General features: G+C 37.1%; 8 protein-coding genes across 10 annotated transcripts; 3 read left to right on the top strand and 5 right to left on the bottom strand.

Moving 5' to 3' along the window:
• Positions 1-8,681: 8,681 nt before the first annotated feature.
• Positions 8,682-31,349, bottom strand: fbxo10 (F-box protein 10). Its single transcript, XM_081362560.1, has 13 exons — positions 31,212-31,349; positions 30,274-30,360; positions 28,259-28,887; positions 26,168-26,983; positions 24,352-24,501; positions 17,548-17,684; positions 17,338-17,408; positions 17,045-17,197; positions 16,063-16,392; positions 14,091-14,401; positions 12,424-12,605; positions 10,906-11,084; positions 8,682-9,749 (listed from the first exon to the last, which is right to left on the bottom strand). Exons 3-12 carry the CDS (start codon positions 28,847-28,849, stop codon positions 10,907-10,909), a joined length of 2,919 nt encoding a protein of 972 aa, XP_081218686.1. The 5' UTR covers positions 28,850-28,887; positions 30,274-30,360; positions 31,212-31,349; the 3' UTR covers positions 8,682-9,749; position 10,906.
• A 3,309-nt stretch (positions 31,350-34,658) lies between these two features.
• Positions 34,659-54,903, top strand: ecpas (Ecm29 proteasome adaptor and scaffold). Its single transcript, XM_081361878.1, has 49 exons — positions 34,659-34,710; positions 35,489-35,619; positions 36,168-36,284; positions 36,444-36,562; positions 37,029-37,175; positions 37,268-37,439; positions 37,609-37,748; positions 37,840-37,918; positions 38,000-38,119; positions 38,210-38,295; positions 38,515-38,590; positions 38,682-38,731; positions 38,867-38,933; positions 39,028-39,150; positions 39,344-39,447; positions 39,539-39,662; positions 40,451-40,531; positions 40,653-40,872; positions 41,171-41,262; positions 41,801-41,935; positions 42,065-42,206; positions 43,086-43,258; positions 43,450-43,551; positions 43,831-43,954; positions 44,466-44,611; positions 44,707-44,761; positions 44,866-44,980; positions 45,240-45,308; positions 45,456-45,573; positions 45,680-45,847; positions 45,952-46,031; positions 46,127-46,232; positions 46,351-46,398; positions 46,488-46,606; positions 46,688-46,838; positions 47,432-47,497; positions 47,830-47,919; positions 48,592-48,658; positions 48,747-48,838; positions 48,929-48,995; positions 49,333-49,524; positions 50,966-51,177; positions 51,336-51,379; positions 52,100-52,292; positions 52,477-52,621; positions 52,707-52,812; positions 53,006-53,094; positions 53,311-53,382; positions 53,913-54,903. Exons 1-49 carry the CDS (start codon positions 34,689-34,691, stop codon positions 54,050-54,052), a joined length of 5,496 nt encoding a protein of 1,831 aa, XP_081218004.1. The 5' UTR covers positions 34,659-34,688; the 3' UTR covers positions 54,053-54,903.
• A 955-nt stretch (positions 54,904-55,858) lies between these two features.
• Positions 55,859-72,450, bottom strand: smc2 (structural maintenance of chromosomes 2). Its single transcript, XM_081361041.1, has 24 exons — positions 72,125-72,450; positions 71,671-71,820; positions 71,475-71,597; positions 71,140-71,178; positions 70,925-71,035; positions 70,688-70,732; positions 70,103-70,336; positions 68,503-68,652; positions 65,737-65,970; positions 64,898-65,057; positions 64,634-64,751; positions 64,229-64,367; positions 63,488-63,607; positions 63,176-63,380; positions 61,924-62,059; positions 61,714-61,838; positions 61,381-61,574; positions 58,188-58,331; positions 57,899-58,093; positions 57,621-57,821; positions 57,209-57,325; positions 56,950-57,110; positions 56,608-56,755; positions 55,859-56,479 (listed from the first exon to the last, which is right to left on the bottom strand). The coding sequence occupies exons 1-24, from the start codon at positions 72,290-72,292 to the stop codon at positions 56,297-56,299; spliced, it is 3,600 nt and encodes a 1,199-aa protein (XP_081217167.1). The 5' UTR covers positions 72,293-72,450; the 3' UTR covers positions 55,859-56,296.
• A 1,159-nt stretch (positions 72,451-73,609) lies between these two features.
• On the bottom strand, positions 73,610-74,568 carry exoc1l (exocyst complex component 1 like; the record flags this gene model as incomplete). Its single annotated transcript, XM_081361354.1, has 3 exons — positions 73,610-73,873; positions 74,070-74,233; positions 74,448-74,568. 3 exons carry the CDS (start codon positions 74,566-74,568, stop codon positions 73,610-73,612), a joined length of 549 nt encoding a protein of 182 aa, XP_081217480.1.
• A 14,825-nt stretch (positions 74,569-89,393) lies between these two features.
• Positions 89,394-91,166, bottom strand: clrn2 (clarin 2; the record flags this gene model as incomplete). Its single annotated transcript, XM_081360298.1, has 3 exons — positions 89,394-89,662; positions 89,810-89,989; positions 90,914-91,166. 3 exons carry the CDS (start codon positions 91,164-91,166, stop codon positions 89,394-89,396), a joined length of 702 nt encoding a protein of 233 aa, XP_081216424.1.
• Positions 91,167-100,725: 9,559 nt separating this feature from the next.
• Positions 100,726-117,487, top strand: kitb (KIT proto-oncogene, receptor tyrosine kinase b). The gene is made up of 21 exons (XM_081360425.1): positions 100,726-100,884; positions 103,046-103,315; positions 103,770-104,054; positions 106,615-106,754; positions 106,843-107,011; positions 107,276-107,462; positions 108,325-108,440; positions 108,548-108,662; positions 108,841-109,025; positions 111,811-111,917; positions 112,029-112,155; positions 112,583-112,687; positions 113,222-113,332; positions 113,906-114,044; positions 114,158-114,219; positions 114,305-114,405; positions 114,564-114,686; positions 115,077-115,188; positions 115,307-115,406; positions 115,920-116,025; positions 116,107-117,487. The coding sequence occupies exons 1-21, from the start codon at positions 100,830-100,832 to the stop codon at positions 116,266-116,268; spliced, it is 2,877 nt and encodes a 958-aa protein (XP_081216551.1). The 5' UTR covers positions 100,726-100,829; the 3' UTR covers positions 116,269-117,487.
• A 248-nt stretch (positions 117,488-117,735) lies between these two features.
• On the bottom strand, positions 117,736-135,275 carry clockb (clock circadian regulator b). 2 transcript variants are annotated; one of them, XM_081360322.1, is made up of 21 exons: positions 134,793-135,275; positions 134,032-134,138; positions 132,828-132,887; positions 131,674-131,822; positions 130,265-130,356; positions 129,962-130,051; positions 129,738-129,855; positions 129,456-129,569; positions 129,184-129,302; positions 128,964-129,046; positions 128,760-128,866; positions 128,525-128,672; positions 127,860-127,935; positions 126,876-127,017; positions 125,622-125,713; positions 125,407-125,511; positions 124,124-124,270; positions 123,809-124,036; positions 122,462-122,571; positions 122,065-122,332; positions 117,736-120,243 (listed from the first exon to the last, which is right to left on the bottom strand). In XM_081360322.1, the coding sequence occupies exons 2-21, from the start codon at positions 134,046-134,048 to the stop codon at positions 120,061-120,063; spliced, it is 2,448 nt and encodes an 815-aa protein (XP_081216448.1). In that variant the 5' UTR covers positions 134,049-134,138; positions 134,793-135,275; the 3' UTR covers positions 117,736-120,060. The 2 variants fall into 2 exon arrangements, with proteins under 2 accessions (XP_081216448.1, XP_081216449.1); XM_081360323.1 differs by having other exon boundaries at positions 117,748-120,243; positions 124,124-124,258.
• Positions 135,276-136,271: 996 nt separating this feature from the next.
• Positions 136,272-143,323, top strand: lap3 (leucine aminopeptidase 3). 2 transcript variants are annotated; one of them, XM_081360975.1, is made up of 13 exons: positions 136,272-136,495; positions 136,603-136,718; positions 136,823-136,877; positions 136,976-137,081; positions 138,219-138,378; positions 138,530-138,694; positions 139,517-139,675; positions 139,759-139,883; positions 139,972-140,060; positions 140,621-140,723; positions 140,815-140,894; positions 141,038-141,150; positions 142,465-143,323. In XM_081360975.1, exons 1-13 carry the CDS (start codon positions 136,400-136,402, stop codon positions 142,649-142,651), a joined length of 1,554 nt encoding a protein of 517 aa, XP_081217101.1. In that variant the 5' UTR covers positions 136,272-136,399; the 3' UTR covers positions 142,652-143,323. The 2 variants fall into 2 exon arrangements, with proteins under 2 accessions (XP_081217101.1, XP_081217102.1); XM_081360976.1 differs by having other exon boundaries at positions 136,278-136,495; positions 138,533-138,694.
• Positions 143,324-144,179: the final 856 nt, after the last annotated feature.

Below are 144,179 nucleotides of genomic sequence, written 5' to 3'. Positions count from 1 at the left end.
GACCAATAGCATTGATTAAAAAAAAAAAAAAAAAAAACACCACCAAAAAAGGGCACTTCGGAGTGTGAGGGCAAAAAGGGCATGTGCTCTGCACAGGTTGAGCCCTACCTGTGCACGTGCCTGGTTGGTCTCTTGAAGGTCTCTTATTCACTAAAAATATTTCACAATATTACTGTTTTTGCTGTATTTTGGATCAAATAAATGAAGCCTTGGAATGAATTACATCATGAATTACATTCTGCATGATACAATATAAAGATTTCACAGTGATCTTCTGTAATTTTTTTTTTTTTTTTTTTTAGTTACTACTACAACATTACTGTAGTAAAACCATGTTTTACTACATTTTATACATGTGAGGATGAGCGGAGAGTATAGAATAATGTTAGAGCCATAACTACATGAATAATTTTGTAATATTTTTCCTTATATTAAGAGTGATTATGTTTTTTGATAAAGGCATATTTTGTGTTAGTTGTATTGTATCGCGAGATTTTGACTAGTTTCACGTGCTACGCACGTGTAATGTGTTTTGTTGAAGAAGAAGGAAGAAGAAAGGGTTGAGGCTAGACAGTCTTTTGACCGTGAAAAGGATCGAATTCATGTTATTGGAACGTGAATAAGTGTATAACTTTATTTATTTTGTGTTTGATTTCTCTTATAATGTAACCTGACAACGGAAAAGTAAAGTTTACAAGACAAATTATGGATTCACGCGTCAAATCCTTTGTGCTACACCCTTATGGAAATGGCGAAGAACGAAAAACGGCTCAGATCGCCTTTACATTTTAGTCAAAAGACTTCTTCACATTGGAATTGCGTGAAGTGGAAATCGGTTTGTCAGGATTGATGCTGCAATGGACACTGAAAAGGATTTTCAAGGATTATGAACAGTCCATAAGCGGAACAAACTGCGTGTTTGAAATTATTGCGACGGTCACGGACGAAACTGAAAGTAAGTTAACCTAAGTTTACCAGGAGACGCGCGGATTTCCCTGTCTGGACTATTTGGATGTATAGACATTTATACTTGTTTCTTCAAGCTTAAACTGGACTTTTAATACAATTTAAAAGGTAATTTTGTTGTTACTTTTTTCCAATTCATTGATTTTTGACTCGCTGTTGAATTATGGATGACGCAGAAGAAATTGCCGACTCAGATAAAGATGGCCACAAGAGGGCGGTCAAGTACACGCATAAAGCGCAGGAGGAGCGTTTGAACAGACTCATTAATTTGAGAAAGTCAAAAATGGCTCAAATTACCATTCAAATGAAAGAAATCGACAAATTAAAAGAAAATGATGCCAATGTGGAAAGAATAGAACAACAAGTTCTTACAACACTCACCAAATTGTATCAGGAGTTCATTGAGTTGCATGAAAATGTTCAAGAGCTTTTGCTGGATGATGAAAAGGAGGATGATCAGCATATCTGGTTTGAGCCAAAATCATCAAAAATCAGGGATTTTGTTATTGCTACTGAACAGTGGATTGAACATGTAAAGGATGAAAGTGCTGCAAAAAATGATGACATTGAACCAGGTGACAGTGTCTCTGAAGTTGCTTCCGCAGTAAAAAAAAAGAGAAGAGCAGGTTCATCAGCTGGACATAGTTCTGGCGCATCATCAGCCACCAGTTCAAGTTCTATTTTACGAGTTAAAGAAGAGGCTGAGAAAGCTGCTCTGTTGGCAAAAGCTGCTGCTTTAAAAAAGAAACAAGCTCTACAGGTAGAAGAGATAAACCTGAAAGCTAAACTGGAGCAATTAGAACTGCAGACAGCAATTGCTGTTTCTAACGCAAAACTGAAAGTTTATGATGAACATGAAAATTCTGGTGAATCAGTGCAAAAATATGTTCAACCAGAGCATGCATTGGATGAAAGGAGGTCAGGACTTAAGAAAGATCCTGATGATGAAAGTTCTGATGTTCAAGCTGTAACCAGAAGAAAACAAAAGCCTGACGCTGAACAAACTCGACTTCATAATGCCAGTCAACATTTTCCAAAATCTGAAAGCTCAGGAGACAATTTATTTCAAATAATGCAAAGACAAAATGAGATCACACAAATGCTAGTAAAGCAACAAAATATGTCCCAACTACCGCAAAGAGATGTCCCAATCTTCCTTGGTGATCCTCTTAACTTCAGATCGTTTATGCGAGCCTTTGACAATAGCATAGACAGTAAAACTGAGAATGCCAAGGACAAGCTGTTCTATTTGGAGCAATATACCAGTGGTGAACCGCAAGACCTGGTAAGGAGTTGTGGACATATGAGTGCAGAAAATGGATATAAAGAGGCAAGAAGATTATTGCAACATCATTACGGTGATGAACTCAAAATTGCTTCAGCGTACATTGAGAAGGCACTAAAATGGCCTCAGATCAAAACGGAAGACGGGAAGATGCTAAATGCATATGCTCTTTTCTTGATTGGATGCCACAACACTATGCAAGATGTAGATTACATGGCTGAAATGGACAACCCTACAAACCTGAGGGTTATCATCTCCAAGCTTCCATACAAAATGAGAGAGAACTGGAGAAACGTGGCATATGATATTCATGAAAGGACGGGCAGGAGAGCTAGGTTTGCAGACTTAGTGCAGTATATTGACCGGCAAGCCAAAGTAAAAAATGACCCCTTGTTTGGAGACATTCAGGAGATAGTAAGTGCTGATGTTGGGAAGAAAAGCAAAGCTTCTGACTTTAAGAAAAAAACGGTTACTACTAAGGGAAGTAGTTTCGTTACAAGTGTCTTTACTGATCAGAAAAAAGAAAGTGAGACTAAGAAAGAAACAAAACCTCAATTTGACAAAACCGTTCATCTCACATGCGTGTTCTGTCAAAAGAATCATGCCTTGAATTCCTGTTTCAAGTTTAAGGAACAAGCACACAAAGATAAAATTGAGTTTTTGAAAACAAAAGGACTGTGCTTTGGATGTCTCACACAAGGACATTTAAGCAGAGACTGCAAGAAAAGGCTTATTTGTCAAGAATGTTCCAAGATGCACCCAAGTATTTTGCATATTACCAAGGAGAACAGTCCCACATCCAGCAGTGGTGATGAGAACAAAATTAGCAAGAGAACAACTTCCATAGACCATGAAACTTGTGGATACACTGGGGCCGGAAACAGTGAATGCATTCTTGCTATAGTTCCAGTCAAGATCAAGTCAAAGAAAAGCGACAAAATAGTAAAGACATATGCTTTCATTGATCAAGGGAGTTCTGCAACATTTTGCACCGAGTCTTTAATGAGAGAGTTAAACTTGAGAGGCAGAAAGACGGAGATTCTTCTTCGTACTATGGGACAAGAAAAACCTGTTCATAGTCATATTCTGTCAGACCTGGAAATAAGTGGTTTAGAAAGCGAAGACTACATAGAACTTCCAAAAATGTTCACTCAGAAAGAGATTCCGGTAAAACAGGAAAACATCCCTCAACAACAGGACCTGGAAAGATGGCCTTATTTGAGACAAGTTATCCTTCCTCATCTCAATGCAGAAGTAGGCCTACTGATTGGCGCTAATGTGCATAAGGCAATAGAACCATGGCAAATAATAAACAGTGAAGGAAATGGACCTTATGCTCTTAAGACGGCATTAGGATGGATAGTGAATGGGCCTTTGCGAACAGATGTGAGCACTGAATCGGATCAGGTCAAAACTCCAAGTTTCACAGTGAACAGGATTGCGGTGGTGGACATTGAAACGATGTTAGTAGAGCAATTCAATGCAGACTTCCCTGAACGTAATTATAGTGACAAAGCTGAAATGTCACAAGAGGACCTAAAGTTCATGCAGTGCGTTGAGCAGTCGGTACAGTATAAAGATGGACATTACTGTATTGAATTACCTTTTAAGAATGATCCTGATAAGCTGCCCAACAACAGATGCATAGCAGAACAAAGAGCCATCAGTCTCAAAAGGAAGCTCAGCAAAAACCCAGAGTTTCACAAAGACTACAAAGCTTTTATGTTAGACATAATTGACAAAGGCTATGCTAAAAAAGTGCCTTTAGAACAACGGGAACGCAAGGACAGAGTGTGGTATATTCCACACCATGGGATATATCACCCGAAAAAGAACAAAATCAGAGTTGTTTTTGACTGCACTGCGACCTACCAGGGCTTCTCACTGAATAATCAACTGTTGCAGGGACCTGACCTGACCAATACCCTCATTGGTGTGCTAAATCGATTCAGACAAGAGCCAATTGCTATCATGGCAGATATTGAATCGATGTTTTACCAAGTTAGAGTCCCAGATTATGATTCAGATCTTTTGCGATTTTTGTGGTGGCCTGAAGGAGATCTAGATAAGCCTACTGAGGAATACAGGATGACCGTACACCTGTTCGGAGCAACCTCGTCTCCCAGTTGTGCATGCTTCGCTTTGCGAAAGGCTGCAATGGATGGTAAAACAGAGGAAACAGCTGAAGCAGCCAATACTATTCTCCAAAACTTTTACATGGACGATTGCTTAAAATCTGTCGCCTCTGAGGAGGCAGCAATCAAACTATCACAAAGTCTGATATCTATATGCTCTAAAGGTGGATTCAATTTGACTAAGTGGGTGAGCAATAACAGACAAGTCCTGTTATCATTTCCAGAAAAGGAAAGATCCAAAGAGGTAGCGGACTTAGATTTCAACAAAAGCAATCTGCCAATTGAAAGAGCTTTGGGTGTACGGTGGTGCACAGAATCAGATACATTCAGGTTCTACATCAACATACAGGAGAAACCTGCTACGAGAAGAGGAATGCTTTCAGTAGTGAATTCCATATATGATCCTCTTGGTCTTGTAGCACCCTGTATCCTTCCAGCGAAACTCATGTTGAGACAACTGTGCAAAGACAAATTAGGCTGGGATCAGAACATGCCGGAAAAGCAAGCGCAAAAATGGTTCACTTGGCAAAAGGACATACAACAATTGTCAAACTTCAGTGTAAGCAGATGCTTCAAGCCAGACAATTTTGGAACTACTAAGTCTGCTCAATTACATCATTTTGCAGATGCAAGTGAAAATGGATATGGAACCGTTTCCTATCTAGTGCTCACAAATGATCAAGGAGAAAAACACTGTTCATTCGTAATGGGCAAATCCAGGGTTGCGCCTCTGAAGCAGATAACTATCCCTAGAATGGAGTTGACTGCAGCAGTTGTTGCAGCGAAAATGGACAGAATGTTAAAACAAGAGCTTCAGTTACAACTCAAAGATTCTATGTTCTGGACTGATAGCCTCACAGTACTGCAATGCATTGAGAATGAAGCCTCACGGTTTAAAACATTTGTTGCCAATAGGGTTTCCTTCATCAGAGAAGCTTCTGACCCCTCACAGTGGAGGTATGTCAACACCTTGCTAAACCCAGCCGACATGGCCTCTAGAGGCATCAAAGTGGAAAACTTCATGAAAATGGTAAATTGGGTCAAAGGACCAGAATTCCTTTGCAAACATGAAAGTGAGTGGCCTTGGCGACCAGATCAGGCAGGTGCAATGGAAGTGGAATTGAAAAAGTCAGCTGTAGTAAATTGTGTCAGTGCTACAGGAAAAGCGAAACCTCTGGATAAACTGATTGAGTATTATTCAGAATGGTACAGATTGAAGAGAGCAATCGCTTGGATGTTGAGGCTGAAGGAAATACTCCAACACCTATCAAACAAGAGACGTGAAATTCAAGCTACCACAAATCAAACTGAAAATAATCCAATCAGGCAACAATCACATTTACAAACTCAAATGTTCAAGTTGAGACAGACGCTGACCAAAAAACCTCTTTCAGTAGAAGATTTGGAAAATGCAGAACTGAGTCTGATTCGTTACAGTCAAAGACAGACATTCCCTGACGAATTAAAGTCTTTGCAAAGCAGTAACCATGTCAAAAGAAGTAGTCCTTTGTACAAACTAGACCCACTGGTGCAGGATGGCATAATACGAGTAGGTGGACGTTTAAATCAGTCAGCAATGCCAGAATCTGCTAAGCATCCAGCGATTCTTGATAAAAAACAACATGTAACGTCTTTGATTCTGAAGGATATACACAAAAACACAGGACATTGTGGCAGGAATCAAATCCTTGCAAAACTACGAAACAAATTTTGGGTTGCTGTTGCCAGTACAGTCATACGGAAGTTGATTTCAAAATGCACAGTGTGCAGAAGATTAAATGCCAAAGTTAACGAACAAAAAATGGCAGATCTACCAAGAGACCGTGTATTGCCAGATAATCCTCCCTTTACGCATACAGGAGTGGATTACTTTGGTCCTTTCTCAATAAAGCGAGGACGCAGCATTGTAAAGAGGTATGGAGTGTTGTTTACATGTCTGAACATAAGAGCAGTTCATATTGAGGTGGCCAACAGTCTTGATACCTCATCATGCATAAATGCCATAAGACGCTTCATCTGCAGAAGAGGGCAGGTGTCTACGATTCGATCGGACAATGGTACAAACTTCGTGGGTGCTGAAAGAGAGCTTAAAGAAGCTATTCAAGAATTAAATCATTCCAAATTAGCCGAAATTCTTGTCCAAAAGGGAATCAGGTGGATCTTCAATACCCCGTCAGCATCGCATCAAGGAGGAGTGTGGGAGAGACAAATCCGCACAGTTCGAAAGATTTTGAATTCTGTATTGAATCAACAGATGTTAGACGATGAGGGGCTTCACACAGTCTTGTGTGAAGTTGAAGCCATTATAAACAACCGACCGATTACTAAAGCATCAGATGACCCAAATGACCTGGAGCCTCTGACTCCGAATCATCTGCTGCTTATGAAAAAACAACCAGCCTTGCCACCAGGAGTTTTTGTGAAAGAGGACTGTTATTCACGTAGAAGGTGGAGGCAAATTCAGTACATGGCAGACCTCTTTTGGTCTAGATGGACTAAGGAATATCTGCCGTTACTTCAAGAACGACAGAAGTGGCAGAAATTGAGAAGAAACATGGTACCTGGAGACATTGTTCTCATTGTGGATAATTCTTCTCCAAGAAATTCTTGGATTATGGGAAGAGTCCTCAGAACCATACCAGATGCTTCTGGTACTGTCCGCCGTGCTTGTGTTCAGACAAAAACTTGTCAATTGGAAAGGCCTATAACAAAACTCTGCTTATTGCAAGAAGCAGATGAAGAATAAGACTTCATGAAGACTGTAAATAGAGATTTCATAGAAAATTAGAATTTTCTAAAATAAATGTTTGAAAGAAAAGGAAGTATTGTTATGACTCTATTCAAATATTGAACAAGATAATTGTTATGCTTCCGGCATAGACAATTAGGGGCCGGAATGTTAGAGCCATAACTACATGAATAATTTTGTAATATTTTTCCTTATATTAAGAGTGATTATGTTTTTTGATAAAGGCATATTTTGTGTTAGTTGTATTGTATCGCGAGATTTTGACTAGTTTCACGTGCTACGCACGTGTAATGTGTTTTGTTGAAGAAGAAGGAAGAAGAAAGGGTTGAGGCTAGACAGTCTTTTGACCGTGAAAAGGATCGAATTCATGTTATTGGAACGTGAATAAGTGTATAACTTTATTTATTTTGTGTTTGATTTCTCTTATAATGTAACCTGACAACGGAAAAGTAAAGTTTACAAGACAAATTATGGATTCACGCGTCAAATCCTTTGTGCTACACCCTTATGGAAATGGCGAAGAACGAAAAACGGCTCAGATCGCCTTTACAAGAATAATATAGATTAAAAATTAGCTAGATAGCGAATACATGCATATTAACAGCCTTGAATTAACCATAATTGAATATTATTACCATAACATGATTAGCCTAAATGTTAATAAATTAAGTGTATCAGCAATCAGAAATCAAAGAAGAAATTTCTTAGAAATATGTTACCTAGGTGATGAGGATCGCTTTGTGTAAGTTCCAGTACGAAACAGCGCGGGGGCGCACCTGTTATGATTTTCCGATGTTAAAAACAAATTATATGTTGTTGTATTACTTATCAATATATAGTTTTTGACCAGCGAATGTGTGCAAATGTGCATTTTTTTTGTCCGTCATTAATACGGCGCAGGCGGTAGGCTATCACATTACATTTTCATCAACAGGTTACAAACTAGTTTGTTTTTCCTGTTGTAAAATACATTTGGCCAAAATCGCATTTTATAAAAAATGAAGTATGCACAGGATATTTAAGTTATTTGCGTTAGGCTATGTATTGGGTATGACTAGATGGCAAATGCTAGCCTAGACCTCTCTCTCAGGCGACGTCCCACATGTCTCAGTCAGTGAGTCATCAAATAAATAAAATATGAGCCTTTATAGACATAGTGTTTAGTAGTACTTATTCAAACAGCAAGATATTTATTTACCCTTCGCAAAACTTCGTTCAGCTGCTGTCTACTGTGCGGCTGCTTGTGGAACTTCAGTTGATTCAGTGAATATAGAGGAGGCGGAGTTATCAGCTTACTGACAGCTTGAGGATCGAATAAGATTTACACAAGCTCGGTTTAAGAACTTTCATTGGCTAAATATTTGTAAAACAGACAGACAGACGTAAAGGATGACCAATAGCATTGATTAAAAAAAAAAAAAAAAAAAACACCACCAAAAAAGGGCACTTCGGAGTGTGAGGGCAAAAAGGGCATGTGCTCTGCACAGGTTGAGCCCTACCTGTGCACGTGCCTGCTGCTAAAACACTGTCATTTGATCAGACTGCAAAAGGTAAAGACTTTTTTTAATCAATTAACTTTTAAATGGCAAGTTGACAACTGGATGCCACTCACAAGCAATGAGGTGATGTGATGTTTACTTGGATTCAGAACAAAACCTACTGTTTTATGTACAGTATATGCTGCACAGCTTTCAATAAAGAGTAAGCTCGGATTCCATTCCGAACAAAGCCATGGTCTCTTTAAAAAAAAAAAACAGTTTCAAGCCCTTTGATAGATAATCCATTCAAAAATGAAAATTCTGTCATCATTTGCTCACAGGTTTGGAACAACATGAGAGTATGACATTCAGCTACAGAACAAAAAATATTTTAAATAATGTTGGTAATTAAACAGTTTTGGTTTCTATTGACTTCCATAGTATTTCTAGTCTATAGTATGGAGATCATTGGGGACAAAACTGTTTTCTTTTGTTTAAGTTTTCATTTTTGAGCGGACTGTCCCTTTAAATTACAATTCATCATTAGTCTCTTTATTCTCATACCTATTAAGGTTTCTGACATCACAACGTTTCAAAAGGGTTTTCATACGATTCTACTATTTAGCTGGAGCGACATGATAAGTCTTCAAAATAGCAAAACAGCTATCAGCAGTTTTTGCATATCCCAATATTTAGTAAAATTCTTCACCGCTATTCATTTCAAAATGAATGATTCATTGAGAGACATATTGATTCAGTGCCTGTGAAATCACATTTAAGATCTTTAAATTGTCTGTCTTCTGATAAGTTCTTAAAAATTCTCCAAGGGTTGCCAGGTCATTCGAGAACTAAACCCTTCAGTAATGTGCACAGGTGCATAAAACTAGAGGGTTTTAATAGGAGAGTTACATATTGCCAGTTTGCCACTTGTTCGGCAGCAGTACTCAGTGCGTGCATATTTGTTTTTGTCCATTGAAGAATCTCAGCAGAAGCCAGCAGGACTACAATTCCCAAGGTGCATTGAAATTGTTTATCTTCTATTTTCAGCACTGGTTCTGGTCTTTTGGGAAGAGAGAGGAAAAGCCACGTGACATGTCTCTCGCTTCTCTTTCTCCCTCCTGACTTTGTGTGAATGGCTGAAATGATAACAACAGGCTGTAGGTTCACTGGACAAAGACATTCATGTGCCTTACTGAATCATATAGGATTTCTTTTTAAATAAAAAAAAAATTGCTATCTTGATTTGCTTCCAACAATTCTCAGTTTTGTTTCTGAAAAAAAAAAAAAAGCTTTCCGGCACAAATGTATTCTGTATTGGACGGGGCGGCAGGTTTCAGCTGATTTGCTAGCCAAACAGAATTAAGAAACAGGATAAAATACAAACTCCAGTAAGTGTTTATGAACACTGATCCCAGACCAGCTTCACTTCCATTTCGAGAGAGTGAAAAACAAAACTAAAAAGGTCTTAAAGGGATAGTTCACCCAAAAATGAAAATTATGTTATTAATTACTAACTTCTTCCAAACACGTGACTTTCGTTGAACTTCGGAACACAAATGAAGATCTTTTTGATGAAATCTGAGAGCTTTCTGTCCCTCCATTGACAGTCTACACAACTACCACTTTCAAGCCCCAGAAAGGTATAAGACATCATTAAAGTAATCCATGTGACTCCAGTAATTTAATTAACACGTGGCCGTGTAACAATGTCTGCTCTCGCATCAACATCACGCGTACATTGTGGTGCTTTTGTGAACGTCTGTTAGAGGTTAATAATTTGTAAATAAAGTGATAAATTGTTTCATATGCATAAAATTGAGGTTAAACCACTGGAGTGACATTTATGTTTTACTTTATGTATGGATTACTTTATGTCTTTACTACCTTTCTGGGGCTTGAAAGAGATAGTTGTGTAGAGTGTCAATGGAGGGACAGAAAGCTCCCAGATTTCATCAAAAAGTTCTTCATTTGTGTCCGAAGATGAACAGTCTTACGGGTTTGAAACGACATTTGGGTGAGTAATTGATGACATATTTCATTTTTGGGTAAACCTTTAAACCATCATAGTTTGATTCCCGGATTACTAAACAAGCTACCATTGGTTAATCATATTAAAAAGTGCTTTTAGATCATTTGGATGTGAAAGTAGTTGAGGCTTAATCCAATTGTTCATCATCCAACCTAGAATGTTGAAGCAGTGCCTTGACCTCCTCTGTTCTTCATGTTGAGGGGAAAATGTTCATGAATTTCCATCTGATCCATCATTGAGCTATAAAGCCGGGAATTATGTACCTCATAAAATTGAGCAAAAGATGCTGCCGTTGTTATGGCAACCGCTTTCTACAGAGGCAGTGATTCTGTTTGTCATGGTGATGGCAAGGTGAGCAGGGAGTGTGGCAGGGGTGACACTAGAGGGGTTAGTATTGTGGGGACGAGGAGGTGGATTTTCCAGGGCCCAAAGGGCTTGTGATCTACAACAGAAAGAGTAGTAGAGGTCAAATATAGTATGCCATATATTATTAGTGATGCACTGAATTTTAAGCAACCATTTAATTCCTTTTTGGCTTTGGCTGAGACAGAGGGCCGAAATCATTGACCGAAATGGTGACGTTTAATTGGCGTTTCTCCGATGGCGCGTTTGACCGTGTCAGTGTCTTATTTCATGCACACGATGTGGATAAGCTACAACAGATAAAGGTGTAGACACAATAGGGCTGGATTGTCTTCATTTCCATGAACCAAGCTATTTTCAGTTGATGCGTGAACAAAACAATTCTCTTTAAGGGGTTAGTTCATCCAAAAATTACTCACCCTCATGTCGTTCTAAACCCCTAAGACTTTCGTTCATCTTCAAACCAAATGAAGATATTTTTAACATAATCTGAGCCAGTACTGTACTCTCCATTGGCAGCTATGCAACTACCACTGTGACGCTTCAAAAAATTCATTAAGAGATTATAAAACTAATCCATATGAATTGAGCGGTTTTCCAAATTTTCTGAAGAGACTTGATCGCTTTATATGATGAACAGACTAAATGTAGGCATTATTCACATATAAACACTGATCAGCGAACATAAACAGAAGCTCAACCGAACCTGCTTGACACGCAAGAACAAACCTCATTGGTTCTTGCGGAAGCTCAGATGTGATGCGTAACTCACGAGAATGAACCTCATTGGTTTTTCGCGCGTAAAGCGAACATGCTTGAGCTTCCGTTTATCATAACTGATGTGTGTGTTGATGAATGTTTATATGTGAATAAAAGCCTAAATCAATCTGTTCATCATGTAAAGCGATCGTGCCTCTTCAGAAAATTTGGAGTAAACCGCTCAATTCATATGGATTAGTTTTACAATCTCTTTATGAACTTTTTTAAGTAGCTGTCAATGAAGGGACAGAAATCTCTCTGATTTTATTAAAAACAACTTGTGTTCCGAAGATTTGGAACGACATGAGGGCGAGTAATTTATGAATTGAACAGAATTTTCATTTTTGGGTGAACTAACCGAATTGGGTGAATTGAACCAATCATCTCTTCCTCTTTACTACTAGTTAAAGCTTGTGGATATATATATACACGTTTTTATTTGAAGTTGATTATCAAATAAATTTGATTAATTAACTGATTATGAAATAAACGTTATTTTCAGTTTCAGCAAAATTACTTTCGGTTTCTGTGTTTTGTTCAATCATTTTTGGAGCATCACTCCAAATCTATATATTATGATATATATTGTAGACATGTTGCCTTTTGATTCTTATAGACTACATTTATAGAGTTTTGTGTCTGTTACGTGTGTGTTCTACCTGGGTCTGAGCAAAGAGTTGTTAAGTACAACACACTCCATGTTCTGTGTGTTTGTCCGTATGGGGGTTTTAGTACACGTAGGGTGGCCCTGATAAACCAGGTTTTCCTGAACCACACCTCGGACCCGCTCCTTTATGGAAATCCCATAACCCCGCAACGCCTGAACGCGATTCCGCAAGACCTGCAGAACAGATATCAAATGTCAGCATCTGATAACAGGAGCCTTTTCAGGACTGCAGATCAAACAGTACATGGGCAGTGTCAGAAACCTAAGGATTTGCTACACAGCCAATGCTTTTGTATGAATGTAGGCTTTAGTAATAACCATATCAATATTTAATGATTAGCTTATTTCTCAATAAAACAAAAAGTTTATAAAAATTAAGGGAAAAAAAAATGCACGTTTAGCAATAAGTTTCCCCCTTCAACTGCTCCATCCGATCCGACACAGTGTTCTTTCAACCAACCACCAATTTGTGCGCACAGGATTGTGTGATATAATAGTCAGGAAGAGACACAGATGATGACTTAAAAAAATTATAATATAATTGTAAAAAATAATATATATTTTTAATTAATTACATTTTTTAAAAGTTAGAGATTTTTGAGAAATAGCAAGAGCTTTTAATGGCTAATTATGATTTAAATAACAACAACAATACATGTATTAATATTACTGATATAAATTAATATTTACAATAATAAAATAATTAAGACTACAATAAAGTGTATATGCTAAAAACATGGTGTTATTATTAATATTTTAATATAAATTGCAGTCTAATAATTATTTTAGTTTTATTATTATTGTCAAAAAGTAGAAATACAACGATTACGAAACGTTGTTTTTTTTGTGGATACTTATACAAAAATAATCAGTATCAATATTGGCCATTAAAAATCATCATCTGTTAAAGGGGTGGTTGATTATGATTTCACTTTTCTAACTTTAGTTAGTGTGTAATGTTGCTGTTTGAGCATAATCAACATCTGCAAAGTTACAATGCTCAAAGTTCAAAGCAAAGGGAGATATTTGCTTTTAAAGAAATTGACTACAACAAACGGCTGGTAGAGACATTCCTCCCGGGTTAGTGACATCACAAACCCTATAATTTACTTAAACCCCGCCCCCTGAACACGATTTATAGATCATCAAGACAGAATATGCTAATCAGTGACTAGAAGAAGATAACTACACATAAGCTACATAAACTCATCACCTAACCATTCAGAAATGTCCTGTTATTTCTACATGTTGTCACTTCTTCTTGAGTCTCTCCATCTTTGTCTGACTCCGGTTTGAACATAAAAGGCTAAAAGTTTTTTTTTTTTTTTCAGGACACAAGCTGTTGAAGCTCCGCCCCCTTTGCTGGAAGCAGCAGCTCATTTGCATTTAAAGGGATAGATACAAAAACGGTGCGTTTTGGCTCACCATCAAAAAGTGACAACTTTAACAAGCTATATAAAAATATCTGTGGGGTATTTTGAGCTACAACTTCACATACACACTCTGGGGACAACAGAGACTTATTTTACATCTTGTGAAAAGGGCATTATACCACCCCTTTAAAACACCATCTACCTCTGTATATTGGTCAATTCAGACACAGCCTCTGTATGCTTTTACTTTCTCAACCCTGTGACAGAGAGATTGAAGCAAACTCACTTTAACATCTGCATTGTCCATCACTCGTATTCCAACAGCATTATTTCCGACCACATCATTTTCCACAATGAGCCCATCGCCTCGGAAGCAGACACCGTGACATCCATTGCCATAAACCCCATTGCCGCGCAGCTCTACTCGACACTCTCTGTCCACGGCCACTCCCGTCCAGCCATTACAGAGGACACAGTTTCCAACTAATCGTGTCAGCTGAGCGCTCTGAATGATAGACATGCCGGCTCTTCTGTTATTGTTCACCATGTTGGACACCACGTTCAGAGGCTCACTGCTCTTCACATACACTCCGACAGCTGGAGAGACAGAGAAGAGAAGAATGAACACAAAAGTGAGTGAGATGTCAATCTTATTTGAACATGTATGACAGGGATACTCAGGTGAAGCTGACTAGGGATTTTTTAGAACTTTTTGATGGCAAAACGGCAACCAGATATGATGATATAGTACATTACATTTTATATAACAAATCTCAGCTGCATGGTTGTTTATATCATCACAAAATTCTAAACCGTATAAGCTCTAAAGTTTATATATATATATATTCTATACTTCTTATTTCATTACAAAATGTAACTACATTATTGCCCAGATCTTTATATAAAGTTAGATATATAAGTATGTTCAACTTTATCCACATACATACAGCACACTCACGTAGGAAATTAATATTATATAGCAAATCTCAATTGATTGATTGCTTGTATACTATACTAAAATGTAAACTATATTATTGTCCAGCTGTAATCTGCTAAATGTGACTGTACATCAGGAAGATATTAACATCTGTAAAGCTGCTTTGAAACAATGCTTATGAAATAAATGGACTTGACCTGTTCCCCCTATGAAGGACCCCATTACTAAAATATAAAGGCAACTATATATTTTCATGTTTAAAGATATTGAAGCATAATTATTAAGCATGATATTGTAAAAACTTACAATATAATTGTAATAATAGTTAAATAATTGGCTTAATATTTAAGTATTATCTGAAAACTTAAGTTAACAAAATATTTTTTATTCACTATTAGAGTTATGTATAAAGTACCTAAAGAAACATTTTCAAATTCTAATATAGGCCTACTTGAATAGTTACAATGTTACATAATTACAATGTACTTAAAGTACATAGAATAGCACTTTATTGTATATGTGTAACTTGATACATATCATCTCTTGATGAGATGCCCTGTCTGAAAACTGTGGTATCTCTTATAATATGTTGTTGAATATTGTGGTGTCTTTTAAATTGTGTTGTATCATATTTAATTTCAATGTTTAGCTTTGTTACTTGATATTGTGATGACCTGATGGGGGACTGCAGATGTAAAATAGCCTTGGGGCTAATTCTGGCATATTTACATTGCTGAAAAGCTAAGATGTTTATTAATATGCATTGTCCCTTTTAAATAAATAAATAAATAAATAAATAAATAACACTTTCCATTACAAATATAATTCCAAAGCAGCTACAGAGAAAATTGCGTCAAAAAGGCGGTCGCAAAAGGTGAAAGTGGCAAGTAGAAACTCGGTAGAAAGTCAAAAGATTAATTTTACGATTTAAACAAGACTTCATAAAGTCAGAATGAAACGTCATCATCAAATTAATTTGTTAAAAAATGTGAAAAATTGTGTACAGCATATTTAATAAATTTAACAGCCCTGAAATAAAAGAGAAAAATGAATATTTAAAATATTAAACAACATTTAAAATGGTAATCTATGGAGCCCTGCACATGACATGCACAAAAAAGCCTGATATTATAGCAACAAATTAAGAATTAATTTAATCACGGCCACGTTTTATTTGTGAATAGTGACAGACCACTCATGGCATATTCAAAAATGCATGTGCTCCAATTAGCAGCAAAATTAAAACAACTTCTGAAAGTAGCTGTGTAATTTGAATGTCCCAGATGCGGCAAAAGAGTCATGATATTTAACAGCAACTAACCTCCATTGTGGCTAATGCAGTTGTTTTCCACTAGGGCAACTGTGATTGGCCGTCGAGTGGAAAAGCGCTCATCTTCACTATCGATATCACTTTCCCATGCCATCAGTTCTCCTTCCTCATTGAAGTTCTCCGGCCCTCCTCTGTCCCTCTCTCCAACACCGACGACTCTCTCCCTGTCCTGTAAAGAGCGATAGCCCTCTCGGCTCACTGCAGACTCTGTGTCCTTCCGGCAGAACACAGCCAGCCCATACATGCGGTTATGGGTAATATGGTTTCCAATGAGCTGAGGTAAACTAGATGACATAACCCATACTCCACAGCCTCTGTTGCCTACAAAACACCAGGGAATGCAAGTCATTTATGACTTTATTCTGATTTGTTTCGTCTTAATCTGCAACAAAATCCTTTTAAAATCCGTTGGTCTTGGGCTGCGACTGCATCCGAAATCACATACTCTCTCATATAGGTACTTATTTTGAATAAGTAATTACTTCAGGACCACTAAAAAAAGTACAATCTATATAGTATGAATGTGTATAGTATGAATGCAATCCGGACATACTACAGTGCATTCTCCATGCTGTCGTCATCATGTGACCTAGCATCAGTTGCGTCCCTTCACTGCCATTCATAAATCCTCTTCTGTGGCCTCATGGGAAAGTAGAGTGTCCATAATATTCGCTCTTCAGAATCTCGCCAGAAGTAGTAGGTCATCCTGGTACTTTTTGCCTACTCTTTTATGAGAATCAGTGAATTCGGACATACTGACAAAATTATTTTGTCACATACTGTTTTTCGCCTACTATAGGGAAGTATATGATTTCAGATGCAGCCTTTGTGTTAGGGCACACATTTTTGTGTTGCATGGCACTCGATCACGCACAAAATTACTTTCTATTACACACTTATTTGCAACAGAATGAACAAATTCTAGATAACATCTGCCAAATGCCTTAAATGCAAAAAGCTGAAATATTCACACCGTAAATGTGGTTGCCTTCAATGAGACCCCTCCCTCTCTCTCCCACCACCACTCCGTCCGAGAAGCCATAACAAATGAAGTTATTGCGCAGGACTGGATCGCCTCCTCGACGGATATCAGCGCCACCCCACTGATTCTGCCTAATAACATTCTCTATCAGAGACGAGAATAGTAAAGCAGCAGTTAAAATTGATTTAGCCATTTCAAGAGCATGAGGAAACACTTGAAACGTCTAAAGTGCTTGAAGCACCTATAAACAATTAAATGGAAAATGGTACTGCAGTCAAACAGACCAGAGATCAGTCCTCTTCCGTTCTCATTGACAGCAACGCCTGCTGCAAGACCCTGGAAAATGTGATTTCCACTATCATGAAGACAGAAGGAAACAGAAATCAGATATTTAATTTTATTAGTTTCATGATAACAAACAAATATATCGAATAGTTCTTGTTATCCAATTTGATTTGCGCTAAAACACAAGACCCCAGGCCTGCACTGCATACCTGACAACAGGATTGCCATTAAAGAGAATATACACGCCAGCTTCCTTGTTGCCGTAGATCTGGTTGCTGCGAATGGAACCTCTCCCGTTGCCTAGAACAACGATCCCTGAACGCAAGCCACTGTGGATTCTATTACACTGCAGCCAGGAAAAGAGAAAGGGAAAGAAAAGGAAAAAAAACAGTTTATATGTATACACAGAAAATTATACGGGATAGTGGAAATTCCAAAATATCTTATAGACTTCTTTCCACTTCACTAGTTCTAAATTAATTTGATTACACTACACAAAATGTTTTAAATCAGTATTGTCTTGTTTTCCTTTAAATACAAAACTTAAATATTAAACATCCTTAAAGGGGCATTTCACCCATTTGAACATTGTTTTTTACTTAAAGTGGGTCATATATGTAGTCGAAATGTAAAAGAAATTTTGAATTTGGTGCCTTTGTGACCGAGAAAAGACAAAAAATAACTTCAGGACGCATTTGTATGAAAGACAACAACTCCCACAATGCACCACATTGCACAGCTACGCAAGCCACTCCCACTAATCCAGAAAGCGCATATCTGCCTATAAGAGAAATCACTCTTCCGTCTACAAGGCTAGCTACCACCAGAGCTTGAAATTAATTTCACATTCACACAAAATGTCTAGTTAGTTGGCGAACTCATTAGTGCATTACTCCTCGTTTGTATTTCTTTCGAAAAGGTGAATTATTGCATGGTACCTGGATGTTCAGTCAGAACATTATGCGGTGCGAAACTAGGAAACTAGTTCACAACACAAACGTCCGTGTCCTCGTCTGATTCAGAGATTTCGTCCAGGAGAAATTGTCATCGTTGAAATTCTTTGCCGCAGACGGACTCTATCTCTGTGTTCGTAGCGGTTCGTAGTTGCATAGTGAGATCACCGGCGCCACCAGTCCGCCCTAACTCGAGCCAGTCCGGGCTCCTCGTCCGCGGCAGGCAGGGCTTCTGCCTCGGCTGCTCTTCGCTATAATGCGGCTTGTAAAGGTAGCCACAAACACCTGATTCAAGCATCCGACTTCCGAAATCCTCTTCCTCTAGTCTATATCATATTGAGCACTCTCCTCCGCTATTGTCATAACTTTACATCTGTCTCCACAGCGCCTGTTAGCTTAGCTTCAAACAAGATGGAGGATATTGCTTTCAGTTTCAGAGAGTAAAGTCCCACCCACTGATCTGTAATAGGTCTGTAGCGTGAGCGGGTCCCGCCCCCTGGGAGAGATGAGGAACGAGTGCTTGTAGTCTCAACAGAAATCCCCCCCTCTTATAGCCTAGAAATCTAGACGCACCCTAGCGGCAGCAAAATGTATTTCGCAGCCAGGGTAGTCGAGACCAGGGGTTCCCAAACTTTTCCATGCCAAGGCCCCCCAAATACCACTAGGTTCTGGCCAAGGCCCCCCTTTTGCAGGATGTGTTTTTGAACCCATCGACAATACTACGGCACGTGTAGAAATAAATAAATAAAACATCTAGGTGAACATCAGATTATGTGATGGTGTTTGATACCAGAAAGATTATGCACCGATTACAATTTTCAAGGCAGATTCCGATTTTTCATTGAGTTTAACCTGCCGATACAGATTTTAGTCGATTCTGATTTAATTTTTTCTTACCACTTTACAGCACACACAAATATTATATATATATATATATATTAGGGTGCATCAAAAAACACAATTCTTGAATTTTGATATGGCTGGGTGCTAAAAATGTTCCAATATATGTAGAAACAACACATGCAAAATATTTTTCCAGTACATGATGATTTAGGGGTGCCACCGCACATCTGGTTTCGTTGGATAAAGTGCTTAACAGTGCTCAATGGTCACAATGCAGATCTGAGGTAAACAATACTACAGCTCAAGAAAACTGAGATTATCTTTCTGTTTGAGGTGATCTTTCTGTGTTGGGTATGTATTATTACATAATTATCTGTAATTTTGTCTTTGTATACTTATTTATCATAAGTCATTTAAGTCATATTTATAGGTATTTGGTGCTCATTACATCTAGCTAACATTAGCTAGCAACAGTTTGCTAACCACAGTTAGCTATCTATGTTAGCTAAACTATTAAGCTTAACATCAACAGTATTCTAGAGTGGACAATGACATATTCAGAGTCAGAGTATACAGTGGGGAGAACAAGTATTTGATACACTGGCGATTATGCATGTTTTCCCACTTACAAAGCATGTAGAGGTCTGTAATTTTTATCATAGGTACACTTCAACTGTGAGAGACGGAATCTAAAACAAAAATTCAGAACCTGTATAAAAGACACCCATCCACACACTCAATCAAACAGACTCCAACCTCTCCACAATGGCCAAGACCAGAGAGCTGTGTAAGGACATCAGGGATAAAATTGTAGACCTGCACAAGGCTGGGATGCTAGGCTGGGCGCAATTATTAGAAAATGGAATAAGTTCTAGGTGACGGTCAATCTCCCTCGGTCTGGGGCACCATGCAAGATCTCAACTCGTGGGGCATCAATGATCATGAGGAAGGTGAGGGATCAGCCCAGAACTACACGGCAGGACCTGGTCAATGACCTGAAGAGAGCTGGGACCACAGTCTCAAAGAAAACCATTAGTAACACACTACGCCGTCATGGATTAAAATCCTGCAGCGCACACAAGGTCCCCCTGCTCAAGCCAGCGCATGTCCAGGCCCGTCTGAAGTTTGTCAATGACCATCTGGATGATCCAGAGGAGGAATGGGAGAAGGTCATGTGGTCTAATGAGACAGAAATAGAGCTTTTTGGTCTAAACTCCACTCGCTGTGTTTGGATGAAGAAGAAGGATGAGTACAACCCCAAGAACACCATCCCAACCGTGAAGCATGGAGGTGGAAACATCATTCTTTGGGGATGCTTTTCTGCAAAGGGGACAGGACGACTGCACCGTATTGAGGGGAGGATGGATGGGGCCATGTATCGCGATATCTTGGTCAACAACCTCCTTCCCTCAGTAAGAGCATTGAAGATGGGCCGAAACACACAGCCAGGGCAACTAAGGAGTGGCTCCGTAGGAAGCATCTCAAGGTCCTGGAGTGGCCAAGCCAGCCTCCAGACCTGAACCCAATACAAAATGTTTGGAGGGAGCTGAAAGTCTGTATTGCCCAACGACAGCCCCGATACCTGAAGGATCTGGAGAAGGTCTGTATGGAGGAGTGGGACAAAATTCCTGCAGTGTGTGCAAACCTGGTCAAGAACTACAGGAAATGTATGATCTCTGTAATTGCAAACAAAGGTTTCTGTACCAAAGTTCTGCTTTTCTGATGTATCAAATACTTATGACATGCAATAAAATGCAAATTAATTACTTCAAAATCATACAATGTGATTTTCTGGATTTCTGTTTTAGATTCCATCACTCACAGTTGAAGAGTACCTATGATAAAAATTACAGACTTCTACATGCTTTGTAAGTGGGAAAACCTGATAAATCTGAAGTGTATCAAATACTTGTTCTCCCCACTGTAGATGTCTCAAGTGTATTGAGAGTAGCATTGTAATTGTTACAGTAAATTAACAGGGTAATGCCACGTGAACATGTCCCATTGACCTCCATTCATTTTGTCTATAGGACAAATGAATGGAGAATCTTGAAAGTTGAATTCTGAGAAATGCCCAAGTTGCCCAAAGGGTTCAAACAAACAACTTTTACTTTGATAACCCTATAGAACATGTTACTGTATAAAAGTTCACTGTACTCAACATTTCCAGGTCAACCTTTTGGCAATTAGACTAAAAATTGCACATTTTTTGAAATTTCGCTAAAGTTCATGTGTTAGGTGGCACCCCTAAATCTCAATGGAATTCCTCAAAACTTTGCAAAAGTCATTTTTATGTTAATTGGAACAAAATGCAATGCCAGCCAAATTGATATTTTGAAATTAAAATTTCCCATTCAAATTTGATGCACCCTAAATATATATATATATATATATATATATATATATATATATATATATATATATATATTAGGGCTGGGAATCGATTAGAAAAAAATAACTAATTACTTGCACAATTTGCTGTAATTAATTGCAATTAATTGCATTTCCTCCAAACTTGTAATCATCAATAATTAAAACTTAGAATCACCAGAAAAAAAGGAACAGAAAATAGCCCTAAATTAAAATAATATTAAACATCAATATATCAATGTATTATTCTTTTTCAATAATCAATCAACATAATCAATTTAAGATTTTTTTTTTTTACTAATTATAAAAATAAACTATAGTCCTAAAAAAGCTATTACACAGAGCATGTGATCAGAGCAGGTCATTTTAAAGGAATAGTTCACCCAAAAATTAAAAATTCTGTCCTCATTTACTCTTCCTCAAGTTGTTCCAAACCTTTATGACTTTCTTTCTTCTGCTGAACACAAAAGAAGATATTTTAAAGAAAGTCGGTAACCAAACGACTGATGGACCCCATTGACTTCCATATAGGGGAAAAAAAAATACTATGGTCAATGGGGACCAGCAACTGTTTAGTTACAAACCTTCTTTAAAATATCATCTTTTGTGTTTAGCAGAAGAAAGGAAATCATACAGGTTTGGAACAACTTGAGGGAGAGTAGGCTAGGCCTAAATGACAGAATTTTCATTTTTGGGTGAGCTATCCCTTTAACATTGTTGCCCAGCATGCATAACAGCGCAGCAAACAGAAGTCTAGAGAGAAATTTCACCTTATTTGAGCGGACTTGCTTTTCCAGTGCGTGATCGGTACATGATTGGAGCGTTTGGGCCGTGAACGACAGAGCAGAACGCGCAGCGCGCCGACACACACACACACACACACACACACGGAACGGAGAGTGCGGCGGCGCACACGGAGCGGAAAAGACCCGCTCATTAAAGCTGCTCGAGAATGAAACCCGATCCACGTATTTTCGGCTTTTTAATAGCAGCCGCAACAGGAAATCATTAAAACGAGGCAAAAAAAGGTGCTGCGTTAAATGCGTTATTTTTTTAACGCGTTAAACATTTCAAATTAATCGCAAAGATTAACGCGTTAATTCCTCCAGCCCTAATATAGCCTATATATATAATAAAACACCACTTTTACGCAAACTAATTAATAAAAACAAGTTTAAATTAATACATTTTCTATAAATATTCTTGTCTTCATTTTCTTTAGTAGGCTATGTCAGAAAAGAAAATGAAGACAAAAATCCTACTCCAGTTCTTGTTCAAACACACTATACATGCAATATGTGCATTTTAGGTACTTTTTGTGTGAAATCATATTTATTTTGTCCATCAAAAGTGTGCCTTCACTTTAATTGAGCGTGAGCAGCGCAGCAAAAATAGACTCGGCGCCGAAACCCTCCGTTCACTACTGCTCATGCGACGCTCCTGCTTGACGCTCACGCGCTGCTCCTGCTCGCGGTGTGAATGCACTCACTGAACATGCACGCCGAAAAAAAATCGTGCTGCTCGCGCGCCGCTCGCGGTCTGAAACGGCCGTAATTCACAAGGTTTCCTACATGTGCGTTCTGTGTGCATGTGTGATGCTGATGTTGCGCGATCATGTTATTCATGCGGCGCCCGAGTGCATTTGAATCAGCATATGTCAGACTGAAAATCACGTGAAAATCGGCCAATTCTTGTCACTATAGCCGATCAATCAGTTCATCTCTAAAATATTAACATTAAAAGTATAATGTTAAGATAGGCTATGCAACAAATTATTATAATGTTATTTCATAACAATACTCATATTAGCAAATATTTAATATTTTATATAAATATATATTTTTTTACTTTTTTCCACTTTTTTTCCCCAACTTGCTGCGGCCCCCCTGGCGGCCCCCACTTTGAAAACCCCTGGTCTAGACACTCTCAATAAACCTTCTCGCTGCAAAAACCCAGATTGGGTCAGGCCAATCACGTTGTGTATAGAGTAGGCGGGGGCGGGCTTAACATACACGACAGAGTTGCGACGGTTACCTGGCTGCTGCTGCTACTTGAAAACAAAGAATGGCGGCTGCTGATGGAGAACAACGGTCTTTCGAATCGGCTTTGGCCGCGACTCTGGAGGACTTGGAGTTAAGTTTTTCTTTGAGAAAAGAGCAAAGAACGGCACTTAAGTCATTCTTAAAAAAAGGAAGATGTGTTCGTCGTTTTGCCGGCCAGATATGGCAAAAGTTGAATCTATCAACTAAGCTCCGCTGTTGGGAAAACGCTCTGGTTGGTTGAAGCGCTGTCCTATTGCGTGCAGAGGGAATTTGAAAGACAGCCGTTTATCCCGCCCCTCGGATTGAGCCGTGACTATGGTGAGTTTCCAGACCTAACATCTTGATGTAGGTCTGGCTTGCCAGGCTACCCCTCTTACACTTCCTCCTACAATGACGCAAAATGACGATTTTTGCGTCATTGTAGGAGGAAGTGTAAGAGGTAAATAACAGATTTCTCCCGTATCAGGGAAAAATGAAAGAGTGTTGCACGACCATTCAATAGTATGACTGGGTTTCTAACAATGCAAAGCTTAATGCAAATGGGTGAAGTGTCCCTTTAAAACAAATTAATTTATTTAAAAGCAAAATCATGTATAATATTAAGATATGCCACTGGCAAATTGTTTTCATGTTTAAAGCATAAACCTCATTAATTTTGGTTAGATTTATGATTAAGGTGAGAATTTCTTTAGCGATTTGGGTAAGGAAAATAAGATTCAAGAGATATTAACTCTTATTATCTAATGCAATTTGGTAGTTTTTTTTTTTTTTTTTTTTTTTTGCGCAGTCTAAAAGAAATGTGTACCAGTATGATAGGATTAGCCCCTTTGCGGATGTCTAGTCCTGCTTCTCCATTGGAGTGAATGTTGTTGTCAGCAATGAGACCTTGAGCAGAGAGTCGCAGGAACACACCAGACGCCTTGCACCCACACACTTCATTACGCAACATCACCATCTAAACAGAAAAAAGGGGAGAGAGAGAGAGAGAGAGAGAGAGAGAGAGAGAGAGAGAGAGACATTCGTGAAAGAGAACTAAAACATGAAAGAAAGATAAAAGAGAGAAGATGATCAGAAACAGTGCAATGTCATGAAATATTTTCTATGATCGCAGATATTATTAAATCTGCTGGTTGTAATTGTTGCGCTTCTTCCACGCATTAAATGGAATGAAATAAATCTCTTCAGAAAATGTAGCTGGTGCTTGCCTGTTGCAGAAGGCTCTGACATGATACTAGGGTGTTATGGATAGTTGTCAGGAAGGTGCTATGCCATTACTAAGGTGTTTTGACTGGTTGCTGAGTGAGTATTACTATGCAGTTGCTAGGGTGTTCTAAGTGCTTGCTTTTTTTGCCATTTTAACATCTGCCAAGTAAAAACTGGAATTCTGATCGCTGTTGCCCAAACAACCTGTACAAACTGTGATAACATTCATATCTGTAGAACGAACTGTGCAGAACGGGATAAGGCTGGAATACACTACACAAACGAGGATCACACACTACCAGATTTTTAAGTCTTTTTCGAACACAACAAACTCACACAACTGCAATAAACATGCGCCTCGTTGCCTGCAAAATGCATGAAAAATGAAACTGATGTGTTCTAAAATAATTTCAAAATATCATACATGTTTATCATCCGACTGGATGGAATCATAGTCTGAAGCTAAAAATTTGTGTCTGAGTCTGTGCCCATCATACACTGCGTGTTATTATGTGAAATCTCTCAACTCCGACTGCCCAATATCTGCAGACCGGCTCTGACTTTCGGCAACTAGCATTGACTCCTCCAAACTGTAACTCAGGGCAAATATCTGGGCATTTAGTGTATTCCATACTTTATTTAATTATGCAAATCCAGGCACAAATAGCAAGAATGAGCTAATTATATTAAAACTCTGGCCAACACCAATAAGCCAAGAATTATTTTAATGTTATGCCCGATAACCGATAAATGGTCGATTTTACAATTCTATATTATTTTGTCTAAATAAAAAAAAAAAAAAAAAAAAAAAAAAAAAAAAAATTATAGTTTTAAATGCTGCAGGTGAACTTAGGCATCATCATGATATTATAATGTAGTGTGAAAATGGATATTGATTTTGAGATGTGCGGAAAGATCTTTTTTTCTGATTGTGACGTATAAATCCAAATGTAACAGATTATAGAAAAAGAAGATGAAATGAAGTCCTGCATACGTGACCAGAGAGAAGTATGTCGCTTTCACTGGAAGGTCCAGTAACGAAATTCTTATATTAAATGTATTTAACTACTATGAACTAACATTTCATTGATCATTTGATACAAAGCAACTACTGTGTAAATACAGTACATGTTTTTACATTGTACTTATATAAAAAAAAAACACTTAATTACAAGCTGTAATTAATTTCTGTAATTATATCTACAATTACACTGTTGACCCTTCCCTACACCTTAACACACCCTTAAACCCAACCATACCATAAAACCTGTTGCGCCACAGAGCTGGAAGAGGGAAATCGGCCAACTTAAGGCTTACTTATAGTCATCTCTGCACATTAAACTTGGAGAAGGAATTTTAACGTTGACAAAATTACATACTTCAGCTTTAAAAGGCATGAAGATACATGTTTTACACACTTTGGCATTCTGGATGCAGCGCACTGCATAGTTGAGCCCCCTGAACACATTGGCCTCCAGTCGAGCTTGACCATGATTGCACAGATGCACACCACCTTTTCCATCCCGCAGCAGACAGCGGCGCAGCAAGCAGCCTTGAACTGATGCGACCAACTCCCGTGCCTCTTCGTCCCTCTGCAGCTCTGCAGACAGGCTCAACAGTGCAGGAAAAGCAGAAGAATCAGGCATATCCGCTTTGGAGAGATGCGCTAGTCCGTGCTGGTCGTATGAAAGCTTTAAGGCTGTGCTTTTCTCGCCATCTAGCTCATCATCTTCCTCACTTGACTCACTTGATGTTTCCATGCCATCCTCCTCAATCATCGTACCATCCTGGCCTGGAAGGAGACTATCTCCACCTTTCTGTTTTGCCCAGTTTGTTTCCCAATCTACTTCCTGCTTACTCCAGTCCTTCATTGTGTTTACTCCTTCCAAGGGTGTGTTTCCATGACTACCAGCATCCATGCTGTCTTTTCCACCCTGGTTAGATATTTCAGTTGACCCATTACTAGTCATCATGGTGAAGGTCTTGGCCAAGGCGACCAGGTGTTTGAAGGCCCAGTTGCGTTCAGAGACCGGAGCACCTTCCACAGTGACAGAGGCAGAATCGCCCCCTGAGAATTCACAACTGTCCATTAAACTGATGGCTACTCCCAGAAAATGGGCAGAGCTGCCCTGGGCAAAAGAGCAGAAACGAGCCTGGCACGTCCCTGGACCCCGGATATGCAGCTGACAGCCCTCAAAGTTGCAGTTGTCCAACTGGACATGTCCAGAAGATGTCTAAGAAAGACAAAAATATGTAATTATAGCACTATAGGAAAACTGACAGTGTTTTCTGTGTAAAGCTTGTTACAGAGTGCCAGGGACACATGGAACCAATATTAATCAACCTTCAGATAAAAGAGTTGATGACAAACAATGTTAGATAGACAGTCGGATAGACAAAGTGATTGGCTGGCTGGCTGGCAGGCAGACAGACAGACAGACAGACGTGATCTGATTGATGTGTGATCACTGGATACAGCTATTTTCCAAATTGTTTTCAGTAAACATGGAGAAAGGACACACCATCACTGATGTTTAAAGGTAGGGTAGGTGATTTGTTCCAGAAATATTTTTTGTTATGCTGGTTGATCTCTTCACATCCTGATAGCAATCACAAAGGTGATTCTAAATGTATTTATGTGTATATGTATACAGTATATATTTCCACAGACGATGTATGTGTATATATATATATACTGTATATGTATAGGAAGGTGTAGGACCATAAAATGTTCGGTCCAAATGCAGCGATACGATGTCCTACCTGCCTGTCAACGTATATATTTTCATACCTCTGCGCACCCTGCTCATGCAGACATCACATGTCATCAGCACGTTTCATGCTACGCAGATTTAGACAGACGTCAGTCACCGAGCACTGTAACCGAAACAGCAGACACTTTTTATAGTTCCTCCTAAACCAAAACAACAAGCTTATGCTGCGTTCACGCCATAACTACTGTAATTAGGAAAAGATGGAACCTGTGACGTTATACTCGAAGTGGTTGACTCAAATCTATGTGTTTTAATGGCAACACTATCAACATCTAAATTAATCTGCAGCAGTCAGGTGACACAGGTCAGTGCTCTTTAAGTTGTTTATGTTCATTATTATTATAATGTTATGTGCTTTGAGACATGTGGTAGTTTAACGCTGTCTCTTGTGATGTTTTTGTTTGCTCCCTGCTGTACGCGTTCATGTGTTTTGTAGGAGGTGTGGCTTTGGAGACACTCTGAAGGGAGGGTGGGATCTTATGCTTTCAAAAGCTGGCCCGCCATTCCTTGCCTCTCCGAAAATTGCCTGCCCTACCTTTAAAGGGCTGAAGTAATTTGGTTGCTGAGAATCGAGTTAATCAGATTTTTAGGGGCACCAAGATGACCCCCCCACACACACCCCCACACCCCCCCACACACTAGAGTCTAGTATGTGTTCAGCTTTTTGTAAATGAATATGCACAGCACAAATGTTACAATTTGCATGTATGGGCTTGTGAAAGTATCAAGGCTCACCTTATAAACCACAGGTGAAAACCACGCTGGCATGAATACCAGATTGCACAGTCTCGCCGTCGGGCACTGTTGATCAAAGCTCACCAACAACGATACATCCCCCAACTTTCCCATTCCAACAATCTCCACAGGCACCTTGAGGGACACCTCCACCTGTTCCTCGTATACACCCGCATGGAGAACCACCTTATCGTATGGCCCTGCTGCAGCCAGCGCCCCCCTAAAAGTCTCATACCCGCGCCCTGCCACTGTGCCAACATGCCAAACCCTGCGGTCTTTCCTCCGGCGGAAAAGGTGGAGGCAGGCAGACGAGTGGAGGTCCGAGCCGTTCTGGGTCCAGGTTCGGCTGGCAAGAGCATGCTGACGGAGAGCCTCTCTCCAGGACACCGGGGGCAGATGGGGGCGACGGGGCCAATTTGGGTGGCGACATTCAGGGCATCCTAGACAGAGCTGCCGCCAACGTGTGCTGTCCAAGCTCAAAATGAGTTCCCGCCAGGCTCTGCACACCAGACAGCATCGACCCAGATCTGGCAGAGGCAGGTATGCCAGGATGAGGCGCCAAAGCTCGACAGGCAGACTTCCCACCTCCATATCTGTCAGTACCAAACCACCTCACCTGGGCAGGTCACCTTAGAGTAAACAGGGCAAATGCATTTGTTCATTAAAATTATAAATATCATTGGAATTACAGTTTGCTTTCTTGTAGTGACATATTTCCAGTTGGAACAATGGCGATTTTTTAAATGTTCTTAAAAAAATTATGTAACACTTTATTTTACAGTGTCATTGTTACATATGTTATATGCAATTACTATAGTAATAACTATAAATTATGCATAATTACATGAAACTAACCCTAAACCAAACCAAATCCTAACCCTACATGTGGTTCCTTAATATTACTCGGTACTTAAATGTATGATTACAGTGTAACAATGACACCTTAAAATAAAGTGTGACCAAAAATTATTTAGACATGAATTACAAATTACTACTTGCAGTTATGGGATGCTTATAGGATACTCTCATTTTTGGTCTGTTCCCAAGAGAAAGAGATTTTAAATGGGTATACACTGCTGCTCCAAAGTTTGGGGTCTGTAAGATATTTTTCTGGTTTTAATCGAAGGAAATTTTATAGAATTTTTATGGAATGCTGGATTTATTTGATCAAAAATACAGTACATTTTATAAAATTTTAAATAACTCTTCTCTATTTTAATATTTTTTAGATGTAATTTATTTCAGTGATGGCAAAGATGAATTTTCAGCAGTCATTACTCCAGTCTTCAGTGTCACATGATCCTTCAGAAAAACTTTTCTTATTATCAATGTTGGAAACCACAGTGCATTTTTATTTTAAGAAGAAAGTTTAAAAGAAAAGCAAGTACACTCCTCGGCAAAAAAAAAAAAAAAAAAAAAGGGCCAAGCAAAAAATGGCTAAATATTTAGTAGTCTTTTAATGGTCTTAACTGTTTTAGAAATAACCAAGAATTGCACAAATACTGTAGATAAAGTAACTTAGACCAGAACAGCTTAAGTTTTCCCCTAAATGTTTAAGCCGTGTGGTACACTTGCAGACAGCTTTTACAGAAAGAGCAGTCAGTGTTGTTCCACTCAGTGTTGACGGCTTCAAACGGATCATGAGTATTTGAAAAATGTCTCCCAGTTCATTTGAGTTCACTGTAAGACCAATTGCCAAATATTCACTACAGGGTTCAAATCTTCACTCTGACCAGGCCAAAACATGAGCCTGATGGACTTGCTCTCAAGCGACTTCTTGGTTGTCTTTGCAACTTGGGCAGAAGCATTGTCTTGCTAAAAAAATAACATCTGATCATTTCTCTTTAGATGTGGGAAGAAAGCCTTTCTGCATCCTGTACTTCAAAGCATTAAATGAGTTTACACAGTGAAGCAGTTCACCAATACTAGCAGCTAAAAAGGCTCCCCACACAATGACAGAGTCTCTTCCACTATGCCTCACTGTGGTAGAGATGCATTTATTTTATATTTCTCACCGGATTTTTGAAGACACCGCTCTGGAACATCACCATGCAACTCACGCTTCATTGTGATTTATCACTCCACACACAACTTCCCATATTCTGCAAAAAAAAAAACATTTTGTCTTTGACATTTTTCTGAGGCAGCATTTGTTTATTTGCTAATTTCCTGACCAATAATTTGTGGTTGAGACATTAAAAAGCTAGCGTTTAGCCATTTTGAACTTATTTAGACTTCATTTTTACCCACAGGAGTGCATTTGAAATCTTACTGACACAAATGTTTGAATGGTAATGTATCTGATAAAGGTTAATTTTGTCAACTTTTAGTAGTACACAAGCAAAGCTATCTCTAATTTTTAATTCATGGGATGTGATAAAATATTTTTTAAACATGATTTATAAAAACCTATTTAGGGCTGCATAACATTCTGAAAGGTTATTTCACTATAGGATCACAGATAGAACATTAAAATAGTTTTTAATTTTATGCAAAAGAATAAAAAATATTATTAAAACCAAATTATTTTTCTACATTATTTAAGTTTGCTTATATTCAGTGTTGCCAATACCCGAAAATAACATTGTATTATTTACAAAAAACATTTGGAAGGGTTCACTGCAATCTAGAATAAAGACATTCTGTGAGATATATCTGTGCATAATGTCTTTTTCAACAAAACATATGCAAGGCTAACATATTTTTTCTTGGCAGATACAGTATATCATCACAATGCCCTGACCTGCATGGAATAACAAAGCAACACAGGACGCAATAAGAGCACACAAATAAAAACAGACATGAATGCATTCGACTTAAGTTCAAAGGAAAGGGGAAAATGGCAAGGAAAACAACACATCCTCCGTTTCTGCAGCAACTTCGTATCTGCGTGACAACGACATGTTACGATGCTGCCATCTGATTCAGCGCAATAAAAAACAAACGAGCCTACCTCTGACAATACTGTTCCCAGCATGCATTTTATCAGACGTATCAGCTCATCGCGGTCGTTTTTCTCTTAGGTTCCGAGGCAGAAACCAAACACCGATCCGGTGAAAATCTCGTATTTCTTGGCGTATTTTCCTTCTTGTTTTTTAAAGGCGTGGAAAACAGGGCTCACGTATATTCAATCAGAAGGCGGGGGGATGTTCTCTCTTGCGAAGGACGATAACTTTTCCCTCTAGTCTGACACAGTTGTTAAGCAACATGGCTTTTGCTGTGCAACAATACACGTGATATTTTGCTTTCGACCCCCAACTCCCCCCCTCTCTATCCCTCTTTTACACGAGCATCATGTTGTTGGCCAAGCAGATGATCAAAATCACGCACCGCTTTGTTGTGGGAATTCGTGTGCCTTTTTCGGCTAGACTTGCAGACCACCCTCTATTTAATAATTTATTAGCAAACTACGTAAGTTGTAAGTGGTTCTAAGATGATTTATGTAAAAATGACGATTTCACTAGTCATCTACAGTTCCATGTCTACTAAAAAAAAAAAAAAAAAAAAAAAAACTGGACCTAAATTAGTAAAATTTTCTTAAATATATCAATTACTGCCTGCACAGGAAATGACAAACGTTTCTCATTCAAATTAAAAGTCCTTGCCAGTCAGCAGTAATCTGGCTGAGACAAAGGCATTTTGAAATAAATTTTGACATAATTTATTTTATGAGTAGGCTAGGCTATGGTTAATGAAGTTACAGAAGTGAAATGTGTGAGAAAAAAACCTTAACAAACCTGAACAGACTCTAATATTTGGTTATACGAGCAGTGGAAAAACTCCCTTTTCAATTTGGAACACAAACAGTGTGAAACATCATATGTTTGTCTGAATTGCCTTTTTGTCTCTTTCTTCTCTAGCCTTTCCCTGTTTGTCTCCCACAGTCCACTAATCTCTTAAAATCTTCATCTGGCAGAAGTTTTCTGGAAGAACGGAGAGACCTTGTCTTATACCTCATAGCCTACCCCTGGACAATTTTCAGATTCTTCATCTCACCTCCATCTACATCGACTCCAAACTATGACGGCATTTCCACTTTATTCCAAAATATTGTTTTATGTCATTGTTAATCAACACATCATGTTTAGTCTACCCCATCCAGGGCCGTCGACATATAATGGACAAGCAGTATCATTGTCCAAGATCCTCTATAGACCTTATTCACAGCAGCGCCATCTTTGATTTTTAATGGGAACGAAAGTGAGGCTGTGAGGGACAGACATGCTTCTCTTCAATCGGCTGTACTGTTAATTAATGTGTTTTTGGATTGTTCTGCTCATGAAACACTGGAAAAATATTTTTCCAAGAAATTTCAGTTGACAAAAAACTCCCGACAATATAAGCTGTGGAAAATTGTGAGTAATCTAGCTTTATACAGCTTTTTACAGCAGATGCCATTGGAAACAATGCAAGGCTATCCCTCACAGCCTCACTTTCATACCTGTCATGGCGCTGCCCTGAATAAGGTCTATAGGGCATTAACATTTTGTCCTTCCTTCATAGTCACACAGCTTTAATTATTAAATAGCTGACAGAATTTTTTTTATTATTATTACTGAATTCAAAAAACACAAATCACTTCAACATTTAACAAAAGGGCATCACAAACATTACATTTATTTAACAGTTTTTTTGTGACTTTTTAATTTTTTTTTTAAATTTTATTGATTCAAAATAAATTTCAAGCGCTGTTTGACATTGATTCAAATGTTTGTTTTTTCACTTGCTCTGATGAATAATAATTTTTGAAATGTCATCTTCATTTGAGTGAGGTAACACTTCCCGTATAGCAAACTGAATTCAATATTTGAAGACCTTGCCAGAAGGTTAATTCTCAGTGGGTTCCCTGTGGAATTTTGAATATATATTTTTAGAACAGTAGACCTATATTGACACTGTCCTGTTTTGTTCTAAATTACACAAACATACCTAAAAGGTGAATTCTGAAACTCAGAATGTTTCAAAAGTTTTGGTCAAAACATTTTAAAAGATGTCCCAATATTTTCTTTTCTTTTTTTCTTTGCTGAAGATGGAACGGAATAAAGAAATCCCTCTACTGGCAGTTTCCCAAAAATTTACTCCATCATAGTGCAACTACATGCACATTTTTTGACCAAAGGGTGTTCAATGTGCTGTATTTTAATTCCTAACAGTGGACATTTCTGATTGTTATTTATTTATTTATTTATTTTAATGAATACTTTGAGGCGTTTAAAAATTAAACCACCCTGAGAAATATTCACTTGAGTAAAAAAAGTGACAACTAGCCCCATTCTTAATCCTGTAAAGCCTGACATATAAAATAATATTTAGGAAAAAAATATTTTTTTTATTGAACCTTTAGACATCATTGAAACATTTTTAAAAAAGTTTTCATAGGCCTATGTATCATGTTTGATACATCAGGCTTTTGTGGCTCATGATATAGGGAAAATATGGCGCTCACACTTGAGGAGTAAAACATCTCAGGTTCATTCAGAGTCACACACACACACACACACACACACACACACACACACACACACACACACACACACACACACACACACACACACACACACACACAATTAATAAGTATCCGTCACTATTTCTTCCAATAATCTTTTTTTTTTTTTTGGTAAGGTGAAACTTAAAAGCTAGTTTTATCAAAGCCCTGTAGTTTCTATAGGGGGTTAAACAGAATACAATGCAATATGAGAGATGTAAATACATTTTCCTCAAAAGCCTGTTTAAAAAATAAATAAAAATAATAATAATAATAATTTTTGGATAATCAAGTTTCAAAGCTGTTTCACTTCTGTAAAAGCTCATCTTGAAATATTAACAACAATATGCAAGTTATTCTTTATGTCAGCAAAAAGACACATGTAGGTTAGAGTTATGGTTAGGCATGTTTAACCTGAACGTAGACACTTTTCGAATTATACTAAAAGGCATTTTACTTACTTAGGCTTCTTTCTAAAAGTATGAACTACGACAGAAGGCATGTAGAGTAGCCTACAGCAGTTTTTCTTAACAAATCTTTTGATCATAATGATCATAGAGGCCTTAGAAATTCATGTATCAAATACAGTTGATCAATGATACAGTTAGCTTTAAATAAGCTTCGTAATTAATAAAAAAGTATCCTATCATATTGCTTAATTCATGTACTGTATGTCCTTGTTCAATGTGTCAGTTAATTTTTCTTTTAATTTATACAGCTATTTTATTTGCTTTGTAGCATTTTACACTGTATGAACCTAGTCTGGATTGATTATATTAATAAACTAAAAATTAAGCACAACTACATTGAAACTGAGAGAGAGAGAGAGAGAGAGAGAGAGAGAGAGAGAGAGAGAGAGAGAGAGAGAGAGAGAGAGAGAGAGAGAGATGTTGTCTCAATAGGAGTGGCAGTGCTGGTGGTGGTGAGTCTGACTTCACTTCAAACATGGCTGCACAGGACGAGCTCAGTAAGTTTAACTCATTATACATGTTTTATTACTTCATTACTGCATACTTGTTTTCAACACTCTCTTCATTATTGGTCACTTAAATGAAGATTGAGCTTCATCTTGTTGTCTGTTTGCTTACCGGTAGTTACATAAATAATATTTGTAAAGTGAATATCAGTTTGGCAGCTAGTCGGCTAGTATGTGCTTACAGAGGCCCAATGCTCAGTCATGCTCCAAAATGAAAGTAATTCTATTGGGTTTGTCTAAGTAAGAGGATTCTTCAACCTGTATTTTTCGCGAAATTGGCGTTATCTGAATGTCATAGTGGTCCAGGGCTGGTTGTCATTTATTGACAGCGTGAGAAATAACTGTAGATAATAAACGGTAACGTTGGTTAGCAGTGAGGCTATGCAGCTCGCACGCTAACCAACTAAGTTAGCGAATTTGAACGTCTATATTTACAGTTTTTCTATGTTTACAGTTCGTCTTATTGTCTGTTGTTCATTTGCAAGCTTGTTGGATGATTTTATTGTAAGTTGATTCGTTTATTCATTCATAGAGAGCCGGTTAATGACACTCATGTCATGGAAATAGATTTCATTGCATTCATTCTCAGTCTCACTTTAATAAATCTTTTTAATATATGAGAAGGTTATTATAATTAACCTGTGATGTTACAGGAATTATATGAGAAAGTCTTTCCATTCAAATAAAGTTGAGAATAGCGGAGTTGTTTCTTTTTCATTTTGAACACTCTGTATCTGTTGCTTTCTTTCTCTTTGTTTCCTTATCATAGACCAGTTGGAGCGTGTGTTTATGCGCTTGGGTCATGCAGAAACAGATGAGCAGTTACAGGATATTATATCCAAATTCCTGCCCCCTGTCCTCCTCAAACTATCCAGTGTGCAAGAGGGGGTTCGCAAGAAAGTAAGTGTGTGTGTGAGAAAACTGTTTGTAGTGCAGAACCAGGATTTGCAATTAGGGGGCAGTGGAAAATGTATATAAACATAAAAATGTGTGTGAAATTTTATTTTGAGAATATTTTATTTACATTATATGTCGTTAATTTTTTTCCCTACCAACAATAGTATTGTACTGTTAGATTATTTATTTATTCATTTATATTTATATTTTTAATAGTTCTACTCTACATTTGTTGACCCTCAAGTGTGCCCTAGCTAGCAGACCTAATTTATTTTCTGATTTTTTTTTTAAACATGATTTCAATTTTTTTATATTTTATTTTTTTTATGTTACATTATTAAAAAAGAAATTCAACTCACTATAGTACTATACTGTTAGATTGTATTTATTTATTTTATAATAATAATTTATTTTAGTTTGAATTTTTTTAACTTTCCACTCCCCTCGGACCCCAGATTGAAAATCCCTGCTCTAGTCAGTAGGTAACACCCATGAGAAGGATTTCAAAGAAGATCTATTAAAGAGCTGTTTTTTGTTACTGCTGTCTCCAGGTTATGGAATTGCTGGTTCACCTGAACAAAAGGATAAAGAGTCGACCCAAGATTCAGCTGCCTGTAGAGACACTGTTGGTTCAGTATCAGGATCCTGCTGCTGCATCTTTTGTCACGGTATGATCGCATACCCACATGTCCCTTTCACCACTGTCAATACGCCTTGTGACTACCCTTGAAATGGGTCATGTTTTTTTTTTTTATACCAAGGTTGTATATTCCCATATGATATAGTGAGAACTTCATTGTCACGGCTGACTGTGTTTGTGCTTGCAGAACTTCACTATCATCTACATAAAGATGGGCTATCCCAGGCTGGAGGTGTCCAAACAGTGTGAGCTTGCACCTACTCTACTCACAGCAATGGAGGGCAAACCTCAGCCCCAGCAGGACAGGTTAGTTTAAACTGTATTTGAAAAGAAACAATGTTGTTTTTATTATTAAGGTAGAATGTAACTGGATATAAACACATTTACAATATATATATATACATTATGCCATTATGCTCACCGAGGCTGCATTTATTTTATTAAAAATACAGGCAAAAACAGTAATATTGTTGAATATTATTACAATTTAAAACAATTAACTATTGTAATATATTTTCAAATGTACTTTGTTCCTGTGATGGCAAAGCTGAATTTTTCAGCACATGATCCTTGCTGATTTGGTGATGCACTTTTTTTCAGGAAAGTTCAAAAGAACTGCTTTTATTTGAACTGTGAATTAATACATTTTTGTAACCACACAAAAGTATTATATAATATACATGCATATATATTTTTAAATAGCCATTGTTATTGCAAATATGTCAGTACTGAACAGTATAGATAATGTAGTTTGTTTCTTCTCTCTGTCTAGTTTGATGCACCTGCTGATCCCTACACTGTATCATATGAAATATCCATCAGAGCCATCTAAACCTTCCCCATTTGTCCTGACGGAGAGGCCCAAAACTGTACAACTGCTCTTAGAGTTCATGCTCGATGTTCTTCTGATGCCTTATGGGTATGTCAGCTAAATGTGTAAAATAGGTTTGAGTTGGTAATGGTAATACTGTTTTCTTGAATCTCATTAACTCTCTTTGATATTACATAAAGGTTTGTGTTAAACGAGCCTCCAATTCGTCCGGCCCCCTCGTCTCCACAAGGGGGATCTGGAGCAGGAGCCGCAGCGGCACAAGGTCTCCCTCAGCCTCCTCCGGGAATGAGCGTTTATGCAGTTAAAAGAGTCATTGGAGAAGCTCAGTGGAGCCCAGAACAGCTGGAGCAGGTGAGGATGCTCCGAAAAAGTGTTGGTGGATATTTTTAATGTGAGATTTCGAGATGCCTCCGTTCTGTCTATACCAATAATTATTTAAAGAATGAATGGATTGAACTCTTTCTGTGGTGTTTTCTTTCTAGTTCATCATTGAGTAACCTTTTTAGCATTCTGTTTGCAGTGTAAACTGGGGATTGTGAAGTTCATAGAGGCAGAGCAGGTACCTGAGGTCGAAACAGTCATTCACTTAGTCGTGGCCTCAAGTGACACCAGACACAGTGTTGCCACAGCAGCTGATCTGGAACTGAAAAGCAAGCAGAGGTGAGGCTATCTGTGATGAGATGTCAAATGAAAGCATGAGGTCTTGAAATAATATCGAAACTCATCTCTTGCATCCTGTTTTGTACTGCAGCATTATTGACTGGAACAATCCACTCATTATCAACAAAATGTATAAAGTTTACCTGGGTGATATCCCACTCAAAACTAAAGTAAGTACATGCATTACACATGGTCGGTCTAATATCTTTATTACTTTTATATTCAGTGAGTTGTGTTTTTTTTTAACCCAGGGTGCCACAATGAAGCAGGAGCTGAAGCATGAGCCGGTCAGCACCAGAGTCAAGATGAAGATTCTGCCTCATCTTCTTCGCTCCAGACTGGCTGCTGAATGCTTTCCTGCTAATATACAGGTCAGAGAGACTGTGTTTGACAAAGAAAGTGAATAAGTAAAGAACTTGTTCAAAGGATGTCATGGTAACTGTGATTGTCTGTTCGTTCAGGTTGTCTATGATGGACTTTTTGGAGCAAACACCAACAACAAACTCCTGTCCCTTACTCTGCAGTTTGTACATCACATCTGTATGGTGTAAGTATCAATGATCTCTTAGAGTCACCATAGAAATTCACATTTACTACAATAAAAAACATTTGATAGGTTGATATGTTATAGCCATGAATACAACCAATATTTTATTGAGCATAATTTACTACTTTCACAAGTGCTCTTCTGTTTTGTGTGCATTTGACGTGCATCAGATGGCCACTGTCATTGTGATCATGATAATAATTGTGTTTTAATCTGAAGGTGCCCTGATACCAACAAACCTTTGGGTTTGATGCTACTGAATGGACTTACCAAGCTTATTAATGAGTATAAAGAGGTATGAACGCATGCTGAACAATTTAGGTTATCGATTATGGCTTTTCTGAAGTTTCTGTTAAAGTGACTATAATTTATTTTATTATTATAAGGACCCCAAGCTACTATGTATGGCTTACTCAGCTGTTGGAAAACTTTCAAGGTAATAAAATCCTTTTATAACAAACTAAAATAATGTATAACTAATAAAACCCATTTGATTGCATTAAATAATGCATTGCACTTATTTGAATAAATATGTGTAATATTTATTTTTCTTTTTCCTTTGTTATAATAGTCGAATGCCTCAGCTTTTCACGAAAGACATTGCATTGGTACAGCAGTTTTTCGAGTCCATGTGCAAGGTTTGTTTGGAATACGTTTTATACGCGAGTTATCCAGTTGTTACTGAATGATTTGTTGTATGATTTTAAACTTTATTTCTCTCAATGTAAACAGGAGGAATCTGATGTGCGATTGGCCATACAGGAGGCCTTGTCAATGATGGTGGGAGCGTATGCTAATCTTCAGGGGGCACTTCTGAACCTAATGGAAGCGCTTGTGGCTGCATATATCACAAAGGTTTGTTATCTAACTTTTCTTACAAGCACCTTGAAAGAATAAATATAAACGTCAAAGCTAAAATTAGAATAACACATTTAACCTTGAATGATATAATACATAATTATTTAACCCAAATTTGAGTATGATTAAATATGAAATATTAAAATAACATGCAGTGTGTAATGTCCTGTTGCTTATGGTTTTGTGTTAGCCGGAGGTACAGGTGCGTCAGGTAGCGATGAAGTTTGCCAGCACAGTGTTTGGATCTGATCACGTAGCCTCTAGATATCTCTTACTGCTGGCTGCAGGAGATCCGTGAGTACATACTTGCACTTCCTGGAGTTCTTTTAAGCTTTCAATTAAGCTTTGTCATGAACGTTATACATCATATGGCCTGTATTCGTAGTCGTGAAGAGGTGTCTGGGGAGGCTCAGCGAGCTCTAAGGTCTCTCCCCTCTGCGAAGACAGAGAAAGAGGGATCAAGGCCTATGCCGTCATTCCCTGAGATGGTCAGCTACATCCATGAAAAGGTGTGTGTTTTTGATTTGTTATTTCTATAGATATCTTCTCCACTGGTGTGTCATGACCCAAAATGGGTCCCAGGCCTTTTCTGATGCTAAATGCTATATAATATATAACTGATCATATAATCATGCATCGTTAAGCACCCCTTTTACAAAGTCTGGACTTTGTTTTTTCCCCCATGTCTCTGTAAATCTCTTTTTAGTTCCTCTCTCTTTGAAGCCCCTCCTTCTAAAAAGCACAATGTGCTCTGATTGGTTGGCTGGATCAGTGTGTTGTGATTGGTCAAGTGCTTTGAGTGTGTTTTGGAAATGTCACGCTGTTTATCATAACCTCGCTCGATCTGGGGTGGAAAAAACGTCTTGTCTTTTGTACACAGCGACAACACACTACTAACACAACTCAACCAGACCTCGCTTCCCTTTTATTGCGGATGCCTTTGGTGGGAATTATTTAAATTAGGGGTATTGTGATGTGTACATTCCCGGAAGAAAACTGAGGCGTTTCAGGGTGTTCAGAAACAGTGATTACTGATATAGAGAATAACTCCCTTTGGAGTGGAGTTTGTGCTTTGTGACTTTGCCGGCCTTTTTCATGCTCAAACAGCAACATGACACACTAAAGAAAGTTAAAAATTTTAAAAAGCATAATTGGTCATTTTAAATACGGTTTCACTTGCATTAACATGGTTTTTGCAGATCCCAGTGTGTTTTGTGCAGTCATTTATTGGCAAAACCAGGTAAAAGCTACCAGCTTATGTAATGTATAGAGGCTGACCTTTATGTATGTGTCATAGGCTGCACAGAGATTGAAGACTCCTGCGAAATACATCGTTGGTACTTCCACACTGCCTTTTAATCCTGCCACTTTTGGAGAGGTACATTGACAGTCTTTAGACTTAAGTCTTTAGAATTTTTCCAATATTTTATTTAATTAATGAATGCCCACATATAATTTAAATTGAACAAATGCTAATCTTTACTCTTTTGTTTCCACAGATAGTTCTTTATCTTAGGACGTGTCTATCTTATAGTGCTGGAGCCACACCCACAACTCAGAGCCTGATGGATATGCAGGATGATGCTCCTCTTATTGGACGCTATGTTCAGTCATTACTGTCCAATGATGCTTCTCCTTCCTCTGCCAATAAAGGAGGAGAGGTCAATCCAGTTCATGTATACATTGACCTACTGCAACAGCTGCTGTCAGCTGTAGGAGGTGAGGAAGATTACAAATTGTGGTTTCTAATAGGAGTGGGCAATATGAAAATATATATACTGTGGGAATATATATCGGGTGGTGGAGATTTTTTTTGCTGTGTGTTCACCAAAAAAGAGAACTATAGTTCCAAACAAATAATCAAATTAAATCTAATTGATTGAAAATTGGCTTTACTACATACCTATAATATATTTAATATGTAAAACATAATCTTTAAGAAAATAAAGTGGATTATCATGAATATATTTTGTCTGATCTGATGTTGTGATCTCATCACATTAATTCATTAATACAGGTATTCCAGTGATGTACTGTCTTTTGGAAGTGGTCTCTGTGTGCCCAGAGAAACTTACTCCCAAGTTTGTAGACAAAATCGACTGGATTAAAGTAATTTTTTGATTTTATTTTTAATGTTATATAATATTACTGTTCGAAGGTTTGGGGTAAGTAATTTTTTAAAAGAAATTAATACTTTTATTTAGCAAGAATGCATTAAATTGATCAGAAATTGACAGATTACAAACAGTTTTGCATTGCAAAAAAGTTCTATATCAAATAGATGTTTTTCTTTTTATACATTAAAGAATCCTGAACAAAATTGTCAGTTTCCACAAATATATTAAGCAGCACAACTCTTTTCACCATTGATGAAAAATTGAGCACCAAATCAGCATATTAGAATGATTTCTAAAGAATCATGTGACACTGAAGGAGTAATGGTTGCTGAATATTCAGCATTGACATCACAGGAATAAGTTATGTTTTAAAATAATTTCTTAATAATTTAAAATAAAAATCTACCGACCCCAAACTTTTTGAATGGTATGTGTATATTATAACATATCCTCTGGAATGGAGACTTTTTACTTTAAGTATGTCTGACTATAAAAATGAAATTTGTTCATTATTTATGTAAATTTTGCAGGGTCTCATGAACACTAATAAAGAAGACCTACGTGAGCTGGCAGCACAACTGTACGCCATGGTTGTCTCTACTATGTCCGGAAATGAACTTAGAACTGCTGTGCAAAACCTGATCAAGACAACTAAAGACATGCATGTATGGAAAAATTATTATTTTATTATTATTATAGTTGTTATATTATTAAAATATTTTTTTTAAATGATAATTTGATAAAAATTTTCACTATTATTATTATTATTATTTATTTTATTTTTTTACATTTAGAGTCCTGAGACTCAGCATGGTGCCATCTTGGCTCTGGGCTACATGGTGGGCAGATACATGAATAAGAGGCGGAGCTTAATGCCTACTGAAGCCACTCCCAAAGAAAATGAGGAACAAATTGCCATGGCCACAAAAATCATCGGTATGTGCGTTTTCACAGTTTTACATTCGACACTTGGTATTGGGATGCTCTTAAATAACTTTTCATAAGTTAACATGTTTCATTAGTTACAGGTGAAGTATGTAAGTTCTGGGGCACTAGTGGCACCAAACGGAATTACAAAAATACAGCATATTTAGCAAACTCCCCTTTCGCACATCTGCACCTCCCTCCACTCAAACTTCACAAATACTGCTCTTACGGGTCTCTCAACAGGTAAAAGTAGGCTACTTTAAATAAAAAGTCCAAAATATTAGGGATACTTTTAGCTGTGTTGCTGTGAGTAAGCATTTGAGTAGACACTGTCTAGAGTGAGTGTATGTTTTTGTCATTGACATTTCCAATGTAGACAGCCTCAAATTGTTGTGGCGTGTGAAGTAAATAATATAAACTCAAACATTTGTCTTTCTGAATGGTTGTAGCGCGTTGCATCTCAATGCCCCGTTCGCTTTGATGCATTTATGACCTGTTTAATCTTTGAAGGTGCAGCTAAATTTGGCTTTCACCTCTGTAACTGGAGCTGAATGTATTTTCCCATGCAACGCATCAGTCATGGTCCCACATGGCTAAACACCCTCTGGCTCAGCCTGCTAAAGTAGCCCTGCCCCAAAATCAGGCTATTGGTTGAGCTGGAAAGAGACAGACCTGAGCGTATGTTTAGATGGAGCCTGGAGGGGACAATGTTTATACTTTTGGGGGAGATTAACCCATGAATGGCATACTAATAGTCAATGAACAATAAACTGGGTTAAGAGATTGTATTTTAATTAAAAAAATCTTACATGCTTCACCTTTAACTATTGTAGCAAAAAAATCCAATAATATGAATTTAACAAAAGCTACCAATGTGTTTTTCTACAGGTTCATTTTTAGATAGTGAGTCTCCTCTGTTGACTGTTGCTGCTGTGACAGCATTGGGTGAGATTGGCCGTAACAGCGTGTTGCTGATACCAGCGGATGGAGATGGCTTCACTAAACTCAGTCTAGTTGATAATCTGCTCGCCAGGATCCCATCTGGCAAAGAGACTGGCAAGGTAAAACAAAACACTCAGAGAGTGAATAAGTGTGACTGTATTATTTATGTGTGCATTCTCAATTTAACTAAGTGCTTCTGTATTTATCAATTTCCACTCTGTTTCCACACTAAAATTAAGGTTATTATTATTATTATTATTATTATTTTTTGGTATTTATGGAACTGATCAGATGCTGTTTGTGTTATCAGATGAAAGAACGTGCCATCCAGACCCTTGGGTTCCTGCCGGTGGGAGATGGAGAATTCCCACACCAGAAGAAAATCCTGCAGGGTCTCATGGATTCCGTAGAGGTGATATCATGATCCTCTTCGTGACACATCACCATTGAAGCCAATACAAATGATGTTGTTATTATTATTGTAACTTCCATTCGTTCAGAATAAAATACTGACAATTTAGACTGTTTATTGTGGATTATATATAAGTAACATTTTATTTATTATGTTAATGTACAATGTGTTTTGTCAGTATAGTGCAGTGAATTCATATTAAATAAATATTATGAAAAAAACAATGTTGCTATTTCTTCATATTCTTTATTGTTAGATGATTGTGTTTTGTTTCTTTAGGCCAAGCAAGTGGAGCTGCAGTTTACAGTGGGAGAGGCTTTAACTAATGCTGCTGTAGGAAGCCGCTCTGGAGCTGCCCGAGATGTGTGGACATGTACTGAAGACCAGTACTGTCCTCCTGACAGTAAGTATGTCTAGGAGAGACAGAGAGAGGAAGCTGTGCGTGCACAGACAGGTCTTAACCACACAAGGGAAAGCTTTTCCAGATACTTGTCTTTTGGACAAGTAAAACTGTTTGTTTACTTGCCTGAAAACCTAAAATTATTGGCAACATGGAACGAGGCATCAGGAATATAGATTAACTGCACTTTGTTCAGTGTGTGTTATTTATTTAAAATGTACTTAAATTATTGGTTACACTTTATTTGAGGTGTCCTTGTTACAGTGTAATTATACATTTTAAGAACTGAGTTATAATAATTAACTGCATGTACTTACTGTAGGGTTTGGTTTAGGGTTAGTTTGTTGCATTATTTATAGTTATTACTATAGTAATTACATATAACACAGTGTGTAACAAGGACACTGTGAAATAAAGTGTTGCCACATTATTTTATTTGATTTTTTTGTTGACAAGCATGTTTATCCCTGATTCAGAGTTGTGCACTTAAATAATTTCTCTCTTCCTCTAACAGATATGAAGAATAATGATATAGTTCCCTGGGTGTTAAACTCTGTCTTGTCTAAATACATACCAAGTCCAAACCCTCATGTTCGGCAGGCTGCCTGTATATGGCTCTTGTCTCTAGTCAAGAAACTCAGCCATCACAAAGAAATACAGGCAAATACACATACAAAACACACTCTCAGTCTCATTTATACATGCAAAGAAACATTGTCGTTACAAAATGTCTGTCTTCTCTTTGTCTATTATAGTCTCATCTGAAGGAGATACAGACAGCCTTTATCTCTATCTTGTCTGATCCAGATGGTGAGTCATGTTCTGCTCTTTTAAAGATCACATTACATTTTGACAGAATATCTAAAGTCTGGGAGCTTGTGGGCAAGATTGACAGTGATGATCTGTGTGTGTAGAACTCAGTCAAGATGTGGCATCTAAAGGACTGGGGTTGGTTTATGAGCTCGGAGGGGAACAGGATCAACAGGAACTGGTATCAACCCTTGTGGAAACTCTCATGACTGGTAAAAGGTATTAATAAACAAGCTTATTTCTGGTTCCTATTATTAATTATATTATTAATTATTAATCACTTTTAGAGTATGATTTTTCATATAGCATTATGCAGACTTACCAAGCCCCTGAACATAGTGCAGACACTACTAACCAAATCCCCACTGAACATAATCTACATTTTCAATTAGTTACATCACAGAATAATATATCTTGGACACATTGCAAGGTGCATTTTGGCTCCTGACTCTTGAGAGCTGTGGGATTTTGTTTTCAGAGTCAAACATGCCGTCTCAGAGGACACTGAAGTCTTCCAGGGAGAGGCTCTTGGTAAAGCACCTGATGGGTACGTCCTTCTTTTAGTTCACTTTAGTTTCAGATTGTTTAGAAACATTTTAGGGCTTCGCAGATTTGAAAATGTTATTCTTTATTAAGGATTTCCAGACTAGGTGTTTTCTTTCATTGTATGTTGAAAGATCTTTTACTTTGGTAGACAAGGACTCTCCACCTACAAAGAGCTCTGCTCATTGGCTAGTGATCTAAACCAACCAGATCTTGTTTACAAGTTCATGAATCTTGCCAATCATCATGCCATGTGGAATTCCAGGAAGGTGAGCTATATTTACCACAATGTGATTGTTTATAACTTGGCAACTTTATTAATATTTTAGAGCCTTATTAAATAGCATGCCACGATTGACTCTTCCTGTGCTGTAGGGGGCAGCATTTGGATTTAACATCATTGCAGCCAAGGCTGGTGAGCAGATGGCTCCTTTCCTGCCTCAGTTAGTTCCCCGCCTCTATCGATACCAGTTTGACCCCAACCTGGCCATCAGGCAGGCCATGACTAGCATCTGGGATGCTCTCGTCACGGATAAATCCATTGTAAGAGATTATTATTACTCAGTCATAAATTACATTTCTTAAAAGAAATTGGGGACACTGTTGTTTTAATGATTTGTTATTTTAATTATATTTGTTTTTGGCAGGTGGAGAAATATTTTAAGGAAATTCTTCAAGATGTCATATCCAACCTTACTAGTAACATGTGGAGGGTGCGAGAGTCAAGGTAATGTGTCTAGATAGGCTTGAAAGAACCGAGATTTCCACCCATGCTAGATCAGGTTTATATCATCAGGGCCCTTTTCCTTTTTTTTTGTTCAGCTGCTTGGCTTTGAACGATCTCGTACGTGGAAGGCAGGCAAGTGATATCATCGACCGCCTGTCAGAAATCTGGGAGACTCTGTTTCGGGTCCTGGATGATATTAAGGTAAATAAAAAAAAAGGCTGTTGTATTCTTTTTTTGCTGTGTTCTGGGCTTATGTGTGTGCTTTGCTTCTGACATACAGCTATTTTTATTTGACCATCTTATTTGTTTCCGGTTGTAGGAGTCTGTTCGTAAGGCAGCAGATCTGACTCTTAAGACTCTTAGTAAAGTGAGTCGCAGGACTGAATGCTGGATACCCCATTGATTTTCCACTCAGGGACACCACCGAAAACTGACGTGTGTATGTTTCTCCAATAGGTGTGTGTGCGCATGTGCGAATCGACAGGTGTTACTGCTCAAAGGACAGTGGCTGTGTTGTTGCCAACTTTACTGGACAAGGGCATCGTCAGCAACGTATCCGAAGTGCGGACTCTCAGGTAGAACACACTCATTTACCAGCCACATGCACAAAAAACTCTTAAGTATTCAGAGTATAAGTGAGTATTTTTGTGTATTAGTATCCAAACTCTAGTGAAGATCAGTAAGACAGCAGGCAGCCGTCTGAAACCCCATGCTCCTCGACTCATCCCGGCTCTGTTGGAAGCCCTGAGTGTGCTGGAACCACAGGTGCTCAACTACCTCAGTCTAAGAGCCACAGAGCAGGAGAAGGTGAGCAAAGCAAAACAATCTAAACATTAGTACTGTTTGGTGTCAGGTTCAGTTCCTGCTCCCCTTCATAAACAATTGAGACCAGTTTTACCGTGCTCAAGCAGTAACAATAATATTGTTTAATATAACTCAACCTTATATACACACGATTTATCCACTCTTACTAATTAGAACCTACCATTCCTTATTCCATTCAATAGACGGGATCATTAAGAACAAGAGTTAAAACAAAATGTCAATAAATACAATAAATTGGACAGATAAAACAAAAAGTACACTTGCTTATAAACATTTCCATAAATGACTGAGTTTTCAGGTGTGTGATCTCGTGAAGGCCACTCTGCCAATATAGGAAACATTAATAAAACATTTTATTTTTTACTTTGTGGCACTCCTAATACTCTGACATTACTGCTCTACAGTAAATCACCAAAGAATAAAACTTGACACTTAAATGGTCTTTTTGGCTCAGCGAATGATGTGAGTTTGAGGAGGGAGTTTCTGCAATTTCTTTTGGTGACAGTGAGATTATAACACACCACATTTTTTTATTTATATATTGTACTCATTATTTTCTTTTCTTTCTGTGACAGAGTGCTATGGATGCTGCTAGGTTAAGTGCAGCCAAGTCCTCTCCTATGATGGAAACCATTAATATGGTAAGACACCATTATTATAAACCATCCTTATGAAGAATAAGGATTAAGCGTTAAGCTGCATTCTGATTCAGAGGGTCCCTAAACAGTGTCCACTGCTCTCCTCAGCATCTCTAGAAGTTAATTTCACTTAACAAATTAAAACATACTAATTTGTCCTTTATAGAATGAAAGTCTTATAAGCCTAGCATATCCATTATCTAGTTATTTATTCCATACGGGGAATTACATGAGCATTTAATTACATAAAACGTCTATATGTAGCCACATTTACAGGATGTTTAAAAGTGTGTTTTGGATAATGATGTTTATGTGCACGGTGTTTGTGTTTTTAGTGTCTGCAGCACTTGGATGTTTCTGTGTTAGGAGAGCTTGTTCCTAAACTTTGTGATCTGCTAAAGAGTGGAATTGGACTTGGTACAAAGGTAAACATCCTGCTTGTGTTTTGTCAGTAATATACCTTTTCCTAACAGGCTAAGGGGCGGTTCATACAGAGCCCCTAAAGGGACGTGGTGAAGGAAAAAAATATGAGATGGAGGAAAATTTGTTTTTCAATGTTTTGCATTCCCCAGAGAAACCTTGCATTCCCTCCCTCGCAAAATAGTTTGCCTTCCGCCAAGAAACTTTGTGTTCGTTCACAAAGACCTCAAAAGGTTTTACGAACGAATGCAAAGTTTCCCTGGGGAACGCAAAACGTTTTGCAAGCGAACGCAAAGTTTTTGGGGAGAAAGCAAAAGCATTGACTTATTTTTCCTCCCAGCTCTATTTTTTTCCCACCGCCATGTCCCTTTAGGAGCTCTGTAGGTTCACACAGAATGTGTTTTTCAAAGCAAAAAAACAAGAGACATTGGGCAGTGGAATGGGATGAAAAAATCATGGTCTCAGCACGGCGTTTTTAAAAGTTAAAACTTATTTTAACTTAAGCGCCACATTTTTAGAACACTGTGTCATGCTGCAAAAGATGCGAGAATCAAGCACACAGGGCAAACACGTCCATCTAGTGCGTTTACATAGAAAAACAATCAAAAAGTAGCGCAGTGGAATGGAAAAACATGTTCTGTGTGAACCTGTCCTAACAGTTGTGTGTGTTTTTATAGGGAGGATGTGCCAGTGTGATTGTGTCATTGACAGTGCAGTGCCCTCAAGATCTCACACCATATTCAGGTAACGCACACCTACAAATCAGAGGTGTTATACTGTATGCAAGTTTTATAAATCTTATACGTGTGTTTGGGTGTCTTTTATCCCACAGGTAAACTCATGAGTGCACTCCTAAATGGGATCAATGACCGAAGTAGTGTCATTCAGAAGTCGTTTGCCTTTGCCATTGGACATCTGGTCAGGGTATGAAAACACACCTGAATACATACAGTATTTCAATTGATTCTAAGGCAACTACAGAGATACAAAACAATACTCTGTTTTCCCCATCAGACATCCAAAGACGGCAGTGTTGAGAAGCTTCTGCAGAAACTGAACACCTGGTATCTGGAAAAAGAGGGTATGAGGACTTTGACTGTAAAGTAATAGAAAAAGCTAGTTCAGTTGTCATAAACACCCTCATGCCTATCCAAAACCAACTGACTTGACTTCCTTCCAGTGAACACAAAAGAAAAAAGCTGAACAGCCAACATGGACTGTCAAGCTTTAAACAGGAACTGTGTTAAGAGCAGCTTTAAAACATGGAAGAGAGAAAGTTGTATGGCTTTGGAATGACATGAACATGGTGTCATCAGTGCCTTACCTTTATTAAATGAAGAGGATTTCTCTTAAAAATAATATTTTGTATAAACCGTTTTGCTGCCTAGATTTGTGAAGTGCTTTTCTGTGATTCTCAGAGGTGCTGTATAAGTCCACATGTTGTCTGGTGGTTCATGCCATCAGTCACTACAGTCCCGATGTGTTGAAGGCTCATGCTGGAGTGGGTTTGCCGCTGGCATTTCTAGGCATGCACCAGGAGGCTGAGGAAGAGAAAGGAGAGAGCGCTGAGGCCAACCTGTGGGCTGAGGTCTGGCAGGATCATGTGCCTGGTAGGTTAAGATGCACAACCCTTGGAGAAGAAAATATTCATTTATGACCCACAGTTTTCATTTTGAACAAACTAAAACTAAAAAAATTGCTTTTTTTCTTCCAATGTTTAAAGATTTTATTTTAGGTTAGGCTATTTATGCTATTATTTTTAAAGAAATAATAGCACTTAAGTGAGTTCACTTAATGATGTGTCGACACATGAATAATTGAATGCGAGTTGTGAATTGATTCATTGAAATGGACGATTCGAACAGTTGCATATAAATAAGTGATGAGGACATCAGTGTATGTTCTGGTTGTTTCAATATATTTGGTAGGGACTAAATTTCATTATAACATTATCTAACTATCCCCCTTTGTAGAACACAAGACTCATAATGGATGTTTTTTAATAAACACTGATAGAAACTTAACAGTTATGCACAATGGTAAATATGTTATTGATGAATTGTCAATACAATAAATAACCTAGGGTATGATTTTACCCCAAAATTCAACATATCTGATGGTAACTGCAATTACGTATTTTTTCCACTCAAACTTTTCTGTTGAAACCTGTTGTGCTGCTTAATATTTTTGTTAGCTTTTTTCAGGATTCTTTAACAGCATTTATTTGAAACAGAAATCTTTTGTAAAATTATAGATGTTTACTGACACTTTCGATCAATGTAAGGCATCCTTGTTGAATAAAAGTATTAATTTCTTCTTCAAAAAAAAAGAAAATTGACCCCAAACAGTAGTCTACTGCATATTACAGTGTGTTAGGGGATATCATGAGAGAATGAATTAAAGGGATAGTTCACCCAAAAATGAAAATTCTGTCATTAATTACCCTAATGTTGTTCCAAACCCGTAAGACTTTCGTTGATCTTCGGAACACAAATGAAGATCTTTTTAATGAAATCTGAGAGCTTTCTGTCCCTCCATTGACAGTCTACACAACTACCACTTTCAAGCCCCAGAAAGGTAGTAAAGACATTAAAGTAATCCACGTGACTCCAGTGGTTCAAAGTGCGTTCACGAGAGCATCACGGCGTGTTCTGTTGACCCGAGAGCGGATGTGGTTGCGTGCTTTGGAGATTAATATTTTGTAAATAAAGAGGTAAATTGTTTTTTTGCACAAACCAAGCACTCACGTCGTTTCATAAAATTGAGGTTAAACCACTGGAGTCACATGGATTACTTTAATGATGCCTTTACTTCCTTTCTGGGGCTTGAAAGTGGTAGTTGTGTAGACTAGTCAATGCAGGGACAGAAAGCTCTCAGATTTCATCAAAAAGATCTTCATTTGTGTTCCGAAGATGAACGAAAGTCTTACAGGTTTGGAACGACATGAGGGTGAGTAATTGGTGACATATTTCATTTTCACTTTAACTCGGAATCATGAATCAATCGGTTTCCTCTCACCTTTTTACATTTTTTATGCATTCTGTATTTTAGGCAGCTTTGGTGGGATCAGGCTGTACATGACCGAGCTCATAGCCATTACTCAGAGGGCTCTGCAGTCTCAGTCCTGGAAGATGAAGGCTCAGGGTGCCGCTGCCATGGCAACTATCGCTAAGCAACAAACGGGCTCACTGGTGGCACCTCACCTGGGCATGGTGTTAAGTGCACTACTACAGGGGCTTGCAGGACGTACCTGGGCAGGGAAGGTAATATACTCTCTCAAACAAACTCTTTGCTGAGGGACAGACTTAATGCACCTGGGAAAAGAACACTTTAATAAGACACGAGAAGCATGATCTCAGTGGTTTGAAACTGATTTCTCCCTTGCTGTATTTGTGGCCACTGAATGCTTGTGTCTCCACAGGAAGAGCTGCTGAAAGCTGTTGGATCTGTAGTGTCTAAATGCAGGTTAGATTCTTTTAAACACATATACAGTAGTTGTGCAGTAGTCCAATCTACTGTCATGCGAGTGTTGTTTAACGAGATGTTGTGACGCATGGCGTAAGTGCATTTGAAGCTTGCGCGAGAAGTGGCGATTCCCTGTTACTTCTCATGCCAACTTGTGAACGTGCCTAGAACAGTTGGCTTGAAGCAATGATTTATAGTTCAAAGTTTAAAATATTAGTATTTTTCTTACACACACTCACTTATCGTTTCACTTCAGAAGACATTGATTTATCCACTGGGGTTGTATGGATTACAGTGACGATCGCTGTGTGTGGTTTTTCAAGCGTCAGCCAAGCAGCAACCTTTCGCTTGCATTATATGGACTCAAAGAGATGGATTATTTTCCTAAAAATCTGTTTTTGTTTATCTGAAGAAAGTAAGTCAAATATATAGAGGAACGTGTGAGAGGAAAAAATATTTTTGGGCGAACTATCCCTTTAAGGGATGTACTACATTTAAAAAAAAGTTATATAGAAAATTACTTAATTTACATCAATTTACATAAATTACCCTGTTCAGACAATATCATTGAGCCACAGTGGGAAAATGTGCAGAGCATGTTGGGAAGACATAACTCACAGTAAAAAGAAATATTAGCATCTTGCTGATTCAGAGTTAGTAAACCTATGAGCAGAACTGTACATTCAATATCTTTTCATAACATGTGATTTATATCTGTAGTGTTGAGCTACAGAAGCCTGCAGTAGGTCAGCCAACGGTGAGCGAGGTGCTGGATCTGGTGCTGAAGGAATGTAAGAAGGAGAGTCTGGTTTATAAGATGGCGGCTTTACGCAGTGCAGCAGACATCTTGGAGTCGACGCAGGTGGATCGTTTTCAGGAAATCACTGACATTGTTCTTCCTCTCATTAAAAAGGTGCAGTAAACCTTAAATGCTTATTGTAAATCTCTCTTAAAAAAAAAAAAAACACTCAGCTTTGGCATTCAGTCCAAATGAGTGATAGTGTAACAATATCCCTCAATGTTTTTAATGTTTTTGGGAGCTTCACATCCAGTATCCAATTTAAAAACATTTGTTTTGTGTGTTTTTTTTTGTTTAGAATCAGCCAGCAAGGGCCGGCTCCCCGAGACATAATGATGATGATGACGAGGATGATGTTAAAGCTCGTGAATTACAGACAGAAGTTCTACTGTGTGCATTTGAGACGCTTGGAAAGGCCTGGCCTAAAACCACTCAGACACAGAGTAAGTCTCAGCTACAAGTCTTCAAAAGAAAAGAAAAACAACACAGGGGCAGAGTGATGTAAAATGAGTGTGTTTTGTTTTGCAGATCAGTTCCAGAATGAGGTTTGTAGATTAATGTGTGATAGATTGAAGCTGAGCACATGGAGGGTTCAACTGGGAGTCCTGCGCACCATGAAGGTCTTCTATCAGGGGTAGAGTGTACTCACTAAAAATCTTGAAAGTTTTCTAACAGATGCCTTGTCTGTGGAAAATGTACTTGCATTTTTTGGGTGGAAATAGCAGTGCTTACAAGCTAGAAAAAGAGTAGTGTTAAAGTTGTTGGTGAAATGCTTTACAACATTCAAAATCGTATTAGTGACTTTCTGGTGTTTTTGCGTGTTCTAGGCTGTTGCTTCTGGATAAGGAACATCAGAACGCTGTTGTTCTGACTGAGATGTTGTCAGAAACCTGCACTGCCCTGGCAGTACCACTAGGTGGAGTTTCTCATGAACTTCTAAACATTAAAAAGGGATGGTTCATCCAAAAAAGAAATTCAATAATGTTTGTAACAAAATAGTTTTGGTAACCCTTGACTTCCAACAGAAATTTCTTACAATATCTTTTGTTTCCATTTTTGGGTGAACTATCCCTTTAAATATCACCTTTTTGTTCAGACTTGGCTCATGAGAATCATTCTTTTCCTCCCACAGAAAACAAAAGCTATTCATCAGTAAGAACAGACGCCTTGGTGGTAGTTGAACTTCTTTTGAAGAGGATTGAAGGTAATGTTTATTTGCTCTGACATTCATAAAAATAACTGATTAGTGTGTTATTATAGGAATGGTTTAATTTGATCATGCTTCAAATGTTCCAAGTGTGAATCTAAATGTTTCTGTAGTGATAGACAACATGCCAATGCGTTAAAAATGTAGTACCTGAAATGCTGAGGAATTCAGAAGTTGAAATCGTTTCAGAAGAATCTAATAATAGAATAGAACTACATTAGTTTTATAAAGTGATACATTTTTCATTTCAGCCTAATAAAGGATTATGAATGTTATGTATAATTGGTCTCTCTAACAGTACAGTAGATGGTGGTTATGAAAAAGCAGAAATACAGAGGATTGCTGTAACCAAAGCAGTGATGCGCTTATGAACACTACTTTATTAGACATCTTACTGACATGCATGATTCACTTGAATGGCCTATTTCAGTGTTAGAAAGGTGAATTAAAAAGCGACAAAGATGCAGGTATGAAAGTGGGAAAGAAACCTTCTCACTATTAAGATTCATGCTGCTTTATGTTTATAGAAAGTGATCAGTGGGAGTGTCTGTCTGAGAGGAGCCGACAACAGCTTCAGCGTTCTTTAGCCACCATGGAAACAGACAGCCGTCCAGACCTGAAGGACAAAGCCCAGACAATGAGAAGAAAAATACAAGCCCTGCCATGAATAACCTGCCCATACACACGCTCAGTCACACTGTTCTGAGGGTTGATTTGGGAATCTCAATTGTACATTTCAGTAATAATCCTCACGGCCATGTCATATACACCTGAGTTCACATATTTTGCCATAATCTCTACACCGGCTCTCTGTGTAGGCCATAATCCTTTTTTCCCATGTATTATCTTTGACCTAATGCTTTAACCAATGTGCAAAGACTACATTCGGCTACAATTAGCCATTTTCACTGACCATTTTAACCTGGTTAAAGTCTCAGTATGTGCAAGTGTGAGAATACATACATCTGGGGGGGGTTTTTTGTTTAAGATACTAAAAATCATATATTGTGAAGCAAAAGGCTTGCTGCAGTTATACACATGAATCTGCTTGTTTTATCAAGATCAAGATCAGGATCAGAGCTGCCCTTGTGCACATACATTGCACTCAAAGGGGTTGAGAGACTACTGCAGTTTTCTATGGAAATGCCCCAGAACTGTACATAGTCAGACTTTTGCTTTCATTCATTCATTCCTGTTAGAAAAGGAGGTAAGACAAAAGTCAAGCAGAAGAGACAAGGATCCATCCAAAATTGAACATGTTTTTAAATGAGGGTTGGTGCAAAGGCATTACGTGTATTAAAGGGAGGTTTGTAACATAAATAAAACTGAAACCTCAAACCTGCCTTTGCCCATTTTTGCATGTGTGAAAATACATTTTCCATAATGGATAAATAAAGTCTTTGAAAGGAGGCATGTTATGCTGGGTCTCATCTCACCCTTTGTATTTTGTACCCGTTAAATTAAAAATAAAGTTGTGCAATTTTTTGGAGCATATTTGTTCAAATCAGCATGAAATGCATGTTGTTGATCCTATTTCTTTGAAAAGACATACTTCACTCTTGTACCAGTTTATTCCACTTAATCTCCAAGCAATATCTGGCTGATAATTGCATAAATGTATATATATTATATGTATATATGTATTTATTTATTTATTTATTTATAGGCCTCAAGATAAGAGACAATACTATTATAAATTAGACCACTATTCTATGACATCAAATACATTAAAAATGTCTAGGTATAACTTTAAGTAATGGCAATCAAACTAATCAATTATCTCAAATGTACAATTAGGCAGGATGTCATTTGTATAAATGTATATATAAAGTGTGTATATACACACACACACACACACACATACATATATATAAATAAAATACTCAAGTGTAAACTAGACCACTATTCTATGACATCAAATACACTACTTAGCAAAGATACACCTAATTATGTTTAATGGCAATCGAACTAATCAATTATCTTAAATGTACAATTAGGCAGGATGTCATTTGTATAAATGTATGTATAATGTGTGTATACACACATATATGTGTATATATATATATATACACACACACACACACACACACACACGAGTATTTTTATATATATATATATATACACACACTTGAGTATTTTTTATATATGTATGTGTACATATATACACACACACACACACTTGAGTATTTTTTATATATATATATATATATATATACACACACACTTGAGTATTTTATATATATATATACACACTTGAGTATTTTTTTATATATATATGTGTGTGTATATATATATATATACACACACACGAGTATTTTTTTTATATATATATATGTGTGTGTGTATATGTACACATATATATATAAAAAATACTCTTTTTATATATATATATATATATAAATAAATAAATAAAATGCTCAAGTGTAAATTACAACACTATTCTATGACATCAAATACACTACTTAGCAAAGATACACCTAATTATTTTTAATGGCAATCAAACTAATCAATTACCTTAAATGTACAATTAGGCACGATTAATTTCTGAAACCACAACTTTTTTTGACAAGTTTTATTTATACAAAACTAGCTGTAAAGTTTGAAAAGGCAAGTCATCCTACAAACAAATATACTGAAAGCGTATAGTGTACAGAGAGAGAAAACAGACTCAGTAAAAAACAGCAGGATTAAAAAGCAGCATAGCAACTACACTCCACAATGTAAATAATTCAACAGCGTTTTAAAATAAGTAATGGAAAGAGGTGATTTACAGAGTCATTTCTCATGCATTAGATGCACAAATCAGAGGTGTCCAAAAAGCTTTTAGTACAGACAATTTTAAATATTCCATTTCATTTTCTCAACTGAAAGTAATAAAAGCTTAAACATTTGTGCAATAGAGAAAGTGTGTTTAGCTGGCCAGTATCTGTCGCTGGCGTTTGTCTTTAGCTTTCTCCTGGGTGCGCTGGGCCAAAACTTTTCCCTCATGCGTTTGAGCTGTGCGAGTGACCGCGGAGATGCCGTCCACAAATTTGGTCTTGAAGAGCACGTTTGCATTGGTGAACATTCCATCTTTCAGAGACACCACCACAAACTGCAAAGAATAAAAATGGCTCATTCAGTTTCTGTTCAAATACAGTCATGTTATAGCTGTGTATTACTGATGCGCTGGAAAACTAACGTGTAGCTCATTTCGACATTCATTTTGAGCATGTGCATTACCTGTGAGTGTGTAAAGTGTGTCCTCAGCATCTGTCCGATGTTTTGCGTGTGTGAGAGATCAAGAGCGGCATCCACTTCATCCAGGATGTAAATGGGAGCGGGTTTGAACAGCAACATAGCTAAAATTAGAGAGAGCGCCACCAGAGACCTGAAACAAATGCATCAGGTGATCAATGGGCAGCACATGTACTGGGAAATATGCAGTAATAGGCTCAGTCCACGATCCGATGCTCTAATGGATCTGTGGCCGAGAAATGGTGACCTGGAGAGCCATAACCAAAATAGCTATTGATTCCAGGAGCGATATGCCACTTTTAGCAGAAGTGTTATGCAAAGGCTGACCTTTGACCCCCGCTGAGCTCTGTTAAGTTCTCTTTCCAGGTTTTCCCTAGAGCCACTTTAAACTCCAACCCATCCAGGACACCACACCCCTCGGGTGGAGCCAAACGAGCATTTGCACCAGGCAACAAGGTGGAGAAAATAGAGCCAAAATCCTTGTTCACCTGCAATTACACAGACTGCACTGAACCGGATGCAATATGATTATTTTATCTTTTTCTCACCAGATGTGACCAATTCATTTGTCAAATTTGTATTTTACCTTCTGCCATGCCACATTGAGTGCCTCGTTCTTCTTCTGGTCCAACTCTTCAATCGTTTCCAGGATTTTGGCTTTATCATTCTCAACAATTCTCTTTTTCTTCTTCAGATCATTGTACTGAAAGAAGGCAGACAAATAATATAAAAAGCATAAGAATTAATAATGATAATGGTTAATACTACTACTACTACTACTACTACTACTAATAATAATATAACAAAATACCAGAGCTGTAATGGTCAAATCTCCAAAACATCCATGAACACCACCACAAAATAATAATAATAAAAATGACTGCCATCAAAGGAATAAATTACTTTAAAATATACTGAAAAAAAAAAAAAAAGTTGTTTTAAATTGTAATAATATTTCACAGGCTACAAATTAAATTCAGCCTTGGTGAGCATCATACCCTCTCCTCAGCCTCACTGAGCATGTTCATGGCTCTGCGGTTGACGTTCCTCTCCAGCTTGTCTTTAGTCTCCTCGAGTCTCTTCAGCCTCTGTCCAGCCTCTTTGGGGTTGTTGGTCTTGAAATCGTAGGCAGTGTTAGGTTGACCGAAGAGATGCTTCTCAGAGGAAATCCAGTCATTCTCAGCTAACATGCGGGCCACCTGAACACAAGCCAACATTACACACAGTCTAATCAGCAACACACTAGTCTGTATTGGTATCATTCACTTCCTCTGACCTTGGCTGTGGCATCTGCGCTGTCTTTCTTGTGTTTGCTGATGTTGTGTTCCAGCTCTCTGATTTTGAGCTGGGCGTCATTGTTTTGTTCTCTGAGGCGGTTTGCTTCTCCGGTCTTTCCTTTAATCTCTCTCTCCTGTCCCAAAATCACCTCTTTCTGCTTGGACAGCTGCTCCTGCGCAACACGCACTGCTTCCTAAACACACAAAGTGTGAGTTAACATATATGGCACAGAAATGAAACGCATAACCTTTAAGGGACATCTCTGTAAGGCAACTGTAGTTCTTTACCTTACTGGCCAAAACTTCAGTGGACATGGTGTCGATCTGCTCCTGTATGGCTTTGAGAGCTTCATCTACAGCTTGAATCTGCTGCTCATATCCAGTCTGTTCTCTCTTCAGCTCCTCCAACTCCAGAGCTACAGCATCTGCCTCCTACAGAAAGAAAGAAAGAAGTTTCAACACCTAAAACACTATGGCCTGGTTTCACAGACAGGGCTTAGATTAAGCCAGGATTAGGCCTTAGTTTAATAAGGACATTTAAGTAGCTTTTATAAACGTTCCTTAGAAAAAAAAAAAAAACATTCCTGATGTGCATCTTGAGACAAAACAATGGCTCTGAGATATTATAAGATGTGCCAGTTCACATTGTCTGAGAAACCAGGGAAAAGAGTCTGTTTAAACCCCAGAATTCCCACACCTTTTGACCAGTGTATCCTTACAACTTTTGCAGTCATTCCTGATTACTGAATAAGGACTTTTTAAAGACTGATCTTACGAAGAGCAACTTCATAGGCTAGAGAGAAAAAAATCCCCTGATGATTCTATGTTTTCCATGACTATCAGAACCCTGATGCAAGATAAATAAAATAAACCCAGATTAGATCTAAAAAAAATGAATTTCAGTGATCAAAAGTCTGCAAGAAATGTCACAATCCCTATTCAGATGGTAATTGTTTCTCAAGATGTCTGTTTTGCAAATTGCATGACTCCTCTGTGATAAAACTCATGCGTTTAAATTAAATCAGTGGAGGAACGAGTTCTGTGATCCTGCAAACTTGAAAATGCACTTCTCACGTGGTTAGTGACATGTAAAACAATATAATTTCCTTGTCTACTCTGACACTAGTGGATGAAAACTGAACAGAGCAGGATGATGTCATCACTGTTTTCTCCAGAGCTGAACTGAACTCGTTCCATAATTGATGACCTCACAGTTATTGAACCGAAATGAATCAACACTGAACTGATTTCACCTAAATAATGACTGTTTACTATTGTCTTTTTAGAGCTGCTTTACAGCAGAATTGAAGTTTGTTTGCATCATTTCCTGTTTAATCACTGTAAAGCTGCTTTGAAAATCTATATGTGACCCTGGACCACAAAACCAGTCTTATGGGTAATTTTTTAAAATTGAGATTTATACATCATCTGAAAGCTGAATACATAATTTTTCCATTGATGTATGGTTTGTTAGGATAGGACAATATTTGGCCGAGGTACAACTATTTGAAAATCTGGAATCTGAGGGTACAGAAAAATCGAAATATTGAGAAAATCGCCTTTAAAGTTGTCCATTTCTATGGACAATAGTGCTGCATCCATTCACAAAAATAAATGTTTTATATATTTAAGGTGGGAAATTTACAAAATATCTTCATGGAACATGATCCTTACTTAATATCCTAATGATTTTTGGCATAAAAGAAAAATCTATAATTTTGACCCATACAATGTATTATTGGCTATTGCCACAAATATACCCGTGCAACATAAGACTGGTTTTGTGATCCAGGGTCACATATTGTATAAAGCACTATTTAAATAAAGGTGACTTGACAACAAATTCAATAACAGGAAAATAATATGTATTATTAATTCATTTAAATATCCTATTTAATAATAAAAAGGACACTATAGTTTACTTTAAATGTTTTTTATCTTGCTTTTTTTCTCTCTCCTATTGATACTTTGCACGTGACGTCACAAGTACTGGCTGGCGGGCAAGAACGTCGTTCTCCAGCAACGAAACCCAGTAAACTAATCAAGGGTTGCCAGTTTTACTATACAAAAGTTGGTGTTTTGAGGTGTAAACGACATGCCAGATAGTTGTGCGATTGGTTGCACTAACCGCAGATGAGATAAGCAACCTTCACAGTATACACGTCTGTGCAGTGATCATTCCATCACTCCATCAAAGGTAATTTCAACATTTGTTTGAACACAATGGGTGTATGATCATGTAATTAATCGTGTCTTTAAGTTACCCTGTAGTTTCGTCAATCAACACCACCAGCTGGTTCGGTGAGTCAGCTGTTTGTGTTATGAGTCTAAGCTAGGCTAACTGTACGTTCACACCGCCACCGGCGAGAGCGGCAAAATTCATTGAAAATGAATGATTTCCGGGCACTTTGCCGCTCTCGCCGGTGGCGGTGTGAACGTACAGTAACAGCTGTCATCTTTTGCTAACAATAACAGAAGTGTGTGATAGGTTGTTTTGAGGTTTGCGATATCTATAATTTTCAATGAGAACCAGAGATGACCCAACAGTAGCGCTAGATTATTTACGGAGGAATTATTACTGCTCGATTATCTAAAAAAAAAAAAAATTGTCTGCTTTACACAATTTAGCTACCTTGGAGTTAACGTTAATCCTAGTCCATAGTTATGCAGCTAGCTCGCTAACAGACTTGATAGCTACTAGAAAGTCCTGGAACTACAGGACTCTACGTTGAAAATACCCGTTTGTTGCCCGCCAGGTATCCGTGGTAGTCACGTGACTGCAAAGTATCAATACTATGGATGTCATTTTAAAAAGGTGGAAGTTAGCTTTCTAGTTAACACAACATCTCATTTACATAACAAAATATTGCAAATATCCATAAAAACCTGGCTGCTTTGCCGACTGGTGAAACGATTTGTTGTGCAAGCCCCAATTTATATCAACTGTATATAATGCATATTTTAAAATTGTATTGCATATCTGTTGCTACCATAATAATGGCCCATTTCAAAAGTTTGCATAATTTTTTTTTTTTTTTTAAGCTCCCACGAGCTGTAGTTGAGCGGTGATTTAATATTATTCTTGTAAACGGTTTCCAGAATTTGAGTAATAAAAGTCTCTATATTTGCAATGCATGTACATTACAACAGAATGCAACAGTTACAGACCGTATGGTTCTTGTGAAAAATGATTTACAAAAACTCTTTTAGATTGATCCCTTCATGTAAACTCAGATGTTGTTTCGGACTGCAATTAAAAGCGCGCGCGCACACACACACACACACACACACACACACACACACACAAAAACGAAATAATTTGGCTAGGAATTTTCACATGGGCGGTGGGAGAAAAACACAGAAAATCTGGATTCAGACAGCAACAAAATCACAGACTAGTCCCTGTAACCATTGAAAATACCTTGCGCCCCCATGAAAAAACAATTGCCATGCGAATAGGGCTTTAGTAAACGCAAAGTACCTGCTGTTTCTCTTTCAGTCTCTTGTTGAAGGCATCTGCCTTACTCTTGGCCTGGTTGAGCTTCTGCTGGGCTGCTTTAAGTTCTTTCTCTCTCTCGGCCTCAGCGTTTTTCATCTTGTTCTCCAGAACTTTGTACTTCTCCTCCGCCTTCCTCTGAACCTCTTTTGTCGTCTGTAGTGTTTCCTCACACTCCTCTAAAGAAACAGAGTACCAGGATGGTTAACAGACAGTGAAACCAACATTTAATCATATTGTGTAGCTATACAGAGCCCTGACTTCAGCATGAGAACTAGCGCACTTTGCATTTTGGCAAAGAGGGGTATTTGTGTGTACCGATGGTCTTGCGCAGGTTCTCCAGCTCCTCCTGTTGTTTATGGAAGGAGCTCTGCTGAAGTTTGGTCTCTAGGATCCGAGCCTCCTCAGTCTTCAGGTCTAACTGCTGCTTAAGCTGACGATATCTGAAGGAGGGAAAATTTTTTTTTACTTTTGTTCTGATTGGTCAGTGAGGATTTTTAAGAGGTTGTCTATTGGACAGAGGCTCACTTCTCAGCTGTTCCCTTGAGGCTGCTGAGCTCAGACTCCACTGCGGCGAGTTCTGCTTCTTTAGTCCTCAGACTGTCCTGAATATCCTTCACCTCAGCCAGTTTAGACAGGACGGAGGCCGTCTGAGCACGTGCACCTACACACACACACACACACACACACACACACACACACACACACACACACACACACACACACACACACACACACACACACACACACACACACACACACACACACACACACACACACACACACACACACACACACACACACACACACACACACACACACACCAGTTATTAGAGAACACCATGTTCTACTTTGACTTGTAAATGTTTGCAGACTGTAATCTAGTCTTCTGGATAAAAACCCCATAGAATGGTCCACCAATATACATTTTTTTATTGGCTGATGCGGAAAGTGATAACTAGAAAGAATGGGGGACCAGTGTAATGGTGACATTTACATTGTACAATTTAATGAGAGCAAAGATGCATATTTGATGCGTATCCTGTAGCTCAAACTGTAGAAGATTTAATTCCCAGGGTATGCATGAACTGATAAAATGTAAGATTAGCTAATAATGTGAAATCATCTGAAGAAAAAAAAAGAGAGAAAAGAACAAAGCAGAGCCAAAGCAACCCTCTAAAACTATAAAAAATTTAATTCTCATGGGTGAATCTCACAAAATCCATTAAGAAACAGGTAATAATCAGTGTTGATGTTAACTAAAACTATTAAAAATCATTTTGGTAATTGAAAAATAAAATATAAATATTTTTACCAAGGCAACAATTAGTACCAGGTACTAAAATAAGTACTAAAAATTTAAATAAATTATAGTTTTAATAGATTTAAAAATCCTAAAAATGACAAAGGCACATAACAAAATGAGTAAAATTGAAAATATTAAAATAAAAGCTAATTGAAAAAATAAAAATAAATAAATACTATAATAGTATATAAAATACAGGTCATAATTGCCTCCATAATCGAAAGGAAAAAAAAATATTCAAGAAGCTTATTTTTAAAGAATTTCGTAAAAATAATTATACATTCATTCTCATCAAAATCAAGAGAAAAAAAAAAAGTCTGATTTATGGTTAATTTGGAATTTTGGTGAAATTATATCCCAGAACAAATAGTTAAGAGTTATAACTTAGTAATTAATAACAGGTCTGAATACTTTTGCGAGGGTCTGTGATGTACAGTATCTCACACAGTTACAGACATTTTCACACATACAAACCTCCTGTTAATGTTCCCTGAGGATCAAACACGTCTCCTCCAAGCGTAACTGTTTTGGTGCTCACACCTTTGTCAAAGGCAACTCTTTTAGCATTATCCAAACTGTCACAAACCAGCGTAGTGCCAAAAACATACTCCATGGCCTTCCTCAACTCCGATTCATAACCTACCAACGACAAAGCCGTATGCACATTATCTGGCCCAACCTGCAATACAGAACAAATGGGTTTCCTTTCATTAAACAAAATCCTGTGGAGAATATTTCAAACAAATCATAATCAAATCAACAACAGCTCAATAGCAGAGCTCTCACCAAGTTTTTGGCAGCGCGCACTACGTTGTCATTGAGGGTACGTGCTGAGATTTTGTTTAGAGGAATGATGGTGTATCTGCGTCTCAGTTCACCCTTTTCCAGAAGCTTTTTTCCAGTAACCTGCAAATAGTCAAGTTTAAAATCAAAACATAATTTTGCTAGATAATAACATGTAGGATTTTTAAAATGCTGTTGAAAGAAGTCTCTTATGCTCACCAAAGCTGCATTTATTTAATTAAATATACAGTAAAAAGAAAACGGTAATATGTAAAATATCATAATTTAAAATAACCGTTTTCCACTTTCCATATATTTTAAACTGTAATTTATTCCGGTGATGGCAAAGCGGAATTTTCAGCATCCATTACTGCAGTGTCACATGATCCTTCAGAAATCATTGTAATGTACTGACTTGGTGCTCAAGAAACATTTATTATTATAAATGTTGAGAACAGTTGTACTGCTTATTTTTTGTGGAGAACAATTTTCAGGATAAATGTTATAATGTTCTAACAGCATTTATATAAAACGGAAATCTTTTGTAACATTATAAATGTCTTTACTGACACTGATGAATGTGTGACAGGAGGAGTGAGACAGCTCTCAAATTTCATCAAAAATATCTTAATTTGTGTTCCGAAGATAAATGAAAGTCTTACGGGGTTGGAACGACATGAGGGTGAGTAATTACTGACAGAATTTTCATTTTTGGGTGAACTAACCCTTTAAAGGAAGACTTACCTCGTTGTCGACCACTACGTTATAGAGTCGACCACCTGCAACCACCTCCAGGGCTGTAGCGTTTGACACATCAGTTACAGTGAAAAGATTTGCCACCAAACCCTTCACCTTACTGCGGTCCCAGCTCCTCTCAGGGTCCCTACACACACACACACACACACACACACACACACACACACACACACACACACACACACACACACACACACACACACACACACACACACACACACACACACACACACACACACACACACACACACACACACACACACACACACACACACACACACACACACACACACACACACACATTAGATTCACTGTTGTAATTCCTAAATGAATTAAGTGTATGAATGACACTTAAGCAATGAGTCTAGATGAAAATGGCCTGCATGTTCTCACGTGTATTCGAAGCGCAGGTTGGGGAATTGTCCCATAAGGGACTCGTAGGTTTCCCTGAGCTGATTGACATCCCGTGAAAATTGCCTCTTCTGCTCCAACAGACGATCCTCTCGTCCATCTGAAAAGTCAATCTACTTTTTAAAGTGTTTTAGACTTAAAAAAAGACTCATCTAATACTTAAATTCTGAATTAAATTTAATCTGAATTCAATCGGAGTTTACAATTCACATTCAGCCTACAATCACATTCAATATGTTTTAGTACCCTCATAGTTGAGTTTCTTCATTTCAGCCTGTAGTTTTTCTATGGATTTGTTCACAGCCTCAAATGTGTCCTGGTCTTTTTTGTAGCCACTGTCCATCTTCTTGACCTGAGCCTGTTTAGACTTCAGCTCCTGCTGAGCATGTTTCAGTTTCATCTGAGCCTAAAACACAGAACAGAGACATCAACAATCACCTTTAAAAATATATATATCATATATACACAACTGATCAAAAACTTTGGGTTAGTAAGAAATAAATGTTATTTTGCCAGGATGCATTAAACTGATCAAAAGTGAAAGTAAAAACATTTATTATAATGTAACAAATTTATATTTCAAATAAATGCTGTTCTTTAGAACGTTCTATTCATCAAATAATCCTATTTTTTTTACAAAAATATTAAGCAGCACAACTGTTTCCAACAAATACCAAATATTTCTTGAGCAATAAATCAGCATATTAAAATTATTTCTGAAGAATCATGTGACTCTGCAGACTGGAGTAATGATGCTGAAAATTCAGCATTGCCATCACAGCAATAAATTACATTGTAAAATATATATATATATATATATATATATATATATATATATATAAAAAATAGAATAATTAATTTGAACTGCAACAATATTACTGTTTTTATTGTATTTTGATCAAATAAATGCAGCCTCTGTAAGCATTAAACATCTTATCAAATTATTTCAAGGGACATTATTAATAAGAGTTATAATACAGCATGGACAGTGAATGAAGATTTTGAAGTATAAAGTGAGGACAAACATTCCCACATCACTGTGATTACTGGACTTGTTGAAAGTTTTTAAATGTTAAATAGGTCACCTGTTTGGCCTCTGTCTCAGCTTTACTTATGTCATTCTTGCAGGTCATCATCTGGCCACTAAGTGTGGCTTCAGCTCCGTCCTCATTGGCAGAGAGACCAGCAGACACTGCCTTAAAATGCTGCTGAGCCGCCTCCAGCGCTTCTGCGTCCTTCTGCCCCTCCTCCTGCACGGCCTTCAGCCGCTCCATCGCTTTGGCAACCTCCACTTCCTTAGCTGACATCATCTTTTTATCCTAGTTCAAACAAAGTTAACATTTAAATCATTTATATAAATAAACATTAAAAAAGAAAAAACATCGTTTTCTGGCAATATCTTGATTTTTATCAAAATACTTTAAAATATAGACCCCTCCCCCCACCTTACAGGATCAATTAATTTATTTTATTTATATCATTAGTTATTTTTCATTTTATTTGAGTATTTAAAGGGGACCTATTATGCAAAAATTATGTTTTGGTGTTTGAACACAGATGTGTGTAAAAAACAGCCTATAATTGTAAAAATCCACCCAATACTTTTTTTTATAATCATCATAAATAATGAACAATCTCTCCAAACGCGTGGTTTCAGATTTCCCCTTACTCTTACGTAAGAGTAGGGAAGCCCCGGCCATGACCGTTGACAATCTGCCCTTTTAGGATAGATCCCGCGCCCTGAGTGAGCCACAGTGACAGTAGTCGCCATTTCGGTTTACTCGCTGTAGCAGCTGGGGATATACAATGTCTGTGCCAATAAACATTATGTTCTGTTGTTGGATGAACCAACGAACATAAGAGTCTCCATAGACTCCTGGCATCTGAGTCACTGAGTTGTTTTACGGATATAAAGTTTACCAGTTTATTAAGCACTCCCCGAAAAGCCATAAAGTCTGTATATATTTGTTTACTGTTAGTTGTAACGAGTGGTTTTGTGTAATTCGTAGGGGTGGGAATCTTTTACCATCTCACGATTCGATTCGATTCCGATTCTTGAGGCCACGATTCGATTCAAAATCGATTTTCGATTCAAAAAGATTTTCGATTCAAAACAATTCGATTTTATTCATAATGATTTCTAATCAGGTTTCTGATCATGATCTACTCTCATCTGCTTTGCTATACAGAATGACAAACATAATGACAGACATTAAAGTGTCTTTTTCACATTTATTAAGTTCAATTCTCAGGGAAGTGCCTTTTATCAAAAACATTGAAAAAATGTTTTTACTTGGTACTTTTAAAGCAAAGTATTTATGATGACCCGTAACGAACTTACTTCTAATACTTCCTATATTAATTTTATTAATAAAACAAATGGAAGTGATTTGGCAAGTCAACTGTAAGGTTACATTTGCCAGCATATGTCCCAACATTGCTGAGAACCAACAGGAAAATAAATGTGTGCTTGTTCTAGCAGCATACTTGTAGTAAATTAATACAAACTTCAGCATATTCTGAATCTCTAGCATAGTAGCATTTAATAATAGACTTCTAACCAACATCCTCTTGTTATTTCCAATTAGCAATATAATCCTTCAGACAAAAAAAAAAAACATTTTGCTGTAGCAAATTCACAAGCTGTTTTCGTTCAAAAATATAGAATTATGTACCAGAAGCTATCATAACGTATAATGCTTGTGGACTTATGCATATTCTGAATAATTAGTAACATACAAAGTCGCTCTTGACTTATAGTACACAACTAAATAATAAAGAGTTATGACTTGAAATGTTTGCTGTATACCACAATAAAAAACAGCTTATACAAAGAAAGTGAATGAACATCTGCAGAGAGTAACTTACAGTCAAAATGTAACTTTTTGTGACTGGCATTGCACATTTGGCGCTTAGCCATCATGCGTCCGTTATGTGCGCGTCTCTGTTATGTGCACGCCACAGACTGTCCGCGCACGTGCATGTCCGCTTCAGAGTTCCGCCTTTTGCGTTCCGTCAATGTTACGTTATTAGAATTTTTTTTTTTTTTAGAAAATCGATTTTTGACATTTGTGAATCGATTCAGAATCGTCCACGTCCCGAATCGCGATTCATCTAAGAATCGATTTTTTCCCCCACCCCTAGTAATTCGCTGTGTATGTTGATGATAATGAAAGGGAGAGAGAGAGTTTATGGATAAGACTTTAATGCGCACTTTTCTTGTACTGTTTTATTCAGCTCTTACGGTGATTTTCTGGAGTAAAACGGACGCTTCATGTTTTGTGTGAAGTACAATAAACGTCATAAAACTCATCAGTAAAGTTTTGGTCATCCTTTAAACGGGGTCCGCTACAACAGGCTTGCACTAATAGTGGATTAAAGCAAAATGACAGCATAAGTTATAACTGTAATTTAACTAAACTATACCTGCTCTATCTCCATGCAGCATATACTGCATTCTCTGGCTCTGTATGCATCATTGTTCCAGTTCAAACTGAACACCGCTAGTACAGTTTCTGACATTTTATTGCTTGAGATCTGTTTTGTTGCCACCAGAGCAAGAGCTCTTGAAGCAACAGCTCGGAACAGCTCATTTTGTTATATTTAAAAAAACACACACATAAATGGCTCATTTTTGCTCACCCCCAAAAAGTGTCCGTTTTAACATTCTATAAAAAATGATCTGTGGGGTATTTTGAGCTAAAACTTCACATACACACTCCAGGGACATCAGAGACTTTACTTTACATCTCTTAAAAAGGGGCATAATTGGTCCTCTTTAAACCTAATTTATTTGTAATAATTTGAATTACATACAGTTTCGCCAGTATTTTTATTAAAAAATTGTTTACCTCCTCCATGTTTTTGACCAGCTCTTTTCTCTTCTTGGTCTCATCTTTCAGATTTTGCTTCTTCAGGTCAAGAGCGCTTTGGGCCTTTGTGTCCACTCTCTGTACTTCAGACAGGGTCTCTTCCAGAGTCTTCAACACCCCCCCAACCTCCTAGAGAGACAGACACAGATATGAGACATACTAATGGAATACAACAGGAGACAGAACTATTCAATCAATCAACTGCACACTTTTCTAACAGGTATCAATTTGCATCATAAAATATTCAAAAATCATTTCCCGTACAAATAATTTAATACTTTTTGCCAGTCCATTACCCACTATCCTTACCTCTATCACAGACATTCAGTCTCCACAGGACAAATACTCGATTGCCAAACCTGTTCAGGTAAAGGAAAACCTACCTGTTTAGATCATAAGTCACCAAACCTTTTAGCAGACTGCGGTCCAAATCTGGACTGTGAATGGGTTTCATTAGGACCACAAATCATTTCTAATAAATTAGTGACAGTTTTCCTCTCTACACAGAACATTTAAGCCATCTTTACTCTGCAAAAAGCTGCAGGTTTGCAAGATACAGTTTGGTAATAGTCATTTTGACATGCTTTCTTATGATTAGAACTGTGATTGATTGCATTTATTATTATAAGTGAAAGCGCAAACATAATTTAAATCACCATTTCACATTTAGTTTTAGATTTTAGATGGTTTATTCTTAGATGTATAGTATATTAATAGCAGGAGAGGCGAGACATAGTGAGCACCGGGAGTTTGTGTGTGTGTGGCTTGTCTGTGTAAGAGATCCATTGAATGCCTGCATTGAAAGCGCGAGTACGGTGTGAGAAAAAATGTTTATTACTACATTAAACTACTATATAATGTATAACAATGCAATGGGGGAATATTTGTGGGCTCTAATAATAATAATTTTGATAATTTATTACTAATTCTGTGAAATATTACAAATTTAAAATACATTTTTTTGATTGTTTGTAATGCACTTTAAAATGTAATTTATTCCAGTTAAAGAATTTCAGCAACTTTTTCCAGTCTTTAGTTACATGATCCTTCAAAAATCATTCTAAGATGCTGATTTGCTGCTCAAGAAACATTTCTTCTTATCAAAGCACAAAAATATTACCTAATCCATACTTCTGAACGTAGTGTATTTCTAATATGGCATTCAAAAATGTAAACATTAAAGACTACACTTACATTTCTAACAGTATTATAGTTAATATATAATGTGGCTTCAGATGAACATTAATAATGATTAACTGATCTAAATGAATAACTTTAATGACCCATTTAGGGTTAAAAAACGGCTTATTTTGATGAAAACCGAGCAGTTCACATCCCTCAATAAATCATAAGCAATTCAAGTTTCACCTGCCCCACTTTAAACTCTTTGATTGAGTCTTGTATCACACAAATCAGAAAGCAGGAGTCACTTCTCCATCACTCATCCATGGATATCTTTCCATTTCTCAAGATCACAGCATCTTATATAGTTTGGTTGTGAGCCCCTTAAGGCTGAAATCATCCCTGTTGCTCCTGTTCTCAGATCAGTGTAACGCAGACTGTCTGCTCTGCTGCTCACCTTGTCCCTCTTGCGCTCCAACTCCTGTATCTCCGCGCTCAGCTCCTTCACTTTGGCCTCGTTCTGTCTCATGTTCTCCTGCAGCTGCGTGATGGAGGTCTGCATCTCCTGCAGTTCTTCAGTAGACTTCAGCTTGGTTTCCTCGGCGCACACAAACAGGTACGCCACATATAGTCGACTCAAGTGCTCGATCTCACGCATGAGCTTCTGGTACTCCAGGTAGGATGCACGTTCCTAAGAAGCAAGGGAGAAGGATAGGATATGACAAAAAGATAAGTATATATTGCACAAGTTATATGAACTTTGTCCACAGTACTAAGGAACTGAAGCTGGTAGAAAACTTCAGTGATAAACAAAATAATGTTCAGCAGCACAAAGAAACAGAGGCACACAGTAATGTATAGCCTTTATATCATTTATAGATTACATTATTTATTATTAATTACACATTTAATTTATTTATTATTTATTTAACTATTACTCCATTTAAAATGTCTTTTGGGTTTTACAGAAAGAAAAAAAAGAGGATTTTTTATAACAAAATTGTTTAATTTTAGATTTTTTTTTTTTTATAAAAACACATACCTCCTTCAGTTTATCCATAGCGGGCGTGATCTCCTCATCCAGGATCTATCTCACACACACACACACACACACACACACACACACACACACACACACACACACACACACACACACACACACACACACACACACACACACACACACACACACACAAAGACCATATCTGAGATGATACTGACGTCATTCCAATTGTTGGGTCATTTAAATAAAAAATAATATTTAAATAAATGTACATACAGTCTGAATCTCTTTGAGCTTGGCATCTTTCTTCTCAATAGTTTTCTGAGCACTGATCTTCTTGCACTCATACATTCTGGTACCTGCCGCTTCCTCAATCATGGCCAGAATCTATAGATAAAAACATGCCATAATTAAAAAAAAGAAAGAAAAGAAAACTATTAACTTGCATCCAAGACACTGGATGTTTGTGTCACTTCATCCATCAATCTCACCTCAGGAGGCTTCATGTTTAAAACCTTGGTGATTCTCCCCTGAAATAAACATAAAATTAGAGTTACTGGGAATGTGAACCCTAACTACAACTGAATCAGGAAATCCAAATAAAAATTGTTCTAAAAATCAACATGAAATCAAAATTGACACTATTTACTTGTGAAGTGTTTCAGACGGAAAATTGTCACATTACACAAGTAAAATAAGTTGCAAACAGCCATTCACATTCATTTTTAAATGAAAGTCCTGTGGTTTAGAATATGAATATCCAATACTTTTACAAAAATCTTATTAGGTCACAGAAATTCCTAGATGGGTGTATTATGGTTGTTACCTGCATGATCAGAAAGTGAGGGTTGTTCACATTCAAGCCAACTGAACAAAACAGATCCTGGACTCGCAGATTGTTTGCGTTGACGCCGTTGATGAGGTACTTGTTTCGTCCACCTATGACCACCTGAACACAACAAGCTTTGTTATTACTGTCTCTTTGATGCCATCTCTGAAATCAGTGATCTCTGGCCGAATACCTGTCGTGTGATGGTAATCTCATCATGGGTCTCAAAACCAAGGGGACTCTGTTTCTTGTTGGAGTTGTCGAAAGTAATGGACACAGTTGCCTTGGTGATTCCAGCCAGGCCATTTTTGTACACTAGATCTTGGAGATTAGTGGCACGAACCTATAATGTTTGACAAACCAAAACAAGCAGTATTACAGCTTTTGAACTCTGCAACTCATCATGCTCTCTCTGTTTCTTATAAAATATATCTCATATTTTCTGTTCAACTTTTATTTAAGGTTCTTGTTGTCATACAAGTGATTTATAAAATAGGCTAGAGCAATCAGAAATATTGTTTTTTTGTTTGATACACAAAAATAAATAAACAAAAACTGCGCAGCCACAGAAAAACTCCCATCACAGAGCTGATTTATACATATGGCTACGTGTTAATAACAAATTAGTTGAATGTATTAAAACGCACCTGTGATAAGTTAGTTATTCCCAGCAGAAAGCAGATGGAATCGAGGATGTTTGACTTTCCACTGCCGTTCAGTCCAGTGATGGCGTTAAAAAACGGATCAAATCCGTTAATCTCCGTCCTTTCGGCGTAGGACTTGAAGCCCTCTAGTACAATAGACTTTATGTACATTTCGATCAATCACAGTACGATTAAAAAATAATAACAAAGCTATATTAAACGCGATAACAACTTCAAAGAACCTCTGCGTTGCTTTCAGTTCAACCATCCAAACTTGAAATTTGGCGCCAGGCGCGTTTCCGCTCCGCCGTTCAAAAAAAGGGAGAGATGTCAGTTACTAGTAAAACCACAAACAAAGAAATTCACTCGAATCCTTCATATGTTTAGACTAAATGTTCAGTTTATTTTGATAAAATGCATGGTTATTACAATCAAGGCATTGTTATTAAAATTGAATTCATTTATTCTTTTGATTCAGGCTATGTTTTAGCCACCTAATTGATGGACCCAAAACATTGAAGCGTGTATGACGTCGGCAGGGCGGTTTAAGTGTCATTTCGTTCAAAAAGAGTGTGGTACTCTGCACATTTCAACTATTACATGATGCTATTATATTTTGATACACGACTCTATGGAATACACCCTGACTGGTCAATCGAGGCATTCTGCAATATTTTTGTGTAATAATCGCTAAACTAACTTATATTTTTTCTAGTAGCCCGCTTTTTATTTTCACGTAATAAAATACCGATTAATTTAGTCAGTATTAGTGTAGTGTGTACTCAGGGTTTATTTTTCAAAAATGGCCGCCTAACGTTACATGTTATTAAAATGTCAGGTTTTAGTGGCCCACAATATTTGAGAGTCCTGGAGACCAAGCATAACATGCATGCAGAGAACGAAAGCTATCGTGCACAGTTTTCAAATATTCTGCTAATTCTCCAAATGTTTTATTTGTTAAAAGTGAGGCATAAATCATTTTTATGGATGCTTCGCAATGCTACTGCAATGTCATAATATTTTATTTTACAAAACGTAAAGCACAGCCCAGTAGAAATGTGTAAACAGACGTTTCACCAGATGAGCTCACATAAGATTATTAAAAGTGCATGCTGTAATATCCACAAGTTTGTCTCATAGTTTCACTTTTTACAATGATAAACCATATTGATATAGCTTGCTTAATATAGCAGCTAAACATGCAAAAATATGTCAAATGTAGCATTTATAACAGTTAATAAATACATTTAAATTCAAGGCACAGCATTGCTAATCAGAAACACCCTTTTGTGTTTGCATTTGCACAAGCACAAATTGGATTTCACCCACACTGTGGAGTTATGTTACAGTTAGTGTAGGTCTAAGTGCTCAAAGCATAGCTAAGTGCTCAAAACACAAAGCATGGTCTTTGTACACTCCCAAAGGTTTACAGGTTACATTGAAATTACTTTTTTTTTTGGTCAACATCAAAAGTTTTGTCTGCTTTCTCTACAGAGGCACAGGACACAAGGAAAGACACACCAGATTAAAGGCATAGAAACAGATCTGCGCAAGGACAACACAGTCACCACGATCTGAATACATTGCAGTGGGTTGAATGTACGTCAAGTCAAAGTTCTTGAGTTTTAATGCCGTGTGGTGATGCTTCCTGCTCAGGGACAGCAGACAACGGGCCAACGTGTATTTCGCAGCACAGCTCACTGCTCTGACGGACCGCACAGAGTCGAAATGCATCAAGAAATAGGGATCATCCTAACACAGCAGAGAAATGCAAATTGAACATCTTTCAATGGAAAGAAATAGACAGCACTTCCTAATATAATATAGCACATCAAAGCAGTTATTTTGAAGTCTAGCTCATGTTTAACTATATAATATGTTTTTCAAGCATTTACGTAGCAGGTATAATCATAAATTAAAGGGGGATGAATGTTTGAACTCAACTCACTATATCTGGATCTCTACCATCCAGAATCAGAAGGTCTTCCAGGGCCCAGATCTCTGTTCTCTCATAGCTGTCCTCCAGCCCACAGTGCTGCAGCTTCTTGGTACGTGAATGCTTAACTTTCCGACACAAGACTACTGAGATCTGAGCTTCTTTATCCTTAGATACTAAACACACATTGGTTCTAGTTTTTATTCTACCCCTTCAACAAACAAAGTAATATATTTTACAATTCTTATTCCTTCACAAACAATATCTGATCATGTCCCCAGATGACCCTACTGTTTTTTTTTTCCTCCTCAGTGTCTCAACTTTTATCTGATGGAAAATAGCGCATGCCACATAAAATAATTATGCACAAAATAAGGTGAATTTTCTTACTAGAAACACAGAGAAAATGCCGTCCCTGATGTTGCTCCTCTATTTCTATAAACTCCACCAGCTTCTGTCCCTCCGGTCGGAACAAGACTCTTTCCATCTCCTCCCTCAGCAGAGATGACATCTCAGGCAGAAAAAGTGAGAGAAAATTAATTTAATCTCTTGAGAGAGCAAGAGCAGAGTGAGGGCTAAAATGTTTTCTGGAGGTGGACCTGGTTTGTGGGGTTTATTGCCATCCTTCCACCCAGCCCTCCCCCCCTCTCTCTCTCTCTTTCCAAACCTACTGTGCATTTTCAAATGAACAATGAATTGTGCCATTATTTTTATTTTTGGTTCTCAAAAGCTGATTTGAAATGAATCCATGATGGAAATATGCTTTTTTAAAGCCTTTTTTTGGGGGGATGTGTCAGGAATCATCATCAATAGTTTCTGTACATCATGCCAGAAATATTTTGAAATTATAACATTTCTATATATCATAGATAATATATCAATTATTTATATATTTTAATTATAACACCAGTCAGGTTATGTCTAATAATATCAAATATGTTTTTGGATTACACAATGGATTCAAAAACAAATAAATTAGCAAACATAAATTGTAGTAATGTTTGAGATATGTATATATATATATATATATATATATATATATATATATATATATATATATATATATATATATATATATATATATATACACACATTGGAATTTCTGCTTGTAAATGAGCAGTTTCACATCTTTTTTTTTTTTTTTTTTTTTGCTTTTTCTGTCATTACAAATATTATACAGCAGTCCACCCGTACAAGCCTGAAATATGGGTGCAGGGCACACATCTTCCTTCCTCTACATATCATCTCTGTTATTTGTTGAATTTGCTCTCCCTTTATTCTTAATCTATTTGTGAAAGCTTTTAGTCTTTTATAACCTGATCACACACACACACAACCACTAACAAACTCACTCCTGGCTTAGATGAGCTATGTCTGACTGATTGTACTTAAGTGGCCTTGGGGGAAAATACATCATTAGTTATGAAAACACATTTCCCTCTTAAATCTCCATCGTAAGAGGTGCAGTTAGAAACCATTATAATTATAACCTCTACAGGGATAGGCCACATATTGACTGTGGTCCCATCAACCTCTTAAGATTTGATATCCAGCGGATCTACAGATGCATAATTTATAGCCACAAAACACGTTCATACAAACAAGTGTTCTGATCGCATCTGATAAAGACTTTTTGGTAGTTTTATAGGCCTTCTTGATATCCATCTGTGTTTTCCGAAGACAAACTAATTAATAATTAACAAAATTCAGCTACCTGAAACTATACACTCAGGGACTATTTACCAAAAAGAAGAAATTACCTATGCTTTTAGTCTTCAGAGTAGCTTTTAGTTGGTCTTTGAGGGTTGACTTGTGGCCGCTGTTAAAGTCAGTTCTAAAGGATGGTCATGAGTTAGATTTGTTTAATTCTCCCATGTGCAGTTCCTTAGGTAATGGAGCAGTAATGGATTACAGAGATAGGGTTAGTGTTACTATTAAACCCATCAAAATCTAAGTCTAGGATTTTTTCCATTGACATGGTTTGTAAGAAAAATAATTTGTTAAAAAATGCAAGATTAATCTCTCATTTGAAAATGTATTAATTAGTTGATGTAAATTTTAGAATATAAAATTAAGAGATTTGTCTGTACTTTGGCACCATTTAAGCCCGCATGTGTTTCAAATAAGCCCACATCATGATTGATTCACAAAATGTGAAAAAAATATTGATTTTTAAGATGTAAAACATCAATATATTTATTCAGTGACAGGGAAGTATTTAAAAAATTTTTTTGATTTGAGCCCTGGGTACCAGTGGTCTGGAGCCTTAAGTTGGCTTGACTCTGGAGTTGTAGCTGGAAGTTTGACCGGGTGTATCTCGGGAGCCAAGCCGAGTTGGGGCTCCATACTCTGGGCTTAGGCGGGTCTCCTAGCTCGGAGCCTTAAGTTGGCTTGGTTCCCAACTAATCATTTCTCAGTCCAGACTTTCTGGCATCCGCCTTACAGTAAACATACAGTATCTTACATTTTTAAAGGAAGACATTGTCTTTTTTCACCATTACTCACTGTGGAATCATTCAAGCCCACCTTATGTGTTTCAATGAGAAATCCCTCTAATTACAAACTTCGATCAACTTTGAGTGAAAGTGTTTAATGATAACATTTCTTTGTGTGCTTTTACCTTACTAACCTTTTACCTTACCTTACTTACTACCTTAATTTACAACTATATTTAGATAGGCCTACAAATTACACACATTCATTCAAATCAGATAGAAATCCTACTTTCCCCACAGTCCCGAGCCCCTGGGACCTTCTGGTTCCCAGATATCGCCACTTCCTGTACAGCTTTGACCAGGCATAACTCTAGGCATGGAGGGGTCACCTAGTGGGCCCCTATGCCAAGAGTAAGAGCCCCAACTCGTCTTTCTTCCTGAGATACGGTCACTTCCTGTGGAACTTTGACTGTGCATAACTTGGGAACGTGCAGTTCCTTAGGTAATGGAGTAGTAATGGATTAAGGGGAAAGGCCAAGTTCGCCCAAAAATGAAAATTCTGTCATTATTAACTCACCATCATGTCGTTCCAAAGCTGTATGCTTTACCTGTATGCTGCAGGTGATGAGCAGGAGGAATGCTGGGAATTGTAGATTAGAATGTGAGTGAGAGAATGCAGCAGCGAGGGAGGAACGGTGGACTCGTGAAAGTATTTGTCGAAGAACATGATTGTCCAATCCATTCCAGAAGACCACCAGGGCACCAGATGGGAGAGCTAAAGGAACTCCTCCACATAATCCTCCAGCCGCCGGGAATCTTGGGAGAGGAGTAGGTCAGCAGGGTGAACTGGATACACTGCTGCATGGTTACTGAATGGAGCGGAGCTTGTTGAATTCATTCTGTGATGGTCTGGTCTTCTGTCACAAATAGAAGAGAACAGACAACAGAAGTGGATTCAACACAGAGTTTTAATGAGGAACTTCAGGAAAACACAACACAGGAACTGAAGGCAATGCTTGAGAATCCAAACTGGTAACTTAGCTGAATATAAAGTCTTTGTATTTTTTCCACAGGTAATCAGGCTGGAGAGGATTCAGAGGACTGCTGGGGGAGCTGGGTGAACAGATGATGGATGAATAGTGAACAGGCAGGCAGTCATAGTAGTCCTTCTTATGGGTGAGTGACAAGACCAGACCATCTGTGTGACTGAGGTGTGTGCTTAAATATGGTGATGGCTGAGTAAGTGCATGCAGGTAATGAGCAGGAGAAATGCTGGGAATTGTAGTTTAGAGTGTGAGTGAAGGAGTGCAGCAGTGAGGGAGGAATGGTGGACTCGTGACACATACGGGATTGGAATGATAAGAGGGTGAGTGAACAATGAAATAATTTTCATTTTTGGGTGAACTATCCTTAAGAGAGAAGTAATGAGACAAGTGCTGAAACCCACTGCAAATTTGATATTGAAGTGATCAAAAATGTATTAAAAGTGAAAGTAAAGAAATTGATAATGTTGAAAAAGGTTAAATAAATTGAAATAACATGAATAAATGTTTCATTTTAAAATATATTGAGATAGAAAACCATTAACTTTTAATGTGCAAAACAGAAAATAACATAAAAGTCCACACAAGATAAGGGGAACACAAGACAGGAATCATATCCTTGGTAGGTTGATTGTCTAAAAGTTTATGACCTAATATTTGCATAAAAGATTGAGGTATAGTAAATTGTATAAGTGTCACTATGTTTTTCAATAAAGTAAGAAGGCACATTTGATGAAATCTTTACTTCATTATCATTTACACCTATTTCTGTATGCAAATAAGATAATAATTGTAAAATTTTTCAAAGCTTAATTATTCAGTGTGAGATTATTAAACAACTGCAGAACCGAAGAACCATATGTCATAGCAATGTGAGGATGACAGTGCCAGCCTAACAGTCTGATGCCGGAAGTGGGCGGGGTAAAAGCATCTAAGGGATGGAGATGGGTAGGTTTAGGGGTGGGTTTAGGGATCGGGGGGTGGAGATGGGTAGGTTTAGGGGTCAGGGGGTGGAGATGGGTAGGTTTAGGGGTGGGTTTAGGGGTCAGGGGGTGGAGATGGGTAGGTTTAGGGGTGGGTTTAGGGGTCAGGGGGTGGAGATGGGTAGGTTTAGGGATCAGGGGGTTGAGATGGGTAGGTTTAGGGGTGGGTTTAGGGGTCAGGGGGTGGAGATGGGTAGGTTTAGGGGTGGGTTTAGGGATCAGGGGGTTGAGATGGGTAGGTTTAGGGGTCAGGGGGTCGAGATGGGTAGGTTTAGGGGTGGGTTTAGGGATCAGGGGGTGGAGATGGGTAGGTTTAGGGGTGGGTTTAGGGGTCAGGGGGTGGAGATGGGTAGGTTTAGGGGTGGGTTTAGGGGTCAGGGGGTCGAGATGGGTAGGTTTAGGGGTGGGTTTAGGGATCAGGGGGTGGAGATGGGTAGGTTTAGGGGTCAGGGGGTGGAGATGAGTAGGTTTAGGTATGGTATATGTAAGGTGGATATGTATGGTATGCGGTTCCGGCATCAGACTGTTAGGCTGGCGCTGTCGTCCTCACACTGCTGTGACATATGGTTCTGCGGTTCTGCAGTCAGACCTATCTCCTCGAGTCTGTCAGTCTTGTAGTGTGGGGTAGTGGATCTGGTAACCAAAACATTATAAGCTGTTGAACTGTCACGTTTGAATTGTCAAGACCTCTGTTTGACTTTCCCTGTAAAAAGTGTGAAAAGTCACTTTAGATAAAAGCTCAGCTAAATGGTTGTTTACATCCTGTCCATAGTGCTTTTATATCAGCATTATAGTCGCTCAGAACACCAAAGCACAGATAAACGTCTTTTCAGTATTTCATCTTCACTATATTTTGTGGCGCTGTAGACTACATCTATGTATCTATCTATGATTCTTGTACATCTATAAATATTGTAGTGAATTGGAATAGTGAAGTGGCAGAGTGGACAGAACTGGAGACTTACCCACTATTACCAGTGAGGTGGAATCTTTTTTTATTCTGTCAAGGAGTCTGAATCCGGGGAAAGACAATGGGATGCCCTGAAGTGCTCCAAGATACACTGTATTGATTTTGCCACATCCAATAAACTGTGCCGGGAAAAAGTCCAAGGATTTTCAAATGAACTCTGAAACAATGGACTAAAACAAAATAAGGTTCCTTCAGGAAACTAAAGCATTTACAGTCCAAAATATGCATATTATGGCCATACATTCATAACAATATATATTATGTTTTTAACAATATGTATTTTTTTCCATAAACATAAGATGTGAAAACATTAACATGCAAACCTTACATTCTTGTGTTTTTTTCCTAATTATAATCTGTAACTATAGGTGTATATTAAAACAGTAGTGCAGATATTATTTTACTTCAAAACAATAGTTGTCACTTCAAACAATTTCCAATCACCAATGATTTCCAAACTAGCCATTTTAGCCATTATTCAGTCAAGTGTTAGGTACAAAGTCAAGAGTAGATATGGACTTTAATATACTGCAAATTACTAAATTCTAAATACCTTTTAATTTCTGTAAAAACATGAGTGATAGATATCATTCATTTCTGAAAAAAAACAGGTTGCAAGAGAATCATAAAGATACTGTAGTTATGAGGATTTATTTCTCCTCTAAATCTCTAGAGTATTTTTGACCACTTGAGAAACACTGCTCACAAATGTATAGGGATTCATAAAATAAGCCACAGTTTTGATCTAATATTCATAATGTCTGTGTGTGGAATTTACTCACACACAGATTTACTCTGTCTGTCTTTCTCAAGAAAGGATGTGGAAATTGATCATTACTGTAAGGGGTTTTACAGTCAAAGACCCAGAACCAGATATGATGAATGAAGACCCGGAGTCAGAATTATAATAAATTCAAGAAAAGATTTACTGAAGATAGTTTGCAGTTTCATCAGCAGAAGTCAGCCTCAATACTCACATGGAGTTCGTAGGCCGCCCCCCTTACAGTTACAAAAATCACAGCAGTTATACCCTTCACCAAGGTCTACGCTATGTCCTTGCTTCAGGTTAAATGATTCTCATTGGCTAAGAAATAGATAAACATAGTAATTTTCCACACATATATAGATAGACTGAAGCATATCTCCAATGATTATGCAGCTGACACTCGGACCCTGAAGTTAGGCATGTCGTGACCTTCCAGGTCTCAGATTTGGGTTGCTGCGCACCAGCCTGTCCCGAACAACAACTCAGTCAATCTCCAATAATGCCAGTGGTTCCTTAACCTGTAACCAAAAAGACTAACACACTCACCGACACACAGCTTATCCAAGGTTGGATTTGGCCAGGCTCTAATTATAAACAGGAGAGTCGTCTTAAAACATCAAGATAATGCGTTATATCTCTCAAGGAAAGGACACTTTAGTATAACGCAGTATAGTAAAGCTTTAACAAAGAAATAGAGTGCAACTGGAAGAAAACAAAATTAGAGTTTTTTCGCATTTCATGGAAAGAGAGCACGATTGCGTACAGAGGTAGCAGCGTAAAAGCTGCTAGATCTGCTTATTTTTCAGCCCTATTAGAAGAAAATAAACAAAATCCTAGGTATTTATTTGAAACAGTGGCTAAATTAACGAAAAATAAAGCTTCAACCCCAGACATTTCCAAGCAGCACAGCAGTAATTACTTTATGAACTTCTTTACTTACAAGATTGATAATATCAGGGAGAAAATTATAACTATGCAACCGTCTACTACAGTATCGCATCAGGCAGTGCATTGTAGTCTCCCTGAGGAAAAATTAGATTTATTCATTGCTATAGGAGAGGAAGAATTTTCTAAACTTGTTAAATCATCTAAATCGTCAACATGTATGTTAGACCCTATACCAACTAAGCTATTGAAAGAGATGCTTCCAGAGGTCATAGATCCTCTTCTTAATATCATTAACTCATCTTTGTCATTAGAATACGTACCAAAAACCTTTAAGCTGGCTATGATTAAATCGCTTGTTAAAAAAACGCAACTTGATCCTACAGAATTAGTCAATTACAGGCCGATCTCGAATCTACCTTTTCTGTCAAAGATACTAGAAAAGGCAGTATCCTCACAACTATGTTCCTTTTTAGAAAGAATTGGTATCTGCGAGGATTTTCAGTCCGGATTTAGACCGTACTAGTACTGAGACAGCTCTCATTAGAGTCACAAATGATTTGCTCTTATCATCCAATCTTGGTTGTATCTCTCTATTAGTGTTATTCGATCTTAGTGCTGCATTTGATACCATTGACCACAACATTCTTTTAAATAGACTCGAAAATTATGTTGGCATTAGTGGAATTGCATTAGCATGGTTTAAATCATACTTATCTGACCGTTATCAGTTTGTAGCAGTAAATGAAGAGATGTCTTATCGATCAAATGTTCAGTATGGCGTACCACAAGGCTCAGTACTAGGACCGTTGCTGTAATTCTGAAAAAAACAGAAATTCTAATTATTGGACAAAAAACGTCCTCACGTACTAACCTAGAATACTGTCTAACACTTGATGGCTGCTCTGTCAAGTCTTCGTCGTCAGTTAGGAACTTGGGTGTGCTCTTTGATACCAATCTTTCATTTGAAAGTCACGTGTCTAGGATCTGTAAAACCGCATTCTTCCATCTTAAAAATATATCTAAATTACGTCATATGCTCTCATTGAAAAATGCGGAACAATTAGTTCATGCATTCTTGACATCAAGGCTAGATTATTGTAATGCTCTACTGGGTGGTTGCCCTGCACGCTTAATAAACAAACTACAGCTGGTCCAAAACGCAGCAGCTCGAGTTCTTACCAGAACCAGGAAGTATGACCATATTAGTCCGGTTCTGTCAACACTGCATTGGCTCCCTATTAAACATCGTATACATTTTAAAATATTGCTGATTACTTACAAAGCACTAAATGGTTTAGCTCCCCAGTACTTGAGCGAGCTCTTAACGCATTAAAGTCCGTCACGTCTATTGCGATCTCAAAATTCCGGCCAGTTGATAATACCTAGAATATCAAAATCGACTGCTGCCGGTAGATCCTTTTCCTATTTAGCACCAAAACTCTGGAGTTTCTGGAAAACTCTAGACTAAAAACACATCTCTTTGACCTAACATACACATAACACATTATAGACTTCTATAATTCAATGTTAGGTTGCATAGATTAGGTCAGCCGGAACCGGGAACACTTCCCATAAATCCTGATGTTCTTGTTACATCATAAGAAGGATGGCGTCTACGCTAATATTAGTCTTTCTGTTTATCCCGAGGTTTACCACAGTCAGTCGGATCCAGGCCGTATCTGGATCTGATGAAGGACCTGCGGCTGGACACGACGACAACACAGTCCTGAAGTGTCAACTAGTCTCACCCCTGTCAAGGCCTCCTTTCCTTCCCTTTACCTCTGTACAGATAAAATGTTGTCGGGATAATTCCGGTTCACGTGGCTACGTGGAAGCGATAAAAAATTATGTATTATACATTTTTCAAGGCTTGTACCTTGTATTCTATTTCATGGTTTGCGTTCTCGAGCCATCAGGCACTGTTTTGTGCAAATGAGCAGCCGGATCGCATTAAGGGTTTTCTGTTAGAACAGTGTCGTGTTAGCGGCCCCTAAGTTAATAACTAATGATCGTTGCGACGGAAGTGAATCAATCAAAACTAACTTTAGCTGGACAATAACTTTAATTTAGAGCTGCTGTAAAGCCAAAGCAATCTCTTTTACTTTAATTTCCTATTATCTCTCTAAAGCTGCTTTGAAACAATCTATATTGTTAAAAGCGCTATATAAATGAAGGTGACTTGACTTGACTTGACTTGACTTGACCATTGCTGTCCCAGTACCCTAGAGAAACAGATGAATGTTTTGACACGTTGAAAACATTTCTTAACAAAACAAAACATCTTTCCATATTTCATTTCTGGAAGCTGGGCTAAATGAGCAAGCACTGTTACGGCATTCAGATATCAAATACAGACATTAGAGAATACATGAAAATAACCTTTCAGTAATCACACTGGTAACTTCTATAACAAAGTAAAATCTCCAGAGAAGTCATTCAACTCATTTGATATTTAGAAGGAAACATATTGATTAATACCTTGATTATAATCACTCATTACATATACATTGAAGCAGCAGTGCATTCCAGAATCCACACCCTCCAATAATTTCCAATGAGCAGAAGTTAATAACTGACACAAAGGGACTAAGTGCGCAGGGACCAGTTCTATTAGATTTTTCCTTCTTTTGTGGGTGTGATGCTAATGGCTGAGTGCTGTGGGATATCCTGTGTTTCGCCCACACACACATACTGAGGTTTCCATTTGCTTCTCCCCACAGAAATGCATCCAAACATCAAAGAACATGCTGTATTTATTATTTACCAACTGTACTTTCTGGTAAACTTAAGCCAAAACCACTGTCACTTACTGTTTTCACTTTTTGGTATTTTCTTTTTTTTTTTATGACAGTGGTGGTTAATACTATAACTATATTGTAATACAATATACTAACTATATTGTAATACAAAAACTAGATTGGGACTGCTATTTAATAGCCTTCCCTTATAACACTTACTTATTCATCAGTGTTAGTGATATTTATACAATTAATAAAAACTTTTTTTCCAATAATACATGATTTTTTAAATTGCCCATGCAATCATTAAATCTCATTTTAATTTGATCATTTGTTTTATTTAATAGCAATAATAGGTATACAATACATGGGTAAGAGGTGCAGAGACCCTCATGCATTGCTGACCTCGCCTTAGGGCACAATAATGTGAGTTAGGACCGTTTCAATGATGCACTCTGTTGGTCAAAACATGTAGTTCACAAATGGGCAACAAACTGCTGTATGGTGGAGGGCTTTTCGTGGTTTGCTGACTTAAGCCAATAATAACTGACTGTAGAACAGCAGAGCCATACGCCACAGCAGTCTGAGGACAGCAGCGCCAGGCCAGCAGTCTCAGACCGGAGTTGGGGTAGAACTTATAGCATTATTAAGGGTAGGTTTAGTGCTGGAGTGGGGTTGGGCATTTTTTAAGGTAGAGATTATTGTTGTTGTGAGGGGTAGGGTTAGTGGTTGGGGCGGGATACGTGATTGTCAGCACCACACTGAGGCTCCCGGCCTGGCACTGCTGTCCCCAGACTGCTGTGATGTGTGGTTCTGCAGTTCTGGTATCATCGACGGAAAAAGAAATTCCTAAGATTATCGGAACATTCTGCAGCTGAATGTTAGGGTCATCTGTTCACCAACTAAATGTTTAATTCATTATAGTGTTGTGCAAAGTATCCAATTATCATATTTAGGAAAAAAGTAAGGATACCCAAATGGATATTGACTCAAGTAAAAGCATTAAAGTCATTGATATTAAAATTTAAGGAATAAAGTATCAAAAGTACAGGTAGATTTTATAAATGATGTCAGCTGATTTGATAAATTTCAGGTTCGATGGTGCAGAACATAAATTAATCTTGGGGTTAATGTTCATTAGTTTTGTTCATGTTTAAATCATGTTTTTTTTCTTACAGTTTTACATTCTCTAAACTGTAAGTGCAATTGCCACATCTGTTTGCTGGAACATCAGAACTACTGCATGAAGCGCAAGAATTAGCGGCAGGAGAGAAACTTCCAGAGGAGTGTGAGGCCTTCGACTTCACTGCCAATGACGGGGAGTGCAGGAAGAGACGCCGCAAGGTACCTGAGAAGACAGGGTAACACTCTGATAAAGATAAAGATAAAGAAGAGAGGATGTGTGCACCAGAAAAAAAGAAAGTTGATGGAGGGAGGAAGTGAGCTTAGAGAACCTGGAGAATAGAAAAGGACGGAGAGAAAACGGAAGGAATGGAAGACCACAGAGCCAACGCCACGTTTTGTGGAGGTCAAACCTCTGCATATTAAAGTTCTTCCAGCAGATCTTCCTTCTCAAAGCCAATAGAGGGAGAGCTACTAATGCTTACAAGTGTCTCCGGACACTTGCTCTACCATCCGCTCGCTTCAATCCCCAGCTGCCAGTGACACAAGCACCCGTGCATCCTCAGAAAACACCTCCAGCACCTGAGGATGTGTTATCCCTTCCGTGTTCTTCGCATCGAGTGGATCCTTCAAAACTCCTCCATGTCCCGATGAAGTTGTTTCCCTCCGACGCTCTTCATCCCAGATGGTTCCATTGGCGGTTCCTCCACGCCCCACTCCAGCACCTGATAAACTGTTTTCCATCCGGTGCTCTTCATCCCAAGTGAGTCCTCCCAAACCACAGATGCTTCCATTGGCGGTTCCTCCGCGTCCCACTTCAGCACCTGACGAACTGTTTTCCATCCGATGCTCTTCATCCCAAGAGCGTCATCCCCAAACGGCTTCCTCCGAGCCCTACTCCTGCACCTGATGAAATCGTTGCTCTGCGACGTCCTCCCAGCTGGAAGCCTCAGCCGTTCACTTCTTCCCAGTTTGAGCCACCTCCACAACTCATGCTGGTTGACATAGAGGATGAGGAGAACGAGTATGTGGAGTACACAAGGAAGACTATCCAGGCCAGTGACTTACCCAAGTCTGAACGCCCTCAAACGGCGAAAGCATTTGAAATGAAATGAAATGAAATGAAACCGAGAAAGATGGTTGCTTGGTTGTGGAAGGACAGCGAGGTGCAGGAGCAAGTGTGGGGAAGCAAAGTGGTGGAGGTCCAGGGATTTGAGGAAGAGGAAGGTGACCCCAGTGAAATGGGAGACTCCAAGGCCATACAAGGCCATTCGGATGATGCCTCTGAGATTGATAAGCTCATGATGAAGCTTTCCTGACGGTCCCAAGAATGAGACCCAGCACAATGGGAACGTCCAGAAAAAGTGCAAAAGAAAAGTGTCACTTGTTCTGTTCACTTGGGCACAGGAGAAAGACAAGAAAAAGGAGGAGAAGAAAATAATTAAGGAAAAGGAGCAAAGAGAAAAAGAGTTATTGCTTGAACGCTACATGAACGATCTGAAACTGATGCACTTGTGGACTCGCAACTACAACTCCTCAATGCAGATCATCATCCCTCCTCACCGAACCTGTGTAAATAAAAAAATGTGCAAACTAATAGTTGAAAGATCCATGACTCTTCCTGACTATTAAAACATAAAACATGTGTAATATAAAGTGAATCAATTTGAACTAATTAAATAACTGTTTACCTAGAACAGCAGCAGAAAGTGAATCATTCAATGCAGTGCATAACAGTGAAATACACAGATCAATATATTTTCTCTGATGTGGATCCTTCCAACCCATCACCTCAATGCTTATCATTGTTCTCGTCTATTGTTGTTTTTGGAAACAATTGCATGTGTATATTTTTACTTATAATGTCTCATTCAGAGTCAAAGACTGCACACTGTGATCATATAAATCCATATGTGAAAGTAAATACATTTTATTTGTCTATAAATTTGTTAATGAGAACTAGTGAAAAAAAAAAACGTTCTTTTTTCACACGAAAAAAGGAGTTGGCAGCCTTAATGAGTGAGTTGAATCCTTCATTAATTTAATTAACTAAGCAATTATTGTATTTCAATACATCAAGATGGTTCGTATAATTTGTTCATGGGTAAAAAAGATTATGCTTTAATATTTGTTTCGCATGACACGGACCCCTAACTGAATCATTTACTCATGTGATTCGTTCAAATAGATTATTTGAGGAATAAAACACTGTTTTGCTAGACGCAACGGTTGCTGTTTGTTCTTTTTTTCTTTGACGGAGCAAAAACAAACAGAATGTGTCTATGAAAGTTTAATAATTTGTAGTATTAAATCAATGCCAGATTTGTGCTGCAGATGTAGGGAAAAATGGCACTATTGCTTGTAACTCATATTTATTTTTATTCATTTTGATGACATTACTTCCCCGCTAATGGTGTCATATCAGTGCCAGGAGAGAGCGCTAAACACTCTTCAGATCACCGCATAACTTAGTGGAAAATTAACAAAAATTAACATTGTCTGTAAAGAAATGAGGCGTGAACATATTAGACCCAAAAGAGAACTGTTAATGTACCTTCTACGTCTCTTTACTCCATCCAGCTGTTCATTTCCTTTCTGTTCATGGCTTATTACAATTTCTCCTCTTATTCTTTCCACTATGCCCTCCCATATAGCTACCCATCTCTTCTCCCACTAATTTTCCCCATTCTACTCTTCCTATGGCCTTCCCTTTACTTAAACTATCTCTTCCTCTCCCCCCATCGTTTTCTACCTGTTCCACTCTTCCTATACGGACTATACAGTGTGAAGAGTGTTGTGTTATGGTTAGGGTAGGTTACGATCTAGGGCGCCCTCTGCTGCTCACCAACCAACCATAAAGGCGATGCCCTATTTCCAGCTTCACAAAGTCACCTGGGGGTCCCGAATGCCAGGCCTCCTAGTAGCCTACTAATCTAAACTAAAGTAAATGGTCCCACTTTTTACCCCAGGGTGTGCATGTAAAGCCAGGTACTTCACCGGACCTCTGCAATTCTCTCTCGTGCTCTGCGTGCAAGTGTTGGGTTGGCCATACAAAAAAAATGAAACGAAATGAAAATGTTCCTTTCACATGTAGAAATAAAATCTCAAGTCAGTAATATGTCAACATCTATCTTATATAAAAGATTTTAAATAATTACTTCATTAAATGCACCAATCACCATTGTATAAGCTGTATTATATCTGTAAATTGAACTCAAAATAGGTTTAAAACAGAATGTCATTAAAGACTTTGTTTTGTCCACAGAATTATAAGACAAGGTTTACTAAATTCATATTTGAGAAACGAAGGCGTCAACATGTGATATTATTGTTTCATTTAATTTTATTTAATATTACGAAACAAAAATGTAAAAATTGCTTGGACTTGGGCTAATCTATGTGTTTTAATAAAGCACACTTAAGTTTACTGAAAAAAATACTTGGCACTGAAAGAGAAAAACAATGTTGTAGAAGAAATTGTATTATTTCTTATTTTATTATAAGCATTATCAAATTATTATTTATTTAATAAATTGTGTGTTTAGAGATTAGCAAAAAAAGTGTGTTTAATTTAGTGTGTTTAAAAGCACACTAAAATAATCCTGACATGGAGTGCTGGATGTAATCTTGGACCACTCAACCACTGCACTAGATGTATAAAGAAAGTTAAATAAATTTACAATCAATTAGTTTAGATTTTGATACAGTGCACTTGCAAAACTATTGCATTGCTATCTAACTATGCGAAACCACTGCACGTTAGTATTGTTCTGTTTGAACAGAAAAAAATATTTTGTGCACATAAGTTGGTGAATAATTTCAGTGCTTATTAAGAGACAGCTTATTTCAATAATTTACAAAAAGTATCAAATCAAAATGGCCAGATACGGCCCTTACTGTACATATCTGTTGTGATAATGGTTGTTTAGCATGTTTAGAGCTTGTCTGCCAAAAAGGGAAGATTTTAAACGTGTTTAAAAGTTTATTGACTCGTTATATCTTCGTATGGTAATGCATTATTACATCTTTCTCAGTATAGCTCTAAAATAAAAAGAGAGATAACATTAATATTTAACTTGCTTGGTGGTAAAGACATACAAAATGTCACATTTCAGTCTGGAAGCCCTGCAGTCGTTCACAACCGGTCAGTCAAACAACATTTTGCTGGCCTCCACAAAACCTCAGCATTTTAAAGTGATTTTCTTTTGACTTATTTGCTCCAAAATAAAACAGTTTTAGAGAAACTCCATGGTCTGTAGTCATAAATCAGCTCATATCAACCCATAAATCACCTCAGGTTAGACGTCGGGTCACATGAGCATTCTGTTTGGCTCATCTGCACAGCCTCCTCTCTCACCCTGCAGTCAAACCTTTCAGCTCGTTCTTGTTCTTTAGTAGAGGAAGTCTTCTCCAGTGGCTGAGGGTTCTTCGGGTTTCTTAGTCTGTATTTTAGGCAGATGTATTTTACTGGAGGCTACTACAAGAATGTTAGCTCCATGTGTTACAGCGCTGGCAACGCACAACCAGAAGGAGAAGCCAAGATTCTCCTCAAGGATCACAAGGGTAAAAAGGCTCTCACGGTAGTTAGCCACATGTTTCGTGAGCTGATGGCACTGAATTGCTGCAAGGAAACACGCAAAGCCCATCGCACTGAACAGAGCTGAGAGAAGAGATTGAAAAAGATTGGGATTAGAAACTGAAAAAAGTAGTGATTCACAATTTTTTATGGTTGATATTGTTGATTTAGGGTTAATTATCCATGAGGTGAAAAACATTGTATCTTAGATTTTGTGTTATGTTGACTTACCTGCAATGAAATTCCAGAGGTAGATGCCAAAAGGTCCTTTGATAGATTGATAAGGAACTTTTCGGGCATTATATATACAGAAAGCTAAACTGAGCACTGCAAAGCCAATAGCAATAAAAAGGAAGAAGATAATGATCATGTGAAGACCACTGTTGATTTTTTTGATGAGCTTTGGGAAAACTGCAGAATTTGTGAGAAAGAGAGAGAAAGATCAGATTCACAAAATTGGACTTGTACTTGAAAAAGCATCTGTACAGTTACTGCGTATATAAATCTATAAAGATCTATCTATCTATCTATCTATCTATCTATCTATCTATCTATCTATCTATCTATCTATCTTTCTATCTATCTATCTATCTATCTATCTATCTATCTATCTATCTATCTATCGTTCAAAGATTGCATTTATTCAATCAAAAGTAAAAGTGTAATATGTAATGTAAAATATCTGTAATATTGTGAAATATTATTAAAATTTTAAATAATTTTATTGTAATTTTTTAATGTAATTTATTTCTTTGATGGCAAAGCTGATTTTTTTTTTAGCAGCCATTACTTAAGTCTCGCATGATACTTCAGAAATCATTCTTATATGCTGATTTCCTAATATCAATGTTGAAAACAGTTGTGTGGCTTAATATTTTTATGGAAACTGTGATACATTTTTATAAAAAAAAGTTTATATATATATATATATATATATATATATATATATATATATATATATATATTCCATTATAAAATGTAAATATAAATTATATTTACATTTTTACACATACACAAGTTTTCAAGATTCTTAGAGTTCAAACAGCATTTATTTGAAATAGAAATAGTTTGTATAAATGTCTTTCTCTATTTTTTTAAATCAATTTAAAAATGTAATACTTAAATAATTTGTAGTAAAAGTAGGCCTATTAATTAAAAAAGACAAAAATATCAACAAAACAGCAACTAAAGATTAAACGAAATTCAAAGGCCTGTTCTAATAATAAGTTATAGCCTACATTAAATAAATGTGATTCATTATAATATGTGTACAGAGCTTGAATGTTTAATCAGAGGGGAATCTTATCTAATCAGTCAACACGTTAGTGCTCTTACTGTATATTTTGGAGCGGCGGATTCCGAGCCCGCATCTCCGTGTTTTCCCGCCCTGAAAGAGGCCGTAGTAAATGTGTCCCGTGAACTGTTCGAGTTCTAGACTAGACGCGTTCACCAGATCTACTCCTGTCTGACACAATGTGGTTCCGGTGACCCAGCGCTCGGTGGACAGTGCCACGACCAGAAGTACCACAGAACCGATGCTGAGTATAGAAGCGAAGGAGAACACTATCTGTTTCCAGAGAGTTGGCATTTCACTAACCCCATTCCTCCAATTTAAAATCAAGACGCAAAGTAACACGACTCAGCGAGGCGTCCACCTCTCTTCGCTACTGCGCGAGCCAACTCTGCTGTAACGTACGGAGTTTAAAACCTTGCGCAATTAGCCTACCGATTAGCAACATGTTTACGATAAGTTTGCAACACTAAAAACTAAAACACAACGATACTAAACTGAAGTAACGCGCGATAGACTGCGATAGGGAAAGAGCAGGAAACCAGATATAAAGCGGTCAGATGGATCTCCTTTACCACCTAACGAAACCTTATACAGTTTACTTGCCTTCGCTTGGTTCGGTTGCTAGAGCGCGCGCGTGCCCGCGCATACACACAGAGTGTGGGAATTATTACGGGTTATAATTTTTAAGTTCATCTAGCTAGCACAAACGAACTGTCAAGTCTTGAAGTCAGACACGTAAATCAACCTGCTGTAACATGGATTTTTATTGGATGTCCTTTGCTATAACAATTAATCAAATTGCGATGGCTCCTTTTCATTAAAACCTATAGGTCAAACGGGCGATTCAAAACATTAAATGTCTTTCAGCCAAGACTCTAGCCTACTGGGTCACTGAGCACTGAAATAAAGAAAGAAAGGGAAGGGTTTGATAGGAAAGTCACTGCAATTGGGCAGCAATAAATGGACTAATGACTTGAAATATGAACCTGAAATAGGAACATGATATTTGTTTCAATTGGTGCAGAATTTGGGATTCCATAAAAGAACCAAGCCTTTACTTTGTCAGTTGGAACATTCTTTAACATACTTCAGCACCACGGACAGCAGTCTTGCCAGTCGTCTCTGGTTCAGGACCATGGGCAGCTCAGCTCATTCAAGAGCTCTGTGATGCCCTATAAACAGTGCGGATCTCGCCACTAGAGGGGGATGCCTTACCGTTTCATTGAGCTGAGCTCTGTGCTGCGTAATTAAAGGGTTCCTATTATGCTTTTCAACTTTTTCCACTTTAGTTAGTGTGTAATGTTGCTATTTGAGCATAAAAACCATCTGCAAGGTTGCAAAGCTCATTTAACAGAACTAAAACTTATCTTAAACACTGTTCCTGAACATTATAACCCAAACGTTTATCTATGCGCAGCACATTTTATGGAGAACAGCTTGTGTAAGCCCTCGCTTTTGTAAGATGGTTCACTGCTCCTTAGGAAAATTAACCATGGTTTAGTGATCGATTACTGTTTGTATTACCTATTATGGTGGATAACATCGTATCTAAAATGTATAAGAAAATTACAAAAAACATAGCACTCTGAAATGTCCTGTAAAATCTGTGCTTGCAAAGTCTGTGAATGAAATCTGTTCTGCATGATTCTCATTTTTGTTAACATTGTCAGGGTCTGAATCGGGCTCGAATTAGTTATAAATAGACGGCATCCTTAATATTTATACTAGAGAAGAACTCTAGTAGGGATAGGACATTTTCCAAACATGCTCTAAGTGCTGACAATCACAAAACACTGGGTCAGCTAACCAATCACAGCACATTTAGTATTTCGGAAGGAGGGGCTTCATCGAAAAACGACAGGTTCGAGACAGACTGGGGAGAGAGATGCTGTAATAATGTAAAATATGTGAAAAATAATGTATTTTTTGAACAATCAAGCATGAAAACATATTCTAGTACATCAAGACTTTGTAAAAGGGCATAATAATAAGACCCATTTAAAGGATAGGCCTATACTTTTTACTATAAAATTTTAAATAAATGTACTGTAACTATTACTACATATAAAACACAATATTTACAATTGTGTGATACAAAGCATGATACAAAGTTGATACACAAATTAGTTATTGTCCTCAAATTTGATATATATATACAGTATATATATATAGTGTGAATATTTATGTTTATGTTTCACTGTCTGGATCACTCCACTTATCAGTGTTCATGTCATGGCAATAATAAGTAATCTCAAATATGAGACATAAAGTTGCAAATATGCAAAAGACACAATATAATATGACTAGTATGCATATCAATCTTCATATGTGATTATTGGATTCAGTATTTCTAATCTTCATGCAATTTTGTCTGCTCATCCCTCATTTTTATTTTTTATATGAATAAAAAAATATTCACATAAACAAACACAAAACTGAGTAAACATGATTTATTTATTTTGTTGATCAGTCTTTCAAATTTTAAAGATGTTAACATTTTTATCTGATGTTATTACTATTTCTATTCAATTTGGCTGATGCTGAGAGAAAGAAAGGTTACAGGGTTCTTGAGGCATGTCTCAAAACATGTCTTCAATCTATATTGAAATGTATTGATGAAAACTGCTTGTGAAGAACACCAATTGGATGTATAAACAAAATGTTAGCTTTAGTGTCAGGCACATATACAATATATGTTCCCTGTGGTTAAAGAGTCTTGTCATATTGATTGAAGAATGGAGGCATATTGACCAGCTAAATTGCAGCGATGCTCATTGAGGCAACTGTGAATATCAAATGACTACTGTTGTGGTTTTGGACAGGCTTATAGACTTAATGCATTCTGGAATGTTTTAAATGTTTATAATGCAGTTATGATTGGACATGAGTTATGACAGGTGCCTTTATTAATGTCAAATATATTTTTCTATGTATTCTTGATCACTCTTTCTGCTCTTAATATATAATGATCCACCCATTTTTTGTACATTTTTTATTTATCATTTTCTGCTTAATCTAACTTCATTAATATCAATCTAACTCTCTGCCTCTTGTTTTACTAAATCTACTCTTTCTCTTTAGTTCTCAGCTTCACATTATGCTCTTTCTTCTTTATCCTTCTATTTTTGCCTTCTTCCCAACACCAATAAGCTTAATGAGATTCAAAGTGCTCTGTAACCCAGTTAATCAGATTCATCGTTTTGATTACACACTCAGTTTAGCATCTTAACATTTCTTAATCTCTTTGTTTTTCTGCAAAACAGTCAGACGTATTGCATAGATTTCAGATTGACTCTGTTGCTGTCCGCATTAGAATTCTCACAGATCAGTTAAAAATGCATTTCCTGTCTTGTCTTACTATAGCATGAAATTGCCCTCTAAAAGATACCATGAGAGTTTATGCATCACAAGACATTAAGATGTTCAACTGATTAACAGATTGTGAACATGGTGTTTTGGAAGAGATGCTATGAATCTGTGAACAGATCAGGGAGGGGCAACTCCAGTCCTGTAGAGCCATTGTCCTGGAGAATTTAGCTCCATTAGTCAAATTCTAATGACAGTGTTCCTCCAGGACCGGAGATGACAGTATATTCTGTAACTTAGTGGTTTGCTCTGCTGTACTCTATGTGGCCAAACCACAAAACAAAACAAAACAAAACAAAACAAAACAAAACAAAACAAAACAAAACAAAACAAAACAAAACAAAACAAAACAAAACAAAACAAAACAAAACAAAACAAAACAACCACTGTGGACAAAACAAGACAAAACCAAACAAATCCACTGCACTCTGTGAACAAAACAAAACCAACCACTGCACCCTGTGGACAAAAACAAAACCAAACAAATCCACTGCACTCTGTGGACAATACAAAACAAATCCACTTGCACCCTGTATACAAAGCTAAACAAAACCAAACAAATCCACTGCACTCTGTGGACAAAACAAAACAAAGCAAAACCAAACAAATCCACTGCACTCTGTGGACACAACAAAATCAAAACATTCACTTTACTCTGTGAACAAAACAGAAAAAAAAAAAAAAAAAACAAGACAAAAAAAAACACACACTGTACTCTGTGGACAAAACGAAACAAAATCCAACAAATCCACTGCACTCTGTGGACAAAACAAAATAAAACAAATCCATAGCACTCTGTGGATAAAACAAAACCAAACAAATCCACTGCACTCTGTGGACAATTCAAAACAAAACAAATCCACTTGCACCCTGTATACAAAGCTAAACAAAACCAAACAAATCCACTGCACTCTGTAGACAAAACAAAACAAAGCAAAACCAAACAAATCCACTGCACTCTGTGGACACAACAAAATCAAAATATTCACTTTACTCTGTGAACAAAACAGAACAAAAACAAAACAAAACAAGACAAAACAAAAAACAAAAAAACACTGTACTCTGTGGACAAAACGAAACAAAATCCAACAAATCCACTGTACTCTGTGGACAAAACAAAACAAATCCACTGAACTCTGTGGACAAAACAAAATAAAACAAATCCACTGCACTCTGTGGACAAAACAAAACAAAACAAATCCACTGCACTCTGTAGACAATACAAAACAAATCCACTTGCACCCTGTATACAAAGCTAAACAAAACCAAACAAATCCACTGCACTCTGTGGACAAAACAAAACAAAGCAAAACCAAACAAATCCACTGCACTCTGTGGACACAACAAAACCAAAACATTCACTTTACTCAGTGAACAGAACAAAAACAAAACAAAACAAGACAAAACAATAAAAAAATAAAAATAAATAAAAAAACCCACTGTACTCTGTGGACAAAACAAAACAAAATCAAACAAATCCACTGAACTCTGTGGACAAAACAATATAAAACAAATCCATTGCACTCTGTGGACAAAACAAAACCAAACAAATCCACTGCACGCCGTGGACAATACAAAACAAAACAAATCCACTTGCACTCTGTGTACAAAGCTAAACAAAACCAAACAAATCCACCGCACTCTGTGAACAAAACAGAACAAAAACAAAACAAAACAAATCCACTGCACTCTGTGGATAAAACAAAACAAAACAAAACACCTGCACTCTGTGGACAATATAAAACAAATCCGCTGCACTCTGTGGACAAAGCTAAACAAAAACAAACAAAACAAAACAAAACAAAACAAAACAAAACAAAACAAAACAAAACAAAACAAAACAAAACAAAACAAAACAAAACAAATCCACTCACTCTCTGGACAAAATAAAAACCAAACAAATCGACTGCACTCAGTGGAAAAAAAAACAATATAAAACAAATCCACTGCACTATGTGGACAAAACAAAACAAACCAAAACAAGACAAAACCACTGTACTCTTATGGACAAAACAAAACAAAACCAAACAAATCCAGTGCACTCTGTGGACAAAACAAAACAAAATAAATCCACTGCACTCTGTGGACAATAAAAAACAAAACAAAACAAATCCACTGCACTCTGTGGACAAAGATAAACAAAACAAAACAAAACAAATTCACTGCACTCTATGGGCAATACAAAACAAAACAAATCCACTGCACTCTGTGGACAAAACAAAACAAAACAAAACAAAACAAAACAAAACAAAACAAAACAAAACAAAACAAAACAAAACAAAACAAAACAAAACAAAACAAAACAAAACAAAACAAAACAAAACAAAACAAAACAAATCCACTGCACTCTGTGGATAAAACCAAACCAAAATAATCACTTTACTCAGTGAACAGAACAATAACAAAAAAATCCAGTAGAACAAAACAAAACAAATCCACTGTTCTCTTTGGACAAAACAAAACAAATCCACTGTTCTCTTTGGACAAAACAAAACAAATCTACTGCACTCTGTGGACAAAACAAAACAAAACTACTGCACTCTGTGGACAAAGCTAAACAAAACCAAACAAATCCACTGCACTCTGTGGACAAAGCTAAACCAAACAAATCCACTCACTCTGTGGACAAAACAAAACCAAAACATTCACTTTACTCTGTGAACAAAACAGAACAAAAATAAAATAAAAATAAACAAATCCACTGCACTCTGGAAAAAAACAATATAAAACAAATCCACTGCACTCTGTGTACAAAACAAAACCAAACAAATCCACTGCACTCTGTGTACAAAACAAAACCAAACAAATCCACTGCACTCTGTGGACAAAACAAAACCAAACAAATCCACTGCACTCTGTGGACAAAACAAAACCAAACAAATCCACTGCACTCTGTGTACAAAACAAAACCAAACAAATCCACTGCACTCTGTGGACAAAACAAAACCAAACAAATCCACTGCACTCTGTGGACAAAACAAAACAAACCTTATTTGCTTAGTTCAGCTTTCATACACAAAAGAAAGTCATATATGAGTTTATATCCATATGAGTATATGGACTGACCTATTCCTTTTTGTCAGGCTCATGTCAGTTTAGGGTATGCACTTATACAATATTAAAAAGGACAAAGTTAAAATGGTCCACAAAAGCAAAGTACTCTCAATGTGTAGACATACAGCAACACTTAAAAAGCACCACAAAACCCACCCTGCCCACACACCAATCATACTATTATGGATTGAAGACCCTAATGGTCACTTGGTTGAGTAGATGAGGTTGTCTGTACGGTCAGCAAAAATCCAGTGGACAAACTTCATTAGGTTGGCATCTTAGTCCATTAGACTACTCTCGATTTCAGTCTGCGTTGTTCTAAAAGGCCTTTTTAATACTGACAAATATTGGTGCAGTAAAGTACTATCTATCTATCTATCTATCTATCTATCTATCTATCTATCTATCTATCTATCTATCTATCTATCTATCTATCTATCTATCTATCTATCTATCTATCTATCTATCTCTCTATCTCTCTCTCTCTCTCTCTCTCTCTCTCTCTCTCTCTCTCTATATATATATATATATATATATATATATATATATATATATGTTGGGAAAACAAACAGAATATAAAAGGACACTGTTTCTGTTTAAAATGGCAAAGTGATCATATGTCCATAAAAGAAGGAATGAGTCACTTCTGAAAAGAAAGACCAGTGAGTCAGCATCTCTATCTCTCACAAACAGCCTGCAGAAGATGAGTAAGGACCTATCGGTATCAAAAACCTGCTTTGATTCATGAATAATTAAACAAACTCAAAGTAGCTACACTCACACAACATACATGCCCACCGCATAACAAGCATCAGCCTACAAGTATAGAATGGAAGTTTCTCACAATAAAATGAGAAAGCAAAAGTACTTGAAGGTTTGAAAAGCCAACATATCCACCAGGTTGCCATAATTGTATTAGAAGAAAAACAATATCAGAAACAGAGTATGCGTGTGTCTGTTTACGATGAACACACATGCGCGCACACTCCTGTCCTGTTAAGATTTCTGATGCAGCAGACAGCACGTCATCATTGAAGAGCTGCAACATTTTAAACTCTATCGATTAACATGTGCATGAGAGGGCAGGCAGAGCAATAAGTTTTAAATTCATGTCAGTGGTCTTTGGCAACACAGAGATGACTGAGCTGCTGAACTGCAGCAAGAGACGTGACACCGTCCAAAATCCTCCACTTAAGATAATGAAAATTGCAATTTGTCCTCTTAACAAGGGCAGTTCTAATTCAAAATATGTTTGGATTTCCTGTAAGCACACGTCAGCTGATGTCCAGCACCAGTATACCAAAAACCTTTTGGTCAAAACAACCTTCATATTGGCAGCTGGGAAACAGAGTCAGAGAGATGCAGAGTATATGGCAAGCCATTTTAACATTATCAAAAATTTTTGCCACTGACTTCTATGGTTTCTGTAGATCAGATATCACTTATTCACTTCTGAAAAGTATGTATTACAACTGTTACTGGCAACTATTCAGGTTTACTAAGTATTCATTAAGTATTATTAAGATTTTAATATAGCTATAAAGTTGCAAATCTGACTAGTCATTATGACAAATAAAAAGCATTTGCAATTGGTGATATAAGAAATACTAGTAAGAATGATAGATGAATGATAAGAAATAGAAAAACGGAAACTGTATTAGTACCTAATGAATAGTTAAGAGTAAAATTGGAATAAATAACAGCAATTTGAATAACGTTTTAAGGCCACGTACACACTGCAGTTAAATTTGGTTGTCAGTCCAACTTTTAGTGTTTAATCCGTTCTGTACACACACAGCGCAATAATTATGACCGCCGCTAGCGTAGCTAGCGAAAGCGGTCATATAGGGATTGTCAAAGTTTTTTTTTTTTTTCGTCACCTACTGAATTTTCCGTCAACGATACCAGGGACACCGAAGCACCGGGGAACATGAAATTTGGTGGACATGTAGCCCCACTAGACTTTTACGGAAAAATTTCATTTGGTCCCCGGGGGCCACTCCCCCCCCGAGCTGGGGCCCCCCAAACCCCAAAAATGCAGTTTTTCCTACATAACTACCTGAACCGTGGCACCGAGGATGACCAATTTTTTATGGTATGTTGGTCTTAAGGGCCCACATCAACCTAGCCCATAATCACTCATTTGTGATTTACGCCCCTCCCATAAAAAATGAAAATGCAATATTATTCTACTTTAATCGCCCCTATCTTCAGTTGAGATGTTCAGAACTGCACCATATTTCATGTGTATGATTAACTTGACATCCTCTGGGGGTATGCTAAGTTTCGTAGAATTTCATCCATGGGGGGGTATAAAATAAATTCATTTATGTGCACATTTAGTGACTGTACACTCATCGGCCTGTAGATGGTGGTGTTGAGCGAAGGGTTGCTGGTTTAGGATGATACTGTCACACACACTGACATCCACACGCACAGACACACACCCATACACACACATACAAATCCACATGCACAGACACACACACACAAACACAAACACACACGCGCACACACATGTACGCACGCACACATACATGCACAGACACACACATACACAAACACACACACAGACATGCACATACTACTACTTTTTTTAGGTATATACATAAACACGCAATACAGCCAAATTGCTCCACGTCATTTATTTTTGTGGAAAGCCAGTGCAGGCCTGAGCGGCGGTCATATTTTGTACCGCCCTGCGGTACATCTAGTTAACACGAGTGACAGCAGCATTCTACAACCAAATTAACTCCCGCAAAAATGCAGGTAGTGGCAACCGCATTTACAAAATTTCTACGCAGTGTATATGGAGTGAACTGAACAACTAGTTGTTAATGACGTATTTAAACTTGCATCAGAAATGTGTTTCTTCTGAAACACGTGTTTCTTCTTATGAGTCCAATTCTAAGGGGGAAAAAAAGACTGACTTTTTTTTTTTTTACCTCAGAATAGTTTATATCTCACAATTCTGACTTTATAACACGCAATTGCGACTTTATATCATGCAATTCTGACTTTATATCTCCCAATTGCGTGAAAGAAAGTCAGAATTGCGTGATATAAAGTCGCAATTGCGAGAAAAAAAGTCAGAATTCTGACTTTATTTCACGCAATTTCGACTTTATTTCACGCAATTCTGACTTTATATCTCGCAATTCTGACTTTATAACACGCAATTGCGACTTTATTTCACGCAATTCTGACTTTATATCTCGCAATTCTGAGAAATAAAGTCAGAATTGCGAGATGTAAACTCGCAATTGTGAGATAAAAAGTCGCAATTATCTTTTAAAATGTTTTATTCTGTGGTGGAAACAAGCTTCCATACTAATGCCTATTGAATTAAGCAATACAAAATATAGGTACTAGTAACAGAAATAGATACTTTAAATGATTAAATGTTAAAATGGCTTGCCATACAGAGTGAAGGGGGGGGGGGGGGGGGTAGAGAGAAAGAGAGAGGCACTTGAAGACGCACAGTCAGTTGTGGATCAGTCATACTAATGTACGGACACACGCACACTCGCAGACAGAATGGATCACGCTTGGTTTCTACCCACAGTTATGCTTTTATTCGCCTTACCTGGAGGTAAGAACTTACATTTTCAGTTAAGATATAAAATGGCGTTTTATTAGCCCAGAAAAATGTTGGCTCCGCAATTCCTATTTGTATTAGTTAATTATGAGCAGATGATTAGGCTGATATCCAGGGAATTATCCAATTGTTTTGATAACAGATGCAGATGATGACCGTTAAGAGTTATGTTTTTGTCCATCTGTTAATGTCTACTCTCGATAGTTACAGTTGCGCGCTATTAATGATTGATTTATTTAGGCTGTCTAGATAGCTATTGATTAATTTCAGTTATTATGTCAAGTTAACTCTCACACAGGGCGAATCTCATGTGCTTTGCATAGTGTCAATAATTAATTAGCGTGTAATTAGAGTTGCGTACTTGAAATAAAGTAGCGCAAAAGCAATCGGTTACTAATAAAACTACTGTCAACATAATGACCACATCAACTACCGAGTTATTAAGTTACAGGCATTGTGACAAACTGTTCTCAACTAACGGTCGGTTTGCTCTTTCCTGGTCGAGATTATCGGATAGATTATAGCTGCTAGCAACAGATGCAGTCCGAGAAGAAGGTTCACGTACAGGTGTCTCATGTTTTTACATAGGTTATAGGTGAGAGACAGCGAGACGTAGACGTAGGCCTACAACTTTTATTGTCTGTGGACATGTGTGTATATTTCTATTGCATAATTTTATATTACTTTTAACTCAGTCCCCTATTTTAGTAATAGCCTAATTTTCTCAGGCTGCCAACCCAATAACACCTGTAAAAAATAACATTCATTGTCATTAGGACACTTAGTATAATAGCCTATTAGCCTATTATAGGTCTATTACTCAGAAAACATGCCCAAACCATTTAAGAATCTTCAGAATGGCGTGCATGTTACGTTGCTTTGATAAATTCTGTTAGCCTGGTCTTCTGGTTTGTTGTCATAGTCGCATTGTGTGTGTGTGTGTGTGTGTGTGTCGCGCGCGAGTGATGAATGTTCTAATCTAGCGGGAAAGCTTCGTATCTTCGGCTATCCTGAGAAAATTACATACCTTAGTCACTAATGCACCCCGTAATTGTTTCGTATAACGTTTGATTCATCTGGACTGTAGATCATCATGAGTAACAGATTAGTCATCATCGTGGTGCGGATAATGAGAAGGCAGAGCTTAATTGTTTAAATGCGAAGGCATAAACATTTTTGAATGTTAGGATAGAGATGCCTATAATTAATTAAATAGATTAAATTAATTAAATATATTAAATTCTTTTTTTTTTCATTTATTGCTTGCATAAAGAAAACGCCTATTTTTATTTTAAGCAAAAAACATTCTCACTGAAATTCAAAATATTATTTACAATGTAGGTCTCATTCTTTGTTGACATAAATTACTATTTAAAGTTTGAGGTAAGATTTTTCAGTGAGATTTTTCAAATAAATTAATACTTTTATTCAGCAATCACACAATAAATTGTTCAAAAGTGCCAGCAAAGACATTTGTAATATTAAGATTTTTATCTCAAATAAATGCTGTTCTTTAAAACTTTACACTTTGCACTTTTTTGGGGTACTTTGCACAAACTTAAATTTGGAATAAAGGAATATATTAAAATATATTTAGAATAGCCTATTTATTTAAATAGAAAATGGTCATTTTAAATTCTAAAAATATTTCACAATATTACTGTTTTTACCATATTTTGATCAAACAAATACAGACTTGGTGAGCATGAGGCTTCTTTCATTAAAACATAAAAATAAACTTTTGAACCATAGTGTAAATTAGAAAAAAAACATTTTTTTTAAATATATAATAAAGTTACTGCACAGAAAAATGTGTCCATATATTAAAATATATATTTTTTAAATGTTAATAATCTAAACATTTACTTAATGCTAAATATAATTTCTTCTCTCTTAGTTTGTTTTTTCATGGCACTTATTGAGATCCAGGAGTTTTTTTAAATTCGAATTTGTCATAACGAAAATGTTCAGAGCAGACACATCAGCTGCGGGTTTAAGCTTTTAAAGAATTATCACAGTGCACCATGTCTACCATAAAGACCTTCTCACCTTCCTAAGGTTTGTTAACTGTCAACAAAGTGATGCATTAACTGATTGCAGGATGTTAGACCTGACTTATGCACAGTGAATATATTGATGTGTGTTTGTATTCCAGGATGGTTTAAGCCTGTTATCACTCCCGATGCCCCTCATCTGGTGATACTTAAAGGTGGACAACTGGAACTCCGTTGTCATGACGATGCACAGGCAAGCATGGGCATGGTGCAATGGCTGCGGGAAAAAGGTCGGAAAATCGATGGAGAGCTAAAGGAAGACGGAGCCAGTGTCATCTTCCTCACCTCCACACAGATACAGCATATGGGCCGTTACACCTGTGAGAACACACGAACGAAAGAGACCAGCTCTATCTATGTCTACGTGAAAGGTCTGAATATGCGTGTTTACACAGTTCTCTTGATTCTGAGGAGTTTATTTGTTCTTTTGGCCTCAATTCCCACACTTCGCTGTTGAAGGAGTATTAAAACTTGAATAGGTCTTTTGTAAAAGCACAAATGCTTGTCCTTAAGCTGTGTACTCAAACCCAACCTTAGTGTGGATGTGGTTTAATATATTTTAATTGTATTATTGTTAACTGTCATTGAATGATGTATGTATTTGAACAGCGAATTGTGTGATAAACCTCTTGCGCACACTCATTTTTTTTTTACTATTTCCTCATAGACAAGTCCTTCCAGTGTTTAATGTAACGCCACTTGTTTTGCATGCACATTTTTTCCCCCACTTTTCTTCCTTATGTTCTCTTTTGTTTTGCATGTCTTTTGTTCCCTTTCTCATCACTCTCTATGTTTTCTTCCTAAAATGTCTCACTTTTTTGGCAGATTTGAGGAACGCTTTTGTGCAGTCCATGGTGAATGGACTTCTGGTGAGGGAAGGAGGGGATTGCACTATTCCTTGTTTAGTAACAGATCCAGCTGTCAATCACCTGTCCCTGTTGACCTGTGCTGGCACAGCCTTACCAGCTGGCCTCACCTACATCACACACCCTCAGAGAGGGATCACCATAAGAAACGTCTCCAAAGCCTTTGATGGCTGCTACGTTTGTGCAGGGCAGATGGATGATAAAACTGTGAAATCAAGCCATTATAACTTGGATGTGCGGCCAGGTGCGTGTATGTGTGTGTTAGAGCAGTGGTTCTTAAAGGGATAGTTTTCATTTAATCACCCAAATTATTCTAAATCTGTCATGTATTTAATTTTTCCCTGTGGAACAGAAAGAATATATTCTGAAAAAGTCGATCTTTTTTTGTCCATAAAATGAAAGTGAATGGAGCTCAGTGTTATAGTAAGGCCGGGACACACCAAGCCGATTGGCAGCCGGGCAATGTCGGTCATTTTTGAGCATCCGTCGGCTTAGTTTTTTCGGTGTGTTGCGCACCATCAGTGTTTGGGATAACTCATTGTAAGTAACTTGAGTTACTAAATCAGATTACTTTTTTCAAGTAACAAGTAATGCATTGCTTTTAAATTTACAACAAAATATCTGAGTTACTTTTTCAAATAAGTAACGCAAGTTGTTTATGTTTAGAGGAATTGTAAGTTCACAGGCATTGTGTTCTCTGTGTAAACATGATGGTTATTGTAGTTTTAGAATAAACGTAAGCTTGCATTTACTCATCCTAGTTGCAAAAAAAAAAATAGGTTTAGTATTACCGAAAATTAATAAAAAACGTGAAATACAATCTCAGAATATTACGCAAACCTGCAAAAATTAAATATATTAAATTACACAAATATACTTTATGTATTTAATCTCACTTTATTAACCAATGTCTTTGCTGCTGACATTCAGTTATCCACTTATATGGTTGACAATAAACAAAAAAAATCTGTTTTTCATTTTTAAAAACATTTTATTGGTGAAGTAAGTGTTGAACATTTTTCTTCTGCATCCTATTCTTCTTCAATTCAGAATGGCAGAACAGCTAAAAAGTATTTTTGAACTGCGCCCTCTTTTGTATTTCTTTCAGCCTGAGGCTTATTCAGTTCACTTTTAGTGTGAAAGGGCCATTACATTTGCCAAAAATAGAGCTTTTTTTATTGTTATTAAAAAACAAACAAGTAAGCCCAGCCCAGGTTAGAAAAAAGTAACGGAAAAGTAATGTAACGCATTACTTACCATAAAAAGTAACCAAGTAACGCAAGTAGTTACTTTTTTAGGGAGTAACTCAATATTGTAATGCATTACTTTTAAAATTAACTTTCCCCTACACTGCACACCGTTGGCTCTAGTCGGACGCTGTCTGGGTTTTTTGGGCCGATTCAGCAGGTTGATTGGCTGTCGGTGAGAGAGAGAACTCTGACTGGCTGTTCAGCTTAACGAACGACAATAGCGCAAAGTGATGAAAGCGAGCAAAGAAGTCAAGACGGTATAGACAGAAGGCTGTTACAATTTTACGTCATCTTACCTGAGCATTGAAATGCACAAATATTTTCATAATAACATGAGCCGACTAAATTGAAGAACGTGATCAGTGTGATTGATATTCAAAATGGTAAGCAAGCGCTGCTTTGTTTACGGTTTGTAATTGTATATCTGCAGTCCTAGTTTCGGTTTCCCATCTTTGATGTCCGCTTGGTGTAGCTGTACCCCATTGACTTTCTTTGTATGGATACCAAAACATACCAAAAACATTCATTAAAATATCTTCTTTGTATGGAAAAAACATTCATTAAAATATCTTCTTTTGTGTTCCACAGAAGAAGGAAAGTCATATATGTTTGAAATGGTGTGAGTGTAAGCAAACGATGATAGGATTTTTGTTTTCGGGTGAACTATCCCTTTAACTAGTTTTGTTTGTTGATTTTACACTGGACATCAAAAAGCGACCAAATAAAGTACTAAAATTGTTTATTGTACAAAAGTAAACAAAAATGTGGGAAATATGGAAAATGTTTTCTCTCTTCTATATTATGCTTATCTAATTAGTCGTGATTATATGATTATGTGCCTTTTTCCCTTTGCAGCTCACTATTTGAGAACCACTTTGTTAGATGGAAAGAGTTAGAGTTGATAAAGAGAATGATACCATACGCAAATTTACTTTCAGCAGTGGACACACATGAATGTGAAAGTTTGGAATAATTAAGATTTTTTTAATTGTTTTTGAAAGAAGTCTTAAATGCTCACCAAGTTTACATTTGTTTCATCTAAAATACAGTAAAACAGTAATATTTTAAAATATTATTAAATATTTTAAAATGTAATTTATTCCTGTGATCTAAAGCTGAATTTTATGAAAAGCAGATATCATTCTAATATGCTGATTTGGTGTTCAAGAAAGATTTCTTGAATAAGAAATAAATAAATAAAAATTCAGCAAGAACACATAAAATTGATCAAAAGTGACAGTAAAGACATTAATTCAAAGAAATGCTGTTCATTGAACGTTCTATTCTTCAAAGAATAGAAAATTATAAAAAATAAATAAAAAAATATATAATTAAATGTACTAAATAAAACCAGTTATATATTATATCTCACAATATTACTGTTTTACTGTATTTTTGATCAAATACATGCAGCTTTGGTAAGCATAAAAGATGTCTTTCAAAAACATAAAACTTCTGACAGTAGTGTATCATTGTCATATTATATCATTACATATATCTCAATATATCTTTGCCTATATGCTTTATTGCATATTTATTGTTTTTGTGATACAGTCCCGGAGACAGCGCCGGTGATCAACCTATCCAGAATGGAAAATGTGATTCTGATCCAGGATCAGAACTTCGATCTCACCTGTAGCAGCATCAACATCAACCATGATTTCTACCTGAACTGGAGCATCCCTTCGGAATCGGTTAGATCCACACACCTGTTGAATATCTTAGATTGCTTACTGTAAGCGCAGTACCTAACCTGGACTAATGTTGTCAATAATGATTTAGACAGCAAAGGAAACAACTAAATCTAACGTCCTGCCTGGTTCTCGAGGATATCTGCGCATAGCAACACTGAAGTTCCTTTCTGTGAAGATGAATGACTCAGGAGTCTATCAATGTAATGCGAAGAATGAGAAGGGTGTCTCCATGGCAACTGTCAATCTGGAGGTTTACGGTAAGAAATGTGAGATTAAGCTGTATCTCCTAAATAATATTGACTTTAACCAGAGAGCAAGAAGGGCAATACTTGTAGTAACACGAAAGGGCTTAACTGTAACACTCAATACGACGATTGTTGAAACGTTGAGAAGTCTTGCCTTTAAGTTGTTAGATGCATGGGTTTTACTTCAACCATGCATCTTTAAACCTTGGCCTTTTCAGCAAAGACAAGTCCCTGGCTAAACAACGCAACATCTGTTTATGTGTGTATTTGTGGCAGAGCGTGGTTTCATTAACCTTACGGAGGGAGAGGACAGTGTGGTGGAGGTGCGAGAGGGAGAGAGTCTGACCCTCAGCGTGGAGATGACTTCATACCCCAAACCCTCTGAAATCTACTGGTCGTATAACAACCAACAGCTCAAAAACACATCCGAGCACGTCATTACACTACACAACCAGCAGTACAGGTACACACACCTGCACATATACACACACAGTCAATTCTGTGGTAACTCCACCAGTGTTTTTATACACAAAACTTTGATCCTATCTTATTGCCACTGGTTCTTTAAAGCTGGTATATTAAAGCCAAAACCATTATATGAGCACTTGACAAGACATGTTTTTTTATTTTTCCTCACAGAAAAAACACCAATCATTTTTTTCTCTCTTAAATTTTAATAATTCGGTTAGACGGCAAATTACAGATTTAGTCAATAAACAAAAATTGATCTATTATAATTATGTTGTGGTATTATATTATTATTACTATTTTTATCAAAATTGTCCTACCTCATCACGAACTGTGAAATAGATAAAAAATGTATCACTGAAATTATTATTATTTCAAATATTATTATTATATTTATTATTTAATTTATTTATATTATTGATTTTGGCCTATTTATTTAATTGGGGCCTACTTTCAAATATGACTGGCCATAAAAATATACATATTACCCCCATTTTTTTTTTAAACAACTTCAACTTAATAAATTAATAATTGACCAAACTCTTGGAAATATTTGAAAATGTTCCAACAAAAAGTAAATAACTTTTTACGCTTTTTAGTTTGGAAATAGGAGAATTTTACCTTCAAATATGAATAAAATGTGTGTTATTTGTATAAACTATAAAATAAAACTTTTTGTTTGAACTACTAAAATATACACTTTGTCTTATACAATTAACCACAATTTAAAAAAGCTCATCTCCATTTGTTAACTACGTATGTCCATTAGTTTTACAATTAGCATTAGTGGCCTAATTTTAAACATTTATATGTGAAAGTTTAACAGACATTGAGTGTCATTTGTCTGAATTTTGCAGGTTCATCAGTGAACTGAGGCTGGTTCGAATTCATGGATCAGAGGGCGGGATCTACACTTTCTCAGCCAATCACAAATATGCATCTGTCAATCAGTCATTCACAGTCCATGTTATGTGTGAGTTCAGAGGATTGAGAGGATTTTAGTTCTCAAATTTGCCAGATTACTTCAATTTCTCGATTTTAATAGAGTCTTTATATAAAAACAGTAAATCTCTCATTCAGGTAAACCAGTGATAGTTTCCCAGGAGGGGCCGGTTGATGGACAGGTGCGGTGTGTTGCTTCAGGATATCCTGTCCCCAAAATATCTTGGTATTACTGCGAGCCGCCACATACACGGTATGACTCACACACAGGCTAATATAAGCCACTCACACTCAACAACCATGCAATAGCAAGCACACATGCTAACACTTTATGTTGATGGTCCATTTTAGACATTCTGTGATAAACTGTGGTAAATAACGTTATAATAGCTGTTTGTCATATTCTTTTGGCTCTTTATATTCTCTGACAGGTGCTCCCTTCTGTTGAATGCGACGCAGGCCGATGAGGAAGTTGCTGTTGTAACAGTGTCAGGGTCAGAGTTTGGACGAAGCGAGGTGGAGAGTCGACTTAATATCAGCAAAGGAAAATTTCACACCCTTGAGTGTGTGGCAAAAACCCAGAGCGAGCATGCCTACACCCTCTTTTCCATCAGCGGTGAGATTCATTCATGTTTATCTAAATGAGGATATTCCTTAGACTTCTATTGTTTATATAAAGCTAATCACAAATATAGCAGTAAACAGCAATTATCAAGGTCCAAAAAGATAATACATGTTGTATAATACAATGCAGTTGTTACAGCAGTGTCAGTGTGGCATAGCCGTTCAATCTTAAGGCCAGAGAGAAGAAGCTTTCTACAGACTGTCCTTTACCCAAACCCTAATGCTGCTTTCAGCTGCTGTTTACAAGTTCAGAAATCATAATTACAGTGTGATGTGTGTTCAAGTGATTTTAGTAGGAAAAAATGGAGGCAATTTCATATTTATTTTCCTGTTTTTTTCACTTACTGTTAAGACAGAAAGCTTTTTTCACACTAATGCAACAAAATGAAAAGCAAAGGAAGCGCATTAGGTCTGTAATAGATGCTTTATCTTGGTATTTTATTATGACATAGAGAATGGTGGGAAATGCAGTTTGGTCACACATGACTGTGACCTCAAAAAAACAAACAAACAAAAACCAAAGTAGTGTTTTATCAGATAAAAAAAAGAAAAAAAAAGACATTGATACAGAAATTGACTTTTATTCAGTAAGAATGCCTTAAAGGGTCATTTCACCCATTTGAACATTGTTTTTTATTTAAAGTGGGTCATATATGTAGTCGAAATGTAAAATAATTTTTGAATTTGGTGCCTTCGTGACCGAGAAAAGACAAAAAATAACTTCAGAACGCATTTGTATGAAAGACAACAACTCCCACAATGCACCACATTGCACAGCTCCGCAAGCCACTCCCACTAATCCAGAAAGCGCATATCTGCCTATAAGAGAAATCACTCTTCCGTCTACAAGGCTAGCTACCACCAGAGCTTGAAATTCATTTCACATTCACACAAAATGTCTAGTTAGTTGGCGAACTCATATAGTGCATTACTCCTCGTTTGTATTTCTTTTGAAAAGGTGAATTATTGCATGGTACCTGGATGTTCAGTCAGAACATATGCGGTGCGAAACTAGGATAGTTCACAACACAAACGTCCGTGTCCTCGTCTGATTCAGAGATTTCGTCCAGGAGAAATTGTCATCGTTGAAATTCTTTGCCGCAGACGGACTCTATCTCTGTGTTCATAGCGGTTCGTTGCTGCATAGTGAGATCACCGGCGCCACCAGTCCGCCCTAACTCGAGCCAGTCCGGGCTCCTCGTCCGCGGCAGGCAGGTCTTCTGCCTCGGCTGCTCTTCGCTATAATGCGGCTTGTAAAGGTAGCCACAAACACCTGATTCAAGCATCAGACTTCCGAAATCCTCTTCCTCTAGTCTATATCATATTGAGCACTCTCCTCCCCTATTGTCATAACTGTACATCTGTCTCCACAGCGCCTGTTAGCTTAGCTTCAAACAAGATGGAGGATATTGCTTTCAGTTTCAGAGAGTAAAGTCCCACCCACTGATCTGTAATAGGTCTGTAGCGTGAGCGCGCCCCACCCTGGGAAAGATGAGAAACTAGTGTCTGTAGTCTTAACAGAAATCCCCCCCTCTAACACTTCCTCCTACAATGACGCAAAATGACGATTTTTGCGTCATTGTAGGAGGAAGTGTAAGAGGTAAATAACAGATTTCTCCCGTCTCAGGGGAAAATGAGAGAGTGTTGCACGACCATTCAATAGAATGACTGGGTTTCTAACAATGCAAAGCTTAATGCAAATGGGTGAAGTGTCCCTTTAAATGAATCAAAACTGACAGTAATAATCATTTATTTCACTTTCTATTAATCAAAGAACCCTGAAAATAATAGGAAATATTTTTATAGAAGCAAATCAGCATATTAGATTGATTTCTGAAGGGTCAAGTAATTGCCATCACATAAATACATTTCAATTTAAAATATATTAAAATAGAATCAAATATTTAGATACCAGATATATAATTAATCAGATATTTTTTAAACTGTAATATTATTTTTTACAAAATTACTGTTTTTTTATCTTTATTTTTAGTCAGATAAATGCAGACTTGGTGTGCATAATAGAAAACATAAAAACATAAGCTGTAGTGTATGTACTGTATATTAAATTATACAGTCAACATTTAAAATGAAACTTTAATTACCTAATTTATTTTTTTTTACCTTCAAGGACATCCCCCAAATGGAGGTTTTGTCAGATTAAACTAACTTAATTTAGTTTATTATCCCTTAGCTAATTATTAGCTAATTTCTCCAGACACAACAAACAGTTGTGGGCAATTCATTACAATTAAGATACAATTAAACTTTATTTACCTAATTTATGAATTATTTTTACCTTCAGTGATATCAGATGGAGGCTTTGTCAGATTAAGTTAACTGAATTTAGCTCTCATAGCTAATTATCAGCTAATTTCCCCCCCCACACACCAAAACAAACGTTCTGTTTTGGTTGAGGTGGGCCATTCTTGCCATTTAGTGTTATTGAGATCAGTAGAGAGAGACAAACCCGTTCACACCCAAACAAACACACACACACACACACACGGCTGTTAATAGATAATCCCTGAATGTTCTCAGACACACACTGAGCTTGTTGACAGATATGAGGGATTATTATTTTGTGCAGCGTGTGCACATTAGGATTTGATACTGATGCTAAGCTCTTAAAATCCTCTGAATAACAGATTTAAAACACTCACCTTATTAATATAGTACTGTGAATTAAGAAGTATTATTGTTTAAATGCAGATGTGGTGTTTATATTTGTGAGTGTGTATATTCATGGATGTGTGGGCATGCGTTTCGCTCCTCAGAAAGAACTGTGCCCCATAAACTCTTCACACCTCTGTTGTCTGGTGTCGTCTCCACTGCTGTTCTGCTTAGCTTACTTGTGGTGGTTCTGCTCTTCAAATACATGCAGGTACACAACACTCACACTACACACTATGCCATAACTTAAATTGTTAGCAATAATTCTGGTTTTATTTATTTCACTTTTATTTCCTGCTTACCATTTTGTACACTGCCATAGAAACCCAAATATGAGATCCATTGGAAAGTGATCGACAGTTTTGATGGCAACAATTATACCTACATAGACCCGACGCAGCTGCCTTATGACCCCAAATGGGAGTTTCCACGGGAAAGACTCCGCTTCGGTAAAGGCATTCACATTACACATAAATCTAAACGTTATGATTACACAATAGCTCATTATTTAATCTGACTAAAAGTGTGTATCATACATGTAGAATTATTCAGTGAATAGAAAGAACACACACACACACACACACACACACACACACACACACACACACACACACACACACACACACACACACACACACACACGTATATAAACATATATTTTTTAATCAAATAAATGCAGCCTTAGTGAGGATAAGAGACTCAAATATATATATAAAAAAAAAATACTGATCACAAACTTTTTAACAGTAATAATTAGAAGTCCTATAATACTATATAACTATAATAATTTCTAGTAGAATGCTTATTAAAATGGTATGAATTTGAACATAATAATGGTAAATAAGTGCTAAATGTGTGTTGTTTGTCATGATGAAGGTAGAATCCTTGGCTCTGGAGCGTTTGGTAAAGTGGTGGCGGCTACGGCATATGGGCTCCTATCAGCTGACACAGTGACCACTGTTGCTGTAAAAATGCTAAAACGTGAGTATATGTCTGGATGTATGACTTAACGTGTGTAAAGTACACTGCCTGGCCAAAAAGTTACTTTTAGTCTTTGATTATTTCAGTGATATTATGTTTCAGAAATATTATGTTTCTAGCATTTAGCAAGTCTTTGGGATGTGCTGGAGGAGACTTTACAGAGTGCTTGTCTCTTGCATTGTCAATACAAGATCTTGACCAATAATTGATGCACCTCTTGATGGAAATAAATGTTGTGATGCCCATCAAGAGGTGCATCAATTAAGGTTAGAAGAACTATTGCCAAACATATAGCATGCTAGAAACATAATCATCACTGCAATAATAATCCAATCATAGACTATCCAATCATAAACCTGATCATAGACAATCATAGACATTTGCTTAATTTTAGCTGGGCAGTATATGTTTATAAAGACTCCAATCATTGGTTTTCAAAACCTTTAATGTCTATATGACGTATCTTTGTATGTGTGTGTGTGTGTGTGTGTGTGTGTGTGCACATGTGTGTGTATCTGTGGATTTTTCCCAAAGCGAGCGCTCACTCCACTGAAAAAGAGGCTCTAATGTCAGAGTTGAAAGTTCTGAGCTACATTGGCAACCATATGAACATTGTCAACTTGCTTGGCGCCTGTACAGTAGGAGGTATGTGATTAATATTGATTCAGTCACTTTAACAGTGGTGACAGGTTAAAGAAAGATACCTACAAGTTTATTATAAGATATATTGTATGTTCCTAATGTCATTCCAATCCCATATTGTTTTCTTTCTTCTGGTTGAAACACAACAGGAGATGTTATAGGAAATTACTGCACTTTTCCAAATAAGGAAAGTGGAAGTGGATTTATACTGCACCACAAAAGTAGAAAACAGTAGTATTTGTCTCTCGAAATTATGGTCTGTTCTTCACACAAATCTTTTGTATAGCTTTTTATAGGGTAATATTGTAGAGCTTTGTATATAGCTTATTGTATAGGCTTCATAAGACTTGGACTATAACACCACTATAACATACTTAGAGCTTACCAAATTATCAAAAATTATATTATGGAAAAGAGCAGTCTAGACATTCTGCCTAAACTTTTGATGTCTAACTGAAAAAAAAAGTTACACAATGATATGAGAATGAGACGTTTGGGCAAAATGTAAATTTTTGGGAGACTTTTTCCTTGAGGAGAAATTTGATAATTGTTAAAAGTGACAATTTTTTTCAACAGGCCCTACTCTGGTGATCACAGAATACTGTTGCTATGGCGACATGTTGAACTTCCTGAGAAGAAAGCGGGATGCGTTTTTCAGTTCCAAAACAGGCGACGGATATTACAAAAATCTGCTCAGCCAAATACAGCCTTCAAGGTAAGATGTGTCTGAGAAGAAATGTGGTGCAACATTTATAAGAGTGTAGATGTCCTTTGTTAGGTTTTTGTAATGTAATACACCATCTATTATATGCATGTGTGCACACACAGAGAGGGCACTGATAATGGTTACGTGCCAATGAGGTCGTATCAGAAGAGATCGAATCAGACGGGTAAGGCCCATCCCAAGAAAATGCAGCCACTTTTACCACCAATTTTCATTATTTTACACTTTTCAATCTGTATCATCTCTCTTAGAATGGTGTGATGATAAAGATGATCTCTCTTTGGATACTGAGGATTTACTCAGCTTCTCATATCAAGTGGCTAAAGGCATGGACTTCCTCACATCCAAAAATGTGAGTGTGTAATTACATTTATTCACCTCTTAAGTTTCAGAGTGAGTTAAACATACAGACTTTGTAATGTTATCTCATTTTCATATACAGTTCTATAGTGAATACATACGTTTTTGACTAATAAATGTCCATTTATGTGTGTCGCCATGTATATTTAGTGTATCCACAGAGATCTGGCCGCTAGGAACGTTTTACTGACTCAGGGTCGGGTAGCAAAGATATGTGATTTCGGTCTGGCACGTGACATCACTAGAGATTCCAGCTACGTCCTGAGAGGAAATGTAAGGAAGTGTTGTATAACCGTTACCACACTCACACCTACTGTCAGGCTCTATATTAATATCCAGCATATTCAGAATTATATTGGAGATTTTATGTAGTAAAAACACCATTGATTTAAAGGGATAGTTCACCCAAAATTATTTACTCGCCCTCATGTTGTTTCAAACCTAATGAAAGTCAGTGGAGTACAAAGCAACATTGGACCCCATTAACATTATATTGACAAAAAACTGAAAGAAATCTATGTATTCTGGAGAAATCCACACAGGTTTGGAACAACATGAAGGTGAGTAAATGATGACCAAATGTTCATTTTTAAATTAACTATCCCTGTTTTTTTTTTAATTAAAGCATTGTTTATTATCATGAATGATGTGTTTCCTGTTTAGGCACGTCTACCAGTGAAATGGATGTCCCCAGAGAGCTTGTTTGCTTGCGTGTACACTTTTGAGAGTGATGTCTGGTCCTATGGCATCTTACTGTGGGAGATCTTCTCTCTAGGTCTGTATTAGCTGGTATCAGGCCTATTAAATATCACACATACCCAGAATACATCTCCTAACCAAGGCCTATAAGTGACTCATTATAAAGGTCTTATGAGGTGAAAATCTGCCTGCAGGTAACACGCCTTATCCGGGGATTCAAGTTGGATCCACATTCTATAAGATGATACAAGATGGATACAGAATGACTGAGCCTGAGTTTGCCCCAATTGAAATGTAAGAGAATTATAATTGTCTTTAAACAGCCTGCAGTCAGTATTTTATATTTATGGCGTGCACACTTCCATTCAAAAGTTTAGGGGTGGTGAGATTTTTATGCTCACCAATAAACAATAATATTGTGAAGTATTATTACAATTTAAAATGAACTGTTTTCTATTTTAAAATATTTTAAAATGTCATTTATTCCTGTGAAGGCAAAGCTTTTTCAGCATCATTACTTCAGTCTTCAGTTGCACATGATCCCTCAGAAATCATTCTGATTTGATGACATTTCTTATCATCAAGGTTGAAAACAGTTGTGCTGCTTAATATTTTTGTGGAAATCATGATGCATTTTTAAGGATTCTTTGTTGGAAGTGTTTGTGGAAGTTTTGTTCTTTTGCAACATTATAAATGATCAATTTAATGCATCTTTGCTGAATATAAATGTAGTTTTTATTTTTTCATCTTACCCCAAACATTTGTGTGATGTGCATGATAACGCGGCTTGTGTGTATGCATTATCAGTTACGAGGTAATGAGATGGTGTTGGAGTGCTGACCCTCTGAAGAGACCAACCTTTAAAAAACTGGTGGAAAGGACTGAACTCCTGCTGTCGGAAACCACCAAACATGTACGTTCTGACTCAGCTCAGCTCAAAAACTGCTGACATTGAACCAGTTCCTTCAGTAAGGTTTGTATTTGTGTCTTGCAGGATTACTTGAATCTCAGCACTAGTGGCAGCTCTGAGGCGTTCGTTCCTCCAGACCTGCAGAGGGCACAACGGCTGAGTTCTGTGGGCAGCTCAACGGCCTCCTCAACTCAACCCCTGTTGCAGGCAACAAATGAAGTTTTTCTGGAACATCAGAGCATATAAATGACATCACGTTCTTTGTTTTGCCTCAAAATCATTTTCTCAATGGGTTTGACCTAAAAGCCTTAACCTCCATTTAAATACTGACTTTGTGGCATTTAAGGGCATCTCCTAAGATTACCTGCTCTCTGCTGGCTCAATGCAACTCCATTAGCCTTGTCTTCCATTATATTTCAAATTACTCAAGACACAGCATGTCCAGCCAGCCATATAACATATTTTTTCTAAATGCAGCTGGGCTCCATTCTATTGTATTGATTATAGTATTCTGAGTGCATGAGCAGCTACCATGGCCAGGCAAGCATTTAGATATAGAACCTAATGTTACCTCACCAGATAAATGACCAGCTCTACTAATGACATCATCGTGTAGTGAGTGTCTCTGTGATGATGTCGTGTCGTGTATTCTTTTGTCTTTGTGTTTGACTGGGTGAACTACTGCGATTATGTCTTAGTGCAAGTAACAGTAAGGTGGGTAAGTGTTAAAGATGTTAAACTCAAAGTGAATCTTGTTTAATGTGTCCCTATCTGAAGCACTTAATAGCAACGAATGGAGGTTCTCGTTCATGCATACTGTTTTCAGCATGTCATTACTCTCAGGTGAGTATTAGAATGCATTGTTGAATTGTAATGCTATGTAGTATCTATGAGATCCCTCTCTTAACTAAAATCGTCATATTTATTAATGATGGAAAGAAAGCTAGGATGTTTACATTTTTTTTAGTTTGGAATTGAACGTTTGAGCTGTTGAATATGTGCATATATAAATAAAATTGGTTGCAGTGTTAAACTGAGAATCATATTTGAAATGTACATTGTTGTAATAACTGACTGGGTTCTATTCTTCAAAAGTGGCTAATTTGGCTGCAGTAAACCATAAGTTTTTGTTCTCGAAGCATGATGAGAAGCATATCAGGTATCTGCTCATTGCTAATTATTCCAGTAGATCCAAGGTTTATGCTAAATTAATCAGCCAACTAAACCACGTTTGAAGGATGGGATGTTGGTTTCAAAAAAGAATCAAATTCAATGTTTTTGAAGGTTGACTGTGACAAATAACTTGAATTGCTATGAGATTTGACTTTGACTTTGTAAATATCTGATGTGTGAAGCTATTTTTTCAACTTGTAGAGTGTTATGTCAGAAATAAAAGAGCAGTAAGGAATGATGTAATGTTTTATACAGAATAAATGAAAATGAAAAGGAGCCACTGCATGAATTGTGTATTTTTAAAATACAGAAAATGTGTGCAGTTCCTTAAAAGTTACGGTTGATGTTAAAATACATTGATGTTTGTTTTAATATCCAGCTTCTAATTTGGAGCAGCTAATCCAATGGTGCGAGTTTGGGGTGGGACTATCCGTTTGTCTGACCAATGACAGACAAAAACCTGTTTGCAATGGGTCATTATTTTGGCAATTCCATTTGGAACTGTATTTTGCAGTATAAATGTCACTTAAAGCAAATCTACATAGACAATGTGAATAACATTGTTTGCTTTATTTCAAGATTTAATATTGTGGAGGGAAAATTCTCTTTTTTTTTTTTGGTAAACCAACAGAGGACAATTCCAACAAATTCAGTCACATTGAAGGTGATATGACCTGGTAACATGGTTTTGGTGCACAGCAATTCAGTATGAACAAAATAATAATAAAAAAAGGTTATGGTAACATCTTAAGACTTTTACATTTACTCCCTTGATGATTTATTATTTTATCATTCACTCAATCACTGATTTTCTACTCAGAAATCAGAAGCACTAATCAAATTTCTGGGGCTACAACCAATAACCATCATATTCTGGAAGCACACATTCTTTTGGTTGCATACAGGAATACAAACTGTAAAAAATAAAAGTTAAATTTGGATACAGACGGTTGAAATATCCAGGAATGGCATCTAAAGTCCTATTCAATTATCTTTTCAACCTGTCAGTAGCTTTTTTGGGGGTAATTTATGATTGTATACACAATGAAACATCGGTTCCAACAGTAACAAACAAACACACTTGGGGGGTTTCAGTGCACAACAAAATGAAACGCACAACACAACTATGAAAGAAAATAGGACAAATTAGAGGAAAGTGGACATCTACTTTAGGGGTATCTCCACTTTTGGAATTCCAGAAGTCAACAATATCACAATCTGTTCAGTTTCCATATACCTTTCAGCTCTAACTAGTTGTCTAACAGTGTTACCGGTCTATACACAGCAATACTGTTTAACACGAATGTCTTTAGCCATATGAAAATAAAATTGCTTTGAATACTTCTTATATAAATCCATTTCTGAGGTATATAGCTAAAATGGGGAAACATCTAGAATACTGAGATACTGCAACGCAAGAACTGATTGGTCATCGCTGGGGTTAATACACACTGTAGCAACCCACACAGCGATACTGGAAGAGTCACAAACTGTTATTGATATAATAGCCTGCACTTTAAATTCTCTCTCTCTCTCTCTCTCTCTCTCTCTCTCTCTCTCTCTCACACACACACACACAGACACAGACACAGACAAACATTCAAGCAGTTTAAAGGAAGATCACTTAACTTTAAGACTCTACAGCTGCACGATAACCCTGCTTCGGTTTAAATTACAACTTTGGAAATAAAACGAGGAAGAGGACAATATAATAATTATTTTCCTGAAAAAGGGAATGGGTCCACAGTATTCCGGACCGTCCTCAATAACACATTTAGAAATGCTCTTCCTTGGATGTGGCTTCTTGCATAGTTCCCAAAGCCATAAGGGAGAACATTTATGAAAAAGAGGATTTGAAAGCTTATTTATGGCGTATTATTCTCTGAAAAATACAAGTACCATCCATGCACACAAAAACTAAACCATTAGGTCACAATTACTAGAAGGATGGACTATTTTAGTGTGTATAAACACAATAAGTGCTATATGTAACGGGGAAAAGGTGCACAAAAACGTTTTAGTGGACTACTATGACTCAGCTAAAAAGCCAATTAACATTCAAAAACTGAAAGTAGTTTTTTTTTTTTTTTTAAACAAACTAAAAATTTGACACTTAAAAACAGTCAAATTTGATTCTTCTGCATCAAATGTCTTTGATAATTAGAAATAAACTGAAACTGGGCTTTTTTTTGTATGTCAGAGACATGGGGTATAATAATTCCCCCCCCAAAAAATTCTAAAACAAATCTAGCGCCTCTAAAAAACCTCAAGGACAATCTATTATGAACCCTAACTATACGTGAAAAGACTACTGTAAGGGAAGGGTTAAAAGTAGAAAGCATCACTATATGCATAATATAAAAACGTTAAAATTAAAGTAATACTTTAAAAAACAAAACTGGAAGTACAAATGAAAGTTTACACTTCATGCAGCATATAAAATATTCAATATCTTGCTTTGTTTCTTTACGGTTGTGTATTTACACTGTATGGTACAGAGACTGTACAGATAGACACAGTTCTTTGGGCTGTTTACAATGAAAGCCTGAGAACGAGGTTTGCTGTTTGGCGATGCAAAGGCTAGCAATCCTATACTTTCTGTTGTTGAAATAAATAATGAGTTTGGCAACCACCTGTTGAGGTCAGGTGAGACATTCTGCATGGTTGCCACAGCGTCCATCTGGTGGTGTTGTGTTCCTCGCAGCTGCCACGTTGAGGGAGTTCCTTGTCTGAAAAGCATTTCAGACGCTGCCAGGAAGGGCCGTTTTGTCATAGAGCTTTCAAATGAGTTCAGCACCAATAAACATCCAGAAGAGATGATGCGAGCAGGCTCCTCCATCTGATTGGCCGTTGTGTTTATGCATGTTAATGAGACTGGGCACTAGTGCTGTCAGTCTGGTGAGAAGGGGTTGTTTTCTGCTGTTTTTGAGTGTGTGGTTTCAGTTGCTGCTGCTGCTGCTGTGATGGAGTAAATGTGCCTTGCTGCTGAATAGGGAAAGCCTGCAGGATCAGTTGTGTAGACTGGTTGCCATGGAGAAGGCGTGTGTTCTGACAAATACACAGAAGAAAATTAGATATGCGTCAAACACTTTTATTTAAAAATTAAAGTCGAATGAAATGTTTCACAACAAAAACAAAAAAATGGATGGAAGTGGTTTTACATGGTTTCTATAGACCCTTTTACAGTTGGTAAACACGGTGACGTATTTGTGTGGGCGGAGCTTAGCTGGAGGCAGAAAGATCCCTCTGGCCGCTTCACTAACGTTAGTTTGCAAGTTTTGTTAGCTTGTTTTTTAACAATGACTGGAGAAAATCCGATTTTGTCTTAATGTGCAAGGTCACTCATTGTCCAGGATGCCGATTGTTATTTGCAAAAGTTAATTTTAACGGACGGAACCAGATGACCGTACACGCTCAGTCAATGGACGAACTGATAGGATTAATGTTAACGCTACCTCCGGTTGAGTGGCCTGACTTCTACACCTACCCGATAGAGAAACTGAGGGTAAAGAGAAACTGAGGACATATAAATATATTTAGATGCCTATAATAATATAACTATGTGCTGAATGGTCATGTAAAGACTTGTGTGGTTCAATCCGCAGTTCTGCCTAGCCAGCGCCAAGACGACAATGTAAAGAGTGACACTACGGTGCAATTTTAATGATATGAATATTTTCTAGAAATAAAAATTCCAGATACAGCATACTCATTTTTCATTGATTCTTGCACCCAAGAACACAACAAGATGACTTTTAATAATAAAAATAATAATTTAAGCTCCTTATTATGTAGCCGAATCTGTGCTGGTTTGTATTAACCGCCTCCAGTTTTCCGTTTGTTTTGCCTCCAGCTAGCGCCGTGACGTAGGCGCAAAAGGGGTCTATATGAACCGCTTGTTCAGATCAGTGGTTCTCTATAATATATTATATATATAAAAAAAACACACACACACACACACACACACACACACACACAACCAGTCAAAGGTTTTGGAACGGTAAAATGTTTTTAAAAGTCTCTTCTGCCAACCAAGGATGCATTTACTTGATTAAAACTATCAAAATGTGAAATATTATTACAATTTAAAACAGCTGTTTTCTATGCGAATATATAGTAAAGTGTATTTTACTCTGTGATCAAAGCTGAATTTTCATCATCATTACACCAGTCTTCAGTCACATGATTCTTCAGAAATCATTTTACAGTAATATGATGATTTGATGCTCAAGAAACATTTAATATTATTATCAATGTTTAAAACAGTTATTTATTTACTTTATTTCAGGATTCTTTGATGAATTGAAAGTTCAAAAGACAGCATTTATCTGAAATAGAAAAGCTTTTATAACATTAAACACTACTGTTGAAAAGTTTGGGGTCAGTAAGAGTTTTCATTTTATTTTTTGGGGGAAAGAAATAAAAAAGAAATCAATACTTTAATTCATCAAGGATGAAATAAATTTATCAAAAGTTACAGTAAAGACATTTATAATGTTAAAAAAGATCCTACTTTAAATAAATGCTGTTCTTTCAAATTTCTATTCATCAAAGAATCCAAAAAAAAAAAAAAAAAGTACACAACTGTTTTCAACATTGATAATAATAATGAATGTTTTTTGAGCATCAAATCAGCAAATTATGATGATTTCTAAAGGATCATGTGAGACTGAGGACTGGAGTAATGATGCTGAAAATTCAGCTTTGATCACAGGAATAAATTACATTTCAAAGTATATTAAAATAGAAAACAGTTATTTTAAATTGTCATAATATTTAACAATATTCCTTTTTTAAATTAGTATGCATGCTGAATCACTGAATCAAGTTCTGAAAAGATTCAAAATGAAAATGTGCATGCTTTGTTACCTGTAAAAATGGTTGCTGCTGTTTTGTTGGCTGCTGCGTCGCCCCCTGCTGTTGACTTGTTTGTAATGTGGTAGATTGAGCCTGTTGTTCTGCAGGCGCAGCTGACTGAGTCTGCAGTGCTATGGTCTGTGTCTGACCTTGTTGCTGTGGAAACGGGCTGTAAGCCGTCACCACCTGACCCATAAACATTGTTGTGGGTACCATGACAGCATTACACGCCATTGGAGCTGTCACAATCTTGGTGACCAACTGCTGCCCAGAAGGAAACCTGAGAGTGACAGGGTCAGGTAAAGAAATAAATCATTAATATTAGTTGTATTATTAATAATGATGATAAGCATATATTTTATAAAGTGTCCTGTAAAAGAGAGAGGAGAAAAAAAGACATGTACTGTACCGGTTTATTGCATTGCCCTGATTGATTTTTGAAGCCAGATTGCTGGGTATCTGCACAACATTGGCATTGGCAGGCTGGCTGATCATCATGGTATTATATACAGGACCACGCTGAGAAAAAGAATGAGAGACAGAAAAATTAAGTCATCTATTTAGATGATGTCACCACATGAAGTGGAAGACGAGACATTATGTCATTGTTAATGGGCTTTTTAAGAACTTCTAGGTAATACGCAGCTAAAGATACTGTCTATACAGTCAATGTAGGAGTGTTAACAACTGTAAATCAATCTTTTTTAATAACTAATTGCAACAGAGTTGTGATTGGCGATATATACCTTAAATTTATAAAGCTGCGTTAAATCATAATTAATCATGATATATATACAGTGCTATGCATAAGTTTAGACACCCATGCTAAAGTTGACTAAAAAGAGGAATAAAAAAATCATCTTTTGGAAATTGAACTTAATGCCTTAATTAAAAAAATTAGGAAAAATCCAACCTTTAAGGACACCAATTTTCTTTGTGAATGAATAATGTATCGTAAATAAATAAATGTTCTTCCTTAAAATACATGGTGCATAAGTTTGGACACCCCTATGTTAAATTCCCATAGAGGCAGGCAGATTTTTATTTTTAAAGGCCAGTTACTTCATGGATCCAGGATACTATGCATCCTGATAAAGTTCCCTTGGCCTTTGGAATTAAAATAGCCCCACATCATTCATCACATAGCCTTCACCACACCTAGAGATTGGCATGGAGTACTTTCCATAAGATCATCTCTCAATGCAAATCAAACCAGCTATTAGGCTAACTGAAATAAAACCAAAAGTTGGGGGTCAGTAAGATTTGTTTTGTTTTATCAAAGATGCATTAATTTGATCAAAAGTGACAGTAAAAAAAAAAAGAAAGAAAAAAAAAGAATCCTAATATTAAGCAGCAGAACTATTTTTAACATTGATAAGATGTTTCTTGAGCATTAAATCATCATATTAGCTCGATTTCTGAAGGATCATGTGACAGATTGAAACAGAAAACAGTTCTTTTAAATTGTAATAATATTTCACAACATTACGAATTTAATTAAATAAATGCAGCATTGGTGAGCATAAGTGACTTACTTCAAAAATACACACAAAACAATATTACAGACCCTAAACTTTTAAATGGTAGTGTACATATATAATATATATTTAAAAATATGAATTGACCGAATCTGAAACATTGAATTGTGACCAAAATTCAGATTATCATCATCCATTGAATCTTTTAATAAAGAATCATCTTCAAATCATTGCCAGAGCAAACATTTACACCACTAACCAAAAAAAGACAAACTCACCTGTGTAACAGAAGAGCCCTGTAGATTCTGCTGAAGGGAACGAGGAGCCTGTTGCTGTGGAAGTGCTTGTTGCTGTGGAACAGTCCCACTGTGTGCTGTACTCGTCACATTTTGCCCCTGTATAGCTATGACCCCAGTCTGTGCCCCAACCCCTAAAATGTTAGTCTGTGCCCCTCCAACTTGAGGCAACTGTACGCTGAGTCCACCACCCGACTGCTGCAATATCATCTGAAAGACACCATTTGAATCACATGCTTCTGTTACCATGACAACAATACGATCAATACGAACATCCACACAATTATGCGTGTGTACCTGAGTGCCCGGACCCTGCACTCTCTGCAGCTGCTCATGAATCTGTCTCAGTTCCTCCTGCTGTTTCTGAATGTTGGCCTCTATCATGCGTGTCCTCTGCTCCAGTTGATCCTTTAGGTGCTGCATCGCATTCAACTGCGCAGAGAACTACATTCAGAAAGCACAGAAAGATAAACATTATGGTGTCAATGAAAAAAGAAAGAAAATTAAGAAAAAATATATTCTAGCTGAGCCCCCACCATGAGTTTAAGGCGACTGTTATTTTAGAACGCATCACCTTATTCTTTCCATGACGATGCATCATGCTTGTCACGTGACACACCGCCAGCCACAATAGCGCTGTGTGACAAATGTATTGCTTTAATTTCGTTTTTCCTTTTTTATTCAAAATATTCACTTGTATATAACTTAACTTGTTAACTATATCATGAACTATCTGATATTCCGATTCTCAAATATGTGAATGTGTTTTGTCGTTTAAAAAAAAAAAAAACGTTACGATGATCATGTTAGTTGATTTATAATCCGTGGTGGGCGCCGCAATGTTAGATTGCGCCGCAATTCAGAGAATAGGATCTGTTAGTTTTACATCACGTAAATTCATCCACTTCTCCCGAAATACATGAAATTAAGTTGCTGGTGAAGAGGGAAAACAATAGAGTAAACTTTATAGTTACATTACATTTAATCATTTAGGAGGAGAACAATGGAAGCAATCAGACCAACAAGAGGTCAACAGTATACAAGTGCTGTAACAAGTCTTTTTTTTTTTTTTTTTTTATAAGAAAAAACCAGTATAGAATAGGAAAGGTAATTGCTAGTATTAATTGGTCAGGTACTGACAAAAAAAGATGTGTCTTTAGACATTTTTTGAAAATGATTTTTCAAAAAAAAAAATGTATATAGTTATATATACATATATATCTGATATGAATAAATCAAGCCATCAAATTATAATTGAAAGGATTATTATTGCCGTTTTAATAGACATGAGTGTGTATTTCACAAACTTTAAATTGATTTTTTGCAAGAAATTATGTGCATTTAAATGTCTGAAACCTAAAATAAACATTATGTGGTTGAAAACACTGAATAATTGTGATATGTGACAAATGCTGAGCACGTCCAAAAAGTGCGAAAACACATCTGAATTTAGCAGTTCTAATCTCACAGGTGTGATTGTACGTAAGTGTCAAAGGGTTTAATTGTGGCTTATCTGATCTCTTTCTAAAATTCTCACCAGGGCATTAAGCTGAAACTGCTGAACAAAAAACTATTCTCACCAGGGCATTAGGTTGAACCTGCTGCTGTGGTTGAGGTTGTTGTGGTTGATGTTGGCTGATTTGGACCGAAGATCCAGTTTGATTGGTGTTCTGAGAACTCATGGACTGTCAAAACAAATAAGATATGCTCATAGCTGGTGAGTAATTAAGGTTAAGTTAGAAGTGTTTTGTAAGATAACTAAATACTTTGATGCTGATGAAGAGGCAAGTCTCACCTGTGTGCTGAAAGAGGAACGACGTTGGGGTGTCATATCAACTGCGGGCTGGGGTGGAGTGCTCACATCAGTCTGTAACTTGGAGGGAGTTGCTGAGGAAATCAAACAGATATGAGCGCTTTCCAACCGGCACAAAATCAGGAAAACCCAATAGAACAGCACACTTTTGGTTTTAATCAGGGCTTGACTGACTTAACACCAAACGCGGGTGGATTTCAGCAGTGACGTGTAACAGTCACGCCCACTGGCCACTTTAACGGGTTGAATTTTAAATACATTTCAATTGTAGTCTTCTCAAAAGGCATCTGAAATAACTAGAGGCTAAAATTTGTGAACAAACTTTGATGTGGGCTTGAGAAGCCTGAACCTTGAACCAGGACTCGAACTCGCATCACCTGAAGCACAGCTGCGGCATATGTCAGAGCGATATTGCTCTGACATAACAGCTAATTTTCATCAGATAAATGTCTATGGTTTGTTATATTTCTTATAGATTTCTGCTTGTCCTAAATCAGATTCAGTTAAAGTAGCACAGTGAGATTACATTTAATTGAATGCATTAGTGAGAGAGCGACTGCGTGTGAATCAATCCTACCTGTCTGCGCAGCTTTTCTCTACTAACAGTGAAGCTGTGGGTTTTCATTACTTCAGAAACAGAAAGAAATGCTATAGCTTTTGTTTCTCATCTATTTTATTGATACTGTAAATCACAGGACAGCATTGACAATAAGTTTCTGTGCGAGTATGATCTGTACATGACGTGCAAGCTACTGTCTGTATGTTTGTGTGTGTGTGTGTGTGTGCTACAAAGTAGCAGCGCATTAGTTTAGAACAGTGATTACTTAGGTGTATAATAAACTGTTTAAACGTGTTTAAATTAAATCTGTTTAAATTCACCAGATCAATATTGAGTAGGCTATAAACAAACATTACTTTGTGGAGCGCTTGGAGTACGCATTTATTTATAATTTTAACTGATGGAAACAAGAGAGCAAAAGAGTGGACAAAGATTTCTTATCCTGTGCCCCCCTCAATAGGACAGCATTAGTATCACAGCCAATGTAAGTCTATGGGATTCTTTGATAAGGGGGATCTGTAGAGCCACAGTCAACTTTAATCATATAAAATGTAATTTCCCAACTACAAAGTTGTGGCCAATGAAAATGCCAAATGGCTAATAATTTTGGAAAACCACTAGACACAGTGGCTAGTGAGCAAAAAAAGTTAATGCCAAGCCTTAGTTTTAATGCTTACAGGTGCAGGTGTTGTCAGAGACTGCAGTGTGTGAGGACTTGCGGGAGCTCCTTGAGGAGGTGGAGGGTGTGCGGCTGTTACTGAAACGCTCCAGCACCTCCTTCAGACTGGAGGTGTTCAACTGCGATTCACAGCCGGAAATCTGAGAGAGAGAGAGAGAGAGAGAGAGAGAGAGAGAGAGAGAGAGAGAGAGAGAAAGAGAGAAAGAGAGAAAGAGAGAAAGAGAGAAAGAGAGAAAGAGAGAAAGAGAGAAAGAGAGAAAGAGAGAGAGAGAGAGAGAGAGAGAGAGAGAGAGAGAGAGAGGGGAAAATTTAGACTAAAATATAAATACTTATATATTTATTTGTTTGAAAGTCTCTTATGCTCACCCAGATGGCATTCATTTGATCAAAATACAGATAAAACAGTAATACCGTGAAATATTAATTTAAAATGACTTTTTTGTTTGTTTGTTTGTATATACTTTGTTCAAAATGCTACAAAAAATACTCCTGTGATGACCAGGCTGAATTTTCAGCAGCCATTATTCCAGTCTTCAGTCACATGATCTCCCAGAAATCATCCTAATATGCTGATTTGATGCTCAAGAAACTTTTATTATCAACAATGCACAACATTTGTGCTGCTTTGATGAATACAATGTTCAAAAGAACAAATAACTGACTTCACTTTTGATCAATTTAATGCATGCTTGCTGAAAAATAAATTAATAATACTTCAATTTAATTAAACTTTTGAAAAATAGGGTATATAATAAAGATTTATTTTTATTATATAATTTATTGCAAGTGAGACGCACATGAATGTTAATCATTCAAGAAGCAGCCACAGTTAACCGCCAATGCGATAACCTCAAAATGATTAATGACCTGGCCATTTTCACTAATGTTGTGGAAAATACTTAATCACAATCTGCCTAAGATAAGCCATTTAACAGCATGTCCATTATACCACATTAGTGGACTATTTCAGAGAGCATCTCACCTTGTCTCCAGTCAGCTCAGGGGGAGACTCCTCTATACCCATCTCTCTTCTCCGCTCCGCTCGCACCTCGGCATAACTATAGACAAAAAGAACTGAAAATAAGAGCAGAACTGCAGAAAAGAGTGTACAAAAAGAAAAGAGGTTCAACTCCAGCCCCAAAAACTTGCTGATCTTAGCTGAGCAGCGGAGAAATGCTGTCGCTGTCTATGGCAGTCTCATTGAGCAGTGTAATAATATTGCACAACATTGCTCTTTTTATCTAAATATATAAAACTGTACATGCGAGAGTGCGATTGACTCAATGGTTTCAGTTTCAATATATCACCAAAAAGGACACAAGAGTACCGGGAGTTTATGCGAGCTGCCGGTATGCTAGAATCACTCCCGGTACTGTGAACAGCAAAACAGAAGTGCCAAAATGCCTGCATAAACACCTTAATGCACAGTGTTTGATTTTAGACTGGTTATAGTCAGGTGAACAACACATATCTGCATTACGTCACCGTCCGCTCCTCAAGTCTGTGAAACACATGGCTGGCTTAAAACAGGCTGAGGTTTGCCTGGCTGAGAACAGGCTCTGGCTCCAGAACGCAAACAATTCTGGTGGAAAAGGGGTATGTGGGTATCTAGTTGGATGGTGTAGACATTTATGTGCCTTTGCGTACCTCACAACAGTGTGCGTGCACACAATGAACTCTGGTCGTGAATTCCACTGGTGATAAGTGATGTAGTAGTTAGTCTGGAGCCAAATCCATTGCTGCCCTTTAGTTAAAAAGCGATAATAGCACGATTTCCCTTTTCCAAACTGCATTACTGCAAGCAGACAAATAAAGAGAAAGACATGAAGAATCCGGTACCTAATGAAAGTCTCAAATGTATTTTTGTGCATGCTATACTCACAATGCTCATGGCATTTGGCTAGCGAATGCAGGTCGTCTACATGATAGTAGTCATAGCCTGACGTTCCCAACACCTCAAACGGCATATAGCCAATGATAGGTGGTGCTCTGTAACACAAGGACACACACAGACCTCATTGAAGAAAAAAACTGGACAATGACTTACAAACAAGGAGAAAGTGATATTGTGAGTAAGTGTGAAAACCTGTGATCTAATAGGAGGAATTTCCACTCCAGACTGTGTCGAGATGTGAATTCCTCATAGGGCTCCTCCACCATGCACATCTCCTGTACACAATCAATTGTGTCAATATTAGTGTGTTAATATACTAATATTAAGTAATACCTTATTATGATGAATGACTATGGTTATCTGCTTTCAGATCTACTTTTTCTCTGGATTTTCTGATTGATTATCTGCTTACTTTGATGAATTGGGGTTTGGCGAGCCTCACAGTAGCAATAAAACAGACTGGATCATCGAAGGCCGGCTGCAAAGAACGCTGCAAAACCCCCTCAAGGCCATTCCGGGTTGCATTAGGCACTGAGAATAAAGAAGAATAGAAGAGGAATAAAGTGGAGATTTGTGTTAAGGGAAATTGTCAGTACAAACATGTGTTGAGGGCAGTAATGAATGCAGTTAACATATGGTTTCGTATTCAGTGAGTCTAAATCAAGAGGAAAAACAAACACTCACTGTTGGCAAGTGACTTAAAGTTGCCAATAAACTTGACATATTCATATACAGGCGGTTTCGTGGGATCCACAGATCCTCTGAGGATGTGACAACAAAACTCCATCTGGTTCTTGGCTAAGAAAAACAAACAAACCAAAAAACACTTTAGGTGCATGACAATCTAAATTGAGATCACTGAGTTACAGTGAAAATAGGTAGAGGCAGCAAACATTTGCACAGTTTTTTTTGATAAAATACCACAGCAGAACAGATATCTGGAAGTGATTGAGGTCGGACACTCACACTTGTGGTACTCAGAGTTGAGTTTCTCAATGTCTGGGTGTGAGGCCAGCGCTTTATACACTTCGTCATGCTCCCCCATTGGAAGAAAGTTCAAAAGGTTCTGATCCACCAGGTCCGACTGAAACAAATACGATTATATATGACTGATACAAAAATCTAACAATTCCAGAACAATATTTAAATAGACTTAACACAACTAAACACACACATACTCTCTCACTTACAGGCAGATGCTCAAGCAGAGAGGTTACGCTTTCCGAGACGTAAATTATGTTGCCGTCTGTCAGCATCACAAGGAAAAATCCATCCAGCGCCTTAAAAAAAAAAAAAAAAAAAAAAAAAACCACTATTTAAGACAGCTCCAATCCTAAAGTACAAATTTAATCTAGAAGTGACGTATGAAAAATTATAAACATTAAACATCAATGAGGATGCACTCATATTCTATTAGTGGAACCATCTTTCACAACAGGATGAAACAAAAGAGAAACACAAACACACACATTTTGCCCAAAGCGGGGTCTCACCTCTAGCATCAGCTGTGTAAACTCCTCATTGCTAAGAAATGGGGGTTTCCAATCCTGCTTGATCTCACTCGACTCAGATTGTGCAGCATTTTCTGTATGTGAACACAAACACTTCCTTGTAACTAGTTTTCCTAGGGATCTGTACATCTAAGTTGATTAGAGACTACGCAACCTTTAAAAAGATTTGGGTCTGAAATATTTTTTTTAATGTTTTTTAATGAGATTTCTTCTCACCAAGGTTGCATTTTATCACTGAAAAATACAGTAAAACAGTAATATAGCTAAATATTATTACAATGGCAAAGATGTGATGGCAAAGATACATTTTCAGCAGCCATTACTCAATATTTCAGTTACACAATCCTTCAGAAATCATTCTAATATGCTGATTTGCTGCTTAAGAAAAATTATGTTGAAAACAGTTTTTGTGGAAACACAGTTTCTTTCAGGATGCTTTGTTTCAAAAGAACAGCATATTTTAAATAAAAATCTTTTGTAAAATTATAAATGTATTAAATGCATTAAATTGATCAATTTAATGCACCCTTGCTGAATAAAAGTATTAATTTCTAAAAAAAAAAAAAAAACATTCATTGACCCCAACATTTTTAAAGGTAGTGTTTGTTATTACAGTTCTGAGTGGAATACTAGTATAGCAAAATAGCTTTAGTGAACTAAATATGTACTAAATAATAATAATAAAAAGTACAGCGCTTCCCTACAGTATGCCTTTTTGTCAAATTTGCATTGAATATAATCCTTTGTTTTTGCACAGTAGATTGAGCAGTGGTGCAGAAAACACTACAGTAGTATGCAGCTTTGTTGTCACAGGACCTCGTTACACTGCATATTTTATTCACGAGTAAAGTCCAGCTATCACAAAAATGAAAAAGGATATTTAACTTAAGTGTGGAAGCTGTTAAAAATCAGTGGTGATATAACTGTGAATCTAGAATGGAAGGTTAAGCATACAGCATTATGGGATTCTGTGCAGTATGATCTGTTTTATACTGCACCCTTTTGGCATTTTGGTAGGTCACCAAGTATTCCATGCATACTGTACAGAACATTTGCATAAAGCTCACAACACACATTATTCAGAAAATGCATGAATAGTATGGTAGTAGAATTGCATGATTATTAATGAAGATTACAATTATAGCTGAGATAAATTAATTATGAAATGTGATGATTAAAGCATTCCACATGTAAATCACATGACATTATGCATTTGTCTATTTCCTAGTTGTTGTTTTTTGCAGCAGTTGAACACTTTACCCAATCACACACACATCTGTAGTGCGCATGGCAAAACAATAACGCAGACCTGTAATTATTCCACAGCACTGCATACAACAAATCCCCCTGTTGTTCTGTCTAGAACTTGAATTATTATTTTTTTGCCTCACCTTTTTGCTTGCACAGGTAGTCTATGCTTTTCTGCAATATTGTTGATTTGTCCATCTTGCGTGTGATTCCAGGCAACATGGTGCCAAGTTCTTTAATGAGGACATTGAACTGGTCTCGCCTTTTCTTCTCTGACTTATTTCTCGAAACTCTGTGACAGTAGAGATATAAAAAAAGATAATAAAGCAACAAATAATAAGACAAGGCTGCAAAATGGTTAAGATCCCAACCCAGTAAAAAATTATTCACTTCAGACTAGGGATGATAATTAATCGACAATCGATTAAGCAAAGTCGTCATTAGAGTGCGTGCTTTTGAAAAACGTGCAGCAGACACACGAGGAAGAATGAAGGGAGCACACCGTAGTTACTATTCTAAACGTATTAATGTCTTCAAGCCATGCAATGGATTAAGCAGGCTAGCCATTTATTTCTAAGCATAATTAACCAAAGGTCCCAAAACCCTCCAAACAAGTGATTTTACTGAACATAAGACCTATTTACTTAAGTAACACCACAATAAAAGTACATAGAATAAGTAACAAGTAATGAGATCCTGGTCAGATCCTGGAAGTCCTATAGCTTTAGCAAAAAAACAAGTCATTTCACTCCGTGATCTACGCATTGTCTTATGTTGTGTCCGGTCTCGTTCGAAACCCTTCTATAAAGATATGCAATCTACTATGGATTACTAATATTTCACTAAGTTACAAACCAAAACATGGCGCAAAATCATCATGAGTTTACACGTGTGTCGGTGGCGATTTTTTATACAAATACTTGGTATAGTTTGGCCTCTAACTGAAACAAATATGCTTCTTGTATTCTGCTAGTTGGGACCTTTTCAAAGATATATGACAAGTCTATCTGTTATGTAGGCTACTATGATTTAACAGATTATTTTTTCACTGTGAAAATAAAAGCACTTGTTTAGTGAAGGTCATATTCCCTATATTCACTGTAAAGCCACGCTTCTAAGCTTTAAAACGACACCTATTTTGTGTTGGTTAAGCAAGTGGTTGTTAACAACTTAGTAGTGCTTAGTAGTAATCCATCAACATGACAACTATTTGATGTACATGATGTTTATACCCATTTCTATTATGATAATATTTCATGTTATAAGACAGAAGAACAAAATCTGCAATTAAACTCACCGTTTCGCCTTATCTTTCTCATCATCATCCATCAGCCCATCAAAAACACTACCATCATCCCTAAAACAGGGAAAATAAACACATTTATTCTGTCTGATAGAAAACAATTATTATTTTTTTGTAAATCAATTACATGTCTATCAGGAATGTTTCCTCCAAGGAGGCAAGGGAGACAATGCGTCCTTAAATTGGATGAGAAAATAATCCATATTACAAAAATAAAAACACAAAGCAGGTTAAGTTACAGCAGGAGTCCGTGTCTCTCGTGCCTCCCCTGAGCCTAGTGAGTTTTGACAATGCCTCCATCGTGATATGATTGTATATGATTGGTTCTCGTGATAAAAACAACCTCTTGTTTATGTGCGTGTTCACAAATCGGTCTGCATGAAGACTAGTTAAAAAGTAAACAACTCAGCCACTCAGATATCACCGCTTTCAAAATTGAAATGGCCTGAAAACATGTTGACTGTGGGGTTTTTTTTTTTTGTGAGCAATCAGCTTGGTGGAATTAAAGGTACATTTTCGTGTCTGTAACCGGTGTTTACCGAGCTTGATGACTGATAATCCAAAAACAAGTTTACTATTAAAAAGAACATTTGTTCACAAATAAAACATTATTTAAATTGTTAGTGCTTTTAGATATTATTTTGGAATAGATGTGGAAAATGCTTAAAACTAGATAGATAGATAGATAGATAGATAGAACATTACATATTTAATGTAAATATACTATAAAATAATTTCAGAACACCACTGTACTCCACAGATGTCTATTTTATAAAATAGAGAGAATAGACTAAAAATAGACTTAATTTGAGGACGGACTCAAGAATACAAATTAAAATCAAGCCACACATACTGTACTTTCTTTAAAATATAAACGCAGAATGTGAGACACTGAAAATTCAAGTGTGAATAATACTTGTTAAATTACTACATTTTAATAAGCAGGATGTCAACATATGCATACATCAATTTATACAAATAAAAATTTCAAACATATTTTCTGTTGTACAATATTAAAGAGTCAAAATTATTTTTGAAGAAGTATGCTACTGTTCAAAAGTTTGGGTTTGTATTACTGTTTTCACTGTGCGGAGCACATAAATACAGCCTTGGTGAGTAGAGACTTCTTTCAAAGGTCTTTCAAAAGTCCAAACTTTTGAAAGGCAGTGTACGTAAGTGAATACTGTTTCTGCTTTACCTGTCTCTGGAACTCATGATAACGCCGTCTCATGGATCAGTCTGGGATTAAAAACACCCTGACGCATTGGGAAGACATTGAAGAAAGGGGCCTGCCAATGTGAAAGTCTGCAGCAGACACACAAAACAGAAGATAACTGAATGACAAATGAACAGTTTAGTTTAATAGCCTACTGTTTCTTTCTGTGAATCTGTTTGGTCACTCAGAGGTGAAAAGTTAATTGATGGACATGGCACTGGAGGTCACATGACTGCTTCCTCAACATAAATACATGTCAGAGAGGATATAATCCTACTTGTTTGTACATTTTCACTTGCTAATTCAAAAGTCACCGTTTATTACATAATTTAAAAGCCTCTAATGAAGTGCATTTAAAGCATGCAGTCATGCATCTCAACCCTCTGACATTCTGCTCATCATTCCAGTTCAACCCAATAATTACATGTAAATTGCAACAGCAAAAGCAGTTACTGTAAACATGCCAATCATTCATTTACAACACTCAAACCTTCATAACAAGGACACTGACGTTGTGAGAAAACATCCAAACGAAACCATGAGTGCATGTTGAAAAATAAAATGGCACGTCAATGTATAATAACAGTGATATATACACTTTAAGACATAGTGCTACTTTTTAAGACTTAAAAAAAAAAGAAAAAGAAATCTTATACTATGTCTGGGTTTTCCTGCACAACAGTGTATGCACCACGGAACTATCGCCTTTATCAACAACATAAGTATATTTGGTAATTACCTACCGAAAAAATACACTCGCACATCCACACAGGTGCCTGGTCAGATCTACGCTCCTTCGGTCCCGGCATCACAATGCATCGCTGCGATGAATAATCACGGTTTAATAATAATGTAGTGTGAAAATACAATGCTGAATTTCATACGCGCACTTCCTCAAGCGGTCTCGCGAATGTGGGTCAGCGGGCCTAATGGCACGCGAGGCGGAACGGAAGCTCCTCCTGAGTCCTGATCACCGCAAAATCAGCACACTTTCAAAGTGCAAGTTAAGTTCGAGCTCGAAACGCTATATACAGTCTGAGTTTAGACTTTGTAGCTACCTCTTTTCTTTTTCTTTTACCTTCGATTGGCGGCGACAAGAGAGCGATATCGGTTGCGAACAGAATGAAAACATTTAAAGCCAGGCCTGCGCGCAGTCAAAGACATGCGCAGTAGCGTACGCCATAAGCGCACACGGGCCTCTTTAGTTCACTTGCAAAATAATGTGCAAGTAGTACAGGGGCTTTGCAAAGCTAAATACTAGTGCAAATACTTATCCTTTATATGGACTGTTTGCATTATTTTATTTCAGTGGTACCTTTGATACCTTTTGTCAGCAGTGTCTTTGTCATTACCTATATTTAAAAGGTTCAATAAAGTGGAATAAAATGCAATTTTTGATAAGATCTAATTATTGTTTTTGCCTTTCAGTGTCACTGATTTATTTTTATTTTTTTTACATTTTAACTGTGCTCTTTGATAATGTATTATTGATTATGTCTCCCTATTATTGACATCTGTTTCCCAACAACCCCGACTTTTTAACTTACAATTCTGCATTTTTTCCCCCTCAATTTGGAGTTTATATCTCGCAATTCTGAGGGAAAAAAGAATTCTCAGAATTGCGAGTTTATATCTCATAGTTCTGAAAAAAAAGAGAGTCTGATTTGCGAGATGTAAACTAACTTAATGTAAACGTTTTATTTATTTATTTTATATTTAGTGGCGACAACAAGCTTCCATAGATAGTGCAGTCGCTTTAGGGCCAATAGGACTAATAATATATATATATATATATATATATATATATATATATATATATATATATATATATATATATATATATATATATATATATATATATATATATATTTTTTTTTTTTTTTTTTTTTTTTTTTGCAAAAAAAGTAAGGTGACTAATCAAAACGTACTTAACAACATACAAAATTATATCACATAAATAGTGTACAATACAATATTGCCAGGGGAAGCTTATGGGCTATTGCAAAGAGAAAGAGGATGTTGACAGTTTTAACTGCCTTTTTGTTGTTGGAGTCAGAAATCAGATTAATATAAAGTACAACTTCATGGAGAAAAAATACAAAATTAGATTTTTTTAGCGGTGCATTTACACTTATAAATGTGAAATTTTGCCAAAAGAATTAGTACATTTATAATGAAGTACATCTTAGGACTTATATTTTTGTAATAAAGCGTCGTCTTTTGTTGACGTCATTAGCAGCTGCGACTATGCGCGATTCTGAACCTTCCAATGTCACGTGTAAAGCTTTCTAAGAATTAACGTTACCTCTTTAATCACGGTTGTGAGTCAGTTTTTATCCATTTAGAGACGATGTTGATACCATTCAGAAGGGTGTTGCTTACTGCAATCCGAAAACACAACTGCAGACTGTTTTCGGACTCTAATATCACTTCCAGCACAAGAAAAGTAAGTTTCATAACTTGGCTTGTCAGCTAAATGTCTCTTTGTGTATGGAGGTCACTAAAAAGCGATTTGTTTTGTTTTTATTGTTGTGTGTGAATGGGTTTATTCAGGGTTTAGTTCTAGGCGTGTATGAGAAACAGTTAGACAATGACGGGGTCCATTTCACGGAGGCTGCAGCGGCATTTGACAGGACCGTCTCAGGAAAACTGTCAGAAATGCTGTCGATGTAAGTCACTCATTTGATCTTTGCATTCCTACTGGACCGTCCATTCGCTTTTCTGCACGATCTATTATTTCACATGCCCACTCATTTCCCCCTCTCTGCTCTAGATCTGGACCTCCTCTGAAGAAAGGGAAGAGTCGGATTTTCTACGGTTTACATCAGGTGTGAACTCACTTCTATATGTTTTTGGCTGCCTTTTCAGATGCGTAATGTCAAGATTTATATATCAGTCAATTCTTACAAAGTCTTTTTCTTTAAAGGACTTCCCTAGTGTAGTTGTAGTTGGCCTGGGTAAAAGCGGCACAGGTGTGTGTGGAAACGAAAACTGGGACAACTGTAAGGAAAGCATTCGTGCAGCTGTGTCAGGTAAGTGCCATTGATGTGTTTGGGTGAATGGTCTCAGTACTCCCAAAATAACAAGAAAAATAATAATTTTGGCTGAATGAATGAGTTTTGAAGATTGCTTATTTTGCTCTCAATTTTTGCAAAAATAAACAGCTTATTTTTAGTTACTGAAATCGAATGTATAAATACGTATTTTACAATTAAATGGTACGTACATCACGATATTATTTGTTGTACTGCCTTTAATACTTTAGGAAATCGGAATTACAAGAAGCAATCAATTGTAAAATGTTTGGATATAGTGGTTAATTGTCATGAAAAAAATCACAATGCATATATTTAAATGGTCCTAAGTTTGTTACAAAATTATAATTTCTTAATATTGTGATCACCGCATTTTTTTTGTGTTCAGATCTTCACAACATGTGTTGTAAAGTGAGAACATGGTTTTTAATGCACTATTTAAAATGTTCCTAATATAGAGCTGGTAAGTCCTGCCCCTTCCGCTAACCCCACTGGACCTCTAGGTTGAAAAATCGTCAATGCAAGTGAATGTGAGAAAATTATTATTTTCTGGTCCCGTTTGAATTTTGCCATGAATGTGAACATATGTTGTCTGTTAATTTTTAAAATAATTTTTCGTGTGAAGAATGCTACAATTTAGCGGGTAGAAGTTTGATACGGTTGGACTTTGTGTGAGAGCACTTTGTGGACTACAACTCTTCGCTGCGTCAGACGGGAATCTGAAGAAAGAACAGCCCATTTGGTTTGAATGGTGACATTTGGGTACAAAACACACAGGCATCTCGATCTGTCCCCATAGATTATCGCAGCATTAGCACCGTGATTTGACAAGTGGAGGGAAAATGTGTTATGGGGTGACGTCACATAGGCGACATGTAGTCTTTCTCGTTATGTCTTTTCCACAAATGCTAGCCAAAGAATCATACAATATACTGTAAAACTCGTAACATGAAAAATTATATAAAAAATTCACAGACAACATATGTTCACATTCATGGCACAATTCAAACGGGACCAGAAAATAATTATTTTCTCACATTCACTTGCATTGACGATTTTTCAACCTAGAGGTCCACTTGGGGTTTTACGGATGGGCGGGACTTACCAGCTCTATGTCTGCCTGTGTTTGTACAGTGGGCTGCAGGCAGCTTCAGGATCTGGAGGTAGCTCACGTCGAGGTGGACACTTGTGGAGATGGACAGTCAGCTGCAGAGGGCGCTGTGCTCGGGCTTTTTGAGTATGATGAGCTGAAGAGCAAGAAGAAGGTCCGTGTCACGACCCAACCACATGGGAGGTATACCAAACAGATTCATTTATTTGATTTCTTGGGAAATTTATTGCATGATTTGTAATAAGGCCTCACACAGAGTGCACCTTACACTCATACTAAGAAATCTGAAACTTTATCTTCTTTCTTGTAAGTTCATTTCTGTCTTGTTCCTTAGCAGTGTGGATTCAGCATGGAAGAAAGGTGTTCTGTATGGGAACGGGCAGAACCTAGCCAGACAGCTGATGGAAGCTCCAGCCAATCACATCACTCCCACAGTGTTCGCAAACACTATAGAGCAGAAACTGTTACCTTTTGCTCATAAAGTCACTGTCTACAAGAGGTAGATGTCAAAGTTCATTTAAGGGTACCTATTTTGCCCTTTTACAAAGTATTTTTTATTTTTGGGGTGTACTTGGATATGTTTTCATGCATCAATGTTCAAAAACACCTTACACACAACTTTGCAAAGCTGTTTGTGAATGTTCATTGGAACTCTGTGTAACTGTCATAGGCCAGTAAGAGCTGTGTGTGTAAACCTCACTCCCCTTGCCTCAAGAGGCCTGCTAGCGACTGACGCTAGCAGCTGCAGTCTTTAGCGCCCTTGTTAGCGTGCCCACCTCCCACGCCAGAGAACGCCGTTTGAATCCCGCTCTGAGCAGGACCGGTTGAGTAGGACCGGTTACATTTGTGCCATGACCCGGATGGGAGTGAGGTTGCTTCAAGCGTGTTTCAGAAATGTCACGCCCTTTACAATAAATACGAGTTTCAACACACTACTAATGCAACTCAATGAGGCTTCATCCTTTTTATTTTGATTATGCCCCGGGCAGGAATTATTTAAATGAGGGACATTGTGATGTGTATGTTCCCGGAAGAAAACTCAAGACTACAATTGAGGCATTTTAGGGAGTTCAGAAACAGTGCTTACTGATATAGAGAATAACTCCCTTTGGAGTGGAGTTTGTGCTATGTAACTTTGCAGTTTTTTCATTTTTTCATTTTTCAATTTTTCATACTCAAACAGCAACATGACACGCTTAAGAAAGTTGTAAATATAAAAAAGCACAATAGTTACAGTCACACTTTAAAGTCAATCACCCTGTTCATTAATGACGACTCAACACATCACTTTTCTGTGTATATTTCTCTCTCACTCTTTAAGGCCTCAGTCATGGATTGAGAGTGAGCAAATGGGGGCTTTTCTCAGTGTGTCTAAAGGCTCAGAGGAGCCCCCCATCTTTCTCGAGCTGCATTACAAAGGCACTTCAGACTCTGCACAGCCTCCTCTTGTGCTGGTGGGAAAAGGAATCACCTTTGACAGGTAACTGCACCTGGACAGAACCTGAAAACATCAGTAGCATCTGTCTAAACACCCGCACAATTTATGTGTCCATACATTTCCAGTGGTGGAATCTCTCTGAAGCCCTCGTCAGGCATGGATGCCATGAGAGCAGATATGGGTGGAGCAGCCACTGTGTGTTCTGCTATTGTGACCGTAGCCGCTCTGAATCTCCCGATCAATATCATCGGTCTGTCCACTGCACGAGACACTGTGCTTTAGCATCTGCTTTTTCGTAACTGTTCACACACAAACAAATCTCACCTTCCCTGTTTCAGGTTTGGCACCACTCTGTGAGAACATGCCTAGTGGAAAAGCAAACAAACCTGGTGATGTTGTCCGTGCCAAAAATGGCAAAACCATTCAGGTATTCTCTACTCACAGCAAAATTTTTGAAGTAGAATTTGAAATGATCCTTCAGAAATCGATCTAATATGCTGATTTGGTGCTCAAGAAACATTTTTTTTTTAAATTATTATTATCGATGTTGAAAACAGAGTTTGTATGATGTATATTTTAATGAAAAGCTAATGCTATTTATTTATTATTATTTATTTTTTTAAATATATTTGTAACAATGTAAGTCAAGTGTTTACGGTCACTTTTGTCCAATTTAATGCATCCTTGCTGAATAAAATTTTGTTTCTTTAAAAACCATTTGGGGGTCGTTAAGATTTTATTTTTAAGTAGTGGACACTTATTATGTAGAAAACAAAGGTTTATATTAAATAGTTTTAAAAAGTTTTTTTTTGTTTATTAACCTTTATAAAATGAAATACCATCAAAGAGCATTTCTGTTAAACTATCTGTAATAAATAGCCTATTAATTTTTTTTTTTTAACAAATAGCCTTACGGGCCTACATTAGATGGTGTTTCTGCTCAAATGCCCGAAGAAATGCTGAGCAAGAAATGTATTTCTTTGGTAGGTTGACAACACCGATGCAGAGGGCAGACTGATTTTGGCTGATGCTCTGTGTTATGCTCATAGTTTCAAGCCCAGAGCAATCATCAATGCGGCTACACTTACAGGTACAGACATGCACACTGTATTCACATTTGTGCGTTTTTAAGTACACATGTTATCGTATTAAGGATTTCTCTGTCTTTGTTCATCTGGCAGGTGCTATGGATGTGGCCTTAGGTTCTGCTGCTACAGGAGCCTTTACCAACTCTGATTGGCTGTGGGAGCGGCTGCATAAGGTAATGAGCGGCGTCACTCGAATGTGATTGTTAAAATGATTTGAATAACACTTCAATAATCACTGCCATAACTTCTTTCAGTTTGTAAGGCTTTGGGTGAGCAGATGTGTTCATATTATAATGTGATCTGTGTGTCCTCCCAGGCAAGCATTGTTACTGGTGACAGGGTGTGGAGGATGCCACTGTTTCAGCACTACACTAGACAAGTAACAGACAGTGCCCTGGCAGATCTGAATAACGTTGGAAAATACAGCCGGTACATATGCACTCATGCACACTCATTAATGCTCATTCACACGGTTTCAGTCTTTTTCATATGTTCCCTCACTCTAATTCCACCAGCCATCGACTAGCGATAGCAAGTAGCAGATCATGGTTTTACTGGGGTGCAATGTGAACTAGAAGGTTTTGGATATTTAAAAAAAAAAGTCCAAACATCCAAATGTTTACCAACATGGTAAATAAAGCATGTCCATATTGTATTCATATTACACATACATCCTTTATAGCGCATATAATTCATTTATAATGGTCGAGAAATTCTTATCAGACCATTTGTGACCCTGGACCACAAAACCAGTCTTATGGGTAATTAAATTTAGATCAAATTGAGCTGAATAAATAAGCTTTCCATTGATGTATGGTATGTTAGGATAGGACAATACTTGGTCGAGATACAACTATTTGAAAATCTGGAATCTGAGGGTGCAAAATAAATAAAATATTGAGAAAATCGCCTTTAAAGTTGTCCATATCTGTTGGCGATTTTGCTGCATCCACTCACAAAAATAAGTTTTTGATATATTTAAGGTAGGAAATTTATCTTCTAGATATCTTATACAAAATATCTTCATGGATCATGATCTTTGCTTAATATCCTAATGATTTTTGGCCATTAGAAAAATCGATAATTTTGACCCATACAATGTTTTGTTGGCCATTGCCACAAATATACCCGTGCGACTTATGACTGGTTTTGTGGTCCAGGGTCACACATATGACGACCCTCTTCGATATGTCCCGACCCAACTTCCTGTTTCAATAGGAAAATGTCTACATTACATTTACCCATTAAATTATTTTCGTTATTACATGCGTTATTAAGAAATTAATAGTTTTATTCAGCAAGGATACATTAAATTGATCAAAAGAAGTCCTGAAAATCATGGGTTCCACAAAAATATGTACCACAACCATTTTCAACTGTTATATTAACATAAAATATTTTCTTGAGCAGCAAATCAGCATATTAGAATGATTTCTGAAGGATCATGTTACATTGAAGACTGGATTAATGATGCTGAAAATTCAGCTGTGTCATCACAGGAATAAATTAAATTAATTTAAAATACATTTATACATTAAAATTGTAACAATATTTCACAAAATAACTATTTTTTATCAAATGAATGCACCCTTGGTAGGCATAAGAGACTTCTTTCAAAAACATTATAAAATCTTACCCGACCACAAGCTTATGATTAGCACTGTATTTGTTATCTGTGATCTGTAGTGTTTACCGTGCTTGTTTTTGGTTGCCATGACACTGAACTGGTCTGTGACCTCACAGTTCAGGTGGCGCCTGCACCGCTGCAGCCTTTCTGAGAGAGTTTGTGACAGCCGATCATTGGGCTCATCTCGACATTGCCGGGGTCATGAGCAATAAGGATGAAGTCCCATACCTGAGAAAAGGAATGTCTGGAAGACCTACACGTACTTTGGTGGAGTTTGCTGCTGGTTTGGCCTCTGAACCGTAGCGTGAACTTTGTGAACTTTGACTGGACTGCCTCGAAAGTATATCCATGACGATCAGTGTTCAGAACGATAGCCTGTGGTTATAAATACTTTTGCTGCTGAAATTAGCAAACACTTACCAACAAGTGATCAACACAGGGAAAGAAGGAACTTTTAGTGCCATGAACAGAAAATAATATTTAATGGAAACTGCTGACAAGCACTGCTAGAAGCTGCCATGCTGTAGCTAAAGTCTAGTTACATTGTAACTAGCAACAAATAAAATTGTAGTATGAAGGACCTGTTTGGTGGACTGCCTTTTAAAACGGTATTGTATTAAGAAGTGGCACAAGGTTCAGGGAACTTTTCAGATTTGCATAGTTGTGTAATAAGATTACGTGGTACCATTGTTATGCCATGTATAAATGCACAAAATACAAGGTCAATAAAGTCATGTGGCAATGAAGAGTGTGATAAATGTCGCAGTGGAAAGTGTGTTGGCATTGAGTCAGGATGGGCTGTCCAGATTATTTTTGTCTTAAAAAACAAGTTGAATTATCTAAAGAAATGAAAAATATATCTTTCATTTCATGTATATGTAGTGTTTTTAATATGCTTTAAGACAAACCATGTGCAAATTCATAAGTCATTTACTCACCATTGCTGAGTATTTTCTCATTAAAACTGTAGTGTCAAAAACACGGTTCAAAGTTTCTTGTGTCACAAATTACCTTGTAACCAATCACATCAAGGTATGGGCGGGCTTTAGCATATTATTAACTGCTGCGAAGCAGTGGAGTCTCGAGAAGCTAGCTATCTTGGTATAATTTTTTTGTTCAGATAAAAATAATCATGTATGATGTATATTACGATGTTATGATGAACTATATGCCTTTTTCCACCGACTTTCACCGATGTTCAAAGCTTTTGTAAGGATGCTGATAGTCAAGCCAAAAGCTAATCATATTAATTACTGTTGTGTGTCCGAGGTTGTAGAGAGCGATACATAAAATGCATTACCCATTCTGATACATCGACTTGTAGACAAGCCTGTATGAGTGAGTGGAGACGAAGCTCATTTGCATATTCATAGTCCGTTGTATACTAAATTAAGCACGGGTGTAGTTACATTACAAGCATAGTTATGTGCTACATAACTACAAAACTTACATAACTTGTTACATAGTTACAAGCTATTTGAAGGCATGACTATTTTTTTTTTTTTCACAGGATTTTTTTTTTCTTTTTTTTTTTTTTTCTTCTTGTAGAAGAAAGTCAGATTTAAAGAGTTTAAATTTGAATTTATCTTTAAATGGTGCTTATTAGTATATTCTCTAACCATGTTTTAAGGTAACTGTATGTGCCCTATGCAGAGTTAATGTCTGAGGGGAAAAAAACATTTATACAAAGACTATTCATTGTGATTCAACTTAATAACTTTGAATGAAAAGTATGAAAAGTGAGTAGCTCTTTACACCACTAGATGGCTTTGTGAAAGTGAATGGAGGAAGAAGAGAAGGCTCATGTTATCTCAGAAAGTTGAGTGTTGTG

This window comes from Scardinius erythrophthalmus (genome assembly GCF_964197995.2).
Source record: "Scardinius erythrophthalmus genome assembly, chromosome: 3".
NCBI classification, from domain to species: domain Eukaryota; kingdom Metazoa; phylum Chordata; class Actinopteri; order Cypriniformes; family Leuciscidae; genus Scardinius; species Scardinius erythrophthalmus.
This window is presented reverse-complemented; position numbering and strand designations above follow the sequence as displayed.

What these genes read in the sequence shown, in the direction of transcription:
- fbxo10 (XM_081362560.1), bottom strand. Translation starts at nt 28,849, where the DNA reads ATGGAGGTGGGAAGTCTGCCTGTCGAGCTTTGGCGCCTCATCCTGGCA. An exon ending in CGGAAGAGGACTGATCTCTG is followed by an intron (nt 17,198 to 17,337) that starts GTCTGTTTGACT and finishes CGTCTCTGATAG; the next exon opens with AGAATGTTATTAGGCAGAAT. An exon ending in CTGCATTAGCCACAATGGAG is followed by an intron (nt 14,402 to 16,062) that starts GTTAGTTGCTGT and finishes CTGTCTCTCCAG; the next exon opens with CTGTCGGAGTGTATGTGAAG.
- ecpas (XM_081361878.1), top strand. Translation starts at nt 34,689, where the DNA reads ATGGCTGCACAGGACGAGCTCA. An exon ending in GCCATCACAAAGAAATACAG is followed by an intron (nt 44,612 to 44,706) that starts GCAAATACACAT and finishes TGTCTATTATAG; the next exon opens with TCTCATCTGAAGGAGATACA. An exon ending in ACTCTCATGACTGGTAAAAG is followed by an intron (nt 44,981 to 45,239) that starts GTATTAATAAAC and finishes TTTTGTTTTCAG; the next exon opens with AGTCAAACATGCCGTCTCAG.
- smc2 (XM_081361041.1), bottom strand. Translation starts at nt 72,292, where the DNA reads ATGTACATAAAGTCTATTGTACTAGAGGGCTTCAAGTCCTACGCCGAA. An exon ending in GCGCAGATGCCACAGCCAAG is followed by an intron (nt 57,822 to 57,898) that starts GTCAGAGGAAGT and finishes GCTTGTGTTCAG; the next exon opens with GTGGCCCGCATGTTAGCTGA. An exon ending in TCAGTGAGGCTGAGGAGAGG is followed by an intron (nt 57,326 to 57,620) that starts GTATGATGCTCA and finishes GCCTTCTTTCAG; the next exon opens with TACAATGATCTGAAGAAGAA.
- kitb (XM_081360425.1), top strand. Translation starts at nt 100,830, where the DNA reads ATGGATCACGCTTGGTTTCTACCCACAGTTATGCTTTTATTCGCCTTA. An exon ending in TAACTTGGATGTGCGGCCAG is followed by an intron (nt 104,055 to 106,614) that starts GTGCGTGTATGT and finishes TTTGTGATACAG; the next exon opens with TCCCGGAGACAGCGCCGGTG. An exon ending in TGCTGTAAAAATGCTAAAAC is followed by an intron (nt 112,688 to 113,221) that starts GTGAGTATATGT and finishes TTTTTCCCAAAG; the next exon opens with CGAGCGCTCACTCCACTGAA.
- clockb (XM_081360322.1), bottom strand. An exon ending in TTACACAGCTGATGCTAGAG is followed by an intron (nt 130,052 to 130,264) that starts GTGAGACCCCGC and finishes TTTTTTTTTAAG; the next exon opens with GCGCTGGATGGATTTTTCCT. An exon ending in TTCCTCCTATTAGATCACAG is followed by an intron (nt 128,867 to 128,963) that starts GTTTTCACACTT and finishes CTTGTGTTACAG; the next exon opens with AGCACCACCTATCATTGGCT.
- lap3 (XM_081360975.1), top strand. Translation starts at nt 136,400, where the DNA reads ATGTTGATACCATTCAGAAGGGTGTTGCTTACTGCAATCCGAAAACAC. An exon ending in AAAGGAATCACCTTTGACAG is followed by an intron (nt 139,676 to 139,758) that starts GTAACTGCACCT and finishes ATACATTTCCAG; the next exon opens with TGGTGGAATCTCTCTGAAGC. An exon ending in AAAATGGCAAAACCATTCAG is followed by an intron (nt 140,061 to 140,620) that starts GTATTCTCTACT and finishes TTTCTTTGGTAG; the next exon opens with GTTGACAACACCGATGCAGA.